At 56.7% G+C, this 140269-nt stretch overlaps 1 protein-coding gene across 3 annotated transcripts; it reads right to left on the bottom strand.

Annotated features, from left to right (window-relative positions):
• Positions 1-44240: 44240 nt before the first annotated feature.
• Positions 44241-122498, bottom strand: Vipr2 (vasoactive intestinal peptide receptor 2). 3 transcript variants are annotated; one of them, XM_077110376.1, is made up of 13 exons: positions 122372-122498; positions 120203-120302; positions 108342-108449; positions 106408-106505; positions 77356-77453; positions 70306-70447; positions 50410-50560; positions 49782-49842; positions 48562-48631; positions 48336-48427; positions 45776-45905; positions 45671-45712; positions 44241-44505 (listed from the first exon to the last, which is right to left on the bottom strand). In XM_077110376.1, exons 1-13 carry the CDS (start codon positions 122417-122419, stop codon positions 44326-44328), a joined length of 1320 nt encoding a protein of 439 aa, XP_076966491.1. In that variant the 5' UTR covers positions 122420-122498; the 3' UTR covers positions 44241-44325. The 3 variants fall into 3 exon arrangements, with proteins under 3 accessions (XP_076966491.1, XP_076966492.1, XP_076966493.1); XM_077110377.1 differs by lacking the exon at positions 45671-45712; XM_077110378.1 differs by lacking the exon at positions 108342-108449.
• Positions 122499-140269: the final 17771 nt, after the last annotated feature.

Genomic DNA, 140269 nt, shown 5'->3' with positions numbered 1-140269 from the left:
CGCACTCCCTGGAGTTCAGCACTGAGGTGCGGGTCGCTCCCCCCTGGCTATTGCGATCAGGGGATGTACAGGAATCAGTTCCAGTTCTGCAGGAAACGAGGGGACTTACTGTCCTCTTTATAAGATACCTGGGGCAGGGCAGGGAGCAGGAGATCAGCGGCTGCCTCTGTGAGGTGCTCCTTCAACATCAGCACACGCAGGGCTCATTCTTCAGGACTGGCCACTCTCCTTCTCATTCCTGGGCTGGGAGGTGGCGTCTCACTGTGGTTTTGGTGTGCATTTCCCTTTGATTTGGAAGTGGGGCCCCTCTCTGGCCTCTTGTGGGCCAGATCCTGTGGAGAGGCGTCTCCTGCGTCTGGATCCCTCTTTGAGCTGGGCTGTGTGGTTTTCCTACTTCTGGGTCTTTGGCTTCTTTCCTGCCTGGGGCAGTGCCAGCCAGACGCTTCGGTTCCTCTCGTCATGGCCCTGAGATGAGGCAGCTCTGTGGGAGGTTCAGTCAACATTCCCAGGTCCACTAATCTGAATTCATCTTTTAAAATGACAAGATTTATTTTGCTCTTTAGCACGGGGTTAGAAACACTGGAGTCTGACCTCTGGCTGTGGAGTTCCCGGGAGTCCAGCCAGTCAGAACTCAGCAAGAGACCCCTGGACATGCCAAGTGCCTTGGAGGCCGAATGCCACCAAGGGCAAGGTTGTCTAAAGCTGCAGACACCAGGCAATGTTTGCTAGAAGGAATCAAGGACAAGTGACCCAAAGGGGCATTGGCCAAGCTGTCTTGGTAACAGACCCGCTAACTAAGGACCACAGTGCAGAAGAGAGCTGAGAGGTCACACAGCCCTGAGGTGGCAGGAAGATCAACCTGAGAGGCACGGGGCCCAGATCTCCATGGACGGAGCTCTCTGCACCTGAGAGGCAGAGCCTGTCAGAGAGGTACCGTGGGGCCTGCTGAAGTCTTCCTGCTGCTTCACAGCTGACCTGGACAGCTTCCCATCGGTTCTCCAGGAGACTGCCTGGCTCAAAGACTGCTCAGCCTGCAGAGAAACTTCCTTCCCTCTGCAGGCTGGCCCTCCTGCCTTGGGGACAGGAGCCTCAGGCTCCCTCCGCGCACACTCGGGTGGAGTAACCGCGTGTCTGAGCCTCATTTTCAACCCCTTTCATCTCCTGGCTCCTCTACTGCTTGCAGCAGCCTCTGGTGGGTCCCGAAGACCTCAAGCCTGTGGGGTGCTGGAGTTTGGGGAGCACAGCTTGCACATTGGAGGGCCCCCTGCCCACTGTTCTCTGGCTGCCCTGAGGGACCCAGGGCTCACTCTGTTTCTCTGTTGCAAACCAGAAGCAGATGTGAGATGCAGCAGGAGGGCCCGGCCTGGAGCTGAGTGTCCGCCTGTGAACACCGTGATCCCAGGGGTTGTCTGCCGGCCTGCACCTTCCTTAGGAGCTTCGTGGTTCCCTTGGACCAAAACTCACATTATTTTTCTAGAATGGCTGCTGAATGCCAAACAACAGAAAGAACGTGTAGAGTCGGTCCAATGATCTTGGTGTTTCTACTTGAAAGTCTCCCTGGGATGATTCCACAGAGGCTTCTGCAAACTCAAGTGGAAACCATAACCCAGTATTTCAACAAGGACTTTCTCCCGAATCCTCATCCCAATTCCAAGGGGGAGGAGGAACCTGAGAATGCAGATGTGGGGGTGAAAACAGAGGCCTGTCCTCGGGGGACAAGTGCCCTGTGGGCATGGAGAGGCCACTTAGCACCCCACACCAGCTCCTGAGTGGGCTGGGGCTGGTGGTGCTGGCCTGAGTCTCCAAGCCACAGCAGCCTCCGTCCACCCCTGCTCAAAGCCTCCCTGACCTCAGCAACACGGGGCCATCAAACCTCTGGTTCAGCATCGAGAGCCTCAGATGGTCTCCTGTGTGCCAGTAGGAGTGGGCGCCTTGTGTGGAGTGCTGGGAGGGCACCGGACAGCTTTCTCGGGGCTGCCCGGCCACAGAGCACTTTGGCGAGCGGGAGACACTAGGCAGTGTGCTGCAGGTGGCACAGGCGTAGCCAAGGTGGCAGCCAGAATCTGGACCACAAGGACACTGGGACCCAGCCTTGCCCTTCTTGCCCTCTGTCCCTGGGTCCTTCACAAGAAACCTGCCCCTTGCATTGTGGCCATGAGATCTTAATGTTCATCTGTACTCATGTCCCCATACAAGGTGACTGTGTCTCCCTGGGGCCACGATCTTGGAGGGGACAGGCAAAGACAGCCCCAGCCAGTGTAGAGAGGGTGCTGAAGGCCTGGTGGGGCTTCAGGGTGGCTTTCCTGATGGCTGCAGGGACCTTGTCTCCCCGACCCTGTGGCCTGGGCCACAGTCTGAGCCCCAGGAAAAGCTCTTGAGAGTTTTTGCAAGGAATCTCTGAGATCTGTGGCAGATCTGAAGCTGAATATAGACCGTTCGCCAAGACGCTTTCCAAGACCATCTCTCCAGAGTTTGTGGAGGCATTGAAAACACTCTGCACGGCCGACCACAGTGTTGGAGCTGAGTTCCGGGCTTCAGTGTAAACTTGGTTTTTCCAGTGAGGACATCAAGGCCAGGTTTGTGGCTAACTCGGGAGCATGTCCATCCTGTTAGGGCAGGGCTGCTGGCCCCCTGGCTGCCCTGGGTGTGGGCTAATTCCTGACCCAAAGTTCCCTGCGAGGGATCAGCGGCTGCCCAGGTCAAGCTGCTGGAAGGATCACACCAAGGAGAGCCTGAGCCTGCGGCGGGTCTTCCAGGAAAGGCCGCATGGTTCCCAGACGCATCCCACGTGCCTGACCTGGACCCAGCCCGTGATGATGCTCATCAGCACCCCCTGCCCACGACACTGGGAGAGACCAGATAGAGAGTCTCAAGACACCAAAGCCCGATAAATCCAGAAGGTAAGGGACACTGGCTGGGTTAGAGCCCGCCAGGCCCCACTAGGCCACAGGTCCTCATTTCCTGAGGGCCACCTGTTATGGTTTGGGTGTACAGTGTTCTCACGAGCAGTTTCTGTAGACACAGTCTGAGGCACAGTTAGATTCAACCAAACATACTTTATTTTGCTCATCACAATTCAGATAAGCATCCTGGTTCTAAGTCCCAACTGAGTCGACACCCAAGGGCCCCAGACACTCACTTTAACATGTCTGAAGTCCAGGTCGCTGGGACTCAGTCTGGGTCAGAGGGACCTGGTGCAGGGGTCAAACAGCAGTGGAGTCTCCGTCTCTCTGTCCAGGTCGCTGGGACTCAGTCTGGGTCAGAGGGACCTGGTGCAGGGACATCAAACAGCAGTGGAGGTCTCCGTCTCTCTGTCCAGGTCACTGGGACTCAGTCTGGGTCAGAGGGACCTGGTGCAGGGGTCAAACAGCAGTGGAGTCTCCGTCTCTCTGTCCAGGTCGCTGGGACTCAGTCTGGGTCAGAGGGACCTGGTGCAGGGGCATCAAACAGCAGTGGAGGTCTCTGTCTCTCTGTCGAGGTCGCTGGGACTCAGTCTGGGTCAGAGGGACCTGGTGCAGGGGTCAAACAGCAGTGGAGTCTCCGTCTCTCTGTCCAGGTCGCTGGGACTCAGTCTGGGTCAGAGGGACCTGGTGCAGGGGCATCAAACAGCAGTGGAGTCTCCGTCTCTCTGTCCAGGTCACTGGGACTCAGTCTGGGTCAGAGGGACCTGGTGCAGGGGTCAAACAGCAGTGGAGTCTCCGTCTCTCTGTCCAGGTCGCTGGGACTCAGTCTGGGTCAGAGGGACCTGGTGCAGGGGCATCAAACAGCAGTGGAGGTCTCTGTCTCTCTGTCGAGGTCGCTGGGACTCAGTCTGGGTCAGAGGGACCTGGTGCAGGGGCATCAAACAGCAGTGGAGTCTCCGTCTCTCTGTCCAGGTCACTGGGACTCAGTCTGGGTCAGAGGGACCTGGTGCAGGGGTCAAACAGCAGTGGAGTCTCCGTCTCTCTGTCCAGGTCGCTGGGACTCAGTCTGGGTCAGAGGGACCTGGTGCAGGGGCATCAAACAGCAGTGGAGTCTCCGTCTCTCTGTCCAGGTCGCTGGGACTCAATCTGGGTCAGAGGGACCTGGTGCAGGGGGTCAAACAGCAGTGGAGGTCTCCGTCTCTCTGTCCAGGTCGCTGGGACTCAATCTGGGTCAGAGGGACCTGGTGCAGGGGTCAAACAGCAGTGGAGTCTCCGTCTCTCTGTCCAGGTCGCTGGGACTCAATCTGGGTCAGAGGGACCTGGTGCAGGGGTCAAACAGCAGTGGAGTCTCCGTCTCTCTGTCCAGGTCGCTGGAACTCAATCTGGGTCAGAGGGACCTGGTGCAGGGGTCAAACAGCAGTGGAGGTCTCTGTCTCTCTGTCCAGGTCGCTGGGACTCAATTTGGGTCAGAGGGACCTGGTGCAGGGGTCAAACAGCAGTGGAGGTCTCTGTCTCTCTGTCCAGGTCGCTGGGACTCAATCTGGGTCAGAGGGACCTGGTGCAGGGGTCAAACAGCAGTGGAGTCTCCGTCTCTCTGTCCAGGTCACTGGGACTCAGTCTGGGTCAGAGGGACCTGGTGCAGGGGTCAAACAGCAGTGGAGTCTCTGTCTCTCTGTCCAGGTCGCTGGGACTCAGTCTGGGTCAGAGGGACCTGGTGCAGGGGTCAAACAGCAGTGGAGTCTCCGTCTCTCTGTCCAGGTCGCTGGGACTCAGTCTGGGTCAGAGGGACCTGGTGCAGGGGTCAAACAGCAGTGGAGGTCTCTGTTTCTCTGTCCAGGTCGCTGGGACTCAGTCTGGGTCAGAGGGACCTGGTGCAGGGGTCAAACAGCAGTGGAGGTCTCTGTCTCTCTGTCCAGGTCGCTGGGACTCAATCTGGGTCAGAGGGACCTGGTGCAGGGGTCAAACAGCAGTGGAGTCTCCGTCTCTCTGTCCAGGTCACTGGGACTCAGTCTGGGTCAGAGGGACCTGGTGCAGGGGTCAAACAGCAGTGGAGTCTCTGTCTCTCTGTCCAGGTCGCTGGGACTCAGTCTGGGTCAGAGGGACCTGGTGCAGGGGTCAAACAGCAGTGGAGTCTCCGTCTCTCTGTCCAGGTCGCTGGGACTCAGTCTGGGTCAGAGGGACCTGGTGCAGGGGTCAAACAGCAGTGGAGGTCTCTGTTTCTCTGTCCAGGTCGCTGGGACTCAGTCTGGGTCAGAGGGACCTGGTGCAGGGGTCAAACAGCAGTGGAGTCTCTGTCTCTCTGTCCAGGTCGCTGGGACTCAGTCTGGGTCAGAGGGACCTGGTGCAGGGGTCAAACAGCAGTGGAGTCTCCGTCTCTCTGTCCAGGTCACTGGGACTCAGTCTGGGTCAGAGGGACCTGGTGCAGGGGTCAAACAGCAGTGGAGTCTCTGTCTCTCTGTCCAGGTCGCTGGGACTCAGTCTGGGTCAGAGGGACCTGGTGCAGGGGTCAAACAGCAGTGGAGTCTCCGTCTCTCTGTCCAGGTCGCTGGGACTCAGTCTGGGTCAGAGGGACCTGGTGCAGGGGTCAAACAGCAGTGGAGTCTCCGTCTCTCTGTCCAGGTCCTCTTAGTCCCACCGGCCCCCCAAATTCTGGCTTTTAAGTCCTAGCTTTATGGTGTTTGCAGCTGATAATTGGGTGAGGCCTGGGGTGTAGACTCTTGCATCACTAACTTAAGTCTGTCTGGGTTCTGCAGTCCCCATTGTGTGCAGTCGTCCACTGTTTAACCCACACACGTTCACTAATTAACCTACTCGACAGTCTCTAGCATTTCTGTACTCATGTAGTGTTCCCCGGAAGCTCATGGGAGAGAGCGTGAGCGGGACCACAGGGAAGACCACTGGGTTAGGAAAGCCTTAACGGGGTCAGGGAATCCACCCCTGACGGGACCAGCTGAGTGGTGACTCAGGCAGGGGTGTGGGAACCAGGGCGTGGCTTTGGGTCTAAGTTTGTATCTGGCCAGTGGAGTCTCTCTCTGCTTTCTGATCTCCCTGCGAACCACCTCCCTTTGCCTCACTCTTCCGCCATGATGTCCTGCCTCCCCTCGAGCCCCGAGGAACGGAGCCTGCTGTCTATGGGCTGAAACCTCAGAAATCGTGAGCCCCGGGTAAGCTTTCCTCCTCTACAGTTGTTCAGGTTGGGTCCTTTAGCCACAGCAGTGAGAAAGCCGACCAGAGCAGCACCTGTGCCCACTGGGGCACTGAGGGGACTCAGGTGGGTCTGCATCTCCAGTGGGAGAGCTGGCCTCAGCCACAGCATGTCCCTGGCCCTGAGCTGCTCCAGGACCTGATCTACCCTAGCCCCCTCAGAGCACACGGGATGCTGACCCACCGCAGGGGCAGAGGCCAGACCACCCCAGGGAAGGAGGAGTTAGCTGAAATGGGGCTCTATCAGCCTCCCCTGGGTGTGGGAGCGAAAAATCCCTTTAGCAGTGGCCAAGGATGGCATAGGCTCACTGGGCAGGATGACCAGTAGAGGAGGGGGCTCACTGGGCAGGGGCAGCAGGGGGAGGGGCTCACTGGGCAGGGGCAGCAGGGGGAGGGGCTCACTGGGCAGGGGCAGCAGGGGGAGGGGCTCATTCCTGCTAGGGCTGGAGCAGGAGAGGGCAGAGCACCCCGAACCACAACCTCTGTGGGGCATTCTCAGATGGAGACAAAGCCAGGAGTAGAGGCCGGCCTCCAAGGAAGGTGAAGGGTGGCGCCTCCATGTCCTGTCTGTTGGTGAGCATGGGATCTGAGGAACGCCTGGTGGCCAGTTCAGAGATACTCAACTTTTACTTTCTAGCAAAGTGAATGCAGTAAGAATTTAACAAAAGTGGGGGCAGCTCTTGGTGCTGGAACTAGCAACAAAGTTGCCAAAACCCACCCTGTCGGCGGGTCCCTGCTCCTCCCCAGGGCTCTCCCAGCATAGAAGGTCCGCACTTGGCACCCTGGGAGCCTTGGCACTCTGGTGCAGTGCTGAGCTCCAGCAGATTTCCGCCTGTGTGGCTGGTGATGCACCCCCCTGATTCCTTACTGCATTGGCACGACTGGACCAAGCTGTTGAGGGCGCCACCCTGCCGAGACACGGTAGAGGTAGATGCGGGAGAGTAGCCCGTGTAGGTGCTCAACTGGGCAGAGCAGAAAGGAGAGGGAAGCCGGGGGGACCCCAAGCTTCCTGGTGCAGAGGCGAGGCTTCGAGGCACAGGGCTCTCCAATCCTGGAGCAGGCAGGCGAGGCAGGGTCACGCCCCGGGAAGACAGGCTTTGCCTCCCTCCCCTGTCTGTGGACTTGCACCCTCAGCCCTGGCCTGCAGGCAGACGGACCCTTGCGGTGGCTGACAGGCGTGGCCAGGAGCCAGCAGCCCTGGCCCACTGGAGGCTCACTCTGGCTTCCCCAGGCAGGGACCCTGTTGGCTCTGAAATTCAGCTGGAAACTGTCCCAGTGTGGATCAGAGTGAAGATGTGCACAGTGGCCTTGGAGACAGAGTGTCCCTGGTGGAGATGACCATGACCCAAGAAGACTGGCTGTCAGAAAGGCAGGGTGGAGGCTCCTGGCAGCTAAAGCCCAGAGAGGAAGGAGGCCCAGAGCCAGGCCCTGCCCATGAGGAGAAGCTGCATCCACCTGCCTGGGCCCTGCCTCCCGGATCCCCCAGGCCCCTTGTGAGGATCAACAGGCTGTGTGGCCCGTTACGCCAGGCATCAGAGGACCCTAGGCTCAGCGTCCCCAGTCCTGGTCCCCACCTGGCTCCCCGCTGCCGTCTGAGATTGGCCTGGCTCACCCCTGACTTCCATCTGGAGACCTCAGGAGCCCGTGAGAAGCTCCTGCCCTTCCAGGTGGGCCCCGCCCACACTCTCCCCAGGGGTGCTTGGACAGTTCCTTCCAGGCAGGGCGTGGTGCCAGTTCTGACTCGCCCAGTGTGCGCTGCCCTGTCCTGGGCTCCTGTTAGTGGCACCCACAGTGCCTTGGAAATGTGCAAAACTCAGACCCCTGTCTCAGAGTCCACCAGCGACTGCCTGCCATGCCCCTGGCTCTGAGCCCAGTGTTGTCCTTCCTGGACCATCTGAAGGTATGTTTCTCCACATTTCTCTTAAGTTCTCACAAAAAATTTAAGCCTTGAAGCTTGGTGTCATGGAACAAGTCCCCTGGGGAGGTCAGAACTGTCAGGATCGCTCATCTGTTGCCCTGAAATGCGTTCAAAACACACGCAGGAGAAGAAAAGTCCTCTTTGACCTAGAATCTCAGCCCAGTTAAGCTGGCTGGCATTTCGGATGGCCAGTCAGGCGTGAGAAGCCTGCATCCCACAAGGTCCCTGCTGTCTGGTGATCTGCGGTGTTTGTGGGTCCCTGTCCACGTGTCTTCTGCAGCACCACGTGCCGGAAGGGTCTCAGCTCGCTGCCTGCCCCCAGGGGTCTGGCATCTACTTCACACATGACTGGAAGAAAAAGAAGGCTGACCACACAGCCAGGCGCGCAGCCCTGGGACGACACCTGCTGTGAGCCGCTTGGCTCTCCAGGCGCCCACCGCAGCCTGGCCTGGGGCAGTCCCCCCACATGGCTGGCACGGAGTCTGTGAGAACAGAGCCCTGGCTTTCCCACACGATGCTGGGGCGCCAGGACCCCAAGCCCACCCGCCGCCCCTTCTCAGTCTGCAGACCTCTGGTGGTCGGGTTCTATCTCCAGGCCGCTGTGGGGCCGCTCAGCAGTCCTCCATGGTAGTCAGGCCCTCCTCCCTGCCCGGCCACTCGCAAGTCACTTTTCCAAACAGGCTCTCGGGCCGTCAGCCCTGGCCGTTTCCTCAGAGGTCTCCCTCCGATTCCTGCTTGCTCTGCGCTTTTGAAGGTGGTGCCCATCTTTCCCTCACAGGATGCGCACCTTCCTGGGACAGGAGTGTGGGGAGCTCCCTCTGGAAACTGCTGGGAATCAGGGGTCAGTCTCCCTGTATGTCCCAACCCGAGGCCCTTCACTGCAGCAGGTCAGCCCCAGGGTTTCACTTTGGAAGGAAGAAGGCCCGTGGTCCTGGCCTGGTTGATGCCCACAGCTGTGAGCTGAATGTGGGATTGCGACTGTGGCTTCCAAAGCAGCCTGTGGGAACCGTCACCAAACGCAGCTACTTTTGATAATTTAGTGCCTTGCAAAGGTAGCATTGGGTTATCAGGGAGTGGGTGTCTATTTTTTATATATGCAAATGGTCAGGTCACACCGGGGCCTGAGGACGAGTTGAGATAGGCTCCCAGAAGCTTCATGGTGCTCGATGACACAGGGCGCCTCTGGGAAGGCGTCCTCAGACCCAGCCTCACAGGCCAGAGAGGGCGCAGAGCAACAAGTGTCGCCCTGGCATCTCCTCCCTCAGCTGGCCTGCCTTTACCCCTCCCCTCCCCTCCCCCTCCCCCTCCCCCTCCCCTCCCCATGGCCTTCTCGCGTGAGGCACACACCTGGAGGCACACTGCTTATGGGCCAGGAACTGAAAGCAGGCTGGGCTGGGCCTGCAGGCAGAGCAGCACCCGAGACAGCGGACACTAAGGGCAGAGCCTTGTTAGGAGGACCCCCAGAATGCAGGCCAAGATGTCCTGTGATGACTGGCCTTTCTGCAAAGCCTGGTATTTGCACACCTGGGGCCCACATGCCCCTGCGGCCAGTGCTCCGCAGACCTCATGGCTCCACCTCCCCGTGGTGAGGCGGGGGCCTGTCTCAGCCCCTTGTCTAACTGGTAAGGCGAGATTGCAATACTTCACTGAGTCGATTTTAAAGGAGGAGACGGAAACTCAGTTCACCAGCTGGTGGTCTGGATCCACCAGCTGGCAGGCCCAGGGGTAGGCTGCAAGTCTATACCCCTCGACCCCCTCCTAGGGTTTGAGTACACCTTTTATAGTGCAAAACCATATTAAAGCATAAGTGGCTGTTGCTATGATTCAAAACCATGAACAATGTCGTGAGATCTGAAACCATAAGCAGAAAAGAGAGTGGGCCATAACATCTCAGGGCAAAATGGAGCCCATCCAGCCTTGCCTATTACACAACTACGGTGAGAGTGGCATTGGGTCTGGGCCTCAGGGTCCTGAGGAGCAAGGAGGGGTGAGAGTGGATGACCATTTTCCTGTGGCTCCTCAGGGTGTGGGCAGGTGTACCCTGGTACTGGCCGGGTCCCCTGCAGACACCTCCAGGCGTCAAGGAGCACTTGCTGAGAACCCCCGCTGAGCTCCTGCCGAGGACAAACTGCCCTCTGTCTGCCCCTGCGCCTGGTCAGGCAGCCGCACAGGGGCCTCCTCTTTCCTAGAGTTCTGGTCCATCTTTGAAATTAGGGACTGCATCTCAATGCCGGCAGGGACCGAGGGTCGTGGGAGGGGTCCTGGGGACACCAGCTCCTGGAGACGGGGTATGGACACAGCCACACGGGGCTTGCCACTTGCGTGTGTGTCCCCTAGGCCAGTCCCAGCCTTGGTAAGGAGGTGTCCTCCCCAGGCTTCTCTCGTCCCGAGGGTTTGAGCCGGCCAGCCCTCCATGGTCTGCATGTCTGTCTGGGTCTGAGACGGGCTGAAGTGGGCTGGAGGTCGGCGTGGACCATCAGGAGAGGCAAGGCCGGGGAGGAGGCAGGCACGCTCAGACTTGCCCGGGGTCCTTGTGCTTTGTTTGTGCTGGCCAGGATGGTGGGGTCTGGGCCCACGCCCGGCTGTCCTCCAGGACTCAAGGGGCAGCTGGCTTCCCCGGGCTGGGTTTTACCGGGTGGGGGGAGTCCTGAGTCGGCTGTGGCTGCAGACATGTGCAGACACTCTTCTTCGATGCCGTGGGTCTCTGCTGGGCCTGCACTGGCTCCCTTCCTCAGGAGTGGACGGCCTTCCCCAACCTTCTCCCCAGCAGCAGCTCGGGGGGTGCTGGCCCTCACCCCCACCAGGGCAGTGTGCCCGCCCAGACCTATTCTTGCCCAGGAGTGAAACCAGGCCTTCCCAGCCCTGCTCTGGCAGGGCTTCCCCGTGAACAAGGTGGCGACTGCCCTGGGCTGGAAGGCAGGCCCGGGGCTGGCCGTGGGGCCATGTCCCCTGAGAACTTCAGGACAGATCTGTGCAGTGGCCGCCCAGAGCCTTTGTCATCTGTGTTCTGATTGCTTTGCTGTGTTTCTGAAAAGCTCTTTGATTTAGAAACGATGACTGAAAAAGGACCAGAACTCTAGGAAAGAGGAGGCCCCTGTGCGGCTGCCTGACGGGGCGAAGGGGCAGACAGGAGGACGTGCTGCTGCCGTGGCCCCAGGAGCCCCTGCTTTCCCTCCACACCAGGGGGCACCAGGGGGTGCAGCACAGGGCCTGGGGTGCCGCTCAGCCGGGCTGCGGTGGCCCAGTGTGAACACAGCAGGGTGCTTGGGAAGGGCCGAGGCCACTGGGTGCCAGCAGCACTCGGGGCCCAGCCCTGCTGGGGGGGCAGGACGAGTGTGGGACCCTGAATGAGGGGGGTCCAACCCCTCCTGGCCCTGGCTCCTGTGGAACAAGAGCTGGAGCACCAGGAGGGACCTGGGAGAGCTGCCTGACCCTGGGGGCTCCAAGAAATGGCCACCTGCTGTGAGCCTGGGAGCTGCAGCCCTGACTGTCCCCTGAGGTGGCAGGGAGCCCACAGGGCGCGAGACCCTGCCCTCATGACCTGTCCTGGCCATGCCGCCTCGCGGCTCCCACTCCCTGACCTCCAGGTTCTCTGCTGCCGTGCCAAGGCGCTCTCTGCAGAGAGGTGGGCAGCTCCTGGTGTGCCGGGCTCCCTAGTGGGCTCCTGCCAGGTTTCTATCACCAGGATGGATGGCCCGCCAAGAGGCCCTGTGCTATTGGGCCGACCAGGCCAGGATCCAGGTGAGACGGCAGCAGAAGCCCAGAGGCAGTGTCATGTTAGGTCTGACATGTCCAGTCCAGCCCTGGAGATGTCGCCGGGCCCATTGGGAGGCAGTGCCCACAGCGTCCACGCATGAGGTGCTGGGCTCAGGCCCAGCATGCAGGGTGAGCACCCCAGGCCTAGGGAGGCCGAATGGGGCTGGACACATGGAGATGGCTGGCCAAGTCCAAGCCCCAGGGAAGGAACAGGGCCAAAGTGACCACCACTGTTCTGACAGACTCCTCATGGACACGCTGGCCACCCTGGCTTCCTGGCCTCTGGCCTTCCCTGAGACCTGCAGGGCTGTGCCCAGCTGAAGTGCCCTGGCCTCTGGCCTGGAGGCCTGTGAGCACACACGGGAGCCCAGCCAGCCGGGCTCAGACCAAGGCCTGCAGGTGAATGGCAGGTGCGTGGCGCCACCTGGACCGGTGCTCCGGGCTGAGGGACCCAGCTTCATCCTCCCGCTGGATAGCATCCTGCAGCCTCTCCTGGGCAGGGTGGCCTTCTGCCCTGACAGCGAAGCTCTGCCGCCCCAGCACATGCTTGGCCACCCTGAGAGCGTGCTGTGCTGCAGCTGACCGAGTGCTGGGCATAAGACTGGAGAGAGAATGTGGGGAGGGCGAACCAGGTGTGGAGGGCACAGGGGTCAGCAGGGCCAGGTCGGGCAGAGAGAGTCCGTGTGAAGGGGACGAGGAGAGGTGGGCCAGGTGGAGCAGACCCTTCCCAGGAGAGATGTCAAGACCCAGCACCTCACCATAGGGTGGGTAGAGGCTGCTTGGGTGGAGGAGGCCACGTTGGTCCTGCCCAGGCCGGGCACCAACAGCACGTGACCTGGGAAGCTCCGCCTCCCGCCAGGCTGGCCAGGAACTAGAGAAGCCAACTGCCTTGGGACCAGATCTCACACTGAAGGGCTGACAGTGAATCCGTCTCCCCTGAGGCAGGAGGAAAGGTGCCTCCTTCCCGCTCCCACCTACGGAGCCGGCCCTGCACACTCCGGACTCGCTGGGCCTCCTGGCTCCAGGTGCCAGAGGAGCCAGAGACTGCCCGGGAGAGCTTCCTGACTCCAGGCTCCTCCTCGGTCCCTCGAGGCGCCCAGGCCTGTCCTGTGTGCCCTCTGCCACAGGCCGACTGCTCCGTCTGGCCTCTGCTCCGTTGAGGGCCTTCCCCGGGAGCTCCACCACTGTCCAGTGGGTGCACATCCTCTGAGGCTTGGTTTGCGGAGCGGAAGCTCCAGTGGGAGGTTGGGAGTAGCACAAGGACGCACCCAGAGAGGACACAGCACAGAAAGCTCAGAAGAATCGTCTTGGTTCTCACGTCAGAAAAACGGGGAGGATGGAAAAAGAACGGAAAAATGGGTGTTTGTGTGGGCTTCCTGACGAGGCCTGGTGAGCGTCCAGTGGGAGGACATGTCTGGGCTGACTGGGCCGCCTGTGCGTGGGAAGGTGCCGGGCGTCTGCGCCTTCCCAGGTGGGGGCCGCTGGAGGAGGCACGGGGAGCCAGCGGGGGCCAGGAGAGCCAGGGCTGGGCAGGGAGCAGCGGTCCTGAGGCTGGTCCACACCGCAGCCGGCCGCCAGGCGCAGCCTCTGGGGCCCTGGAGACAGGGGGTCTGTGTTCCCAGGCCGTGGAGGACTGGCTGGGCAGGCCGGCCCTGCTGCCCCAGGAGGTCGCCTGCGGGTCGGGTTGGCCTTGGTCTTCTGCTGCTGTTCCTGGCTGCCTGTTTCTGGTTCTGTACAGGCTTTGGATCCCAAGAGGGCCGGCCGCGGTGCACAGCGCAGCCCCCTGTCACCAGCTCCACAGGCTTTGCAGCTGCCCTGAGAGCCCAGAAATGCCACCGGAACGAGGAACCCCCGTGGCGTGCGAGCTGCTTGGTCCCCACCCCGTACCTCGGTGGAGAAGGTCCGTTGCACTTGGCCTGTGAGCGAGCAGAGGCCCTGGGCAGAGCGGGGTCCCGCCTCCTCTGGGCGCACCAGGGCGGGTTAGTGGGCGGCGATGGTTAGGGTGGGCCAAGGCACCTGGCCTCCACGCACCGGCCTCTGTGGTGGGCACGGTCCTCTCACCCGCTGTGCGCCTCCTACAGCAGGGGTGTCGGGCTGTGGGAGGCATGGGGGTGGGGGTGTGGGGGTGTCGGGGGCAGGTTCCCTGACCTCTCTGGGCCCTGCTGAGCGAGGGCCTCCGTGTGCTGCCTGGAGAGCAGGTTGCCCTCCTTTCTGGCGTCTCTACTGTCATCAGAGGCCTCCGTGCGCAAGGTACTATGTGCCACAGAGGGTGTGCAGAGTGGGGCAGGTGGCGCCTGTCCCTCAGGAGTGCTCAGCCGCCTGGGACGTGGGGTTGTGCCTGTGGTGGCTGAGAATAGTCATCAGCCACCTGGTCTGCATGCATCTGCTCTGCAGGACGGCAGAGGCCTCCAGTGTCCAGGCTCCCAGGAGGCTCCTAGGAAGCCTGACCACAGGGCCTGGGGTGCCCGGGCCTGGCCCTGGGAAAGACAGAGGAGGACTGAGGCCTGGTGCTGGTGCTGGCTTTACTTCACGCAAGGTCTGTCCTTGTCAGATGGAGGACCTGTGGCTGCAACGAAGCTCACACCAGCTCAGAGCCCGGGGGACAGGTCTGTCTGGAGCTGGCAGAGGACACGGTGTCGGCAGGGCCCGGCCCTGCCTGCTCCTGGCCAGGAGTTTCAGGAGAGGAACCCTCCTTGCCTCCTGATATTCAAGGCCTTGACTGCAGCGTGGGGCCCGTGCGCGGCACAGCCAGTGTCCACTCTGACCTCACAGCCGTCTGGCTCTGTACAACACGAACCCCAGTCGGCACCCACACAGAGGCGTGCACTCAGCTGGACGGAGGCGGGTGCCGTGCTGCGGGGGGGAGGCTGTGCCCTGGCCCTGCTCCTAGATCCTGTGCCATCGGGGAGCACATTGCCCTTGTGCTAAGTGGGGGATGGCTGGGGACAAGGGGCCTGGGAACAACAGCCCCCTCTCAGGGCCACCTTTTGGCTTCTGGGTCACATGTCTGTTTCCACTCTGGTAGGTGAGGTTTTCCCGTGGCAAGAGGTTCCGACATTTTACATTTGCGTGGAATGGTGTGTGTAGTCGCGGTGCATGGTGTGATGTTTGGGCACGTGTGTAAGGATCAGACAGGTGACTGTCATCTCTGTCGCTGTAGACAAGTGTCGTCAGCCATGGTCACCCACCTGTGCCGTGGACTAGGAGTGCCCACTGGCTGTCCTCTCTCCTGTCCCAAGTGCCTTACAAGCAGCTCATCACAGACCCCAGTATCTCTTCTAGAGCAAAGGTGTCCCCTCTGTTAGGGACAACCTCGTGTCCTTAGGAGTCTAGTTCTTGGTTCTTGATACTTGGTCAGAATTTTGGGACAAAGATTTTCATAAATAATTTTTTTTAATATTCATTTTTAGTTGGACACAATACCTTCATTTTGTTTATTTATCTTTATGTGGTGCTGAGAATCGAACCCAGAGCCTCACAGGTGCTAGGCGAGCGCTCTACCGCTGAGCCCCAGCCCCAGCCCCCATAAGTGATTTTTTAAAGGGGAAATTTATTTTTGTTTGTTCGTTTGCTTGTTTGGGGTACTGGGATCTATTTTCCATTGGGAGGCAGGGTTTCTCTAAGTTGCCCGCCCCGCCCCACGTGGGTGAGAGTCTCGGTCCAGGCCCTGCCATGTTCTGCCAGGGCTGCCATGGCCCCAGGGGCACGCTTGACCCCAGGATCTCCCCCAGTTCCGTTCTGTGTGCTCACAGTGAAACGCCGGCCCCTATCCATATGGGAGCTGCTGGGGTGGAAGCATCTCCCTGGGACCCTGTCAGACAAGGCCTCCTGTGGAGAAAAGGCCGACATGGCCCTGTGGTCACTGGGTCTGAGTGGACACGTGTTCTGTCTTAATCAGGCTTTTCCTGCTGCATTCTGCCTCCAAAACGTGGAACACAGACTTGGGGAAGTCCAGCCGGGGTTGGCAGGGCAGAGCAAGGACGAGTGAGCACCAGGTCCTGTCATGAGCTCAAAACGGAGCACGGGCCCCTGTGCAGGACATGGACCCTGCAGCCTGATTTTCCCACCTATAAGGCCAGTCCAGGCACTCACCCTGAGGTCCTGGTTGCTCCAGAGCCATCGTTCCCAAGAACCGTGATGCGAGGCCAGCTGTGGTCCGCGTGCGCCACGCTGGGAGGCTGGATCTGTATGTGGAAGGGCCAGGCCAGTTGCATCAGGCGGACTCCCAGCTGGGATCGCGAAGGTGTTCCTGCAGGTGCTGGTGCCTCCTGCCAGCTAGTTTAATAAGTAGGTCTTCTTGAGGCACATGGGGGCCTTATCCAGGTGGCACAAAGATCCAAAGAGCAAAGAGGAAGAAATGCCTCTGCAGTCTGCAGCCCAGGGGCCCCGACTGTGGCCTGGCGTAGGCACCAGCCTTGCCCGCTGAGTGCATGGGCAGCTCCTCAAACTCGGCCTGAGGTCCTTCCTGACCCTTACCCTGTGTGCACCCGCCCGCCTGGGCTGCCTCTCTCCACCTCTGCTCCCTGCAGGAGGTGGTGACTGTTACACACCACTGTGAAGATGAAGGAAGGGGGTGTTCTACACAGAGCCCTAAGTGGGAAGTCTGACTTGAGCTCTGTGGGCAGCCTGGAGGGTGACCCAGGCCTCCTGCTTTGCCTTTGCTGCCAGGAGCCAGCCCGGCCCTGCACCTCTGCCCTGACACAGGGCCTCGGGGGCTGTGCTGCCTGGGGAGCCTGGAAGCTGGGCCACGCGCCTGGGCCCCTCTCCAGGCCTTCCAGAGCAAGCCTTGGACACCAGTGTCCGCAGACCTGCCTGTGAGTGGACTCCTGGTCTGCAGAAGCCAGCTGTCTCCTGGCCCTGACCCATGTGCCTCTGGAGACCAGGGCTGGTGCCACAAAGCTCTGACATCTACTTTATGACATGGATTGTTCCAGAAAATGTTCTGCAGTCTGCCGAGTCATTGCCCAGCCACAAAGCAGGGTTTGAATCCTGCTTTAGCAACTTATTCTATAAATAATTTGTTTGATAAAAAATGACATAATCCTCAGGACAGGACGTACTAATCCAAAAATCAACACCACAAAATTCTAGGAAAGCATTAAAATGATATTTGAACAGAACAGAAGCTATTGCCCAGAACTCGGCCCTCCCACCTGGCAGAGCTCCGGTTCCCGTGGGCTCATCTGTCCCCCCACCCGCTGCAGGAGCTTCCAGTGCTCCTGCCCTCCCTGTGCAGATGTGTCTGGGTGTCAAGAGGCTGGCGCTGTCTGCTGCGGGTGTCAAACACATGTGGGTGGGAGGGACGCCTCCTGAGAGCCCCCGGAGGGCCGGAGGCCGACTGTCTCTACGCAGGAGGGAGGATGTGAATAGGGTGAGGGACTCCCAGAGACTGCCCTGGCCTGGACCCTGGATGGGGCCCGCACTGTCCAGGCGGGAGGTGGCTGGCTGGCTCTGCTTGGTCCGCCTTCAAGCCCTTGGGCTGCCCAGATTCTTCTGTGGTCCTGCTTCGCCCAGCAGAGGCCAATCCCTTCCCACACTCGGCTCTTGGAAGGTGGGTTTCCTGCTATGATCCAGTGATGTCACCGTGGGTCAGCTGAATCTCGGGCGAGGGGCCATCCACTGGGCTTGGGCTGCGAGCCCAATAATGACAGTGAAGCTCCGAACTAGGGGCTTTCAGACGGCAGGACCTGAGCAGGCCTCTCCATGGTCCGAGCAGCTGTCCCTTGAAGTTCTGCTTGGGGGCCATGTTCGTCTGGAGCCTCCCACCAAGCCAGCCATGGCCCCCAGGGCACAGGTGCCCTGCCGGGCGGGTCACTGTCCCTGCGGGCAGCAGGGCTGGGCCAGGACTCCGACAACACTGGCTCTGTGGTCCTGGTCCTCTGTGGTCCTGGTCCTCTGTGGTCCTGGTCCTCTGTGGTTCTGGTCCTCTGTGGTCCTGGTCCTCTGTGGTCCTGGTCCTCTGTGGTCCTGGTCCTCTGTGGTCCTGGTCCTCTGTGGTCCTGGTCCCAGTGCCCTCTTCCTGGTGTGTTCTGCTGGTTTGGAGATGGACTCAAAGGCTGGGTCCTTGCTCCTTCTGTTTGGAAAGCAGGTGCCTGAGAAGCTGGAATTCATATTTCTCCGACAGAAAGCAATCACCCTGCGGCTTAGGTGGAAGACGTCCTCCTGCCCACCTGGTTGGTGAGGGGTGGCTGTGGCCAGTGTGGCAGGGTCGGCGGCTGCTGCAGTGTCTGGGCCTAACTGCTGGCTTCGTGAAGCTCCCGATGGCCTCCAAGAGCACAGCACTGGGGCCTCCCTCGGGGGAGGGCAAGGGTGCAGGGCTGGGCAGGGAGGCTGACCCACCTGCCCGCAGGTGCAGGAGGTGCGGAGGGCGCCTGCCTGGAACAGTCTCTCAGCTCCCCAGCTGCCCCGCACAGTCCAAGGCCATGGGCATCACCCCCTGGGGCCCGGCTCAGGGCTGGCTGTGTTGCAGTGTGACCGTGCGTGTGGCAAGGATATCCCTGGGTGGACGGGCAGTGGTGGGCGCCAGGCAGGGCCTCCCGGGGCAGGTGCCAGCTCCCACACAGGCACCCCCATGCAGCAGCATCCTGGAGTGGCCTAGTCCCCAGGAGAGATGCAACTGCTGGAGCCGCTGGGTGAGAGCAGAGACCAGGAAGCCAGCGTCCGACCCTCAGTGGGAAGCAGGAGGCCACAGAGCAGGGACCGGCTCCAGGAGCTCCTGGGGCTGCCGCACGGCTGGCACCCACCCACGTGGATTCCATCTGGCTCTGCACAGCTCTCCGGCCCCGGACACCTGGGGCCAGGCTGCATCCGGGGGTGTGCACCAGGACTCCGCCAGGGGATGGAGAGTGCGGCCGTCTCAGGTCCCTGAGACACAGAGATGACAATAAAAGGGACTTCCTGCCTCACTCCTCTTCAGGCCCTCGAGTGTGTGGCGGTCCTCCCTTGGCTCACCCTGACTTCCCGCTGCGCTTGCACCCTCCCACTTAGCCCTGCACCCCTCCTGGGCCGGGCTGCCAGCTGACTGTGCAGAGGGTGGACATGCTGAGCCTGGCCCTGGACCCGGTCAGACTCGGGCTGCAGGAGCCAGAGCTGGGCTCCTGTCAGGCTGCCCGAGGGAACCCAGGACCTGGGAAGCTGCAGAGAGGAGTGGGCGCCCCAGACATGCACCTGGCCAGGCAGCGTCCTTGGGGCTTCCCTGGTGCTGTGGTCCTAAGGTGCCCGTGAGCTCCGTGTGGGAAACATGTACCTGGACTCACAAATAGCCGGTTGGGGGTGGGCCATGGAGGCAGGTGGGGCTGAGGAGGCCCTGGGGCTGGCCTGTGGCCACGCTGCTGGTCCATGAGGGGAGCAAGGGAGACCAGGAGCTCGCTGGCTCTGGCTTGCCATGCATGCCTGTGGCAGGGATAGCCCCAGGGTGGACGGGCAGTGGTGGGTGCCAGGCAGGGCCTCCCGGGGCAGGGGGCCAGCTGAGAAGCTGGAATTTATATTTCTCTGACAAAAAGCAATGATCCTGGGTGCTTAGGTGGAGGACGGAGCACCAGTTAGGTGGCTCCCACTCTGCAGGTCCTCCTGCTCACCCTGTTGGTGAGGAATCACTGTGGCCAGCGCAGGTGACCACACAGCCCCAGCCTCAGAGGCCAAGCAGATGCCAGTGCCAGGCCCTGGATTCCCCAGCCCCAGGCCCAGAGCTTCGAGAGCCTGTGTCCCTGCTCTGTGACCCAAGTGCAGTCCCCTGTTAGCCACAGAGAAGGAGCCAGACGCAGGACTGTGAACTCCAGCTGCTGGGCGTGTCTATCCCCTCTGGGCAGACGGCACCCTTCACCGGGCTCCTGACCTCAGCGGGGGTCTCCGCCAGACCCGAGTCCTGTCCCAGTGTACTTGGGCACCAAGCCAGGCAAAGCCAGAGGGCTGGGTGCAGGTGAGTGGAGCCCGCCTGGTGAGCTCAGGCCCTGGTTCCCTCCTTAGCACTGTGTGCGGCCACACGCACGCACACACACACGTGCACACACACGCATATGTGCACACATACAAGTACACACACACAAGCACACATGCATAAAAATGCACTCATGCGTGCACACACACACGCACACACACACATGCACACACACGCATATGTGCACACACACATGCACACACACACACATGCACACACACGCATATGTGCACACATACAAGTACACACACAAACACACATGAATAGTGCACTCATGCGTGCACACACACGCACACACACGCATATGTGCACACACACACGCACATATGCATAGTGCACTCAACACGTGTGCGACCACACACGCACATGCACACACGCACACACACACAAGTGCACACACAATGCACACACAGGCACACAAGCACATACACACATACGTGCACACACACGTGCACACACATACACACACCCACACATGCACACACAACCACACACTCCCACACACATGACACAAAGACATGCATGCGCCACACAGGAAAGACACATCCAAGAGCGGTTCATGTGGATTTCTGCAAAGTGAGAGACAGAGTCAACCAGAGGGCCTGTCGACTGCGGCACCCTGGGGACTTGGGTGACATGCTCAATAATGAACTTCCTGAAAGTCCACCTCCCCACCTCTCCACCTGTCCACCTCCCCACCTCCTCACCTCCCCACCTGTCCACCTCCCCACCTCTCCACCTCTTCACCTGTCCACCTCCCCACCTGTCCACCTGTCCACCTCTTCACCTGCCTACCTCCCCACCTGTTCACCTGTCCACCTCCTCACCTCCCCACCTCCTCACCTCCCCACCTCCTCACCTCCCCATCTCCCCACCTGTCCACCTCCTCACCTCCCCATCAGTCTACCTCCCCACCTGTCCACCTCCCTACCTCTTCACCTGTCCACCTCCCCACCTCCCCACCTCCCCACCTCCCCACCTCCCCACCTGTCCACCTCCCTACCTCTTCACCTGTCCACCTCCTCACCTCCCCACCTCCCCACCTCCCCACCTCCCCACCTGTCCACCTCCATACCTCTTCACCTGTCCACCTCCCCACCTGCCCACCTCCCCACCTGCCCACCTGTCCACCTCCCCACCTGTCCACCTCCCCACCTCCCCACCTCTCCACCTCTTCACCTGTCCACCTCCTCACCTCCCCACCTCCCCACCTGTCCACCTCCCCACCTGTCCACCTGTCCACCTCTTCACCTGCCTACCTCCCCACCTGTTCACCTGTCCACCTCCTCACCTCCCCACCTCCTCACCTCCCCACCTCCTCACCTCCCCACCTCCCCACCTCCCCACCTCCCCATCAGTCTACCTCCTCACCTCCCCACCTCTCCACCTGTCCACCTCCTCACCTCCCCATCAGTCTACCTCCCCACCTGTCCACCTCCCTACCTCTTCACCTGTCCACCTCCTCACCTCCCCACCTCCCCACTCCCCACCTGTCTACCTCCCCACCTCCCCACCTGTCCACCTCTTCACCTCCCCACCTGCCCACCTCTTCACCTGCCCACCTGCCCACCTCCCCACCTGTCCACCTCCCCACCTCCCCACCTGTCCACCTCTCCACCTCTTCACCTGTCCACCTCCTCACCTCCCCACCTCCCCACCTGTCCACCTCCCCACCTGTCCACCTCTTCACCTCCCCACCTGCCCACCTCTTCACCTGCCCACCTGCCCACCTCCCCACCTGTCCACCTCCCCACCTCCCCACCTGTCCACCTCTTCACCTCTCCACCTGTCCACCTCTTCACCTGCCCACCTCCCCACCTGTCCACCTGTCCACCTCCCCACCTCCCCCATGTCCACCTCCTCACCTGTCCACCTCCTCACCTCCCCACCTCCTCACCTGTCCACCTCCCCACCTCCCCCATGTCCACCTCCTTACCTGTCCACCTCCCCACCTGTTCACCTGTTCACCTCTCCACCTCCTTATGTCCCCACCTGTCCACCACTTCACCTACCTCCCCACCTCCCCAACTGTCCACCTCTCCATCTCTCCGCCTCCCCACCTCCCCATCTGTCCATCTCTCCACCTGTCCACCTGTCCATCTCTTCACTTCTCCACCACCCCACCTGTCCCCCTCCCCACCTGTCCATCTGTCCACTTCTCCACTTCTTCTGTCAGCTCCCCACCTGTTCTTTTCTCTGCCAGTCCACCTCTTCATCTCTCCACAAGTTCACTTCTGTCTTTGTCCACCTCTCCACCTCTCCTTGTTCACCTGTCCACATCTCCTGTCCACCTGTCTACGTCTCTTCTTGTCCATCTCTCCACCTGTCCACTCCTCTACCTATCCATTTCTCCTTCTGTGCACCTCTCTCCTCTCTCCTTTCTAAAACAAGTTTAAAAAGCTCGTTCTGATTAGTCACACATGACAGTGGACGCATTTTGACACGTTGTGCACAAATGGAGCAGACCTCTCCTGCCTCTGGCTGCAGTCACATCAGTGATCATAGACGTATATGGGGTGATAACGTCTGTCTCATTCCACAATCCTTCCCACGCCCACAACCCTGCCCTCCCCTCCCTCTCTTCTGCACAATCCAGAGTTCCTTCATTTCCCTGCCCCTCCCTGCCACTGTGGATCAGCTTCTGCTTATCAGCGAAAACATTTGGCCTTTGGTTTTTTGGGATTGGCTTATTTCATTTATAATGATATTCTCTAGTTCCATCTATTTACCTTCAAAAGCCACAATTTAATTCTTCTTCAAGGCTGAGTAATACTCCATTGTGTGTGTGTGTGTGTATGATTTTTTTGATCTAGTCATCTATTGAAAGGCACCTAAGTTGGTTCCATAGTCTAGCTATTGTGAATTGAGCTGCTACAAACATTGATGTAGCTGTGTCACTGTAGTATGCTGATTTTAAGTCCTTTGGGTTTAAGTTGAGGAGTGGGTCAAATAGTGGTTCCATTCCAAGTTTTCTGAGGAATCTCTATACCACTTTCCATAATGGTTGCTCAATTTGCAGTCCCACCAGCAATAGATGAGTGTACCTTTTCCCCCACATCCTCCCAACACTTATTATTGCTTGTATTCTTGAAAATTGCCATTCTGACTGGAGTGAGATGAAATCTTAGAGTAGTTTTGAATTGCATTTCTCTAATTACTAGAGATGATGAACATTTTTTCATATGTCTGATCAATTGTATTTCTTAGCCCATATTGATTAGGTTATTTGTTGTGTGTGTGTGTGTGTGTGTGTGTGTGTGTGTGTGTGTGTGTGAAAGTTTTTGAGTTCTTTATATATCCTGGAGATCAGTGCTCTATCTTGTTATGGGCCAGGTATATGGGCAATGACCAAACAGACTCCATTTTACCCTGAGACTCCACATCATGTAAGAAATCCTCTCCCGTGGGAGAGCCCCGCCTCTGTACCGTTAATAATCACCTAGCAGAGCCGACGTGGCAGCACAGAATAGCACTCTTTTTTTAATATTTATTTTTTAGTTGTCGTTGGACACAACACCTTTATTCACTTATTTATTTTTATGTGGTGCTGAGGATTGAACCCAGGGTCTCGCCTGTGCCAGGCGATCGCTCTCCCGCTGAGCACACCCCCTTGTCAGAGATTGATGTCTGGACGTTAGCCCCGTTCTCTAACTTGGACTCCACCAGGGTCACTCTGACCCCCTTCCTCTGTTGCTTGCTGCTAGGCCACCTGGAAAGTCCCCGGGGGGTGCCCGGTGCGCTGTCGCTAACTGCCCAGTTCAGCTTCTGGACCTGCTCTTGCAGCTACTTCCACCCAGAGGTGGTTTTGCCTTTAAATATCCTAAAGTGCTCAGGCTCAGTTACGGGTCCTGGGGGAGCAGTCCCGACTGGTGGGCTAAATAAAGACTCTTCAGTTTGGACAAAACTGGGACGTGGTGTGTTTTCTGAGTGACCTGCTCCACAACATAAGGTGTGTGTGGGAAAGGTTTTCCCCATTCTGTAGGCTCTCTCTTCACGTTATCGATTCTTTCCTTTGCTGAGAAGAAATTATTATTATTATTTTTTGCTACCAAGGATTGAACTCGGGGGCACGCGACCACTGAGCAACATCTGCAGCCCTATTTTGTATTTTATTTAGAGGCAGGATCTTAGAGTTGCTTAGCATCTCGCTTTGGCTGAGGCTGGCTTTGAACTTGCGATCCTCCTGCCTCAGCCTCCTGAGCCACTGGGATCATAGGCATGCACCACTGCTCACGACTGAGAAGAAGCTTTTTAGTTTGAATCCATCCCATTTATTGATTTATGATCTTACTTGCACTTGAGGAGTCTTGTTAGGAAGTCAGGTCCTAAGCTGACCTGATGAAGTTTGGACCTACTTTTTCTTCTATTAGGCACAGGGTCTCTGCTCTAGTGCCTAAGTTTTTGATTCACTTTGAGTTGATTTTTGTGCAGTGTGAGAAATAGAGGTTTAATTTTATTTTGCTACATATGGATTTCCAGCTTTCCCAGCACCATTTGTTGAATAGGCTATCTGTTCTCCAGTGTGTGTTTTGGCACCTTTGTCTTATATAAGATGACTGTATTTATGTGGTCTGTCTCTGTGTCCTCTGTTCTGTACCATTGGTCTCCATGTCTGTTCTGGTGTCAATGCCATGCTGTTTTTCTTACTGTAGCTCTGCAGTAAAGCTTAAGGTCTGGTATTGTGATGCCTCCTGCTTCACTCTTCTTGCTAAGGACTGCCTTGGCTATTTTTGGTCTCTTATTTTTCCAAATGAATTCCATAATTGCTTTTTCTAGTTCTATGAAGAATGTCGTTGGGGCAAGGCTGAGACAGAAGGATTGCAAATTCAAAGTCACCTTCAGCAAAAGTGAGGCACTAAGCATCTCAGTGAGACCCTCTCTAAGTAGTATACAAAATAGGGCTGGAGATGTGGCTCGGTGGTTGAGGACCCCAAATCCAACCCCAGTAACCCTCCCCCAACAACAACAAAAAGAATGTCCTTGGGATTTTAATAGGAATGGCATTAAATCTGTGCAATGACTGGTGTGTGGCCATTTTGACAATATTAACTCTGCCTGTCCGGGAGCACGGGAGCCTTTTCACCTTCTGAGGTCTCCTTCAGTTTCTCTCTTTAGTGCTCTGTAGTATTTGTGGAGGAGGTTTGTCACCGCTTTTGTTAGATTGATTCCCAAGTATTTTTTTTTTTTGAGGCTATTAGGAATGGAATAGTTTTCTTTGTTGAGAGCCACAGCCGAAGGGGCCCCAGCAAACTTTCAGACTGCCAGCTGATGAGCTGAAGGGGCCCCAGCAAACTTTCAGACTGCCAGCTGATGATTGGCTCACAGCAGCCCCAGCAACATCTAGCAACATCTAGCTGATTGGCTCCTCTGCGGTGAAGCTCATTGGGCTGTTTCCCTGCCCTTTCAGGCCACGGAGCTGCTCATTGGGGGACTTTTTGGCTCCACCCATGCAACCCAGCCAATCAGCCTCAAGAGCAGGAGGACTGTGGGAGGAAGAGGTTGTTGGGGTGTGTGGCTTGTGGGAAGCCGGTGGTGGCAGTTGGGCTCTGAGGGTTTTCCTGAGGAGCTGGGTGGTGTGGTGTGTGGTTCTAAAAATAAAGTTAGTTTCTTTTGACAAGTGGCTCCTGAATTGTGCCCAGCCAGACTGCGGCATTTGGTGGCTCGCACGGGGAGCGACTGAGGGTAAGTAAACCGCTCGCCCCTGAGGGCAGGCGAGAGGATGGGGAGCCATTTTAAGATTCCTCTTTTGTTTTGCTTCACTTTTGTTTTAAGTTGCCTGTCCCTGGAGATGAGTGAGACAGAAGAAAAACCGCTCACTTCTGAGGAAAAACTATTTACGTCTGAGGAACAGACAGGGAGAAAGGACGATGCACATGTAAGGAGGATAGAAAGGCTATAATGAATTTTTGTTGTTCCATTTTTATTTCATTCTGTCTCGGTTTTGTTTGGCGTCATCTTGTTGGGTTGTATTATAGTAGAAATACGGGATCAGAAATTAGTAAAAAACAAACTGAAAGAGTGTTAAGTAAATTGTTAGAGGAAGAAGGCATCTCAGTAAAATCAAGAGCAGTCAGGGCATACGTTGATACAATGCAAAAATGTAGCCCATGGCTTTTTAAGGAGGAGTTGTTAAGTATATCACAATGGAACCATCATGGTGAAGATTTAAAAAGAATAGAAAAGAACAGCCCAGGAACTCTGCCAGTTGGCACATTGACATTGTGGGCGTTGGTATCTGGTTTGCTTAGTCCAAAGCCTTCAATTCAGACAAAGGTAGAGGAAGGAGAAGACATATTGATTCAAGTAAATGAGGAGGTCTCTCAAGTTAGTCAGAAAGAGGAAAAGGTTCAAGTAAAAGAGAAGGCCTCTCAAGTTAGCAGAAAGAGGAAAAGGTTCAAGTAAAAGAGAAGGTCTTTCGAGCTAATAAGACAGAGAAAGAAAGTTTAGAGCAGAAAAAGCCATCAGGGGGAAAGTTACAAAAGGAGACTGCTACTAACACCTTTCTATCACCAGAGGGCGTAAGTGTCCAACCAACGGCGCCACCTCCATATGCTGGGAGGCCCCCAAACCCCGCAGTTGATAGTTGGGATCCTGAGACAGGATCTCAAGTATTAACATGCCCTGTATTTGAGATAGGAGGGCAGCAAATTCACCATGCTTTAGATTTCAAAACAGTGAAGCAGCTAAAAGAGGCTGTAACAACCTATGGTCCTCAAGCACCCTTCACTGTAAGCTTGGTCGAATCCATTAACAACTTGAACATGACACCAGCAGATTGTGCTAATATGCGTAAACCTGTGCTAAATGGAGGACAATACCTGTTATGGAAGGTTGCCAATGAGGAATTTTGCAAGGAGACGGCTAGGCGAAATGCAGCAGCTGGTTATCCTCAGAGAAATCTAGATATGTTGTTAGGAAAGGGACCTTATGAGGATCAGCAGCAACAAATTGCATATGATCCTGGTGTATATTCACAAATTGCTGTAGATGCAGTTAGGGCATGGAAGACTTTGCAAGGACATGGAGGTTTACAAGGTCAATTATCTAAGATAATACAAGGAGCTAATGAATCTTATGCTGAATTTGTAGATAGGCTTATTCAAACAGCTACCAGAGTTTTTGGGAATACAGAACAAGCAATGCCATTAATAAAACAACTGGCTTATGAGCAAGCGAATCATTGGTGCAGAGAAGTCATTAGACCATGAAAACTTGAAGATTTAAACACATATATTAAATTATGTAGAGACATTAATGAACAAGAGCAAGTCGTGGCAGCTGCAGTACAACAGGTTTTAGATGCCAGGCCAAAAACATGCTACAATTGTGAACAAACAGGACATTTTAAAAGGAATTGCCCCATAGGAGGAGGGTTTAACAAAACTAGGTATCAAAGGAGTAGAATACCAGGTATTTGCCCACGATGCCGTAGAGGGAGACATTGGGCTAATGAATGCTGTTCTCAAACCACCATAGAGGGTACTCCATTATCAAAAAATGAACAAGGACCAGCTATTTATCCACGATATCATGGAGAAAGGCATTGGGCTCCATTGCCAAAAAATGGACAGGGGGTCCCAATGCTCCAGGGCCCAAGACCACAAATATACGGAGCACTGGAGGAACCCAGCAACCCCATCAGGGTAGTGCCCAGGACACATTGTCCATCAGATCCCTCATCAGACAAACCAGAGGGAGCGCAGGGTTGGACATCTGCGCCTCCGCCAGAGCAGTACTAACTCCAGAGATGGGAGTTCAAATCATTCCCACAGGGGTGAAAGGACCTCTTCCCCAAGGAACAGTAGCTTATTATTGGGACGCAGTTCTTCTACTCTAAAAGGACTTATGATAAGTCCTGGGGTAATTGATCCCGATTATGAAGGTGAAATAAAAATTATAGCCAGTTCTCCAAGGGGTATATCAGTAATTTCACCAGGAGATAGAATAGCACAGTTACTAATAATACGCAGCCTACATGATAAATTTTCCAGTCATACTGTAGAAAGAGGTTCCAAGGGATTAGGCTCCACAGGTGTAGATTGGGCTATGCTGTCTTTAGATTCTCGCCCCATGCTAAAACTAAATATTCAAGGACATGAATTTAATGGGCTACTGGATACAGGTCAGACCTTAGCATCATCTCTCATCAAGAATGGCCAAAACATTGGCCATTACAACAAGCTACTCAAACACTTCAAGGCCTAGGAGTAGCGACTAATCTCCATAGAAGTGCAATGGTATTATATTGGAAGGATCCTGAAGGATGTGAAGGAACTATATAGCCATATGTATTGGATCATCTTCCTGCAAATTTATGGGGACGAGATGTCCTAGATCAATTAGGACTAACATTAACAAATAACATCAATCAAAATGCACCCACTATTATGGCTAGACAAGGTTTTAGGAAAGGAAAAAGATTAGAAAAACAAGAACAAGGTATAGCAGCATCAATACAAATAGATCAAGGAACAGACAGACATGGGTTGGATTTTCAGAAAGGGCCACTGAGATAATAAAAATTACTTGGAAATCAGAAAGACCAGTATGGGTTCCTCAGTAGCCCCTGACTAAAGAAAAGATACAAACAGCCCATGACCTGGTCAAACAACAATTAGCAGAAGGACATATACAACCTTCTGTATCTCCCCATAATACTCCCATTTTTGTCATCAAAAAGAAATCTGGTAAATGGAGATTATTGCAAGATTTAAGAGCCATTAATAATGAGATGGTTATTATGGGACCTGCTCAATCAGGGATTCCTCAATTGTCTGCTTTGCCAAAAACCTGGCATGTTTTAGCTATAGATATTAAAGATTGTTTTTTATCAATTCCAATTCATCCTGAGGATAGTCCACGTTTTGCATTTACTATCTCTGCACTGAATCATGAAGGTCTGATCAGAGATATGAATGGAAAGTACTCCCTCAAGGGATGGCTAACAGCCCAACTATGTGTCAAATTTATGTTAACAAAGCAATCCAGCCACTTAGAAATCAAAATCCTGAACTACAAATATTTCACTATATGGATGATGTACTATTAGCACACAAAGATAAAAACATATTGCTAGAATGTTATGCCACACTTACAAACTTATTAAAAAATTATAATCTAGAGATAGCAATAGATAAAGTACAATTAAATTTTCCAATTAATTATTTAGGAGTTCTATTATCCTCAACCATGGTCTGTCCACCAAAAATTCAAATACGAGTAGATCAACTCAAATCACTTAACGACTTTCAAAAGTTATTAGGAGACATAAATTGGATAAGGCCTTATCTAGGTATACCAACAGGAGAGTTGGGACCTTTATTTGATATTCTAAAAGGTCCATCAGATCCAAATTCACCCCGCATGTTAACGCCTGAAGCAAGAAAGGCATTAAAAATCATTGAAACATATATGGAAAATATGCATTTTGATAGAATTGATATAAGTTTGCCTTTATTATTTATTGTACTACCAACAAAAAATATTCCTACAGGAGTATTTTGGCAAGAAGGTCCATTATTATGGATACATTTATCTTATTCTCCTAACACTATTCTTACTAGGTATCCTGAGGCTGTAGGACAATTAATACTCAAAGGAATAAAAGCAGCGAAGGGAGTGTTTGGAATTTCTCCCAATAAAATTATTACTCCATATACTATGGATCAAATTGATGAGTTAGCTAACGAGTTAAATACTTGGGCAATAATCATGTGCAAATCTAATGTTTCATTTGATAATCACTTACCATCTAACCCTTTATTGTCTTTTTGGTCATCGCATCCTGTAATTTTTCCAAAAATGATAAGAAAAACACCTATCATGAATGCTCCAAATATATTCACCGATGGGTCAAATAATGGTACAGCAGCAGTAGTTACCCCTGATCAAGCTTTTACATTTTTAGTACCCAAACAATCAGCTCAAAATGTAGAGCTTAATGCAGTATTACAAGCTTTTGTGATGTTTAAAGATTCTGTATTTAATTTATTTTCTGATAGTCAGTATATAGTTAATGCTATAGTATCCCTTGAAGATGCTGGTAGGATTTCCCTTTCCTCTACTGTTTTCTCTTTGCTTTCCACTATACAAAGTCTAATCTGGGACAGAGAATATCCATTCTTTATAGGACATATCAGGGCACATACAGGATTGCCTGGAGCCCTTAGTTTGGGCAATGATTTAGCAGATAAAACTACACATGACATACATATTTTCTCTACACTAGAAGAAGCTACAAATTTTCATAAAAAGTTCCATGTCAGTGCTAATACTTTACAAAAGCGTTTAAAAATAACTAAGGAACAAGCTAGACAAATAATAAAACAATGTCAAAATTGTGTGACCTTTTTACCACAAGTTAATCTTGGAGTCAATCCTAGAGGACTGATATCTAACCATATTTGGCAGATGGACATCACACACTTGCCAGAATTTGGAAAATTAAAATATTTGCATGTTACAGTTGATACTTCTTCTGGATTTTTGATGGGCTCCATTTATGCCGGAGGAAAAGACTAAAGATGTTATAGCTCATTGGTTACAAAATTTTGCCACTGTGGGCGTTCCAAAACAGTTAAAAACAGATAATGCCCCCGGTTATACTTCAACCTCTTTTAAACAATTTTGCTCATCATTTGGCATTACTCATATAACAGGAATTCCATACAATCCACAGGGACAAGGCATAGCTGAAAGAGCTCATTAAACTATTAAAATGTACTTATTAAAGCAAAAAGAAAGAATTGGGAAGGGGTATATATTCCCCCAAGATAAACTTAAAATAACCCTTTTTACTCTAAACTTTTAAAATTTGGATTCATCAGGACTTAGTGCCGCGGAAAGGCATATGTGTCCAAAAAATGTACATAAGCCCAAGGTACTTTGGAAGGATATTCTAACAGGACAATGGAAAGGTCCTGACCCAGTGATTGTCTGGAGTCGGGGGTCTGTTTGTGTGTTTCCACAGGGAGAATAGCAGCCAATTTGGATTCCAGAAAGATTAACTAAAGCGATTTCTACAGACCAAAAAGAAGATGATTTGGCTCAAATCCATAACAGTTGATATCCAGAACTCCAGTTTAGCTACCCTTACATCTGCGACAGAACTAGGATGCTTTTTTTCAATATCTATTTTATTATTGCCCTTTCCCATATCATGAAGTTCTATTTTGTTTTTTGAGCTCATACAGACCTAGGTCAATGTTTTTCTGATCAGTTCTATTTTTGACTATAGAGTTTTTAAACATTGCAATGGAGATTTCACCTGTAAAAAGTTATAAGGCCTTTACTATTATGTTATGTGTTGTATGTATTATGTGTGCACACTTGTGTTTTGTGTTATATGTTTGAATGTATGTATGTCCATATTATCATATATGATGAGTGCTCATGAAAAAATGGATCCAAATATTCTTTTTTAATTCACGTGATTTAAATGGTTTAATTTAAATTGGGTAAACAACTGTTGAGGATTGTTTTAATATGTGAACAAAAAAGGAGGTTAACAGATCTGTTTGTTTACTTTCACCTTTCCTTTTCATTATATTTAATAATTCTCTTCAAGACATTGTAAGTTGTTAAGAAAATTGTTTTCTTTTAGTGCCTTCTGGAATGTTACATAATTTTTTCTTTCGCCATTATTGCCAGAATTCCTATCTTCATCCCAGTGCCGGTGAAGACAAAGATAAAACCAATCTACAGCTTCTGCAATAGCCATCACTGAACTGCTTGCAGAACTTGTCTGGACCATGTATCACTTGTATGCATTGTGAACTCACCTGTATGCATTGTGAACTATCTGTTGGTGCAGCGACTTGTGGTAGTGTTGGGGTATTTATGCTGATGGTGTCATCGATGGTACAATTTTTCCAAAAGGAGCCGTCAATTGGCTTGGTGTATCTTCCTCCCTTCTGCTTGTCATGGTCGTTCAGCTAAAATTTGGGGGCCAACAGAGGTGAGGCAAAGAACCTCACCCCACCCCCCCCCGCTGGTACAAAGACCTCTCCACAGGTGTGGCTGTATGCTGGACTGGTAGTCAGTGACAGGTAAGATCCAATTGCAATGGTACCAACTTAAGACAGGAGGCTGACGCCTTGAGGTCAGCTCAGGGGGAGATGTTGAGAGCCACAGTCGAAGGGGCCCCAGCAAACTTCCAGACTGCCAGCTGATGATTGGCTCACAGTGGCCCCACAACATCTAGCTGATTGGCTCCTCTGCGGTGATGCTCATTGGGCTGTTTCCCTGCCCTTTCAGGCCACGGAGCTGCTCATTGGGGGACTTTTTTGGCTCCACCCATGTGACCCAGCCAATCGGCCTCAAGAGCAGGAGGATTGTGGGAGGTGGAGAGGCTTGTGGGAAGCCGGTGGTGGCAGTTGGGCTCTGAGGGTTTTTCCTGAGGAGCTGTGTGGTGTGGTGTGTGGTTCTAAAAATAAAGTTAGTTTCTTTTGACAAGTGGCTCCTGAATTGTGCCCAGCCAGACTGCGGCATTTCTTAATTTCTCTTGCAGTGAATTCATCACTCATGTATAGAAACACATTTGATTTATGGGTATTGATTTTATATCCTGCTATTTTGCTAAATTCATTTATTAGTTCTAGAAGTTTTCTGGTGGAATTTTTTTGATTTTCTAAATATGGGATCATGTCATTGGCAAATAGTGATAGTTTGATTTCTTCTTTTCCTGTTTGCATCCCTTTAATTTCTTTCGTGTGTCTAATTACTATGGTCAGAGTTTCAAGGACTGAGTTGGACAGAAGTGGTGAGAGAGGGCAGCCCTGTCTTGTCCCAGTTTTTAGAGGACTCGGTGTGAAGAGCTTCCTCAGGAATATGGGAAGAAGACGGCAAAGAGGACTCGGCTGGTGCTCAGCAGGTTGCGCCCCTCCTCTACTGCCGGCCGTGGCGTCTGAACCTAGGGCAGGTGTCAGCATAGCCTGAGGGTCTCCAGCTGGTGGGATTTCACCCAGATTCTCAGAAGAGCAGTGCCCCTCCTTGAGATGGCTCAGACAAACCCATGATTCATTCTCCAACCCAGAGCCTCTGAGAAGGAAGTGGCCACCCCAGGCCAGGGCTCTGGGGCCCACACTGCCTCCGCTCCTTGGGTCTCTGCCCCAGGCGGGTGGCTTTCTGCGCTGGCCCTCACCCCTGCCCGGCTTGCCTGTGTCTTTCTGCCCGGAGGCTGGCACTGTCCTGCAGAGTGTGTGGGTGGGGTAGCTGAGACAAGCGTGGCCAAGGCTGGACTAGCCATCACTTCCTGCTCGGCACTCCTTATGCCAGGATCCTGCCTCTGTTAGTGTTTCTCCTTTAAAAATATCCTCATTAGGAAGTGCAGCCTTGATCAATACATTAAATCCTCTTTGCCAAATGAAACACTTTAAAATTCCAGTTTACTCCTTTATCAATAACTAAATCCTTGAAGTATATAAGTGTGTTGTTTATTTTAGGTATGACTTAAAAATAGCACAGAGTTGCATTTTGATTTTAGACTCAATCTGAAATTTTCCCTGTGACAGAATTAATGGTAATTAACCTATTGACCATTAAAAAATTTTATCTGAGAGAAACTTTAAATGTGATGGATAAAACACCCCATGAAATAGAAAAGACCCGGGCCCAGCACACAGGGCCAAATGGCTTCAGCAGGCTGCACGTCCGAGCCTGGTGGCCTTGTTTTGACTCAAGGACCCTAGGAGGCTGGATTCTGAGATCCTGGCTGAAGAGCCACCACGCACACTGCCCGACGGCAACACGTGAGCTCAGGGGCCACAGCAAGGTTCAAGCTGGGACTGAAGTGAGAGTTTACAGATGTGACCCACGGAGACCTGAAGTGCACAGATGCTACTTGCTGAAGTGGGTGGAGAGCCACCCCTCCCTCCACAGCCCCTGCAGTGTGGCCTCCCTGTAGGCCCAGAACAGGCCCTCGTCCAAAGATGGTGGCTGGGGGACGGGAAGACCCAGGAGTGCAGAGTCACAGCCCCGGCTGGTCCTCATAGTCATCTGTTCCTGCAGCAGAGCCACATCCAGAGACTGGAGCCTTGCCTGGTGACCTGCATGTTCCAGGGGAGGAGATGGCAGATGAATTGAGGAATTGTGGTCCATCCAGCCTGACAGGTTGATGGGCCAGAGCCGGCAGGTGGACTCTTGGTCAGGAGTAACTTCCTAAGACTGAAGGGTTTCCATGCCAGCTGGGGGAGGCCGATCCAGGCTCTCCATGGGGAGCTGTCCTGGGACCTCTGGTTAATTCCTGCAGCCCTCGGGCTGTGAGTTGTCCCTCCCAGATGAGCTGGGGTCACCGGTTCTTCCACTGCCTGTATTTTAAACTATGAATTTCCCTCCAGGGATTGCTTTGGTTGCCATCCACAAATTCCCATGATCTGTGCTTTTCTTCTACAGTTCAAGCTGCTTTGAATTTTGCCCTGTCATGTCTTTGATGGATTTAGACATGTATTACTTGATTTGCAAATACTTGGTGTTTAGTTATCTCTTTGTTCTTAATTTCTGGTTTAATTCCTTATGGTTAGATTTTATTCCCTTCAATTTATAGGATTTGCTTTGTGGCCTACAAGTGGCCCACTTTGGTGACTGTGTGTAACTTGAAACACGCACACTCTGCAGCAAGCTGTGCCCTGTGTAGGTCATTGCTGTTCAGATGCTCTAGATGACAGATGCACTGGCTGTCTCTGGACACCCTGCTCTGTCGTTCACAGAGCCTTGGGTACTCCTTTGAGCTCTCTCATTTTGCTGCAGGCATCTGGAGGTTTTGAATCCTGTTTTCCTCATGAGGTGACCATTTACCATTGAGAAAGGGACAGAGATGTCAGTTTTCAGAGGAGACGCCTCGCTGCAGTGGAAGGTGCCAGTCACCATGTTGTGATGTCCCCACCTGTGTGGGGATGGCTGCTCCTCGGAGCGGGTCATCTGGTCAAAGGCAGCCTCCTAGATTCCTTGCTTACAGCCCTGGCTAGTGAGAAATTGGATCGTGTGATTTGTGCTGGTTATTAATGGTCCACTTGGCAGAGCTAATTGCTGCCAGGAATGCACAGTGTGGGATTCCAGGTTGTGCCCTCCAAGGAGCGGCTCCCAGGCCGTCAGGGCAGCTAACCAGTGTTTCCTTCACGGTCAGTGCTCGCACAGCTCTGGCTGCAAGAGTGCAGCCCTCTGCATGCCTGACAGTGCTTTGGGGATAGCGGTGGCTCAGGGGACAAATACCTGGAAGTCACCTCTGTCCCAGTCTGAATGCTATATTCTAAATTGCAATTAAAAATTATTTATGTTATCTTTAGTTTTTTGATATTGATATTATAAACCACATCTCAATGACCATTTTTATACATAAAGCATATATATAACTTTGAATATTGAATTAGGGGTTTCCTAAAAATGTAATTACTGGGTTAAATGGAAGGAAGTTTTACAGTTTATAATGTGTAAAGTTCATGGGAGAAATAAACATGGTGAATGATATATGATATGACATAATGTTACACTGCATTATGATAACACTATGAAGTAATATAGTCACCGAGTAAGGTTTATCATACTGCACTACGTGGTACAGCTCTGACCTCGGTTAAACTACCTCACCTGATGGTACAGCTCTGACCTTGGCTCACACCACCTCATGCTGATGGTACAGCCCTGACCTTGGCTCACACCACCTCATGCTGATGGTACAGCCCTGATCTCGGCTCACACCACCTCAAACTGATGGTACAGCCATGCTGATGGTACACCCTGACCTTGGCTCACACCACCTCACACTGATGGTACAGCTCTGACCTCGACTCACACCACCTCACGCTGATGGTACAGCCCTGACCCCGGCTCACACCACGTCAGGCTGATGGTACAGAACTGACCTCGACTCACACCACCTCACGCTGATGGTACAGCCCTGACCCCAGCTCACACCACCTCAAACTGATGGTACAGCCCTGACCCCAGCTCACACCACCTCAAACTGATAGTACAGAACTGACCTTGGCTCACACCACCTCAAACTGATGGTACAGCCCTGACCCCAGCTCACACCACGTCAGGCTGATGGTACAGAACTGACCCTGGCTCACACCACCTCACACTGATGGTACAGCCCTGACCCCAGCTCACACCACCTCACACTGATGGTACAGCTCTGACCTTGGCTCACACCACCTCAAACTGATGGTACAGCCCTGACCCCAGCTCACACCACCTCAAACTGATGGTACAGAACTGACCTTGGCTCACACCACCTCAAACTGATGGTACAGCCCTGACCCCAGCTCACACCACCTCATGCTGATGGTACAGCCCTGACCCCGGCTCACACCACCTCATGCTGATGGTACAGAACTGACCCCAGCTCACACCACCTCACACTGATGGTACAGAACTGACCCTGGCTCACACCACCTCACACTGATGGTACAGCCCTGACCCCAGCTCACACCACCTCACACTGATGGTACAGAACTGACCCTGGCTCATACCACCTCACACTGATGGTACAGCCCTGACCCCAGCTCACACCACCTCAAACTGATGGTACAGAACTGACCTTGGCTCACACCACCTCAAACTGATGGTACAGCCCTGACCCCAGCTCACACCACCTCAAACTGATGGTACAGCTCTGACCTTGGCTCACACCACCTCAAACTGATGGTACAGCCCTGACCCCAGCTCACACCACCTCAAACTGATGGTACAGAACTGACCTTGGCTCACACCACCTCAAACTGATGGTACAGCCCTGACCCCAGCTCACACCACCTCAAACTGATGGTACAGTTCTGACCTTGGCTCACACCACCTCAAACTGATGGTACAGCCCTGACCCCAGCTCACACCACCTCAAACTGATGGTACAGAACTGACCTTGGCTCACACCACCTCAAACTGATGGTACAGCCCTGACCCCAGCTCACACCACCTCAAACTGATGGTACAGCTCTGACCTTGGCTCACACCACCTCAAACTGATGGTACAGCCCTGACCCCAGCTCACACCACCTCAAACTGATGGTACAGAACTGACCTTGGCTCACACCACCTCAAACTGATGGTACAGCCCTGACCCCAGCTCACACCACGTCAGGCTGATGGTACAGAACTGACCCTGGCTCACACCACCTCACGCTGATGGTACAGCCCTGACCCCAGCTCACACCACCTCAAACTGATGGTACAGCTCTGACCTCGACTCACACCACCTCACGCTGATGGTACAGCCCTGACCCCAGCTCACACCACCTCAAACTGATGGTACAGCCCTGACCCCAGCTCACACCACCTCAAACTGATGGTACAGCCCTGACCCCAGCTCACACCACGTCAGGCTGATGGTACAGAACTGACCCTGGCTCACACCACCTCACACTGATGGTACAGCCCTGACCCCAGCTCACACCACCTCACACTGATGGTACAGAACTGACCCTGGCTCACACCACCTCACACTGATGGTACAGCCCTGACCCCAGCTCACACCACCTCATGCTGATGGTACAGCCCTGACCCCAGCTCACACCACCTCATGCTGATGGTACAGCCCTGACCCCGGCTCACACCACCTCATGCTGATGGTACAGAACTGACCCCAGCTCACACCACCTCACACTGATGGTACAGAACTGACCCTGGCTCACACCACCTCACACTGATGGTACAGCCCTGACCCCAGCTCACACCACCTCATGCTGATGGTACAGAACTGACCTTGGCTCACACCACCTCAAACTGATGGTACAGCCCTGACCCCGGCTCACACCACCTCATGCTGATGGTACAGAACTGACCCCAGCTCACACCACCTCACACTGATGGTACAGAACTGACCTTGGCTCACACCACCTCAGGCTGATGGTACAGCCCTGACCCCGGCTCACACCACCTCACACTGATGGTACAGAACTGACCTTGGCTCACACCACCTCACACTGATGGTACAGCCCTGAACTTACGTGCACTGTCACTGGACGAGTGACATTTTATAGGCAATTAAGCTGTCTGGCTTTAATTTTTTTAAAAATTACTAGAAGGGTGTAGAATTTCTCTTATTTCTTTGCCTTTCATGATTCTGGTAGATGGTCATCAAGTGCCCAGCTTGGTGCACACAGTGGCCCTGGGGTGGGACGGCAGACCTCCTGGTGCCACACTCTCTTGTCTGTGCCAGGGACAGCGATTTCCCTGCTCCGTGAGGTTGTGATCAGCATTTGTCCTGACAATGAGGACAGTGAGACTCAGTCCCCTGGGGCCGGGTGGTGCAGGTCCCCGGGGTCCTGTGAAGCTGTTTCCATTGCTGTCCCCAATGGTCTGTGTTGGCTCAGAGCCTCAGCCAGGCTGGGCAGCGGTGTGTGGACACAGCCCGGCACATCCCCGCCCAGGTGTGGTCACCTCTGCTGCAGCTCCTGTGTGCCAGGCCTGGGGAGGGCTCCAGGCCACCAAGGCTGGCTGTGGGGTCCAACTCCTGACCACCTCCCCTGTCGCTGCTCCCTAAGGTCCTGGGAGGGGCTTGCTCTGCCGCTCGGGCCGTGATGGCCGTGATGGCCCTCACATGTGGTCCCTTCCTTCTTTGGGCTTCCTCCCCTTTCTGCCTCTGTCCTGGGCTCTGCCTTGCCATTCCTGACCTTGGCCTGGCCATGCCCCTCAGCTCTTTCCTGGCCCTCAGGGTGATTGCTCCGATGGACAGAAAGCTCTCCCATGGCCCTGTCAGCCTTCTGGAGTTTTCTGTACCATGCAGAGGTGGTTTGTCAACTTTGGATCTGGGATGTCAGTGCCCGTGAATGGAAGGTCCCAGGGTAGCCATTTTGAGTCCCTGGGGAGGTGACTGGCCACGAGGGCCCGGCCTCATGGTCGGATTAATTCACGATGGATCCATAATCATGGCGCTGGGGGAAGTGGTGGAACCCTATTGACGGGCCGGAAAGTTCAGTTGGCCCCGGCTCCTTCCTTTCTTGGCTTCCCAGCCCCTGTCAGCTGAGCTGCTGCCCGCCTCGCCCTTCACGTGGCGCTCGGCCTTGTTCAGGCCCAGGGGAGCTGTGACCAGGTGGAGCCCGAAGGAGCCTCCCTTCCTGCCAGCTCTCCCCTCAGGTGTTGTCAGGGTGGGGGCCGGTGCAGCTCCAGGTTTGGGCAGCCCTTTGCCCTTCTCCCTGCACGGAGCAGCTGCTGTGCACATCCTGGGCTGCTCTGCTGCCCCTGCCTGGCCGTGTCCTGGGGAAGCGCCTCTCCTCTCCTGCTGCCCTCTTTTCCCTGGGATTCTTCTCGGAGCTATCTGTTGGACACTGCAGAGGGGAGCAGGGCCAGGGAGGGCCGACCCCATGCCTCCCAAACACAAACCCCAGACCTGGTCACCTCCAGCTCCTGCCCCTGAGGTGGTCACTGCTGTGGTTGGAACTGGGGGAAAGAACTGCTCGTGCCCGGGGACCTCGGTGGGGTCTTATTGCAGAGTGTGTTTAAAGCTGAAAGACTGCGGAGTCTCCTTTATTATTTGGAAATCAGGACTTCTACGTCTTGTGTCACTTGAACCACGATAGCTGTGGGACCAAGGGCACTGGACTCCCTGCTGACGTCTTAGACCCTCAGGTGCAACCTTCGTGGGAGGCGGCTCGCCCCCCTCGGCCTTCCTGCTCCGCCGTCGCGTCCTGGGGGTGCACCTTCTCCTCTGGCACTTCAGTTCCAGGTAACAGGAGCAGCTTCAGCAGAGGTCCCAGCCCTGGCCCTGCGGGGTGAGTGTCCTGCCGAGGACTACTGGCAGGGTCCATGTGACATCCTGGTTGGGTGGAGAAGGGACTGTTTTCCTGAGCGAGACCCCCTGCCGACCGTGGCCACCTGCTCCACTTTCCTTGCTGGTCCCTGGAGAGCACAAAGGAAGCCGGGTCCCTTTTCTTCCCGTCTGCATAAAGGATGCCCTAAATCCTTTGTAGCCCACGTGCCCACGCTGCTTCGCTGCTCTCAGGCAACACTGGGACAACACAGCCCAGCGCTCCTGCCTCCGCCCTGAGTGGCAGATTCCTGAGCTGTCCCCGTTTCCCAAGAATAAAGGAGTTAATCTGTAAATGGCCGGGGACTTGGCGCCCGGGCAGCAGGAGCTGCCGCTGTGCAGGTGTTAGTGGGTCAGGCTGAGGCTGGGCTCCAAACCACAGTTAGAAACTCTCCCAAAGACAAGCTGCTTACCATTTTGTGAATAAAGACACACCTGTCAAAGGGGGCTGTGTCCTGGGCATCCCCCAGAGGAGAAACCCCGCCTGGACTGGTGAGCGTGGTGCCTTCAGAGTGGCTGGAGAGCGACCTGTGCCGCCTTGCCTGGGGCAGACACCGGCCAGTGACACATCCTTCAGCCCACGATCCCACCCTCAGCAGCTTGTCCTGGGCCCAGCCACAACCCCAGCATTCCACAGAAAGCCACCAGACACTCCTGGCCATGCCCACGCGCAGGATATGGCAGCTCTGAGCTGGGCATGGTGTGGCAGGCTTGTCCTCCCAGCCACAGGAGGCTGAGGCAGGAGGGTGTTGGTCTGGAGACCAGCCTGGGCAACTTAGCAAGACCCTCACAAAAAAATTTAAAAAAGAAATAAAGTGACACAGTGCTGTGTGCTCAGGTGGCCACTCCCACTCCCTGCCTCCACTGGAAAGAGCAGGTTGTGGGGCCTCTATGCCACATGACCCGATTCCAAAAGGCCACCGCGGGACGGAGGGACAGATGGTCTGTGTGGACTCAACGCGACAGGAGCACACACCAGCTCTTCCCGGGGCGAGGAGGGACCCGTGGCCTCCCCCCATGACCTGTGCTCGTACATCAGGAGCCCCCACGTCTCCTGGTCACTTCTGTAATCTGGAAATGGCGGCTTTCTCCTGCAGCCAGAGGCCTTGTAACTGCACAACTGAAGGTGACTTCACGCGGGACACAGGCACCTCTACCCCGCCATCGAACGCAGGGGACCTGCCTCTGTTCTCAGGAGATGCCAGATTCCTTTCCCTTCTTCCTCTCTAGCTTCCACATGAGAGAACACTCACGAGACTTGACTTCCTGATTTAAACAGGGCTGCTTCTGCTGAGACAGAGGCCACCCCAGGAGGCGGGCCTCCCTCAAGTCCCTCCGCCCCACCAAAGGGCGGGTACCTCTCAGCCCTCCCAGCGGGCACTCGCCTAAGCTAGAGGGATGGCTGCGTCCAGTCAGACCTGCAGGTGGCAAACAGGGGTCACTGGAGACCTGCTGGTGCTCTCTCCCCTCCCCTCCTCCCTGGGGTCCTGGGCTGGTCCTCCCTCCCCTCCCCTCCTCCCTGGGGTCCTGGGCTGGTCCTCCCTCCCCTCCCCTCCTCCCCGGGGTCCTGGGCTGGTCCTCCCTCCCCTCCTCTCCTCCCCGTGGTCCTGGGCTGGTCCTCTCTTTCCTCCTCTCCTCCCCGTGGTCCTGGGCTGGTCCTCTCTCCCTCCTCTCCTCCCTGGGGTCCTGTGCTGGTCCTCTCTCCCTCCCCTCCTCCCTGGGGTCCTGGGCTGGTCCTCCCTCCCCTCCCCTCCTCCCTGGGGTCCTAGGCTGGTCCTCCCTCCCCTCCCCTCCTCCCTGGGGTCCTGGGCTGGTCCTCCCTCCCCTCCCCTCCTCCCCGGGGTCCTGGGCTGGTCCTCTCTCTCCCTCCTCTCCTCCCTGGGGTCCTGTGCTGGTCCTCTCTCCGTCCCCTCCTCCCTGGGGTCCTGGGCTGGTCCTCCCTCCCCTCCCCTCCTCCCTGGGGTCCTAGGCTGGTCCTCCCTCCCCTCCCCTCCCCCTGGGGTCCTGGGCTGGTCCTCCCTCCCCTCCCCTCCTCCCCGGGGTCCTGGGCTGGTCCCCTCTCTCCCTCCTCTCCTCCCTGGGGTCCTGTGCTGGTCCTCTCTCCGTCCCCTCCTCCCCGGGGTCCTGGGCTGGTCCTCCCTCCCCTCCCCTCCTCCCCGGGGTCCTGGGCTGGTCCTCTCTCCCCTCCCCTCCTCCCTGGGGTCCTGGGCTGGTCCTCCCTCCCCTCCCCTCCTCCCCGGGGTCCTGGGCTGGTCCTCCCTCCCCTCCCCTCCTCCCTGGGGTCCTGGGCTGGTCCTCCCTCCCCTCCCCTCCTCCCCGGGGTCCTGGTCTGGTGCTCCCTCCCCTCCCCTCCTCCCCGGGGTCCTGGGCTGGTCCTCCCTCCCCTCCCCTCCTCCCCGGGGTCCTGGGCTGGTCCTCTCTCCCCTCCCCTCCTCCCTGGGGTCCTGGGCTGGTCCTCCCTCCCCTCCCCTCCTCCCCGGGGTCCTGGGCTGGTCCTCCCTCCCCTCCCCTCCTCCCCGGGGTCCTGGGCTGGTCCTCCCTCCCCTCCCCTCCTCCCCGGGGTCCTGGGCTGGTGCTCCCTCCTCTCGCAGAGTCTTGGGTGTCTGCTCATTGCCGACTTTGCTCTCTTGGGCTTTGTTTTTAGCCAGGGCTCTCAACCTCTCCCTGGACGCGTAGCAGTAGACTCCATCTTCCTGTAGCATGTTGTGGTAGAAGTGAACACCTTCAGACCTGCACACACGTGCACTTCCGTATGCACACCCACACCCCAGCACACACGAATGCTTGCACACCACTGTGCACACGCAGAACCCTACACACACACAGTCTTCTCTGGGTGGCAGGTTCTCTGGTGTCTAGCTGTGGGACAGTGAGCCGGAGCTCAGGCAGAGGAGGGCAGGGTGTGTCCACACGCCAGTGCTTCTGGTACCTTCCCAGCTCTAAGACCACCCTCTGCGGTCAGGGTGTGCTGGCGGCTCAGGCGTTGTCTCCAGGGAGTGTGGCTGCTCCCGACGTCCTCGCAGGTACCCCGTGGCCAGCAGGACTCTGCCCAGCCTCTCTGCTGGAGTCACAGCAGGTCCTTACACAGTGTGGACACAGGTTTATTGCAGTATCTCAGAGGTCGTTTCCACACAAGGTGGAGTCCATGGTGGCTCAAGCACCTGCGTGCACCGTGGTCAGGCCCCGTTCCTCCTCAGTTCTGTCAGGACACTGTCCGCAGCCTCCCCTCTCCCTCCAAGAGAGGCCATTTCACCCTTTTGGTTTTGGCATGTGCTTGGCTGAGGGGACACACCCCTGTGTGCATCTAAATGCCCTGTGCATGGCCCATCATCACCAGTGACCCACACCTGCCTGCCCAGGCCCTCAGTGTCTGTTCGGGTACAGTTTGATGTCCACATGGGCCATCGACAGTACATCTGCAGTCCCAGCAAAGCCTCGTGTCCTCAGAGCTGCTGAAGTGGGGGTCCAGGCTGGCAGGACTGGTCCTATGGTCTCCAGCACGCACAGCTTCCTCTCCTTGCCCTGCGGCCACCGTCCACGACCCATGCAGGTCCCTGGCTTAGGCCATGGCTCTCCATACTCCTGCCCCCTAGCTGTGGAGGCTGGAGGTCTCTGTCCTCTGAGCACGCACCACCACTCCACACTGGGGGATTGCCTATGGCGGGCTGGACAGGAGTCCAGGGACGGTCCTGGTAGACAGGGTGGGGCCAGCACTGGGTGTGCAGGATGGGGGCCTGGGATGGGCCCTGGGCCGGCTCTGGCTGCTCTGCTGCCCTTCATTCTGTCTTCTGCGGGATGGGGAGTGGGCGTCATCTCCTGCCTCCTTGTCCCACTGGTCCAGCCTGGCATGGCTGTCACGGTGTGGGCCTCCCTGCCTGCCTGGAGCTACAGGACCCCTGAAGCTACAGCAAAGATTGTGCTGCCTCTCTGAGGGGGAGCAAGTGGCATAGAGTGTGCCCTGGCACATGCACTGCCCTGGGCTGGCCATCTGTTGGTCTATGGGTGTTGGGGATGAGCGATCGGCAGGGGGACTGGCTGTGTCCTGCTCCCACACTCCCAGGATGTAGGTACTCTGTGGCCACATCAGGGACTCCCCAGCCCTGCCTCTCCACCCTGCAAATAGTCAAAGGAACAGAAAGCAAGAACCATTCGCAAACATTGGCTAGGAGTGCTCGATACACTTTATATTCCTTAAAGGAGTCTCCATTTAAACAGAAGTAATTTTAAGGTTATTTTCATTAAGCAGAGAGCAGGGCTGCTGTTGCCCCCAGTAACATCCTCAGCCCTGGGGCAGATGGCAGGGCTCTGGCCGCCTATGGGAGGTGCTTGAGCTGCCCAGGAGGCCACTGAAATGCAAATGCCCTCCCAGAGGCCAGAGAGGTCAGCCCTGGGGACCAGAAGAGTGGGGGAGGGCTGGCTCCTTTCCCCTGGTCTGCCCTGGCTGGAGGAGGAGTTTCACAGGAGCTCTGACCTGGCTGCTGGTCAGCATCCTGTGGGGCCAAGAGAGGGTGGAGGCTGTGGATGGGGCTGATGCTAGGGTGGCTGTGTCCAGGGCAGCTCCCCGCCTGGGACAGGCTTGGCCTGCATTAGGGGACCGCAGGGAAGGAGAAGCCCCTCCTACTGCTCCTAGGCTTTGTGTCTGGGGCTCACCTTGTGTCCCTCTGAAATGGATCTGCCTGTGTAGCTGCAGGTTCTGAGCAGAGTGGTCCCAGTCAACCGCGTGGCCCGTCCCACCCAGGATCAGGCCCTCTGCAGGATCGGTCACCCTGGGATCGATGGGCGCCTCACTGGTGGGGCAGGAGGAAGCAGCTCACCCACGTGGGGACCGCAGCCCGCAGCTCTGCCTGCTCTGCAGTGAGGGGCATGGCTAGAGGACGGAGGTCTCCGTCTGCAGGAAGGATTGGGTGCGGGAACCCCGGTGGGTCTGCAGGGCGCTCTCTGAGCCGTTCCGGGAGATGGACCAGCTGTGGAGCCGGTAGTCCCGGCCACTGGGTTGGGGCGGGTGCAGGCCTAGGCCTGGCCACCTCCTCTTCAGCTCGCACCGCACCTGGTGGGGGCATTCATCAGGCCTGAGCCTGGATGCAGGCGCTCCCCAGGCCCTCCTCAGAGCCCGCCAGGCTGATGGGGCACCACCCCTCTCCCTCCCATTCCTGGACAACAGAGCCTGGGCCCTCTCCCCACACCCCAGTCAGATGTACAAAGGTGGTCTTGTGGGAGAGAGGGTGGGAGGAGGGACAGGAGAGACCAGCCACAGTGGACCCAGTCCACTCCGCAAGCTGGGGTGGTTGAGAGAGGCCTCCAGGGCCTCAGGGCGCACTAAGCACTTCTGGAAGACCCTCCTCAGCAGCATGGGGCAGGGTCCCGCTCCGCTCCTCTCTGTTCCTGGGTGGAGCTCTACCCTCAGGAGGGAGCTGGGGTGGCAAGTAGGGGCAGTGGAGGAAGGACAGAGCGGTTCTGTGGAAGGTGTGCTGGTGGGCATTAGACACCAGCCCAGGGGACGCCAGAGACAGCTGGACAGGGCTGGGGTGGCCTCAGGTGCGGGCCAGGCTGGGGCAGCCGTGTCCACTCTAGGCCCAGCCTCCTGGACCCTGCGTGGGCCTTTACCGACTTCCTTCTCCTCTGGAGAGGTGGACATTGAGGAGCTGCTGCCCCCCAAGAGGGCGTGAGAGCTGCCCGCGGTCTGGAAAGGGCTTCCTTCTCCAGGGGAGGAGCCAGGTGCCAGGTGCAGAGCCCGGAGGGGACACGGGCACTGCCTGGAGTGAACAGGCCCATGGAGAGAGGCTGCAGGGGAGGGCAGCGTGCGGCAGAACCAGGGGACAGGGGCACCAACTCCGGGCTTTATCTTGGGATTGACACGTCTCCTGGTCAGTCCCTGCCCTTCCCCACTAAGGCCCTGGGCTTTTTGGCCTCCTGGTCATGGGTCAGGGAGCAAGATGCTGACGATAAAGAGGGACACTGGGTTCTGGTTTGCCTCACTGCAGGGAGGAGCCTGGCTTTGGCAGGAAGGGCCCCTGAGGCTGCAGCAGGTGGTGGAGAGGCAGGTGTGGCCTCTGCCTGCTGAGGCCCAGTGGGTAGCAGCAGCCATCAGTGAGCCATCATGGCAGGAGGGGTCACGGGAGCCGCCCCTAACCCCACCCTGGGCTGGCGGAAGACTGGGGTCTCCTGGGTGTCGGGGGAGCCTCCCCTCCCCTGCTCCGTGATGCAGGCCTCACCTCACTGTTCAGGAAGCAGTAGAGAACAGCCACCACCAGGCCCTGCAAGAGAGAGGGCGTCAGGGCGGCCCAGGGAGCCCGCCCTGGCCTGCCGGCCGCACCCACCTGGAAGGACCCGCCGCACAGCTCCAACAGGATCTGGTACTTGGCAGAGATGCCGATGGGGAAAGCGGCAAACACCACGTAGTGGACGCCAAATAGTGGGATGAGCAGCAGCGTGGACTTGGCCAGTCTCCTGGGAGAGGGAGAGGATGTCGTGAGTCCCCACCTGCCCACCTGATGGGGTTGCTTCCCAGGTTGCAGGGGCAGGGTGCTGGGCCTGCTCTTCCTCCTCACGGAGACCTGCGCCCGGGAGCCATGGCCCTCGTCCTGCCTCTCTCTGCAGGCTTGGTGAGTGCTCACGAGGGCCAGAGCCCTCACAGGGAGGCCTTGGGGCTCCTAGCCTCTGTGTGGCCCTCCAGTGTGGCCTCGGGCTCACTGTCCTTTATCACTGCCTTCAACAGTGGAGCCACAGCCCTAGACAGGGGGTCTGGTCTCAGACCAAGAGGCGGACCAGCAGAGGGAGGCCCAGGGGCACACATGGGCCCTGGACATGGTGTCACTGGCTGCTAGGCTCCACGCACCCCATGGAATGGAGTGGCCTGGTTGGAGTGACCGCTCTGCTGTACAGAGACCCAGGAGTGGTCGCCCTGCCCGGGCCAAACACAGAGTTTCTTGTGCTTCAGATAGGAAATGGCACCATGCATCCAACTCGGCCCTCCTCGCTGCCAGCAGCAGACACCAGGTTGAGCTGACGGAGCTGGCGGGGAGACAGCAGGTTCCGGGCCCACCCTCAGGTCTGGAGCCTCTGGGCTGGGGTCCGAGAAGGGCATTCACCAGTTCCCAGTGAGACCATGCTACGGCTATGGCTTTGCAGCCACCTGTGGGGATCTCCACCCTCCAGTCCTACATCCCTGTCTGGGCACAGCAGCCCCATGGGTGGCCAGGAGCCTGGCCTCACATCCCAGGTGACTCCGTGCACCCAGCAGTGAGGTTCCCCGGAAGGACCTGGCTCCTGCCCGCAGCCAAGCCCTCAGACAGCCCCATCTCACCTGAAAACCGAGGCCACTGCCCCTCCGCCCCTCCTCCCTCTGTGGCCTCACACCACTTAGGGAAAACTCCTGTCTCCAAACCTCACCCTCTGGGGAATGCAGGTTCCAGAAAGTACACGCCCTTGGCACACAGCAGGTGTCCTGCGGGGCTTATCACCAGCAGGATTTCCCCTAACAGACAACTTTCTCAGAGCCAGAGAGGGTCCCTTCTGCAGTGGGCCTCAGTGTGGGGGGCAGGCACCGTCACCAGCTGGCTCTGACTCTGACTCCGGTCCCACCAACGTGCACCTTGACCTCTGAGCCCAGGGCCTGCCACAGCCAATGCCTTGCCCAGGGTCAGCAAGTGGGAGCAGGCCAGCGTGATGTGGTAGGGGATGGGGACCTGTTTTCATTCCTGCTGCCCCCAGCCCAAGCCTGCCGACAGGGTCTCAGGAGGCAGTGTGGGTGTGGCTGACCTTGGACCCTTCTCTGCAGAGACTCACAGGGCACAGCTCAGCTCTGCCTCCTGCCATCCGGGAAGAGCACAGATTCATGACCCCATGTAACTGTGTCTCCAAAATAAAAACATCCATCTCCAGACAGATTTCACACCACTTCCAGGGAACCCGAAGGAAAGGTCAGCTCAGATGTGGAACAAGATTTGCAGAAAACCCAAATCCAATTATGGGTGACCAGGAGTGACCTCATCCCTGCCTCCTGCCTCTGCGGGCCTGGGGCCAGGAGCTGAGCTTCTCCCAGCACAGCCGTGTGGGCTGTCTCGGGCCTGAGCACTCAGCCGGTGGAGTCTGGCTCCAGGTGGGCCGCACAGATGTTTCTTCCTGAATTTACGCCCTGTGTGACTTAGTTAGACACAGGTGACCCCAGCCCCACACAGTTCCCAAGCTCTGACTCTATGGTCCTCGGTCTTGCTACCATGTCTCACCTCACAGACAAGGACACTGAGGACAGAGCAGGGGCTTTCCTCAGGCCCCGGTGGGGATGTGCCCCAGCATTGTGACCCCAGCCTTCTCCTGATGCCCGAACTTGCCAGGGAGGGACAGGGAGGCCAGACACCAGAGGATTAGGGGCTGGGCTGGGCAATCAGGTGACTGAGGGGACGTTGCTCCCAGCCTTCAGCTGCCTGGGCCTGCGCTCCTCGCAGCTGGGCACATGCCTGGGCTGGGTTTCATTTTGGGTATGGATCATGGATAGGAGTTTCCGGCACCTTATGCATTCCTCAGATCACCTCTGTGTGGTGGTGGGGCATCGCCTGCCCATCAGTGGGCTCCTTCTGGTGGTGCCAAGACCTGGCCTGGCATCAGATGCTATGTGGCCACATGGCCACGGAGCACAGTCTGATGGGGAGAAATGTCAAAAAACAGGGTGACCAGTGGCCAAGGGGAGGGGACTGCAACAGGCCCTGGCAAACCCGTGGGTATTCTCACCACAGGGGGCCCCATGAGCTCCACGGAAGCCCCCTCTCTCAGCACCAGACACAGCAGACCTGGCCTTAGCTCCAGCTGCATCTGCAGGAACTGGCACCTGAGGACCTTCCAGCCAGTGACAGGGCCCTGCCGGCTCTGGGACCTACTCACTTGTACTGAGACTGGTCGTTCCCACCGACATCGGGGGACATCAGCTTCTGCAGTAGAATCCTTATGATGCTGATGAAGAGGATGAAGTTCACCTGCAGAGAGGAGAGGGCCCCTGAGTGTTGACAGGGTCCTGCTGGGCTTGCCACCCGGACTTTTGTAGGAAGGCTGCGTGGAGCCAGGCCAGGGGCCGTGGAGCAGAGCAGCATGTAAATGAGGAATGACTCACCAGGATGGAGGTCAGGATGGGCATCCGGATCACCCACCAGGGAACGCTGTGCTCGTTGGTGTCCCAGCAACTGTGAAGGGAAGGAAAATCCTGCCACCCTGGCCACGGCTGCAGATCAGGGTGGAAGTGTGTGGACACACTGCCCGGGAGGGCCCCGTGCCGGGCCATGCACCTGGCTGGCTGTTCACCCAGCCCAGGCGCCCAGCTCTGCAGGCGAGAGCTGAGGCTTGGTCCCCAGGGGGGTGACTGTCTGGGGCTGTCCTCCCAGTGTGACCACCTGCTGATGCCAAGGTGAGCCAGAATGTCCAGGACTCTCCCCAGAGCTGTTCGGGGCTTGACTCAGTTTACACCACGAGAAGGGATTGCTTCCCCTGAAAGTCAGCTTCCTCTCACACTCTGTGGTCTGTATCTTGAATGAAGGTGGAAAGCACCCTCAGAACAGGGCAGGAGGTCCACTAGGAAGTCCTCTGCAGTGACTTCACCTCTGATCCCCAGCTCCAGGGCTGTTTCCAGCGGGAGCTTGTGCTCACTGCCTTCAGCATCTGCCACCGCTCTGGCCCCAGCTGGTTTGGCAACGCCATGTGAGGCCCTGGGGCTGGGCCCTGAGCTCTAGGGATTGCTCCCAGGACCTGGGGCAGGAGGAGACTCAGCCAGTCGCCCCACAGACCCAGAGGTGACCAGGTGAGTGAGCTGGTCTGGGAGATGTGCTGGGAGGCCCCAGGCTGGCCATCTGTGTGAAAAGCCGCTGAACACAGGACTCTTCCAGGTCGCCCACCTTCTGGATCTGTCACCCAGGGGAGAAGGATGCCAGGGCTGTGCAGGAGGCATACCCGCTGGGAGTGCCCTGCCCTCGTGTTGGGGCCATGGCCTGGCTTTCCATGGACAGAGCAGACGCGTTGGCCCAATATGGCTGCTTTGGAGCTTGAGAGTTCTCAAGAGGACAGCCAGCCCTCTGCCCACGCCATCTCAGAGCTCAGCTGCATCTGCTCAGGGTCCTTTGGTGGACTGTGCTGTGCTCGGGAGGCCACCCATCTCCACCTGTTTTGTCCTAGTCTTAGCTACAAGGCTGGTTCAACCCCCTTCTCACGCCCCCTTCACGGAAACCCTGGACCCTTGCCCACACACGGCACCTCCAGTCCTTCCACCCAGGCACATGCCCTCCAGACACAGGGCCAACACTGCTGGGCCTCACTCCATGGGCCAGGCGTGTGTGCACTCACCCTGTGTCTTCTAGAGAGAGCCGGGTCGCGGTCCACACGCCTATGCAGATGGTGGGGATGCCTGCAGAGAGACGCCTAGTCAGGGGCTCAGGCAGGAGCAGCTGTGCACACAGACAGCTCCTGTGCTTGGGGCAGCTTCCCAGTCCGAGGACCACGGGCAGGTCTAGCTCCAAGTTGGCCTCCGTGTTCACACTCAGGCCTTGACAGGGGGCTGGGGTGAGGAAACATGTCTGAAAGCTGAGAATCAAGCCGAGATGGGTCTGTTTCACGGAGGCCAGCATGCCATGGTGACGCCAGAGTCTGCAGGTCTGCCTGTCCCCCATCTCCAGGCATCCCTGCCCTGGTCAGAGCCGGCTCTGCTGCTGGCTTGTGAGCCTGCCCACCTCTGGCCCTCTGCCTGGTGCCCACCATGTCCTGTGCACTGGGTGGGGGAGGAAAGGTAAATGCCACGTGGCTGCCTGTTTGCAGTTCAGGCTGAACCCGGGATGAAAGGGGCCAGGAACTGGATTCACGGTTCAGACCCTGGTTACCAGAAACACCCAAGTGTGGCCTGCAGGAACCTCTGGCCTGCACAGCCTGACCCTGCGGTGCAGCCTCCTGTGCTAGCTGGTCAGGTGGGAGCCCTTACCCCATCCGATCAGGAGATAGGCCAGGAAGCACCTGCTGGGCGGGAGGACGGCCACCAGCAGGGTGTGCAGGTAGAGCCCCTCCACCAGGAGCCAGTAGAAGTTCGCCATGATGCAGTACTGGAAGAAGACCAGGCTGAGCTTGCAGCCGACCTGGAGCAACACAGACAGCAGGAGAATGTGCCCGGGACAAAAATAGCTTGCGCCAGGCAGCAGTGCTGTTTGTATAAGGAGGGCCAGGGTGCTGCGTGGGAGGGGTGACCCACGCAGGGTGTGGTGCTGACCAAGAATGTGTGCAATGCTGGAGGGAGGCCCTCTGTACACCCCACGCCAGGGTCTATCTGTTCAGAGCCTTGAACTCCCCAAGAGAAATACTGGCAGAGGTGGAGGTGAACAGCCTCCCGAGAGGTGGCACGGGCTGGGCAGGCCACCCTTAGGCTCAGCACACGCCTCCACACCGGTCCACCTTCCCGCCTGGTCATAGGGTCTCCTCTGGCTCTCCACTGTGGACTCACTCCTGCCTCATTGGGACACGGGGTTGAGGAGGGGGAGGTGGAGGGGAGGAGGGGAGGAGGGGAGGGGAGGAGGAGGGGGAAGAAGAGGAAACATAAGAGGAGGAGGAGGGAAAGGAGGATGAGGAAGGGGAGGAGGAGGGTTCTTGCCAGTGAAGGGCTGGTGGGACGTCAAGCTTAGGGAGGTGCCTGCCGGGAGGCACGGACACCAGGTGCTGCCTGTCCTTGTTGCTCAGGGCCTGGGCTCCACACTGAATCGAGCAGAGACAGGAAAAGGGGCCAGGCAGAGCGGCTGTGTCCCTCAGCAGGGCTTCCAGTGGTGGACGCTGGGAGGAGAAAACTGGGCAAACTAGGTCGAGACTCTCAAAGTTTTGACAACCTTTTAAGTTCCCCATTTGTAAGAGTGTTTTGATCTTTGGAAACTTGGAGATGAAAAATAAAGAAAAAATGAGAAATCTGGCAAATAAACTATTTTCCCTAGGAGTTCTGAAAGGGTTTTCACTGGGAAAAAGCATTACATAAACTAACTCTATTTTAATCTCCCAGATTCCCTTCATGTAAACCTACCAGGCATTTCAACATATATAAAGTTGCTACTTTTAATCACTTTGTGTATGCAAAGTTTGCTGAAGGAGAGCAGCACTTCCAACATCCCTGACGGAGGCAGATCTGCACCTGCAGTTATAGGCACCTATCTATGGAAATGCTCCTGGATGGGCAGATAGGCTACGTGCACAGACCTGTGCACATGTGGGTCTGAGCACACAGGATGATGAATGCACACACACCTGTGCACGTATGTGGGTGGCCACACCTGTGTCTGCACACGGTGAGGAATGCACACACACCTGTACACTTGTGAGTGGACACACCTGTCAGCACACAGGGTGATGAATGCACCCACACCTGTGTCTGCACACAGGGCGATGCATTTGGGCATCTTCATCTTGGCTCTTTTGAGGTGGTCTGCAGGGCTGCCCGGACCTGACCTGAATGCTGAGCCCTAAACGGCCTCCACCTCTCACTACACGGCCTCCCTTTCTCCTTGGCCAGGCTGGGTGCTGGAGAACCCTGCTTGGGGGAACACCCTGATTCCGGCTGCTCCTCACTGTCCCTCTCCAGGAGTGCAGATCCCAGCACCTTCTGACTGGGGTGTCAGGACAGAGTGGAAGGACGCTGTGATAACCAACCACCAAAACAGGAAATTTGTGACTTGTCACCACCCACTGGAATAGTGGGCAAAAGAAGCCAAATTTTAAGACCTCTGGGAGGTTCCTGGGAGCGGGCAGCTGTCTGAATGTGGCCTGCTGCCTTTCCACTCTCGATTCGAGATCCCGTCATGAAACATAAGCAGGATGAGTGACTGGGAGAATGCGTGCCTCACACACGGGAGCCCTGGGCTCCATCCTGGCAGCACAGACAGCCCAAGACCCAACGTCCATGTCTGCGTGCCCCAGGTCACGTGTCCATGCCTCTCTCAGGAGCAGTTGGAGCAGTCCTGGGCTGGAGGGCAGTTGCGAGAGCAGAGCTGGTGCAGGGGCCAGTATCCTCATGAGGGGGCCTGCGGGATCCCCACCCCTGCACACACAAGAGCCTCTGACCCAGCAGGCCTGTTATGATCTGGACCCGAGGTGTCCCCAGAAACTCAGTGTGAAGAGATTGGGTCCTGAGACCTTAGCCTACTGGTGCATCAGCTGCGTGAACAGAGGAGCTGGGTGGTGACGGTGTGCAGGTGGGGTGTGGCTGGAGGAGTGGGTCCCTGGGGTATGCCTTGGGTCTATGTTTTGTCCCTGGTGAGCAGAGCTGCTTCCTCGCTGTCACATCCTGAGTGCTTCACTCCACCACGCTCTTCCACCATGACGTGCTGCCTCATCTGGGCCAGAGCTCAGAGTCGGCCATCTATGGACTGAACCTTTGAATCCACGAGCCACAAAGCAACTTCCTCCTCTGCTGATTGTTCAGTCAGGTCTTGCGGTCACAGCCACGGAAAGCTGGCTAAGCAAAGCCCCCACGAGTCAACAGGTCTGCAATACCCAGGCCTGGGCCCCCCGCAGCCCTGGTTGGCCAAGGCCCTCTGACCCGCCAGCCCACCTGTGAGTCCCCGATGGGAGAAAGGGCACCAGGTACCGGGGAGGTGCCTGAAATGTCTGCAAAACACGGGGTAGAGGTGCCACCCCTCACCAGCCACACCCTCCGTGAGACAGGACGTCTGGGCAGCCCCACACCCTGTCTGTGCTCTGTCTTTTACACTGTGGCCGCAAGCCACAGTCCACAGAATCAGAAGGGCAGGAGGGGCCGGTGGGTGACCCGGAGCCCCCAGTGCTGCCGTGGCTCCAGCTACCCGTTGGCAGCAGCTTCTAACCTGTGCCTGGCTGGATCCTGTGTGAGCACACCTGTTTGTGCACACAGTATGTCAGGTGCACGTGTGTTTTTCATGTACACGTTTAGTGCACACGAGTGCATGTGAGTGCATGTTGACGGTGTTCACTCCCTGTGCCCTGCTCTCCTCCCTGGACTGTGGGCCAAGGACCCTGTGTGCTATGGTGCTGTCTTCCTGGATCCAGCCCAGGCTCTAGTCCCAACCTCTGACCTGATCCTCTCCTCACAGTCTGGGGAGCAGGCGGTGGTAGTCCAGCCCCAGCCCCTGACCCTGCAGGCAGGACACAGGTGTAGTGACCCTCGGTTTGGGCTTCTGAGGGTCCAGCAGGCCCCACATGAAACCTGCTCTGGTGGGCGTAGAGGGCTCCGCTGCAGGCGGCTGCCCAGCCAGGGCAGGGAAGCTCCACAAGCATCCTGCTGGTGTGTGTGGGGGGGTTGGACACGCTCCATGCTCCTCCCAGCACCCCGAGAAGGAGGCCGGCTGCTGCTCTGGGGGTGCTATCCTGGCGTCTTCTCCGAGGCTAATGTGGGTCGGGGGAACCGAGGTGGGAACAAAAATGTGCAGAAATGGAGCTGGAGAGAAACTGCTTCCCGCTGGGCAGACGGAGTCTGGCTCCAGGGCAGTTGGTTGCTCAGAGCTTGGCTCTTCTCCAGACACACTGTGGCCCCTCCCTCCTGCGCTGTCTCTGCCCTCTCTCCCTGCTCTGTCCTCCCTGGTACAAAATTGCAGGGCCCAGGGCTTGGGGCACAGCTGCACCCTCTGTTCTCCAGAGTGCGCCAGGAACGGCCGGGCTCCCGCGGCTGCTCTTCCAGGCATCATGGCGATCAACACTGGACTTGCCACTAGTCCTGGTTTGGATCCCGCCACTGAGGGCCCAGTTGCCTCACTCGTGGGCAGGGTCCTTGTTCTTTCAAGGTGACTGGGCATGGGCCAGCCAACAGCAGCCATGGGAATGGCCTGTCCTAGTGACCCCATGGTGTTCAGAATAGCAGTCCTCAGGCTGTGCCTGCCCTAGTGACTCCATGGTGTGTAGGACAGCGGTCCTCAGGCTGTGCCTGCCCTAGTGACTCCATGGTGTGTAGAACAGCAGTCCTCAGGCTGAGCCTGCCCTAGTGACTCCATGGTGTGTAGGACAGCAGTCCTCAGGTTGTGCCTGCCCTAGTGACTCCATGGTGTGTAGGACAGCAGTCCTCAGGCTGCACCTGCCCTGGTGACTCCATGGTGTGTGGAACAGCAGTCCTCAGGCTGTGCCTGCCCTGGTGACTCCATGGTGTGTAGAACAGCAGTCCTCAGGCTGTGCCTGCCCTAGTAACTCCATGGTGTGTAGGACAGCAGTCCTCAGGCTGTGCCTGCCCTAGTGACTCCATGGTATGTAGAACAGCAGTCCTCAGGCCGTACCTGCCCTGGTGACTCCATGGTGTGTAGAACAGCAGTCCTCAGGCTGTGCCTGCCCTAGTGACTCCATGGTATGTAGAACAGCAGTCCTCAGGCCGTACCTGCCCTGGTGACTCCATGGTGTGTAGAACAGCAGTCCTCAGGCTGTGCCTGCCCTAGTGACTCCATGGTGTGTAGAACAGCAGTCCTCAGGCTGAGCCTGCCCTGGTGACTCCATGGTGTGTAGGACAGCAGTCCTCAGGCTGTGCCTGCCCTAGTGACTCCATGGTATGTAGAACAGCAGTCCTCAGGCTGTGCCTGCCCTAGTGACTCCATGGTGTATAGAACAGCAGTCCTCAGGCTGTGCCTGCCCTAGTGACTCCATGGTGTGTGGAACAGCAGTCCTCAGGCTGTGCCTGCCCTAGTGCCTCCATGGTGTGTAGAACAGCAGTCCTCAGGCTGTGACTGCCCTAGTAACTCCATGGTGTGTAGGACAGCAGCTCTCAGGCTGTACCTGCCCTAGTGACTCCATGGTGTGTAGAACAGCAGTCCTCAGGCTGTGCCTGCCCTAGTGACTCCATGGTGTGTAGAACAGCAGTCCTCAGGCTGTGCCTGCCCTAGTGACTCCATGGTGTGTAGGACAGCAGTCCTCAGGCTGTGCCTGCCCTGGTGACTCCATGGTGTATGGAACAGCAGTCCTTAGGCTGTGCCTGCCCTAGTGACTCCATGGTGTGTAGAACAGCAGTCCTCAGGCTGTGCCTGCCCTAGTGACTCCATGGTGTGTAGAACAGCAGCTCTCAGGCTGTACCTGCCCTAGTGACTCCATGGTGTGTAGAACAGCAGTCCTCAGGCTGTGCCTGCCCTAGTGACTCCATGGTGTGTAGAACAGCAGTCCTCAGGCTGTGCCTGCCCTAGTGACTCCATGGTGTGTAGGACAGCAGTCCTCAGGCTGTGCCTGCCCTGGTGACTCCATGGTGTATGGAACAGCAGTCCTTAGGCTGTGCCTGCCCTAGTGACTCCATGGTGTGTAGAACAGCAGTCCTCAGGCTGTGCCTGCCCTAGTGACTCCATGGTGTGTGGAACAGCAGTCCTCAGGCTGTGCCTGCCCTAGTGCCTCCATGGTGTGTAGAACAGCAGTCCTCAGGCTGTGACTGCCCTAGTAACTCCATGGTGTGTAGAACAGCAGTCCTCAGGCTGCACCTGCCCTGGTGACTCCATGGTGTGTGGAACAGCAGTCCTCAGGCTGTGCCTGCCCTGGTGACTCCATGGTGTGTAGAACAGCAGTCCTCAGGCTGTGCCTGCCCTAGTGACTCCATGGTGTGTAGGACAGCAGTCCTCAGGCTGCGCCTGCCCTGGTGACTCCATGGTGTGTAGAACAGCAGTCCTCAGGCTGTGACTGCCCTAGTAACTCCATGGTGTGTAGGACAGCAGTCCTCAGGCTGCACCTGCCCTGGTGACTCCATGGTGTGTGGAACAGCAGTCCTCAGGCTGTGCCTGCCCTGGTGACTCCATGGTGTGTAGAACAGCAGTCCTCAGGCTGTGCCTGCCCTAGTGACTCCATGGTGTGTAGGACAGCAGTCCTCAGGCTGCACCTGCCCTGGTGACTCCATGGTGTGTGGAACAGCAGTCCTCAGGCTGTGCCTGCCCTGGTGACTCCATGGTGTGTAGAACAGCAGTCCTCAGGCTGTGACTGCCATAGTAACTCCATGGTGTGTAGGACAGCAGTCCTCAGGCTGTGCCTGCCCTGGTGACTCCATGGTGTGCAGAACAGCAGTCCTCAGGCTGTGCCTGCCCTGGTGACTCCATGGTGTGTAGAACAGCAGTCCTCAGGCTGTGCCTGCCCTAGTGACTCCATGGTGTGTGGAACAGCAGTCCTCAGGCTGTGCCTGCCCTAGTGACTCCATGGTGTGTAGAACACCAGTCCTCAGGCCGTACCTGCCCTGGTGACTCCATGGTGTGTAGAACAGCAGTCCTCAGGCTGTGCCTGCCCTAGTGACTCCATGGTGTGTAGAACAGCAGTCCTCAGGCTGTGACTGCCCTAGTAACTCCATGGTGTGTAGGACAGCAGTCCTCAGGCTGTGCCTGCCCTGGTGACTCCATGGTGTGTAGAACAGCAGTCCTCAGGCCGTACCTGCCCTGGTGACTCCATGGTGTGTAGAACAGCAGTCCTCAGGCTGTGCCTGCCCTAGTGACTCCATGGGGTGCAGAACAGCAGTCCTCAGGCTGTGCCTGCCCTGGTGACTCCATGGTGTGTAGAACAGCAGTCCTCAGGCTGTGCCTGCCTGGTGACTCCATGGTGTGTAGAACAGCAGCTGTCAGGCTGTACCTGCCCTAGTGACTCCATGGTGTGTAGAACAGCAGTCCTCAGGCTGTACCTGTCCTAGTGACTCCATGGTGTGTAGGACAGCAGTCCTCAGGCTGTGCCTGCCCTAGTGACTCCATGGTGTGTAGGACAGCAGTCCTCAGGCTGTGCCTGCCCTGGTGACTCCATGGTGTGTAGAACAGCAGCTCTCAGGCTGTACCTGCCCTAGTGACTCCATGGTGTGTAGGACAGCAGTCTTCAGGCTGCGCCTGCCCTAGTGACTCCATGGTGTGTAGAACAGCAGCTCTCAGGCTGTGCCTGCCCTGAGTGACTCCATGGTGTGTAGGACAGCAGTCCTCAGGCTGTGCCTGCCCTGGTGACTCCATGGTGTGTAGAACAGCAGCTCTCAGGCTGTACCTGCCCTAGTGACTCCATGGTGTGTGGAACAGCAGTCCTCAGGCTGTGCCTGCCCTGGTGACTCCATGGTGTGTAGAACAGCAGTCCTCAGGCTGTACCTGCCCTGGTGACTCCATGGTGTGTAGGACAGCAGTCCTCAGGCTGTGCCTGCCCTAGTGACTCCATGGTGTGCAGAACAGCAGCCCTCAGGCTATGCCTGCCCTAGTAACTCCATGGTGTGTAGAACAGCAGCTCTCAGGCTGTGCCTGCCCTAGTGACTCCATGGTGTGTAGAACAGCAGTCCTCAGGCTGTGCCTGCCCTGGTGACTCCATGGTGTGTAGAACAGCAGTCCTCAGGCTGTACCTGCCCTGGTGACTCCATGGTGTGTAGGACAGCAGTCCTCAGGCTGTACCTGCCCTGGTGACTCCATGGTGTGTAGGACAGCAGTCCTCAGGCTGTACCTGCCCTGGTGACTCCATGGTGTGTGGAACAGCAGTCCTCAGGCTGCGCCTGCCCTAGTGACTCCATGGTGTGTGGAACAGCAGTCCTCAGGCTAAGCCTGCCCTGGTGACTCCATGGTGTGTGGAACAGCAGCTCCCAGCCTGTGCCTGCCCTAGTGACTCCATGGTGTGTAGAACAGCAGCTGTCAGGCTGTACCTGCCCTAGTGACTCCATGGGGTGCAGAACAGCAGTCCTCAGGCTAAGCCTGCCCTGGTGACTCCATGGTGTGTGGAACAGCAGACCTCAGGCTGTGCCTGCCCTAGTGACTCCATGGTGTGTAGAACAGCAGTCCTCAGGCTGTGCCTGCCCTAGTGACTCCATGGTGTGTAGAACAGCAGTCCTCAGGCTGTGCCTGCCTGGTGACTCCATGGTGTGTAGAACAGCAGCTGTCAGGCTGTACCTGCCCTAGTGACTCCATGGTGTGTAGAACAGCAGTCCTCAGGCTGTGCCTGCCCTGGTGACTCCATGGTGTGTAGAACAGCAGTCCTCAGGCTGTGCCTGCCCTAGTGACTCCATGGTGTGTAGAACAGCAGTCCTCAGGCTGTGCCTGCCCTAGTGACTCCATGGTGTGTAGAACAGCAGTCCTCAGGCTGTGCCTGCCCTAGTGACTCCATGGTGTGTGGAACAGCAGTCCTCAGGCTGTGCCTGCCCTGAGTGACTCCATGGTGTGTAGAACAGCAGCTCTCAGGCTGTGCCTGCCCTGGTGACTCCATGGTGTGTAGAACAGCAGTCCTCAGGCTGTGCCTGCCCTGGTGACTCCGTGGTGTGTAGAACAGCAGTCCTCAGGCTGTGCCTGCCCTGGTGACTCCGTGGTGTGTAGAACAGCAGTCCTCAGGCTGTGCCTGCCCTGGTGACTCCGTGGTGTGTAGAACAGCAGTCCTCAGGCTGTGCCTGCCCTGGTGACTCCATGGTGTGTAGAACAGCAGTCCTCAGGCTGTGCCTGCCCTGGTGACTCCGTGGTGTGTAGAACAGCAGCTCTCAGGCTGTACCTGCCCTAGTGACTCCATGGTGTGTAGAACAGCAGTCTCAGGCTGTGCCTGCCCTGGTGACTCCGTGGTGTGTAGAACAGCAGCTCTCAGGCTGTACCTGCCCTAGTGACTCCATGGTGTGTAGAACAGCAGTCCTCAGGCTGTGCCTGCCCTGGTGACTCCATGGTGTGTAGAACAGCAGTCCTCAGGCTGTGCCTGCCCTAGTGACTCCATGGTGTGTAGAACAGCAGTCCTCAGGCTGTGCCTGCCCTAGTGACTCCATGGTGTACAGAACAGCTCTCAGGCTGTGCCTGCCCTAGTGACTCCATGGTGTGTAGAACAGCAGCTCTCAGGCTGTACCTGCCCTAGTGACTCCATGGTGTGTGGAACAGCAGTCCTCAGGCTGTGCCTGCCCTAGTGACTCCATGGTGTGTAGAACAGCAGTCCTCAGGCTGTGTCTGCCCTGAGTGACTCCATGGTGTGTGGAACAGCAGTCCTCAGGCTGTGCCTGCCCTAGTGACTCCATGGTGTACAGAACAGCTCTCAGGCTGTGCCTGCCCTAGTGACTCCATGGTGTGTGGAACAGCAGCTCTCAGGCTGTGCCTGCCCTAGTGACTCCATGGTGTGTAGAACAGCAGTCCTCAGGCTGTGTCTGCCCTGAGTGACTCCATGGTGTGTGGAACAGCAGTCCTCAGGCTGTGCCTGCCCTAGTGACTCCATGGTGTGTAGAACAGCAGTCCTCAGGCTGCACCTGCCCTGGTGACTCCATGGTGTAGAACAGCAGTCCTCAGGCTGTGCCTGCCCTGGTGACTCCATGGTGTGTAGAACAGCAGTCCTCAGGCTGTGCCTGCCCTGGTGACTCCATGGTGTGTAGAACAGCAGACCTCAGGCTGTACCTGCCCTAGTGACTCCATGGTGTAGAACAGCAGTCCTCAGGCTGTGCCTGCCCTGGTGACTCCATGGTGTATAGGACAGCAGTCCTCAGGCTGTGCCTGCCCTGGTGACTCCATGGTGTAGAACAGCAGTCCTCAGGCTGTGCCTGCCCTAGTGACTCCATGGTGTGTGGAACAGCAGCCCTCAGGCTGTGCCTGCCCTGGTGACTCCATGGTGTGTGGAACAGCAGCTCTCAGGCTGTGCCTGCCCTAGTGACTCCATGGGGTGCAGAACAGCAGTCCTCAGGCTGTGTCTGCCCTGAGTGACTCCATGGTGTGTGGAACAGCAGTCCTCAGGCTGTGCCTGCCCTAGTGACTCCATGGTGTGTAGAACAGCAGTCCTCAGGCTGCACCTGCCCTGGTGACTCCATGGTGTGTAGAACAGCAGTCCTCAGGCTGCACCTGCCCTGGTGACTCCATGGTGTAGAACAGCAGTCCTCAGGCTGTGCCTGCCCTGGTGACTCCATGGTGTGTAGAACAGCAGTCCTCAGGCTGTGCCTGCCCTGGTGACTCCATGGTGTGTGGAACAGCAGACCTCAGGCCGTACCTGCCCTAGTGACTCCATGGTGTGTGGGACAGCAGTCCTCAGGATGTACCTGCCCTAGTGACTCCATGGTGTGTAGAACAGCAGTCCTCAGGCTGTGCCTGCCCTGGTGACTCCATGGTGTAGAACAGCAGTCCTCAGGCTGTGCCTGCCCTAGTGACTCCATGGTGTGTAGGACAGCAGTCCTCAGGCTGTGCCTGCCCTGGTGACTCCATGGTGTGTAGGACAGCAGCCCTCAGGCTGTGCCTGCCCTAGTGACTCCATGGTGTGTAGAACAGCAGTCCTCAGGCTGTGCCTGCCCTAGTGACTCCATGGTGTGTGGAACAGCAGTCCTCAGGCTGTGCCTGCCCTAGTGACTCCATGGTGTGTAGAACAGCAGCTCTCATTCTGTGCCTGCCCTGTGACTCCATGGTGTGTGGAACAGCAGACCTCAGGCTGTACCTGCCCTAGTGACTCCATGGTGTAGAACAGCAGTCCTCAGGCTGCACCTGCCCTGGTGACTCCATGGTGTGTGGAACAGCAGTCCTCAGGCTGCACCTGCCCTAGTGACTCCATGGTGTGTAGAACAGCAGTCCTCAGGCTGTGTCTGCCCTGAGTGACTCCATGGTGTGTAGAACAGCAGTCCTCAGGCTGTGCCTGCCCTGGTGACTCCATGGTGTGTAGAACAGCAGTCCTCAGGCTGCACCTGCCCTGAGTGACTCCATGGTGTGTGGAACAGCAGTCCTCAGGCTGTGCCTGCCCTAGTGACTCCATGGTGTGTAGAACAGCAGTCCTCAGGCTGTGTCTGCCCTGAGTGACTCCATGGTGTGTAGAACAGCAGTCCTCAGGCTGTGCCTGCCCTGGTGACTCCATGGTGTGTAGAACAGCAGTCCTCAGGCTGTGCCTGCCCTAGTGACTCCATGGTGTGTGGAACAGCAGTCCTCAGGCTGTGCCTGCCCTAGTGACTCCATGGTGTGTAGAATAGCAGCTCTCAGGCTGTACCTGTCCTAGTGACTCCATGGTGTGTGGAACAGCAGCTCTCAGGCTGTGCCTGCCCTGGTGACTCCATGGTGTGTAGAACAGCAGCTCTCAGGCTGTACCTGCCCTAGTGACTCCATGGTGTGTGGAACAGCAGCTCTCAGGCTGTGCCTGCCCTGGTGACTCCATGGTGTGTAGAACAGCAGTCCTCAGGCTGCACCTGCCCTGGTGACTCCATGGTGTGTGGAACAGCAGTCCTCAGGCTGTGCCTGCCCTAGTGACTCCATGGTATGTAGAACAGCAGTCCTCAGGCTGTACCTGCCCTAGTGACTCCATGGTGTGTGGAACAGCAGCTCTCAGGCTGTGCCTGCCCTGGTGACTCCATGGTGTGTAGAACAGCAGCTCTCAGGCTGTACCTGCCATAGTGACTCCATGGTGTGTAGAACAGCAGTCCTCAGGCTGTGCCTGCCCTAGTGACTCCATGGTGTGTGGAACAGCAGTCCTCAGGCTGTGCCTGCCCTAGTGATTCCATGGTGTACAGAACAGCAGCTCTCAGGCTGTGCCTGCCCTAGTGACTCCATGGTGTGTAGAACAGCAGTCCTCAGGCTGTGTCTGCCCTGAGTGACTCCATGGTGTGTGGAACAGCAGTCCTCAGGCTGTGCCTGCCCTAGTGACTCCATGGTGTGTACAACAGCAGTCCTCAGGCTGCACCTGCCCTGGTGACTCCATGGTGTGTAGAACAGCAGTCCTCAGGCTGCACCTGCCCTGGTGACTCCATGGTGTAGAACAGCAGTCCTCAGGCTGTGCCTGCCCTGGTGACTCCATGGTGTGTAGAACAGCAGTCCTCAGGCTGCGCCTGCCCTAGTGACTCCATGGTGTGTAGGACATCAGTCCTCAGGCTGTGCCTGCCCTAGTGCCTCCATGGTGTGTAGAACAGCAGCCCTCAGGCTGTACCTGCCCTAGTGACTCCATGGTGTGTGGAACAGCAGTCCTCAGGCTGCGCCTGCCCTAGTGACTCCATGGTGTGTAGGACATCAGTCCTCAGGCTGTGCCTGCCCTAGTGCCTCCATGGTGTGTAGAACAGCAGCCCTCAGGCTGTGCCTGCCCTAGTGCCTCCATGGTGTGTAAAACAGCAGTCCTCAGGCTGAGCCTGCCCTAGTGACTCCATGGTGTGTGGAACAGCAGTCCTCAGGCTGTGCCTGCCCTAGTGACTCCATGGTGTATAGGACAGCAGTCCTCAGGCTGTGCCTGCCCTAGTGACTCCATGGTGTGTAGAACAGTAGCTCTCAGGCTGTACCTGCCCTTGTGACTCCATGGTGTGTGGAACAGCAGTCCTCAGGCTGAGCCTGCCCTAGTGACTGCATGGTGTGTAGAACAGCAGTCCTCAGGCTGTGCCTGCCCTGGTGACTCCATGGTGTGTAGAACAGCAGTCCTCAGGCTGTGCCTGCCCTGGTGACTCCATGGTGTGTAGAACAGCCGTCCTCAGGCTGTGCCTGCCCTAGTGACTCCATGGTGTGTAGAACAGCAGCTCTCAGGCTGTGCCTGTCCTGGTGACTCCATGGTGTGTGGAACAGCAGTCCTCAGGCTGAGCCTGCCCTAGTGACTGCATGGTGTGTAGAACAGCAGTCCTCAGGCTGTGCCTGCCCTAGTGACTCCATGGTGTGTAGAACAGCAGCTCTCAGGCTGTGCCTGTCCTGGTGACTCCATGGTGTGTGGAACAGCAGTCCTCAGGCTGAGCCTGCCCTAGTGACTGCATGGTGTGTAGAACAGCAGTCCTCAGGCTGTGCCTGCCCTAGTGACTCCATGGTGTGTAGAACAGCAGCTCTCAGGCTGTGCCTGTCCTGGTGACTCCATGGTGTGTGGAACAGCAGTCCTCAGGCTGAGCCTGCCCTAGTGACTGCATGGTGTGTAGAACAGCAGTCCTCAGGCTGTGCCTGCCCTAGTGACTCCATGGTGTGTAGAACAGCAGCTCTCAGGCTGTGCCTGTCCTGGTGACTCCATGGTGTGTGGAACAGCAGTCCTCAGGCTGAGCCTGCCCTAGTGACTGCATGGTGTGTAGAACAGCAGTCCTCAGGCTGTGCCTGCCCTAGTGACTCCATGGTGTGTAGAACAGCAGCTCTCAGGCTGTGCCTGCCCTAGTGACTCCATGGTGTGTGGAACAGCAGTCCTCAGGCTGAGCCTGCCCTAGTGACTGCATGGTGTGTAGAACAGCAGTCCTCAGGCTGTGCCTGCCCTGGTGACTCCATGGTGTGTAGAACAGCAGTCCTCAGGCTGTGCCTGCCCTGGTGACTCCATGGTGTGTAGAACAGCAGTCCTCAGGCTGTGCCTGCCCTAGTGACTCCATGGTGTGTAGAACAGCAGCTCTCAGGCTGTGCCTGTCCTGGTGACTCCATGGTGTGTAGAACAGCAGTCCTCAGGCTGTGCCTGCCCTGGTGACTCCATGGTGTGTAGATCAGCAGTCCTCAGGCTGTGCCTGCCCTGGTGACTCCATGGTGTGTAGAACAGCAGTCCTCAGGCTGTGCCTGCCCTGGTGACTCCATGGTGTGTAGAACAGCAGCTCTCAGGCTGTGCCTGTCCTGGTGACTCCATGGTGTGTAGAACAGCAGTCCTCAGGCTGTGCCTGCCCTGGTGACTCCATGGTGTGTAGAACAGCAGTCCTCAGGCTGTGCCTGCCCTGGTGACTCCATGGTGTGTAGAACAGCAGTCCTCAGGCTGTGCCTGCCCTGGTGACTCCATGGTGTGTAGAACAGCAGCTCTCAGGCTGTGCCTGTCCTGGTGACTCCATGGTATGTAGAACAGCAGCCCTCAGGCTGTGCCTGCCCTGGTGACTCCATGGTGTGTGGAACAGCAGTCCTCAGGCTGTGCCTGCCCTGGTGACTCCATGGTGTTAGAACAGCATTCCTCAGGCTGTGCCTGCCCTGGTGACTCCATGGTGTGTGGAACAGCAGCTCTCAGGGTGTACCTGCCCTAGTGACTCCATGGTGTGTAGAACAGCAGTCCTCAGGCTGTGCCTGCCCTAGTGATTCCATGGTGTGTAGAACAGCAGTCCTCAGGCTGTGCCTGCCCTAGTGACTCCATGGTGTGTAGAACAGCAGTCCTCAGGCTGTACCTGCCCTAGTGACTCCATGGTGTGTGGAACAGCAGTCCTCAGGCTGTGCCTGCCCTGGTGACTCCATGGGGTGCAGAACAGCAGTCCTCAGGCTGTGCCTGCCCTAGTGACTCCATGGGGTACAGAACAGCAGCTCTCAGGCTGTGCCTGCCCTGGTGACTCCATGGTATGTAGAACAGCAGTCCTCAGGCTGTGCCTGCCCTAGTGATTCCATGGTGTATAGAACAGCAGTCCTCAGGCTGTGCCTGCCCTGGTGACTCCATGGTGTGTGGAACAGCAGTCCTCAGGCTGTGCCTGCCCTGGTGACTCCATGGTGTGTAGAACAGCAGCTCTCAGGCTGTGCCTGCCCTAGTGACTCCATGGTGTGTAGAACAGCAGTCCTCAGGCTGTGCCTGCCCTGAGTGACTCCGTGGTGTGTAGAACAGCAGTCCTCAGGCTGCGCCTACCCTCGTGACTCCATGGTGTGTACAACAGCAGTCCTCAGGCTGTGCCTGCCCTGGTAACTCCATGGTGTGTAGAACAGCAGTCCTCAGGCTGTGCCTGCCCTAGTGACTCAATGGTGTGTAGAACAGCAGTCCTCAGGCTGTGCCTGCCCTAGTGACTCCATGGTGTGTAGAACAGCAGTCCTCAGGCTGTGCCTGCCCTAGTGACTCCATGGTGTGTAGAACAGCAGCTCTCAGGCTGTGCCTGCCCTAGTGACTCCATGGTGTGTAGAACAGCAGCTCTCAGGCTGTGCCTGCCCTAGTGACTCCATGGTGTGTAGAACAGCAGTCCTCAGGCTGTGCCTGCCCTAGTGACTCCATGGTGTGTAGAACAGCAGTCCTCAGGCTGTGCCTGCCCTAGTGACTCCATGGTGTGTAGAACAGCAGCTCTCAGGCTGTGCCTGCCCTAGTGACTCCATGGTGTGTAGAACAGCAGCTCTCAGGCTGTGCCTGCCCTAGTGACTCCATGGTGTGTAGAACAGCAGTCCTCAGGCTGTGCCTGCCCTGGTAACTCCATGGTGTGTAGAACAGCAGTCCTCAGGCTGTGCCTGCCCTAGTGACTCAATGGTGTGTAGAACAGCAGTCCTCAGGCTGTGCCTGCCCTAGTGACTCCATGGTGTTAGAACAGCAGTCCTCAGGCTGTGCCTGTCCTGGTGACTCCATGGTATGTAGAACAGCAGCCCTCAGGCTGTGCCTGCCCTGGTGACTCCATGGTGTGTGGAACAGCAGTCCTCAGGCTGTGCCTGCCCTGGTGACTCCATGGTGTTAGAACAGCAGTCCTCAGGCTGTGCCTGCCCTGGTGACTCCATGGTGTGTGGAACAGCAGCTCTCAGGCTGTGCCTGCCCTAGTGACTGCATGGTGTGTAGAACAGCAGTCCTCAGGCTGTGCCTGTCCTGGTGACTCCATGGTATGTAGAACAGCAGCCCTCAGGCTGTGCCTGCCCTGGTGACTCCATGGTGTGTAGAACAGCAGCTCTCAGGCTGTGCCTGCCCTAGTGACTGCATGGTGTGTAGAACAGCAGTCCTCAGGCTGTGCCTGTCCTGGTGACTCCATGGTATGTAGAACAGCAGCCCTCAGGCTGTGCCTGCCCTAGTGACTGCATGGTGTGTAGAACAGCAGTCCTCAGGCTGTGCCTGTCCTGGTGACTCCATGGTATGTAGAACAGCAGCCCTCAGGCTGTGCCTGCCCTGGTGACTCCATGGTGTGTGGAACAGCAGTCCTCAGGCTGTGCCTGCCCTGGTGACTCCATGGTGTTAGAACAACAGTCCTCAGGCTGTGCCTGCCCTGGTGACTCCATGGTGTGTGGAACAGCAGCTCTCAGGGTGTACCTGCCCTAGTGACTCCATGGTGTGTAGAACAGCAGTCCTCAGGCTGTGCCTGCCCTAGTGATTCCATGGTGTGTAGAACAGCAGTCCTCAGGCTGTGCCTGTCCTAGTGACTCCATGGTGTGTAGAACAGCAGTCCTCAGGCTGTACCTGCCCTAGTGACTCCATGGTGTGTGGAACAGCAGTCCTCATGCTGTGCCTGCCCTGGTGACTCCATGGGGTGCAGAACAGCAGCTCTCAGGCTGTGCCTGCCCTGGTGACTCCATGGTGTGTAGAACAGCAGCTCTCAGGCTGTGCCTGCCCTAGTGACTGCATGGTGTGTGGAACAGCAGTCCTCAGGCTGTGCCTGCCCTGGTGACTCCATGGTGTGTAGAACAGCAGTCCTCAGGCTGTGCCTGTCCTGGTGACTCCATGGTATGTAGAACAGCAGCCCTCAGGCTGTGCCTGCCCTGGTGACTCCATGGTGTGTGGAACAGCAGTCCTCAGGCTGTGCCTGCCCTGGTGACTCCATGGTGTTAGAACAGCAGTCCTCAGGCTGTGCCTGCCCTGGTGACTCCATGGTGTGTGGAACAGCAGCTCTCAGGGTGTACCTGCCCTAGTGACTCCATGGTGTGTAGAACAGCAGTCCTCAGGCTGTGCCTGCCCTAGTGATTCCATGGTGTGTAGAACAGCAGTCCTCAGGCTGTGCCTGCCCTAGTGACTCCATGGTGTGTAGAACAGCAGTCCTCAGGCTGTACCTGCCCTAGTGACTCCATGGTGTGTGGAACAGCAGTCCTCATGCTGTGCCTGCCCTGGTGACTCCATGGGGTGCAGAACAGCAGTCCTCAGGCTGTGCCTGCCCTAGTGTCTCCATGGGGTACAGAACAGCAGCTCTCAGGCTGTGCCTGCCCTGGTGACTCCATGGTATGTAGAACAGCAGCTCTCAGGCTGTACCTGCCCTAGTGACTCCATGGTGTGTAGAACAGCAGTCCTCAGGCTGTGCCTGCCCTAGTGATTCCATGGTGTGTAGAACAGCAGTCCTCAGGCTGTACCTGCCCTGGTGACTCCATGGTGTGTAGAACAGCAGTCCTCAGGCTGTGCCTGCCCTAGTGATTCCATGGTGTGTAGAACAGCAGTCCTCAGGCTGTGCCTGCCCTAGTGACTCCATGGTGTGTAGAACAGCAGTCCTCAGGCTGTACCTGCCCTAGTGACTCCATGGTGTGTGGAACAGCAGTCCTCATGCTGTGCCTGCCCTGGTGACTCCATGGGGTGCAGAACAGCAGTCCTCAGGCTGTGCCTGCCCTAGTGACTCCATGGGGTACAGAACAGCAGCTCTCAGGCTGTGCCTGCCCTAGTGATTCCATGGTGTATAGAACAGCAGTCCTCAGGCTGTGCCTGCCCTGGTGACTCCATGGTGTGTGGAACAGCAGTCCTCAGGCTGTGCCTGCCCTGGTGACTCCATGGTGTGTAGAACAGCAGCTCTCAGGCTGTGCCTGCCCTAGTGACTCCATGGTGTTAGAACAGCAGCCCTCAGGCTGTGCCTGCCCTAGTGACTCCATGGTGTGTGGAACAGCAGTCCTCAGGCTGTGCCTGCCCTAGTGACTCCATGGTGTGTAGAACAGCAGCTCTCAGGCTGTGCCTGCCCTAGTGACTCCATGGTGTTAGAACAGCAGTCCTCAGGCTGTGCCTGCCCTAGTGACTCCATGGTGTGTAGAACAGCAGTCCTCAGGCTGTGCCTGCCCTAGTGACTCCATGGTGTTAGAACAGCAGTCCTCAGGCTGTGCCTGCCCTAGTGACTCCATGGTGTTAGAACAGCAGCCCTCAGGCTGTGCCTGCCCTAGTGATTCCATGGTGTATAGAACAGCAGCCCTCAGGCTGTGCCTGCCCTAGTGATTCCATGGTGTGTAGAACAGCAGTCCTCAGGCTGTGCCTGCCCTAGTGACTCCATGGTGTGTAGAACAGCAGTCCTCAGGCTGTGCCTGCCCTAGTGACTCCATGGTGTGTGGAACAGCAGCCCTCAAGCTGTGCCTGCCCTAGTGACTCCATGGTGTGTGGAACAGCAGCCCTCAGGCTGTGCCTGCCCTAGTGACTCCATGGTGTGTAGAACAGCAGCTCTCAGGCTGTACCTGCCCTAGTGACTCCATGGGGTGCAGAACAGCAGCTCTCAGGCTGTGCCTGCCCTAGTGACTCCATGGTGTGTAGAACAGCAGCTCTCAGGCTGTGCCTGCCCTAATGACTCCATGGGGTGCAGAACAGCAGCTCTCAGGCTGTGCCTGCCCTAGTGACTCCATGGTGTGTAGAACAGCAGCTCTCAGGCTGTGCCTGCCCTAATGACTCCATGGTGTACAGAACAGCAGTCCTCAGGCTGTGCCTGCCCTAGTGACTCCATGGTGTACGGAACAGCAGTCCTCAGGCTGTGCCTGCCCTGGTGACTCCATGGTGTGTGGAACAGCAGCTCTCAGGCTGTACCTGCCCTGAGTTACTCCATAGTGTGTAGAACAGCAGCTCCCAGCCTGTGCCTGCCCTGAGTCACCACATTCTTTTGAGCAGCAGTTTGCCACGTGCCTCTGTATTTTGAGTAAAATCGCCAGGGGGTGAAGCTCCACACCTTGTTGTACAAGTGAACACCGCCGTCCGCCTGGCACCACCATATGGCACAGACTGATAAAGAGCTCACTTGTCCCAACTTAGCAGACTAAGGCTCGAGCACCTGACGTGCAGACATTCCAGATCACACCAAGAGCTGCAGACGTGGGACGATCACTCCCCCAGATGGCAGACCTTCAGAGACCCTAACAGGAGCAGCCCCCGAGAGGCCAGCGTCACTTGACATCATCATGGTGCCACTCCTCTTGGGGCTCATTCGGGGAGTCACCATGGTGACGAGCACGGATCTCCTGTCCCTGTGGAGCTTCAGCACAGTCTGTTTCTGCTGCCTGTGATGGCCACCGCTCGAGCGGACACTCTGACACTGAGACGGCAGAAGTCCCCCTGGACCGCCTGGACAGCTCAGCTGACCACCTACAGTGGCTCTGCTTCTCCTGGCTCCGTACGCTGCAGCCCACTGGTCACTTGGACCCTCTCTTAGTCTTCCAGGACCCGTTTGTACAGGGTTGTGTGGTGTGTGCTGTGGGACTCCAGAGCCAGTCGTTAGAAACCAAGAGGGTCTGCCCGTCTGTGGCCACCAGGTCACCTGTTCCTGGAGCCAGTGCTGACAGTTCATTGCTCTGCTCCACAACCGGCACTGTGCAGACAGGCAGGCTCTGTGTCAGGGACGGCTCGCTCATGACATGGGGACTGCCAGGTGGGAACCCTGCTTTGTTCTGACAACAGACTCCTCTGTTGATCCGGTCCTGCGCCACGAGTCAGGCCACGAAGAAATGGAGTTCCCTGCAGGGGACTGTGGTGGCCCCACGCTGCTGTGCTACGGAGTTCTAACAGGCTTTCCCTCAAAACTACACTCGTGAAAACTCGAGAGGTTCGAGCACCTGTGCCAGAAGACACGTCTCCTGGAGTGTGAGGCCAGCCCAGTGCCCCAGCTCCCAGGGCTGATGCCTCAGCAGGAGGGCGGCACCAGACCCCAATGCAGAGCCCTGTGCACCAGCAGAGACTGGGAAGACCCGCACGGAGCAGGCACCAGCGAGCCTTTGCTGCGTTTGCCTGACTAAGATTCTAAGTGCCCCTACGACCACCCTGAATACTGTCTTGCCAGAGGCACAGTGTGGGTCAGCTGCCCCGCCTCCATACACAGTGACTGACATTGTCTATCCTGGCATCAAAGAGTTGCACAGCACATTGACAGGCATGACCTGTCCCTAATCTGGCGCTGGGTGGCACCGTCGGCTGCGCAGGTTGACCTCCTCTGGCCGTCTGGATGGAAGCACCTGCTGCTCAGAGACTCAGGAGCCGGCACTCACTGTGCTGTACTTCCCCCTGGAGCTGCTGCTGCTGGCCGTCTCCATCTGGAGCTCCGTCTGTGGAGTCAGGGCCCAGGGCCCCGGCAGGCCTGGTCCCCACCCCCCGCCACCCCCCGCCGCCGACCTGCACCCTGGGCTAGGATCCCAGTCTCTCAGCCCGGCCAGGACTAGGGAGTTTGCCCCTCCCTGGAAAGCCCTGCCCTCGGGGACAGCCTTACCCATGAGGATGGCTGGTCGGGGCAGTGCAGGGTGCCCGAGCTGGAGTAGAGGACATTGTCCTTGACCAAAACTGAGATGGCTCTCAGGATGAAGGACAGGAACAGGTTCAGGTGGATGTAGTTCCTGGTGCAGTGTAGCTTCCTGTGGGAGGGGAGGGACAGTCAGACACTGGTTGTGGACTCTCAAGCAATCTCCCGTGGGGCTTTCTTCCTATGAAGTCAACTTATTTGACTATTTCCCCATCATTGTATATTTAGGTCGCTTCCGGTTTTGTGTTATGATAAACATTTTTTGCACAAAGTCTTCCCCCTGATCTCAGACTGTTCAGTGGGGTCAGATTCAAGATAAACGTCTAGAGCAAAGCCACAGGTGGGCTTGCCTCACGGAGCGCAGGAGGGGCAGGCCGAGCCTGGACTGGGCTGCTCCTCTACCCCGGCCTCTTGGGCTCAGCCCCAGGATTCAGGCCGACGAGGTCGTCTCTCCTTGGAGTCTCATGTGCACCCAGATTCTTCTGCTTTGAGAGGGGGCGGCAGCCCCAGGCTCCCCCTTTCCTCAGCCTGTTGATCCTCACTGGTCTCAAACCTCTGACCCCACGATGTCGGGTTCCTGTGTCAGGTGGGAAGGTTGCCCCTGCCAACACCGAGTTCCTCCAGGATCACCAGTCCCGAGGGTGGTCTGCCCAGCACCACCTCCATAGACCCCCAGGCACCTCCTTCTGACCCCTCGTGAAGGCTGCCTGTGGTAAGCCAGATGCACAGGTCCATGCCCCACTTCAACTGCACCCCTCTCTCCTAGTCACTCTGGGGTGCAGGGTGTGTGGGGAGCTCTGCAGGGTGTGTGTGTGTGTGTGTGTGTGGAGCTCTGCAGGGTGTGTGTGTGTGGAGCTCTGCAGGGTGTGTGTGTGTGGAGCTCTGCAGGGTGTGTGTGTGTGTGGAGCTCTGCAGGGTGTGTGTGTGGAGCTCTGCAGGGTGTGTGTGTGTGGAGCTCTGCAGGGTGTGTGTGTGTGGAGCTCTGCAGGGTGTGTGTGTGGAGCTCTGCAGGGTGTGTGTGTGTGTGGAGCTCTGCAGGGTGTGTGTGTGTGGGGGGGGAGCTCTGCAGGGTGTGTGTGTTGGGGGAGCTCTGCAGGGTGGGTGTGTGTGTGTGTGTGTAGCTCTGCAGGGTGTGTGTGTGGAGCTCTGCAGGGTGTGTGTGTGTGGAGCTCTGCAGGGTGTGTGTGTGTGTGGAGCTCTGCAGGGTGTGTGTGTGGAGCTCTGCAGGGTGTGTGTGTGTGTGGAGCTCTGCAGGGTGTGTGTGTGTGTGGGGGGAGCTCTGCAGGGTGTGTGTGTTGGGGGAGCTCTGCAGGGTGGGTGTGTGTGTGTGTGTGTAGCTCTGCAGGGTGTGTGTGTGGAGCTCTGCAGGGTGTGTGTGTGTGGAGCTCTGCAGGGTGTGTGTGTGTGTAGCTCTGCAGGGTGTGTGTGTGGGGGGAGCTCTGCAGGGTGTGTGTGTGTGTGGAGCTCTGCAGGGTGTGTGTGTGTGTGTGTGTGTGGAGCTCTGCAGGGTGTGTGTGTGTGTGTGTGGAGCTCTGCAGGGTGTGTGTGTGGGGAGCTCTGCAGGGTGTGTGTGTGTGTGGAGCTCTGCAGGGTGTGTGTGTGTTGGGGGAGCTCTGCAGGGTTTGTGTGTGTGGGGGAGCTCTGCAGGGTGTGTGTGTGTGTTGGGGGAGCTCTGCAGGGTGTGTGTGTGTGTGGGGGGGAGCTCTGCAGGGTGTGTGTGTGGAGCTCTGCAGGGTGTGTGTGTTGGGGGAGCTCTGCAGGGTGTGTGTGTGTGTGTGTAGCTCTGCAGGGTGTGTGTGTGGAGCTCTGCAGGGTGTGTGTGTGTGGAGCTCTGCAGGGTGTGTGTGTGTGGGGAGCTCTGCAGGGTGGGTGTGTGTGTTGGGGGAGCTCTGCAGGGTGTGTGTGTGTGGAGCTCTGCAGGGTGTGTGTGTGGGGGGAGCTCTGCAGGGTGTGTGTGTGTGGGGGGGGAGCTCTGCAGGGTGTGTGTGTGGAGCTCTGCAGGGTGTGTGTGTTGGGGGAGCTCTGCAGGGTGTGTGTGTGGAGCTCTGCAGGGTGTGTGTGTGTGTGTAGCTCTGCAGGGTGTGTGTGTGTAGCTCTGCAGGGTGTGTGTGTGGGGGGAGCTCTGCAGGGTGTGTGTGTGGAGCTCTGCAGGGTGTGTGTGTGTGGGGAGCTCTGCAGGGTGTGTGTGTGGAGCTCTGCAGGGTGTGTGTGTGGGGGGAGCTCTGCAGGGTGTGTGTGTGTGTGGGGGAGCTCTGCAGGGTGGGTGTGTGTGGGGAGCTCTGCAGGGTGTGTGTGTGTTGGGGGAGCTCTGCAGGGTTTGTGTGTGTGGGGGAGCTCTGCAGGGTGTGTGTGTGTGTTGGGGGAGCTCTGCAGGGTGTGTGTGTGTGTGTGGGGGAGCTCTGCAGGGTGTGTGTGTGGAGCTCTGCAGGGTGTGTGTGTTGGGGGAGCTCTGCAGGGTGTGTGTGTGTGTGTGTAGCTCTGCAGGGTGTGTGTGTGGAGCTCTGCAGGGTGTGTGTGTGTGTGGAGCTCTGCAGGGTGTGTGTGTGTGTGTGTGTGTGTGTGTGTGTGTGTAGCTCTGCAGGGTGTGTGTGTGGGGGGAGCTCTGCAGGGTGTGTGTGTGTGTGTGTGGAGCTCTGCAGGGTGTGTGTGTGGGGAGCTCTGCAGGGTGTGTGTGTGTGGGGAACTCTGCAGGGTGTGTGTGTGTTGGGGGAGCTCTGCAGGGTTTGTGTTTGGGGGGGAGCTCTGCAGGGTGTGTGTGTGTGTTGGGGGAGCTCTGCAGGGTATGTGTGTGGGGGGAGCTCTGCAGGGTGTGTGTGTGTGTTGGGGGAGCTCTGCAGGGTGTGTGTGTGTGTGTGGAGCTCTGCAGGGTGTGTGTGTGGAGCTCTGCAGGGTGTGTGTGTGTTGGGGGAGCTCTGCAGGGTGTGTGTGTGTGTTGGGGGAGCTCTGCAGGGTGTGTGTGTGTGGAGCTCTGCAGGGTGTGTGTGTGGGGGGAGCTCTGCAGGGTGTGTGTGTGTGGGGAGCTCTGCAGGGTGTGTGTGTGTGGAGCTCTGCAGGGTGTGTGTGTGGGGGGAGCTCTGCAGGGTGTGTGTGTGTGGAGCTCTGCAGGGTGTGTGTGTGGGGGGAGCTCTGCAGGGTGTGTGTGTGTGGGGGGGAGCTTTGCAGGGTGTGTGTGTGGAGCTCTGCAGGGTGTGTGTGTTGGGGGAGCTCTGCAGGGTGTGTGTGTGGAGCTCTGCAGGGTGTGTGTGTGTGTGTAGCTCTGCAGGGTGTGTGTGTGTAGCTCTGCAGGGTGTGTGTGTGTGGGGAGCTCTGCAGGGTGTGTGTGTGGAGCTCTGCAGGGTGTGTGTGTGGGGGGAGCTCTGCAGGGTGTGTGTGTGTGTGTGGGGAGCTCTGCAGGGTGTGTGTGTGGAGCTCTGCAGGGTGTGTGTGTGTGGGGGGGAGCTCTGCAGGGTGTGTGTGTGGAGCTCTGCAGGGTGTGTGTGTTGGGGGAGCTCTGCAGGGTGTGTGTGTTGGGGGAGCTCTGCAGGGTGTGTGTGTGTGTTGGTGGAGCTCTGCAGGGTGTGTGTGTATGTGTGGGGAGCTCTGCAGGGTGTGTGTGTGTGTGTGTGTGTGTGTGTGTGTGTAGCTCTGCAGGGTGTGTGTGTGGAGCTCTGCAGGGTGTGTGTGTGTGGAGCTCTGCAGGGTGTGTGTGTTGGGGGAGCTCTGCAGGGTATGTGTGTGTGTTGGGGGAGCTCTGCAGGGTGTGTGTGTGTGGGGGGGGAGCTCTGCAGGGTGTGTGTGTTGGGGGAGCTCTGCAGGGTGTGTGTGTGTGTGGGGAGGGGAGCTCTGCAGGGTGTGTGTGTTGGGGGAGCTCTGCAGGGTGGGTGTGTGTGTTGGGGGAGCTCTGCAGGGTGGGTGTGTGTGGGGAGCTCTGCAGGGTGTGTGTGTGTGGGGGAGCTCTGCAGGGTGTGTGTGTGTGTGTGGGGGGGAGCTCTGCAGGGTGTGTGTGTTGGGGGAGCTCTGCAGGGTGTGTGTGTGTGTGTGGGGAGCTCTGCAGGGTGTATGTGTGTGGAGCTCTGTGGGGTGCGTGGGGGGAGTTCTGCTGGGTGTGCTTGGCACGAGACTCTGCAGGGTGTCGGGCACCAGTGCTCCTGGCATCCCATGTAAGCTGCTGCGGACCTAGCTGATGTCGACTGATTGACTTGGTTTGCATGTTTTTTTTTTTTCTATGCATGAATGGAAGATTGTAACATATGAATATTTTTTGGTGACAGCATGAGTTTTAGTAATATTTGTGTAAATCACGTTTGGGAATTAAATGGAAATATTTGTTAATTATCATTATTTTTGTAGTTTAAAGAATAAGTGTGGGTAAATTTTATGATTTGAAATGATGGTGGCTACTGATGCAGAATCACAGGGACACTGGGGTCACCCAGAGCAGGGCAGTGTGGAGGCTGAGAGGACCCCTGCAGCTCCATGCGGTTGGAGACAGGATGCACCGTGGTGAGGACAGAGAGCTCTTCACACTGAGGTTCTAGGGTGGTCGGTGGGTAAGGTCGGGTGTTTTCAGTAAATGCAGATTGAATTTGGTAAGTTTCCTCTTAGTCGTCAAAGAGTGGACCCTGGAGGACACTGGAAGGTGTGCTCCTATCGAGCTCTTTCAGGGGCACCCACAAAAGCTATGAGTCAGGGGGTTCGTGCCCAGCCCAGCACCAGGAGAGGCCTTGAGCGCCTGTCCTTGGCCAGTGCCTGTGAGCTCTGTCCTTTGAGACTCCTCGGCTGTGGCCAGATTCACTTCCAGGCCCGCAGACCGAAGCCGGACACAGTGTCTGGCTGAGTCTGGAGCCCTTTGTGATGGAGCTGGGCACCGTGTGGACAGCTGATGGCCTGATAAGCCATTCTACATCAATCACTAGGAGAGGGCTTTAATTAAAACAGCAGCTCATACACCTGGAAAATATCATAGAAATGTGAGGAACACTCTTTTCATACAATAAATTTAGAGTTCAATACCAGTTTACTCATTGCTCCATTAAACTCAACATTAATAAGATCAAGTTAACAGCAAGAGTCAGCAAGTTCACTTAATTTGGACAGAAAGCTTGTAAACAGTATGTTTTTGCTCCAGAAAAAATCGATTCCAAAAAAGATGAGCTGATTCTGTCAATGTCAAGCGGAATCTGAAGGAAATGACGTTTTGTACCAGATTCCCTCGCTAAAAGGCCTTTAGTGTTCAGATGCCGTTCGGCTGTGTGCTTTACAGGGCCTACAGGCCGACTGGGGGTTTCCAGGAGCAGGCCGCGGCCACACTGAGCTCTGCTGCACCAGCAGACTGGACCCAAGACCCGCGGGCACGGGTGGTCCCAACTCCTGAAGTGCTCTTCCTCGGTCACGTGCTGAAACCACAGTATTCTGTATCTGATGACTTAAATAAAAGGTTTTATTAAAATCAATTTCACTGACTTCTTTCTATTTAGAAATGGAGCTACTAGAACCTTGAACTTACACGTGCAGCTTTGTGGCCTTCCTGGAGGCCATAGCTCCTCTGCCCCAGCAGCCGCTGCCCGCTCTGTGCAGCCCCTCAGGACTCCTGAGGCTCTGACAGCCTTCTCCTGCTCCCCTGCAAGCCATGCCGGGTCCACCTGTCCAGTGCACTGACGATCCTCCTCTGCCCTGTCCCCTGAGGTCCTCCAGCCCAGGTGTCAGAAGCTCCTGGCCTGTTGGTGTTTTTCACCCACACCCATACCCTTTCCTGCACCTGCTCATGTGGTGCGTGGCTCCGGTGTCCACGCTGGCCTGCCTGGTGGGTGCTGCTATTATGCCCACCTCTTGGGTCTGCAAGACCCACCCAGTTGGTCTGAGCGCTGCCTTGAGCTTGACCTTTGAGGACTGCTTCCTTGGTCTCTCTGGGTTCTGCCTGGGGAAGACCTGATCGGGTGCTCCCTTTGACCATGAGGCACAGAGGGCCTCGAACACGGCGCTCACCCACTATCCACCAGTCCATCCCAGGGACCTGGAACAGACAGTAGGTGCTCATCATGAGCCTGATGCAGGTTGTCCTCTTACACCTTGGTGGCCGTCCTTCTGACACCCAGAGTTCTATAGGTATTGGAGGTGTGCCCTGACCCAACAGGTATGGAGTGCACATTCCCAGGACACAGCCACTTTTGACAGGGACGTTAGAAAACAAGCTGCCTCGCCAACGCTCCTCCTGGGTCATCAGACATGACACAGGACACACAGAGGTGCACGTTGCCAGGACCTCCCCTCATGGCCTCTGACGGCCGCCCTGCGGCCAGCACTTCCCAGGGCACCCGAGCGTGCTGCAGGGCACAGGAGTGGGTGGCCCTGGAGCCAGCCCCTCTGGCTCCCTGGTCCAGGGTGTGTGGAGGCAGGAGGAGCGAGGAAGCCGGCAGAATTCCAGGCACAGCCCACGGAGGCCTCCTTTCCCCTCCACATTTCCAAGCTGCTCACCGTGAGGAGGGCACGGAGAAGGCCAAGTGCCTGGGGGCTGCGGGTGCCTCAGGGTGGTGGGTGAAGACTGGAATTCAAGCCCCGCGCTGGCTGCAAGTGTCCACCAGCCAGCAGAGGCCTGCAGAGGGTGCAGTGTGAGGGCACCAGCCAGCTCATTGTAGGCGTGTCCCCAAGGCTCCTGCTGCAGGCCTTCCGACCTACCAACCTGACCCTCATGGCCATCGAGGTCCTCCATGGGCCTCATGGTGCAGCTGCTCAGAGGGCTTGAGTAACCTGTCCAGGGTCACACAGCATCTCTCAGCAGCCCAAAGGTGAGGGCGAGGCCACCGGAGCCTGGGCTTCCACACTGCGTCACGCCTAAGGGTTTAAGGCCTGGTAGCCGAACTGCCCACCCAGGTCAGAAACCAGGCATCTGGGTCACACCCGAGCGCTAGATCACACCAGTGAGCCCCTCCACAGGCACCTCATGGCTGGCAGGCAGAGGGCGCCTGCCCTCAGCGGTGCCACCCCACATGGAGAGGTTGGCAGCCTGGCTTCTGGGCAGAACTGCTGGTGTCCGCTGCTCACCTGAAGAGGCAGAGGATCATGCTTCCCGTGGCCAGAGAGACCAGAGAGACGCTGTAGCCCAGGGTGTAGATGGCCTTCACCAGCACGTAGAACGCCATCTGCGGAGGAGGAGAGCACATCTGTGGCACTGCGACCACGGGTCCCACTGCTCCTGCTGGGAGGCAGGAGGGGCCCTGCCACAGTGCCACTCCCTGTGACACCAAAAGGAAACGTCACCCTTTGGACACCGCACCACGTATGACTGAGATGAGGGGAAACAGCAGGTGGACCCCAGAGGCTCTGGCTGAGCAAGGGGACCACCAGGGCACGGATGGGGAAGGGGCAGGAAAAGGGGTGGCCACAGACAGCTCAGAAGCCACCAGCCTGGATGTTCGTGTGTGGGCGACGTCATGGCAGAGGACAGTGCCTGGCTGTGGGAGGGCAGCAAGTCAGTGATGTTCCTGAGTCCAGGGAGCCACGTGCTGAGCCCGGGAAGGGAGGCCCACCCCACACCCTCTGTCCGCAGGTCACAGGAGCAGAATCACAACAGAGGTGGGCAGAGGAGGGCGTGAAGGACGGGCGTACCACAAGGAGGGCTGGGCTGCTGCCAGGTGGCTGCGGGCCGTCAGGCAGCTCCGCGGGAGGAGCAGGGCTGAGGCCAAAGGCTGGGCTGCTGTCCGCATCCCCGGGCCTGCAGCAGTCCTTGGGCACTTAGGAGCACTCTGGGGGAGGCGGCTCCGGCAGTTCTGCTGGGTGCGGAGCCCTGAGGTGCACCCAGCAGACTGTCCCCATCTGCCAGTGAGGCAGGGGCAGTGGGCACACCTGAGCATGTGCCCCGAGGGCTGGGGGTGCAGGCTAAGCCTGAGCGGGAGCTAAGGCCGGGAATGTCAGGATCCCACCCAGCCCTTCCTGGAGGACACCTTGGGCACTCTGATGTGGACTCTGGAGACGGAGGCACTCAGTCTGACGCTCCTGTTTCTCAGGCGGTCCAGGGCCTCGGCCTCCCTTCAGAAGCTGCACGGCTACTCCTGGGTGCCCTCCGCATCTCTCTGCCCTGCGGGTCCCCTTCTCTCGGGTGCCGCGTGGTTCTGCGGGCATCCCTACCTGCCCAGGGCTCTGGAGACCCCCTCCCTGTCCCTCCTCAGCTCATGTGTGTAGGTGCTAACTCTGCGCTGTCTGTGGGATCAGCAAGGTTCCTGATGCACTCAGTCCACACAAAACCATGGATTAACAGGTGTTCCACACCCATAGAGGACACCGGGACAGCCAGAAAGAAGACAGGGGACAGCGCGACTCCTTCCAGCCTGGGACGCTCTCCCAGGGACGTCCAGAGCCTACCTCACCTGCACCCTGGCCCTGTTTGCCCAGGGCTGCTCTCAGGGCCACACTGTCTGCTATGGAGCACAGGTCAACAGGGTCAGCTCTCAGGGCCACACTGTCTGCTATGGAGCGCAGGTCAGCAGGGTCAGCTCTCAGGGCCACACTGTCTGCTATGGAGCACAGGTCAGCAGGGTCAGCTCTCAGGGCCACACTGTCTGCTATGGAGCGCAGGTCAGCAGGGTCAGCTCTCAGGGCCACACTGCCTGCTATGGAGCACAGGTCAGCAGGGTCAGCTCTCAGGGCCACACTGTCTGCTATGGAGCGTAGGTCAGCAGGGTCAGCTCTCAGGGCCACACTGTCTGCTATGGAGCGCAGGTCAGCAGGGTCAGCTCTCAGGGCCACACTGCCTGCTATGGAGCACAGGTCAGCAGGGTCAGCTCTCAGGGCCACACTGTCTGCTATGGAGCACAGGTCAGCAGGGTCAGCTCTCAGGGCCACACTGTCTGCTATGGAGCGTAGGTCAGCAGGGTCAGCTCTCAGGGCCACACTGCCTGCTATGGAGCACAGGTCAGCAGGGTCAGCTCTCAGGGCCACACTGTCTGCTATGGAGCGTAGGTCAGCAGGGTCAGCTCTCAGGGCCACACTGCCTGCTATGGAGCACAGGTCAGCAGGGTCAGCTCTCAGGGCCACACTGCCTGCTATGGAGCGCAGGTCAGCAGGTCAGCTCTCAGGGCCACACTGCCTGCTATGGAGCACAGGTCAGCAGGGTCAGCTCTCAGGGCCACACTGTCTGCTATGGAGCACAGGTCAGCAGGGTCAGCTCTCAGGGCCACACTGTCTGCTATGGAACACAGGTCAGCAGGGTCAGCTCTCAGGGCCACACTGTCTGCTATGGAGCACAGGTCAGCAGGGTCAGCTCTCAGGGCCACACTGTCTGCTATGGAGCACAGGTCAGCAGGGTCAGCTCTCAGGGCCACACTGTCTGCTATGGAGCACAGGTCAGCAGGGTCAGCTCTCAGGGCCACACTGTCTGCTATGGAGCGTAGGTCAGCAGGGTCAGCTCTCAGGGCCACACTGTCTGCTATGGAGTGTAGGTCAGCAGGGTCAGCTCTCAGGGCCACACTGCCTGCTATGGAGCGCAGGTCAGCAGGGTCAGCTCTCAGGGCCACACTGCCTGCTATGGAGCGCAGGTCAGCAGGTCAGCTCTCAGGGCCACACTGCCTGCTATGGAGCACAGGTCAGCAGGGTCAGCTCTCAGGGCCACACTGTCTGCTATGGAGCGTAGGTCAGCAGGGTCAGCTCTCAGGGCCACACTGCCTGCTATGGAGCACAGGTCAGCAGGGTCAGCTCTCAGGGCCACACTGCCTGCTATGGAGCGCAGGTCAGCAGGTCAGCTCTCAGGGCCACACTGCCTGCTATGGAGCACAGGTCAGCAGGGTCAGCTCTCAGGGCCACACTGTCTGCTATGGAGCACAGGTCAGCAGGGTCAGCTCTCAGGGCCACACTGTCTGCTATGGAGCACAGGTCAGCAGGGTCAGCTCTCAGGGCCACACTGTCTGCTATGGAGCGCAGGTCAGCAGGGTCAGCTCTCAGGGCCACACTGTCTGCTATGGAGCGTAGGTCAGCAGGGTCAGCTCTCAGGGCCACACTGTCTGCTATGGAGCGCAGGTCAGCAGGGTCAGCTCTCAGGGCCACACTGTCTGCTATGGAGCGCAGGTCAGCAGGGTCAGCTCTCAGGGCCACACTGTCTGCTATGGAGCGCAGGTCAGCAGGGTCAGCTCTCAGGGCCACACTGTCTGCTATGGAGCGCAGGTCAGCAGGGTCAGCTCTCAGGGCCACACTGTCTGCTATGGAGCACAGGTCAGCAGGGTCAGCTCTCAGGGCCACACTGCCTGCTATGGAGTGTAGGTCAGCAGGGTCAGCTCTCAGGGCCACACTGCCTGCTATGGAGCACAGGTCAGCAGGGTCAGCTCTCAGGGCCACACTGTCTGCTATGGAGCACAGGTCAGCAGGGTCAGCTCTCAGGGCCACACTGTCTGCTATGGAGCGTAGGTCAGCAGGGTCAGCTCTCAGGGCCACACTGCCTGCTATGGAGCACAGGTCAGCAGGGTCAGCTCTCAGGGCCACACTGTCTGCTATGGAGCACAGGTCAGCAGGGTCAGCTCTCAGGGCCACACTGTCTGCTATGGAGCACAGGTCAGCAGGGTCAGCTCTCAGGGCCACACTGTCTGCTATGGAGCACAGGTCAGCAGGGTCAGCTCTCAGGGCCACACTGTCTGCTATGGAGTGTAGGTCAGCAGGGTCAGCTCTCAGGGCCACACTGTCTGCTATGGAGCACAGGTCAGCAGGGTCAGCTCTCAGGGCCACACTGTCTGCTATGGAGCACAGGTCAGCAGGGTCAGCTCTCAGGGCCTCACTGTCTGCTATGGAGTGTAGGTCAGCAGGGTCAGCTCTCAGGGCCACACTGCCTGCTATGGAGCGTAGGTCAGCAGGGTCAGCTCTCAGGGCCACACTGTCTGCTATGGAGCACAGGTCAGCAGGGTCAGCTCTCAGGGCCACACTGTCTGCTATGGAGCACAGGTCAGCAGGGTCAGCTCTCAGGGCCACACTGTCTGCTATGGAGCGTAGGTCAGCAGCGTCAGCTCTCAGGGCCACACTGTCTGCTATGGAACACAGGTCAGCAGGGTCAGCTCTCAGGGCCACACTGCCTGCTATGGAGCGTAGGTCAGCAGGGTCAGGTCTCAGGGCCACACTGCCTGCTATGGAGCGCAGGTCAGCAGGGTCAGCTCTTAGGGCCACACTGTCTGCTATGGAGTGTAGGTCAGCAGGGTCAGCTCTCAGGGCCACACTGTCTGCTATGGAGCGCAGGTCAGCAGGGTGCCACCAGCCCCTGCACATCCTATTGGACTCTTCAAGGAATGAGGTCAGAGCATACTAGGGGCAGAGCTGAGGCGGAAACTTCAGCCACAGGCCCTTGTGAAGCAGTCCACTGACCGAGCTGCTGAGGTGGAAACTGACTGTGTATGGTCGGCCAGGCACTGTCCAGGGATGACTTTCAAAGACCCAGGCAGAGCATTAGTAGCCGGGGAGCTCTTTCAGGGAGAGGGAGTGAGCAGCCTCTGGGGTCTTCTGGGCTGTGGGGACGTGAACCTGGTCTCCGGGGACAAGAATCAGGCTGAGAACCGGGCGCTGTGGGAATGTGACCGTCAGGCCGACTTCCGTAGAGGGACCATGCCCTGCGGCACATGAGGCTTGCACTGGGACTCCAGAATCACTGGGCACCACCTTGTCCACAGCCTGCTGCTGTCGGACTCCTCAGGACACCAGGGGCCTCTGAGACAGGGCCTGCCTTGAGGGCGCCTGTCCCTTTCCTGGGCACCCTGCTCGCTATCCCAACTCACAGGGGCCTGCCCTCCACACGGCCCCACCTCCACGAGGCCTGGCCCCCTGGTCCACAGGGACCTCAGTAGTTAGGAAATCCTGTTGGCAAGAGAGCAGGGCTTCTGCCCACCAGCGTCAACAGTGTGCAGGGCGGCCACCGAGGCAGCTTCCTGGGCTCAGCTCTGCCTCGCGGTGACCCAGCACCCACGAGGGCGACTCAGGGGAGGAAGGGTTCTATTGGCCAAGGTGCGCTGATGCCCAGCTTGTGGCTGAAGGGCACCAGGAGGGAAGCAGCTCAGAGCAGAGCAGCCAGGAAGCAGAGGGTCAGAGAAGAGCCAGCAACAAGAGGCGGTCCCCAAGGGCAGCTCCAGTGACCCCCTCTCCCCACCATGCCCCACCTGTGGGCACCGCCTGGTAATCCATTCAGATGATCTGTCCATCACCTGGATAGGTCACTGCGTCATGATCCTGTCACCGCCTAAAAACTCCACCTCTGAACCGGCTCCAGGGACCAGTCCTCGACACAGGAGCCTCTTGGGGACATTCTGACCCAAACACCACACCCTGAGACCAGAGGTGGGAGCCACTAAGTATCTGCTGGGTGAGCGACTGATTGCCAGGAAACTGGCGTGAACACTGCAGCAAGCGCAGGGAATGCCCAAGTCCCTGGTGCATTGAAGACGATTCATGCAATTATAAAATGTGAAGGAAGAGGGCAATTTGCGAAGTCAACTTATTTCCTAAATAAACTAAAAAATAAAAGCAAAGCTGAAAAGCAGCAAGTTTATTTGAAAACTGAAGACAACAGTAAGCTCCCCACCTGCAGCCTGAAATGCCTTCCTTCCCTCTCCCAGGACAGCTGGAGGGGCAGGAGGGAGCTGCAGGCAGGCCCAGGCAGGGTGGGAAGGCCGGCACGGGTGATGGGGAGAGCTTGGTGGTCTGCAGGACAGAACTACCAGCTAGGTCCCTAGTATCAGTGACTCTGTTTTGGTTCTGGGACTCTGCTACCAAGACAAGAAAAGAAGGAATAACGAGGAACGAGGTGATCCGTGCACATTCTCCTGTTCCACCTGAAGAAGCTCAGCTCTGTGCTGACGAAACAAAGCCAAGAAGCGGGAGTGTCGTGGGCCGTGAGCGTCGCCCGGCCGACTGGCAACGAGAGGATGCCTTCGAAGCTGGCGAACAGCCTGTGAAAGGGCAGCCTGTGACCGCGCGGCGTCAGGGCAGGCTGCGCTCTTCCTGCACAAGAGGTTCCAGCTAAGGCCAGGGTAAGCCGGGGCTTGGGGACAGACCCTCAAGCTCCCTGGTTGCAGTGGATGGGCGGGGCACCAGGGACTGACGGGGGTGGACGGGGCAGAGCTAGTTCAGGGTGGGGTCAAGGGGCAAATCCCCTGCAGCCCCAGGTCACCAGCCTCAGGGTGGGTTCCCGGGAGTGGGGAGGACAGAGCAGTCCATAGGATTCAGGGAGAAACGATGCATTTCTTGGTGAGGAAATTCTTCTGTATTTGCCAGATACTGCAAATGCATTCCCCAGAATCAGAGAGTCAAACACTGAGGTCAGGCGGGCACTTCCAGAGTGCTGGAGGCCATGTGCCAACATGGAGGAGGCGCCAGGGAAGGAGAGGCAGGAGGACGTCTCCCAGGCTCTGAAAGACAGTGGGCGCCAACCAAGAATCTTATATCCAGCAAAATTAAGCTTCAGATTTGAAGGTGAAATAAAAACCTTCCATGATAAACACAAGTTACAACACAAAGCCTGCGCTACAGAGCATTCTTGGCAGAATATTCCATGAGAAGAAATTAAAAAAAAAAACCAATGAAAATCAGCAAAGGGAGGAAGTGCACTAAAGAAAAAGCCAATCAGAGGAGAAACCAAGTCAAGTTGAAAACCAGAAATAAACCAGAACGACTGGGAACGCCCACCATATTTCAGTAATAATTCTGAATGTTAATGGCCTAACCTCATCAATTAAAATACAGAGACTGGCAGATTGGATTAAAAAAAAAAAAGACCCAACAGTATGCTGCCTTCAAGAGACTCATCTCATAGGAAAAGACATCCACAGACGGAAGGTGAAAGGTTGGGAAAAATCATACCACTCCATGGACTGCAGAAGCCAACAGGGGTCTCCATCCTCAGATCAGATAAAGTGGACATCAAACCAAATATAGTCAGAAGGGATAAAGAAGGTCATTTCGTACTGCTTAAGGGAGCATACATCAACCAGACAAAACCATCATCAATACTTATGCCCCAAACAATGTATACCAATAAACCCTTCTCAATTTCAAGAATCAAACAGGCCACATCACAATAGTACTGGGTGACTTCAACACCCTCTCTCACCACTGGACAGATCTTCCAGCCAAAAACTAAACAAAGAAACTACAGAACTCAATGATACAATGAATGATTTAGACTTAACAGACATATACAGAATATTCCATCCATCAACAAGTTAATACACTTTCTTCTCAGCAGCACATGTGTCCTTCTCCAAAATAGACCATATGTTACACCACAAAGCAAGTCTAAGCAAATACAAAAAAATAGCGATACTGCCCTGCATTCTATCAGACCACAATGGGATGACATTAGAAATCAATAATAAAAGTAAAAAGAGAAGCTACTCCAACACCTGGAGACTAAACAACACGCCACTGAATGACACGTGGATACAGAAGCCGTCAGGGAGGAGGTGAGAACGATTCTTAGAGGTAAATGAGACTCTGATACGACTTCTCGAAACCTCTGGGACACCAAGGCAGCGCTAAGAGGGAAGTTCACTGCATTGACCTCATTCATTAAAAGAATAAAAAGTGAACAAATAAAAGATCTGACATTGCAGCCCAAAGCCCTAGAAAAAGAAGAATAAACCAACACCAAAAGTAACAGAAGACAGGAAATAATTAATATCAGGGCTGAAATTCAATGACATTGAAACAAAAGAAACAATTGAAAAACTGACAAAACAAAAATCTGGTTCTTTGAAAAAATAAATAAAATTGATAAATCCTTAGCCATCCTAACAAAAAGAAGGAGAGAGGGCTGGGGTTGTGGCTCAGCGGCAGATCGAATGCTCAGCATGCACGAGGCCCTGGGTTCAGTCCTCAGCACCACATAAAAATAAAATAAAGATATTGTGTCCATCTATAACTAAAAAATAAGATATGTGAAAAAAAGGAGAGAAAACTCAAATTTCTAAGTTTTGTGGTGAAAAAGGAAATATCATGGCAGACACTATTGAAATAGAGAAGATAATTAGAAACTATTTTGAAAATTTATATTCCAGTAAAACAGAAAATCCAGAAGACACTGACAAATTTCTAGAGGCATATGACCTGCCTAACTGAATCAGGACATACACAATTTAAACAGATCAATTTCAAGCAAGGAAATAGACGACACATCAAAAGTTTACCAACTAAGAAAAGCCTGGGACCAGATGGATTCTCAACCGGGTTCTACAAGACTTACAAAGAAGAATTAACACCATTAACACCAACCCTCCTCAAATTATTCCATGAAATAGAAAAGGAGGGAGCCCTACCAAACTCATTCCATTAAGCCAGTGTCATCCTGATTCCAAAACCAGACAAAGACACATCAAAGAATGAAAACTTCAGATCAATATTCCTGATGGGCATAGACACAAAAATTCTCAATAAAAATTTGGCAAATTGCATACAAAAACATATTAAAAAGATACTGCAGCCTGTTCAAGTGGGATTCATCCCAGGGATGCAAGGTTGGTTCAACATACAGAAAACAATAAACATAAACATATTTCATCACATCAATAGACTTATAGACAAGAATCATATGATTATCTCAATCGATGCAGAGGGCTGGGGTTGTGGCTCAGCGGTAGATCGAATGCCCAGCATGCATGAGGCCCTGGGTTCAATCCTCAGCAGCACATAAAAATAAAATAAAGATATTGTGTCCATCTATAACTAGATGCAGAGAAAGCATTTGACAAAATACAGCACCTCTTCATGTTCAAAACACTAGAAAAACTAGGGACAGTAGGAACATATCTCAACATTGTAAAAGCTATCTATGCTAAGCCCAAGTCCAACATCATTCTAAGTGGAGAAAAATTGAAAGCATTCTCTCTAAAAACTGGAACAAGACAGGGATGCCCTCTTTCACCACTTCTATTCAACTTAGTCCTTGAAACTCTAGCCAGAGCAATTAGTAGAAAGGAATTAAAGGGATATGAATAGGAAAAGAACAACTCAAACTACCCCTATTTGCTAATGACATGATGCTAAATTTAGAAGATCAAAAAAAATTCCTCTAGAAAACTTCTAGAACTCATAAATGAATTCAGCAAAGTAGCATAATATAAAAATCAATACCCATAAATCAAATGCATTTCTATACATAAGCTATGAATCCACTGCAAGAGAAATTAGAAAAACTACGCCATTCTCAATAGCCTCCAAAAATAAAATACCTGAGAATCAATCTAACATAAGAGTGAAAGACCTCTACAATGAAAAATACAGAACACTAAAGAAAGAAATTGAAGAAGACCTCAGAAGATGGCAAGACCTCCCCTGCTCCTGGACAGGCAGAATTAATACAGTCAAAAAGGCTACTCTACCAAAACTGTTACATAGACTTAATGCAATTCCTATGAAAATCCCAACGACATTCTTCATAGAACTAGAAAAAGCAATCATGAAATTCATTTGGAAAAATAAGAGACCCAGAATAGCCAAGGCAGTCCTTAGCCAGAAGAGTGAAGCAGGAGGCATCACAATACAAGCTGTGAACTATACCGTAGAGCAATAACTAAAATGGCACGGTATTGACACCAAAATAGACATGTAGACCAATGGTGCAGAACAGAGGACACAGAGACAAACCCACATAAATACAGTTATCTCAAACTAGACCTACTAGGTGCCAAAAACACACATTGGAGAACAGATAGCCTCTTCAACAAATGGTGCTGGGAAAACTGGAAATCCATATGCAGCAGGATGAAAGTGAACATCTCTCTCTCACCCTGCACAAAAATCAACTCAAAGTAGATCAAAGACTTAGGCAGTAGAGCAGAGACCCTGTGCCTAATAGAAGAAAATATAGGCTCAAATCCTTACCACGTCCGCCTAGGACCTGACTTCCTTAACAAGACTCCTAAAGTGCAAGAGTGAAATCAAGAGTCAATGAATAGGATGGATTCAAACTAAAAAGCTTCTTCTCAGCAAAGGAAACAATCAATAGTGTGAAAAGAGCCGACGGAATGGGAGAAATCTCCACCACACACACCTCAGATGGAGTATCAATCTCTAGACTATATAAATCTTCATAAAGAACTAAAAAAACTTGACACCAAAAAACACCCAATCAATAAATGGACTAAGGAACTGAACACTTTTCAGAAGAAGGAATACAATCAATCAACAAACACAAGGAAAAATGTTCAACATCTCTAGTCCTTAGAGAAACGCAAATCAAGACTACTCAAAGACTTTATCTCACTCCAGTCAGAAGGGCAATTATCAAGAATATAAATAATATTAAGTGTTGGTGAGGATTCGGGGAAAAGGTTCTCTCATAGATTGTTGTGGGACTGCAAACAGGTGCAACTACTATGGAAAGCTGGATGGAGAGTCCTCAGAAAACTTGGAATGGATTCACCATTTCACCCAGCCATACCACTCCTTGGTTTATACCCAAAGGATTTAAAGTCAGCATACTACAGTGACACAACCACATCAATGTTTATAGCAGCTCAATTCACAATAGCTAGACTATGGAACCAACCTAGGTGCCCTTCAACAGAGGAATGGATAAAGAAAATGTGGTGCATATACACAGTGGAATATTACTCAACCTTAAAAAAGAATAAAATCATGGCATTTGCAGGTAAATGGATGAAACTAGAGAATATCATGCTAAGTGAAATAAGCCAATCCCCCAAACCAAAAGCTGAATGTTTTCTCTGGTAAGTGGATGCTGATCCATAGTGGGGTAGGGAGATGGGGAGAATGAAGGAATTTTGGATTGTGTGGAGGGGAGTGAGAGGAAGCTGGGGTTGTGGAGATGGAAGGCAGTGGAATGAGACAGACGTTATCACCCCATATACAAGTATGACTGCACTACCGGGGTGACTGCACCATGTGCTCCACTTGTGCACCATGTGTCAAATGCATCCACTGTAAAACCAAGACGCCAATCAATTTTTAAAAAATGGGTGAGTGCTAAAAGGGGGTGATGCACAAGTTCCCCGGACACTGGAGACCTTCACTCTGACGAATGGCCACTGGGAGAGGCCCTGGCAGAGGGTCCTGGCCTGGCTCGGGCCTCCTGCAGACTGACGCATGATGCTCCTGAGGCAATTCAGTCTCCTTTCTGTGCTGGACGCCTGAGCATCCATGACCTCGCGATCAGCCACCCAAACTCCGTGAACACGGCTTCCCAACAGCCCACGGGGACTCTGCCTGTGACCCCCGCTGGCCCTGGAGACAGGGCTGCTCCCTCCTGCCCCTTCTCGGCCACCTCAGCCGTCCTCAGGCCCCCTCCAGGCCTGCCCCTGGGGTGGAGGCCTCCTGGGCCCGCCCCTCAGCCTGCTGCCCCCTTCCTGTTCTCGGGCCTCTGCTCTTCCCCTCAGGTGCTCCCTGCAGGACTGCTGTCCTCCGGGTTTCCATGGCCACAGGACGCTGACACTCCAGGCGGGAACTGCAGCCTCTCTGGCACCTCCAGACCCTGGCCCCGGCCTCTCACGTCTACCTGTGGTTCTCAGGAGCTTGTGCCAGCAAGTCCCAAACCAAACGTGCCAGTGGCTGTCTCTGCAGCACATGACCCCTGCCCTCCAGCACCTGGCCCCTGACCTCCGGTCTCCAAGCTTCACAACTGCTGGGCCCAGGAGCCAGCAGGCTGCAGGGCATGGGTCTTGGTTGGGGCTTGGGCCCTGGTGGGCTGAAGGTTCCAGGTGAGCTGGTGGCACCTGTGGGACCAGGAGGTGTGACGGCACCTGTGGTTCTCACTGTGGAATCCAGACCAGCAGCACCAGCTGCTCCTGGGAACTTGCCAGAAACTGGCCCTCAGCCCCGAGTGCTGCTGGGCCAGAGACGGGGTGGGGTGGGGCCAGCCACCTGCTGTCTACTGGCCTCGGTGCCAGGGCACAAGGCTCAAGGTGGTCTGCAGGGCAGAGAGGTGACCCTCCGCCCCCGGGCTGGCCTGGAGCCGGGCTTGGTGATGAGCAGGCCTTCCTCTCTCCAGCCTCCTGCCACCTCCCCACAGGCCGTCCTCGCCGCCTGCTGTCGGGGCTCCGGCTCCCAGGAAGCGGCCCTGGAGGGCCGTGTGCGTCCCCCACACATGCTGCGGGAGTTGCAGCTCTGAGCTTTCCTGGTTTTGAGTCAGCCTGATTCTGGTGGAGAAGGTCTTTCTGGAACTCCACCGCAGGTGGACCTGCGAAGAGGGCCCAGGCCGGGCCCGGGCAGGCTCCCCCATCAGCCTGGCTTCCCATCGCTCTGCCTCCGGTCGTGGGGACCGTCTGGAGGAGGCCCACCACCTAGCAGCTGAGGTTAAGATGCGGGGTTCTGCTGCCACACCACGGCTGGCGGCGGCGACCAGGAGCAAGCAGTTCTGGGAGGAGGTCTCCTGCTTCAGGGGCTCGTGGCGTCACTTCCCACCTGAGTGCTCACCTTGATATTCAAGTTGACCGTGGCCTCCCTGAGTGTGCAGCCTCTCAGGATGATCCTCCAGCGGCACTGCGGCCTCCAGGGAGGGAGCTGGAGGCCTGGACATGAGGTGACCCATCACACCCATCTTCACCACCCAGGCAACGGTGGCCAACTGAACCCTGCCAGAGCTGCCCTCCCTGTGGCTCAGTGCTGTCCACCCACTCCTGGATGGGGCAGAGGGACCCAGGGCCGTGTCCTCAGGCTCTAAGGGGCCCTAACACCAGGACACCACCAGCAGGGTTCCTGTGGACTCATGGCTGGACCGGTCGAGATACATGTCACAGCTCACAGGGGACGTTCACTTACATGGAATGTGCATGTATTCGGCACCCCCCATCACGAAGTAGCCATGTCCAAGGACAGGCCCTGTCCACGCTCCCTGAGAGCTGGTGGGATGTGGGGTGGGCAGGGGGACACGGCTGGCCAGTGCTGAGGCTCGCGTCTCACACCAGACAACTGACTCCAGGCCCCAGGAGAGGGCCCCCAACTATGAGCGGGGCAGCTCCCCTCGGGCTGCTCCCTGACCTCTGAAGCCAGCTGCAGACAAGGGCCGCCCAGGGTGCCCAGCCCTGTCTCTCCAGGACCTCCCAGTGCTGCAGCAGGGGGTCACGTGCAAGGATGCTGGGCCACACCAGCCCTCTGCAAACCCAGAGTCTCACCCAGGGTGGTGGGCTGGTACAGGCCACTGTCCTGGGACTGCCAGCAGCACCTGGTCCCCTGTGAGCCAGCTGTGTGGCGTGCCCTGTCCACAACCCAGCAGTGGCTTTGACGCCTCTTCAGTGGGTAACAGCCAACATCTTAAAAAAGGAAGCCTGGCTCAGCCTTCTCGCTGGACACTTGAGCTGCTGGCGACTGGAGGGCTGGATGCTCCACCTGCGACCCTGTTTGGGAAGATGATTTCTTCCAGAACCTTCTAGAACTGATCCACTTATCCACCTACCAACACACTTCACTGGGTGCTGTGGGTGCATCTGATCCTCAGATGGTGTCTGTCCAGCCCCGAGGTAGTGACTCCTGTGACGGGGACTGAATTCTGCAAAGGCGCAGAGCAGAGGAGACCAAGTGCCAAAGCCCAAGAGGCGAACCAAGGCAGGAACCTCAGGGGCGGTGAGGACGACAGGCGGGCGGCAGGGAGGCCCGGAGGGTGGCGCTGGGCAGGGACAGCAGGTCCTGGGTGCAGGAGCAGGGGCTCTGACGCCCAGCCGCGGCCCCCGCTCCCCGAGCAGCACAGCGCTCTGGTTCAGGTCCTCAGGCTCCCGCGGGGAAGGTGGAGGGGCTCTGTTGGCTGGCCACGCCTGGTCCTGCTCCGGGCCCTATGTGAGCACCTCTCAGTGCAGAAAGGGCTGATCACGTTCGCCTTCCTGGGGCCTCGGGGCATCCTGGCCTGTCCAGTGGCCCTGCATGGTGCTGCCCCAGGGCAGGGGCAGGAGGGATGGGAGCTGTGGATAAGCATCGGCCCTGGGCCCCTGACCACCTGTGTCCCGGGGGCAGGAGGCCATAGCTTCCTTCAGACCCTCGGACATCTCGGACCTCAGGGACGGCCACCTCATGGGAACGTCCATGTTTCCGTTATCTCCTCAGGGTGCCTGGGGTCTTCAGACTTTCCTGAGGCACGGGTGCCCTATGGGGACTCAGGAGGACCTAATCACAAGCTGGTGACAGTGGAAGAAGCCACGGTTCTGGAGAGTTCTCAGCAAAGCGTCTTTTACGAGTGCCTGCTCCACCTGCTCAGGAGACGGGCCGAATGGACGCGGGGTTCTGTGACTCTGGACACAGACGGATCCCTGAGTTTTCCCTGGTGAAGGGGGCAGGTGGGGATCACAGCACACAGTCGAGATGCCCAGCGCTGCGAGGGTAGCCGTGGGCTCAAGGACAAGGGCCGCTGGGCTGCAGGCGGGTCTAGGAGGGGCCCAGGGTGCCACACCGCGCCAGGAGGCTCCCTCATCCCTCCTGGGTGCCGAGATTCTCCTTCAGGGAGGAGCTGGTGACCTGGTCTAGATGATCCCCACACAGGTCCCCTGGAGAGGTGGCCGTGGGCGGTCACGATGAGCTCTGCCAGGGCTGGGGAGAGGGGGAGGTCCAGAGGGTTTCCAACAGCGCAGGTCCCTTTGGCGCTGCCTGGGAACACCCTACTCACACACATGTCCAAGCGTGACCACCAGGAGCAAGCCCTAGGCGGACCAAGGCTCCAGTGGGCAGTGTGTCATCAGGTCCAAAGGTATCCAGTGGAACGAGTGCATACCCTCTGAGTGACAGGGAGCTGGGCATGGGAGGGAGCAGCCAGTCCCGAGCGTGGGCTTAGGCGGTGTAAAACCCCTGAACATCACCAACGAACGTGGAGGAGGCAGGAGCCAGGCCGGGGGAGAAGCTGCGGCTCCCGCAGTCTGGGGTTGAGCTTGTGGTGGTGGGTGCCTCGAAGAGCCCTCGGGGAGCTTTCCCAGCACAAAGCGGCAGACCTTGTGGGAGGAGAGGTTTCACCCTGGGGGCCAGTGAGAAGCCAAGGTGCTACGGTCAGCCAGGTCAGCCAGTGGGAAGTAGGGTGTGGCAGACCCCAGCTCCACCCTCACCCGTGTTCTGCCTACAGGCTGTGGTCCTGGTGCGGCTTGGTCACCGCAGCTCTGAGTGTGCACAGTGAGAGGCTTGCTTCCTGCGAGGCTGTCCCTCCACGGGCCGGCTGTCCGCTGATTCTCTGACGCCGGCGCCCAGGCCCTCAGTCCTGTGCAGGCCCTGACATCGCTGTGCTCTCCCGACTCAGACCCTCCTTCCTCCTCCTTCAGATCCACGATGGGACCTGGCTGTGCCGGGCAGCAAGTCACAAAGGCAGAAGTCACCAGGGGTCTGGGAGGCAAGCAAGGTCAGGCAGGTGAGGCCTCCAGGCGCTGTCCCCGGCTCTGGTCTGAGGTGGTCAGGAGATCAGGCATGCATCTCAGGTGGAGGAAGACGGCTCTGTCAGTCCTGACTGCAGGACGGACTCCAAAACAAAGGAACCAACGCCACCCAGAGTGCAGCGGTGTCTGCCTCCTGCGGCCGGGCCAGGCTGCGATCCCGGGGTGCCCTGGTGGGAGTGCAGCGGTGTCTGCCTCCTGCGGCAGGGCCAGGCTGCGATCCCGGGGTGCCCTGGTGGGAGTGCAGCGGTGTCTGCCTCCTGCGGCAGGGCCAGGCTGCGATCCCGGGGTGCCCTGGTGGGAGTGCAGAGGCGCAGGGCTGGGGGCAGACAAGGGTAGTGGCCTGGCTCCTGCAGGCAGACCGGATGAGCACGTGCTGTCCTTCTGGGACCACTGGCGGGGAGCCGCGGTGTCCCTCACCCTGGGTGTGCCAGAGGGCTCCAGCTAACGCCCCCAAGCCACTCTCCTTCCCTGCAGCGGTTCCTGTTGGTGACAGTGCCTCTGTGTGGGGAATGCTGGGTGCTCCTGTCCAGTCTCATGGGTCACTGCGTGGAGGCAGCAGTGTGGAGGCACATGCACGCCAGGGCTCCTTGCAAGTCAGCGGAGGACACAGAGCCCCGGAGCCCTGCTGCAGTTTCCCCAACACTCACCGAGGGTCGGAACATGCGAACTAGTCTCGATGACGATCGTGTGGCCATGTATCGTCCTCCTCCTGGTCGAGGCCCGTCTCTCCCCTGGCCTGTCCCTGATGGTAGCTGCACTTGACCTCAGGGGCTTGTTGGGGTCAGATGAGGTCGCCGACACAGGCTGACCTCTGTGGCTGACCCCATGCCGACAGGAAGGGCAGTCTCTTGATGAGGCGATGCTGAAGCTGTCTAGCCTGACAGAGCCCCCCGCCCTGGGGGAAAACCGTCTCAGCTCCCTGGGCACAAGCCACTTCACCAGGAGCCCGGGTCCTGCACTCTGCACAGGCCTTGGAGCCTGGTGGGGTCTCCCCCACCCGGCAGGGGTACGGACAGTGCAGGCAAGGGGCCTGCGGACAGAGAGCAGGCCCTGTACAAATCTGCCCCCATCTGCGCAGGCGATGCCCAGGACACGGCCCAGCTGCCAGCCAGCTGTCTGCCTGGCTCTGTCTTCAATGTGGAGCCCTGCTGCCCAGTCCAAGGGTGCTGGCCCTCCACCTCTCCCTGTCTGCCTCCCAGCACAAGGGTGCGCTCCTCACATCTCTCTCTCCCACTGTGGAAGTGGCCTGTGGCTGAATCCAGGGGAGTGTGGGCTCCATGGGGCACTAAGCAGGCCCAGGTCGGAGGATGCCCAAGACACAGCCATAGGCAAAGCTCAGCTCCATGAGCCTGGAGCTACTGCCCCGGGAGGTGAGGGAGTGAGTCCGCCTGCTAGGGCCTGGCCTCTCCTGGAGAAGCAGATATCCTGCTGTGGACAAGGCTGAACTCCCAGGCAGTGCTGCTCCCGCCCCAGGACGGAGCTCTGGAGCACCATGCCTGCCAGTAGCTGCAGTGGGACCCGCAGCTCTGCAGGTCTCAGAGCAGCACAGTGTGCAATCAGGCTGCCAGGCCGGTGAGCGCTAATCACCACGTTCCTGTCTCTGCACCTTATTTTAAGTAGCTACCCTGAGTGCTGCTTTCTGGTGGTGGCTCAGGGCAGAGGGGATTTTATTTTTGAACCTATGCATGACATTTCTGAGGTAAAGAAACAGCCACAGAAATTCTGTAGAACTTTATCCCACTGAGACCTATATTTGTGTACAGAGTTTATGATCAAAAAAAAAAAAAGGGAAAATTAGCTGACTGGAATTGGGGACTTTTACTTTACTATGAAACATTCTGATCTTTGCTTTAAAAAATGCACCTGGCAGATCACCTGGATCTAATTCCTAGACAAACCAGACGGTCATTTAACACCATCACTGGCTGACACCATGGAACGTCGGAATCCTGAAGGGGTGACAGGGTGCACCTGGCTGAGGACTGAGGAGCCACCAAGGTGCAGTGGCACATAATGTCTTGTTGTGGAGACACTTGGGAGAGAGCACGGAGCCGAAGGAGGTGACAGATGAGACAGCTGCACTGAGGGTGCAGAGCAAGTCTCGTTCTCACTCACCCTGAGTCCTGAGGGGGCCTGCCACCTGGAGTGGACCTGCATGGCCACAGGAGCCCTGAGTCCTGAGGGGGCCTGCCACCTGGAGTGGACCTGCATGGCCACAGGAGTCCTGAGTCCTGAGGGGGCCTGCCACCTGGAGTGGACCTGCATGGCCACAGGAGTCCTGAGTCCTGAGGGGGCCTGTCACCTGGAGTGGACCTGCATGGCCACAGAGGCCCTGAGTCCTGAGGGGGCCTGTCACCTGGAGTGGACCTGCATGGTCACAGGAGCCCTGAGTCCTGAGGAGGCCTGCCACCTGGAGTGGACCTGCATGGCCACAGGAGCCCTGAGTCCTGAGGGGGCCTGTCACCTGGAGTGGACCTGCATGGCCACAGAGGCCCTGAGTCCTGAGGAGGCCTGCCACCTGGAGTGGACCTGCATGGCCACAGGAGTCCTGAGTCCTGAGGGGGCCTGCCACCTGGAGTGGACCTGCATGGCCACAGGAGCCCTGAGTCCTGAGGGGGCCTGCCACCTGGAGTGGACCTGCATGGCCACAGGAGCCCTGAGTCCTGAGGGGGCCTGCCACCTGGAGTGGACCTGCATGGTCACAGGAGTCCTGAGTCCTGAGGAGGCCTGTCACCTGGAGTGGACCTGCATGGCCACAGGAGTCCTGAGTCCTGAGGAGGCCTGTCACCTGGAGTGGACCTGCATGGCCACAGGAGCCCTGAGTCCTGAGGGGGCCTGCCACCTGGAGTGGACCTGCATGGCCACAGGAGTCCTGAGTCCTGAGGGGGCCTGTCACCTGGAGTGGACCTGCATGGCCACAGAGGCCCTGAGTCCTGAGGGGGCCTGTCACCTGGAGTGGACCTGCATGGTCACAGGAGTCCTGAGTCCTGAGGGGGCTTGTCACCTGGAGTGGACCTGCATGGCCACAGGAGCCCTGAGTCCTGAGGGGGCCTCCCACCTGGAGTGGACCTGCATGGCCACAGGAGCCCTGAGTCCTGAGGGGGAGGCCTGCCACCTGGAGTGGACCTGCATGGCCACAGGAGTCCTGAGTCCTGAGGGGGCCTGTCACCTGGAGTGGACCTGCATGGTCACAGGAGTCCTGAGTCCTGAGGGGGCTTGTCACCTGGAGTGGACCTGCATGGCCACAGGAGCCCTGAGTCTTGAGGGGGCATCCCACCTAGAGTGGACCTGCATGGCCACAGGAGCCCTGAGTCCTGAGGGGGAGGCCTGCCACCTAGAGTGGACCTGCATGGCCACAGGAGTCCTGAGTCCTGAGGGGGCCTGTCACCTGGAGTGGACTTGCATGTCCACAGGAGCCCTGAGTCCTGAGGAGGAGGCCTGTCAACTGGAGTGGACCTGCATGGCCACAGGAGCCCTGAGTCCTGAGGAGGCCTGTCACCTGGAGTGGACCTGCATGGCCACAGGAGCCCTGTCTCCTGAGGAGGCCTGTCACCTGAAGTGGACCTGCATGGCCACAGGAGCCCTGTCTCCTGAGGAGGCCTGTCACCTGGAGTGGACCTGCATGGCCACAGGAGCCCTGTCTCCTGAGGAGGCCTGTCACCTGAAGTGGACCTGCATGGCCACAGGAGCCCTGTCTCCTGAGGAGGCCTGTCACCTGGAGTGGACCTGCATGGCCACAGGAGCCCTGAGCCCTGAGGGGGCCTCCCACCAGGAGTGGACCTGCATGGTGACAGGAGCCCTGAGTCCTGAGGGGGCCTCCCACCTGGAGTGGACCTGCATGGCCACAGGAGCCCTGAGTCCTGAGGGGGCCTCCCACCTGGAGTGGACCCGCATGGCCACAGGAGCCCTGAGTCCTGAGGGGGCCTGTCACCTGGAGTGGACCTGCATGGCCAAAGGAGCCCTGAGTCCTGAGGAGGCCTCTCACATGGAGTGGACCTGCATGGCCACAGGAGCCCTGAGTCCTGAGGAGGCCTGTCACCTGGAGTGGACCTGCATGGCCACAGGAGCCCTGAGTCCTGAGGAGGCCTGTCACCTGGAGTGGACCTGCATGGTCCACAGGAGCCCTGAGTCCTGAGGGGGCCTGTCACCTGGAGTGGACCTGCATGGCCAAAGGAGCCCTGAGTCCTGAGGAGGCCTCTCACATGGAGTGGACCTGCATGGCCACAGGAGCCCTGAGTCCTGAGGAGGCCTGTCACCTGGAGTGGACCTGCATGGCCACAGGAGCCCTGAGTCCTGAGGAGGCCTGTCACCTGGAGTGGACCTGCATGGCCACAGGAGCTCTGAGTCCTGAGGGGGCCTGTCACCTGGAGTGGACCTGCATGGTCCACAGGAGCCCTGAGTCCTGAGGAGGCCTCTCACCTGGAGTGGACCTGCATGGCCACAGAAGCCCTGAGTCCTGAGGGGGCCTCTCACCTGGAGTGGACCTGCATGGCCACAGGAGCCCTGAGTCCTGAGGAGGCCTGTCACCTGGAGTGGACCTGCATGGCCACAGGAGCCCTGAGTCCTGAGGAGGCCTGTCACCTGGAGTGGACCTGCATGGCCACAGGAGCCCTGAGTCCTGAGGGGGCCTGTCACCTGGAGTGGACCTGCATGGCCACAGGAGCCCTGAGTCCTGAGGGGGCCTGTCACCTGGAGTGGACCTGCATGGCCACAGGAGCCCTGAGTCCTGAGGGGGCCTGTCACCTGGAGTGGACCTGCATGGCCACAGGAGCCCTGAGTCCTGAGGGGGCCTCTCACATGGAGTGGACCTGCATGGCCACAGGAGCCCTGAGTCCTGAGGGGGCCTGTCACCTGGAGTGGACCTGCATGGCCACAGGAGCCCTGAGTCCTGAGGAGGCCTGTCACCTGGAGTGGACCTGCATGGCCACAGGAGCCCTGAGTCCTGAGGAGGCCTGTCACCTGGAGTGGACCTGCATGGCCACAGGAGCCCTGAGTCCTGAGGAGGCCTGTCACCTGGAATGGACCTGCATGGCCACAGGAGCCCTGAGTCCTGAGGGGGCCTGTCACCTGGAGTGGACCTGCATGGCCACAGGAGCCCTGAGTCCTGAGGGGGCCTGTCACCTGGAGTGGACCTGCATGGCCACAGGAGCCCTGAGTCCTGAGGGGGCCTGTCACCTGGAGTGGACCTGCATGGCCACAGGAGCCCTGAGTCCTGAGGGGGCCTGCCACCTGGAGTGGACCTGCATGGCCACAGGAGCCCTGAGTCCTGAGGGGGCCTCTCACCTGGAGTGGACCTGCATGGCCACAGGAGCCCTGAGTCCTGAGGGGGCCTGCCACCTGGAGTGGACCTGCATGGCCACAGGAGCCCTGAGTCCTGAGGGGGCCTGTCACCTGGAGTGGACCTGCATGGCCACAGGAGCCCTGAGTCCTGAGGGGGCCTGCCACCTGGAGTGGACCTGCATGGCCACAGGAGCCCTGAGTCCTGAGGGGGCCTGTCACCTGGAGTGGACCTGCATGGCCACAGGAGCCCTGAGTCCTGAAGGGGCCTGCCACCTGGAGTGGACCTGCATGGCCACAGGAGCCCTGAGTCCTGAGGGGGCCTGTCACCTGGAGTGGACCCGCATGGCCACAGGAGCCCTGAGTCCTGAGGGGGCCTGTCACCTGGAGTGGACCTGCATGGCCACAGGAGCCCTGAGTCCTGAGGAGGCCTGTCACCTGGAGTGGACCTGCATGGCCACAGGAGCCCTGAGTCCTGAGGAGGCCTGTCATCTGGAGTGGACCTGCATGGCCACAGGAGCCCTGAGTCCTGAGGAGGCCTCCCACCTGGAGTGGACCTGCATGGCCACAGGAGCCCTGAGTCCTGAGGAGGCCTGTCACCTGGAGTGGACCTGCATGGCCACAGGAGCCCTGAGTCCTGAGGAGGCCTGTCACCTGGAGTGGACCTGCATGGCCACAGGAGCCCTGAGTCCTGAGGAGGCCTGTCACCTGGAATGGACCTGCATGGCCACAGGAGCCCTGAGTCCTGAGGGGGCCTGTCACCTGGAGTGGACCTGCATGGCCACAGGAGCCCTGAGTCCTGAGGGGGCCTGCCACCTGGAGTGGACCTGCATGGCCACAGGAGCCCTGAGTCCTGAGGGGGCCTGTCACCTGGAGTGGACCTGCATGGCCACAGGAGCCCTGAGTCCTGAGGAGGCCTGTCACCTGGAGTGGACCTGCATGGCCACAGGAGCCCTGAGTCCTGAGGAGGCCTCCCACCTGGAGTAGACCTGCATGGCCACAGGAGCCCTGAGTCCTGAGGAGGCCTCCCACCTGGAGTGGACCTGCATGGCCACAGGAGCCCTGAGTCCTGAGGAGGCCTGTCACCTGGAGTGGACCTGCATGGCCACAGGAGCCCTGAGTCCTGAGGAGGCCTCCCACCTGGAGTGGACCTGCATGGCCACAGGAGCCCAGAGTCCTGAGGAGGCCTGTCACCTGGAGTGGACCTGCATGGCCACAGGAGCCCTGAGTCCTGAGGAGGCCTGTCACCTGGAGTGGACCTGCATGGCCACAGGAGCCCTGAGTCCTGAGGAGGCCTGTCACCTGGAGTGGACCTGCATGGCCACAGGAGCCCTGAGTCCTGAGGAGGCCTCCCACCTGGAGTAGACCTGCATGGCCACAGGAGCCCTGAGTCCTGAGGAGGCCTCCCACCTGGAGTGGACCTGCATGGCCACAGGAGCCCTGAGTCCTGAGGAGGCCTGTCACCTGGAGTGGACCTGCATGGCCACAGGAGCCCTGAGTCCTGAGGAGGCCTCCCACCTGGAGTGGACCTGCATGGCCACAGGAGCCCTGAGTCCTGAGGAGGCCTGTCACCTGGAGTGGACCTGCATGGCCACAGGAGCCCTGAGTCCTGAGGAGGCCTGTCACCTGGAGTGGACCTGCATGGCCACAGGAGCCCTGAGTCCTGAGGAGGCCTGTCACCTGGAGTGGACCTGCATGGCCACAGGAGCCCTGAGTCCTGAGGAGGCCTGTCACCTGGAATGGACCTGCATGGCCACAGGAGCCCTGAGTCCTGAGGGGGCCTGTCACCTGGAGTGGACCTGCATGGCCACAGGAGCCCTGAGTCCTGAGGGGGCCTGCCACCTGGAGTGGACCTGCATGGCCACAGGAGCCCTGAGTCCTGAGGGGGCCTGTCACCTGGAGTGGACCTGCATGGCCACAGGAACCCTGAGTCCTGAGGGGGCCTGTCACCTGGAGTGGACCTGCATGGCCACAGGAGCCCTGAGTCCTGAGGGGGCCTCTCACCTGGAGTGGACCTGCATGGCCACAGGAGCCCTGAGTCCTGAGGAGGCCTCTCACCTGGAGTGGACCTGCATGGCCACAGGAGCCCTGAGTCCTGAGGAGGCCTCCCACCTGGAGTGGACCTGCATGGCCACAGGAGCCCTGAGTCCTGAGGAGGCCTGTCACCTGGAGTGGACCTGCATGGCCACAGGAGTCCTGAGTCCTGAGGGGGCCTGTCACCTGGAGTGGACCTGCATGGCTACAGGAGCCCTGAGTCCTTAGGAGGCCTGTCACCTTGAGTGGACCTGCATGGCCACAGGAGCCCTGAGTCCTGAGGGGGAGGCCTGCCACCTGGAGTGGACCTGCATGGCCACAGGAGCCCTGAGTCCTTAGGAGGCCTGTCACCTGGAGTGGACCTGCATGGCCACAGGAGCCCTGAGTCCTGAGGGGGAGGCCTGCCACCTGGAGTGGACCTGCATGGCCACAGGAGCCCTGAGTCCTGAGGGAGCCTGTCACCTGGAGTGGACCTGCATGGCCACAGGAGCCCTGAGTCCTGAGGGGGCCTGCCACCTGGAGTGGACCTGCATGGCCACAGGAGCCCTGAGTCCTGAGGAGGCCTGCCACCTGGAGTGGACCTGCATGGCCACAGGAGCCCTGAGTCCTGAGGAGGCCTGTCACCTGGAGTGGACCTGCATGGCCACAGGAGCCCTGAGTCCTGAGGGGGCCTCCCACCTGGAGTGGACCTGCATGGCCACAGGAGCCCTGAGTCCTGAGGGGGCCTGCCACCTGGAGTGGACCTGCATGGCCACAGGAGCCCTGAGTCCTGAGGAGGCCTGCCACCTGGAGTGGACCTGCATGGCCACAGGAGCCCTGAGTCCTGAGGAGGCCTGTCACCTGGAGTGGACCTGCATGGCCACAGGAGCCCTGAGTCCTGAGGGGGCCTGCCACTTGGAGTGGACCTGCATGGCCACAGGAGCCCTGAGTCCTGAGGGGGCCTCTCACCTGGAGTGGACCTGCATGGCCACAGGAGCCCTGTCTCCTGAGGGGGCCTGCCACCTGGAGTGGACCTGCATGGCCACAGGAGCCCTGAGTCCTGAGGGGGCCTGTCACCTGGAGTGGACCTGCATGGCCACAGGAGCCCTGAGTCTTGAGGGGGCCTGTCACCTGGAGTGGACCTGCATGGCCACAGGAGCCCTGTCTCCTGAGGGGGCCTGCCACCTGGAGTGGACCTGCATGGCCACAGGAGCCCTGAGTCCTGAGGAGGCCTCCCACCTGGAGAGGACCTGCATGGCCACAGGAGCCCTGAGTCTTGAGGGGGCCTGTCACCTGGAGTGGACCTGCATGGCCACAGGAGCCCTGAGTCTTGAGGGGGCCTGTCACCTGGAGTGGACCTGCATGGCCACAGGAGCCCTGAGTCCTGATGGGGCCTCCCACCTGGAGTGGACCTGCATGGCCACAGGAGCCCTGTCTCCTGAGGAGGCCTGTCACCTGGAGTGGACCTGCATGGCCACTGGAGGGTTCAGGGAGCAACGGCCAGGGCTCGGCAAAGGCTGAGAATGGGGAGCCAGCTCACACCCTGTGCCGTGCCGTGCTCTGCCCACTACATTCCAAATATTCTTTAGGTAGACCCTGAGAGGGTGGGCTCAGGGCAGAGCTCTTGCCCAGCATGTTGAGCACTGGGCTCCATCCTCAGCACCACATAAAATAAGCACATAGAATAGTGTGTCCATCTATAAATAAAAAATATCAAAAAAGAAAAAAGAAGATCCGTGAGGCTCAAACTGACAAGTTCCCCACCAGCCTGTCTACGCCCAGAGCTGAAGGACAAACTTGGCGTAGATGTACTATTTTTTGAGATCTTAAAATTTTATTTTACTTAAATACAAAAGTAATATGTGCTCATTTTTTAAATATAGAAAATACAGCAGAAGGGCTTTTAAAAGGGGGACACGGTGTTAAAGTGCCTGGTGTTTCTGCCTTCACCAGCAGATTTCCCTTGTCCTTGTCACTTGCTGGCATCCTGTCCATGCCCTCTGGTCCCAGATCCCAGGACGTGACACAGGGAGAGACCCCTTAGAGCCCCTCCTTCTTCTCTTTCCCAGGCCTCAGCAGACCACCCAGCACCTCGAGGACAGGATGCGTCTCTGCACTGTCCTCATTCCTTCTGGGGACCCTGCAGCCTGTGCTGCAGGTGAGTGACGCCCCCGATGGCCCAGGAGCAGCCGCTGTTGCTCAGGTTGGCTCCCTGCCTGCTCCCGCCAAGCCTCCTCCCTCCATCATGGCGCCCACTGCACACCTGAGGGTCCTGGGAGGTGGCTGCTGTTCCAGCACTGTCCCATGGGCTGGCCACAGAGCCCGCTGCTGGCTGTTCTATGAGAGGTCACTCACATACAAGGGGACAGCACCGGGAGCACAGCCGCACCCTGTCCGTGCAGAGCCAGGGCAGAACCTCACCCACCCTGCCCTAGATGGTCACACCATCCCAGAAGCTCCCTGGCCTCTGTCTCCTACAGGCCAGTGTCCCTCCGCGCCCATGGCTGCCTGCACCTCCAGGCTGACTGTCACCCTACAGCTGTGCCCTCGCCTGTCCCTAGCATGTGGTGTCTGCGGTTTACCTAGCTTCCCTGCCACCTGTCCTCTGGCCTCGAGGTGTCTCACTCGCTGCGTGCAGCTGTTAAGCGCCAGAGGCACAGGGCCAGTCAACACCAGCACCACCTGGCCCATAGTCTTTCTGGTCCTGGGACCTTTCTGCTTACGAACACAGGCCAGTCTCGGGGCTCCTGTCGGCAGCTCTGGGTCCCACTCTCTGCCCACCCACCCAGGTCCCTGGCCCAGATCTCCATGCCCCTCTTGTCCCTGGCTGGTGTACCATCCGGGATCCCCTTTATCTCCTGCCACTGGCCACCCGGAACACGGCTTGCACCTCGAGGAGAAAGACAGACGCTGCTGCTGGGGCCCTGGAAGCTGGAATCGCTGTGGAACCGGCAGCACACAGGGCTCTGGGCGAGTCCCCTGGGGCTCCTTGGGCATTTCAGGGCTCCTGTCCTGTGCGCATGAGCTGGGGAGCGGAGCCCCGGGCAGGTGGCTCACAGGGCCTCTGCTGGATGCCTCCTGACAAGCCAGGGCCATGATGTGCCCCCAGGGCTGCTCCAGGTGGGTGCCTGCACAGGGTGCCGGCAGCATCAGTGCTGAGCTGAGCCTCAGTGACCAAGACCTGGGGGAGTGAAGTCGGCGCGGGAGGAGAGCTCCCGGGCAGGAGCTGGGAGGAGAGGGCACACATATTTTTAGGAATATGGCATAATATGGAAGAAATGTATCCACTTGATACATGGAGGCCTGAAGTGCCAAACAGTGCGTGGCTAAATTTAGCCCATGTGGTCTTTGTTTAAGAACTGCACAGGCAAGGCTCAGGTGGAGGCTGCGGGCAGACCCCTGGCAGGCCAGCGTGCTGCATCCGCGTGGCCTGGCCCTGCGCGTGGCCTGGTCGTGAGGGGAGAAGCAGCGGGAGTGCCCAGTGGGGTCAGGATCAGCTGCTGCACCCCCCTCATGTGTGCCCGGAGGGACCTCCCAACACAACGGAGGGCTGCTGTCCTGGGGTTGGGGAGCAGGGCTCAGCCCTCGCGCACACCACCTGCAGGGCTCTCCACGTGTGAGACCTGGAGAACCCTGAGCAGCGCCTGGCCAGAGCTCCCCGGACCCCATGGAGGCGGCTGAGGCCCAGGGAACAGGCTGCACACTCTGCTTGTGTCCCCTTGGCCAGACGAGGCCCAGGTGGGGAGGCTCCTGTGGGTTCTTGTGCCAGAGGCCCGGGGCCCACACCTGGCTCCTGGGGGGACGTCCAGTGTGACTCCACTTTGTTTTCTGGATCTTTGGCACACCGTGAAGCCTGTGGTTTCTACAGAGGTTGATCTTCTCTTGAGTTTAATGATTTTGAAACCTGTGATGACCGCACACTGACATGGCTGACCTTGACTGTGTGAGTGGGAATCCAAGGAAAATACCAATCTGGGAAGAGAGCGGAAGACTGAAGAGAGGAGCAGGAGCTGGGGGACCCGGGGGTGGCCACCTGGGGATGCTGCCTCGTGCTCACCTGCGGGGGACCGGACTCAGGTGGCACATACTGCATGGCCCCCTGGCCTTGCGCTCCGGGTCTGAGCCATTGTTATCCCCCTAATACTCCAAGTATCCAAAGTATTCCAAGAGCGTAAACGGCCCCAGGGAGCTGGTCTGGTGCCGTCGCTGGTCTGGTGCCGTCATTTTTATGGCTTTCTCATATTGAAGTGTTTTGACTCTCTAATCCCTTACCAGGAAATGGGCATTTAGGGCACTTGCAGAGTCTGAAGTGTTAGTGGAGAGCTAGTTCCTCAACTAGACAGATGCACGGGAGCAGACGCTGGGCCACACGCAGGCGGCTTCAGCTTCGAGCCCTACAAGCAGGACCAAGGGACCGGGAGGGGTCTTCCAGACGGCGTCCCCAGAACTGACCCCCTGGTGCCACCCAGAGGGTTAGGAAACCAGGGCTGTCTTGCCGTGAGCTGCTACTACCATGGCGGGTGCCCTCCCTTGTCTCTTGTCCACCACCCCTCTGCCTTCAGAAACCCTGGGACTCCTGGTCACTCCTGGTCTCCAGCCCCTACATCTGGCTGAATCTCAGGGTTTGGACCCAGGTAGGAAGGTCACTGCCAAAGTCACCCCACTCCATAGCCATTGCCCCTGCTCTGGGTCAGAATTCAGGGCCTCAGCAAAGAACCTTCTCTCCACAGAACAGCCCCTCGGCTGGGGTAGAAGCCTGTTCTCAGAGCCTGAGTGGACTCCGGGAGAGACCATGAGCCCACTCAACCCCCGTGGAAATGTTGTGAACTCACAGGCAGCATGTGCAGGCCAGCCCTGGCTCTGAGCTGGGTTCTCTGTTGGGACCACTGCAGTGAGTCCCTCAGCTGCTGGGGTCAGGGCTGGGGCACGAGGCCTCGCTCTGGTGGAGCAGACATAGAGGCTCTCGCTCGGCCTCCTGTGCGGGACCAGGGCAGCGAATGTGGGGTCCAGAAGCACAAGAGGAACCAACACTGGTGCACTAGGGGTGGCACTGTAGCTGCTGGCTGCACCCTAGCCCTGTCTCCCTGGCCCCGGGACCTGGCGAGGCGGGGAGTCAGTGACATTCACTCCAGCGTGTCTTGTGTCACTGAGTTCAGAACATACGATGGCCCCGTACTCAACAGCTCTCTACATCTGAGAGTCCATGCCACCAGGGGCCACAGGCTCTGGGGACGGTGCAGAAAAGCTAATGGTGGTGATCAGCATAACGGAGCGGGGCCTCAGGGTCAGAGGGGCAGGCAAAGAAGCCCCTTCCCCCTCCCCTGGATCTCCTTCCCGTCTTCCCTGGAGCACAGGACACAGCCAAGGTCCAGCCATGACTGGCAGGGGCTGAGCTGGGGTTTAGCCCAGGCTCCTGGGAGGCTCCCTCTGAGCGAGGAACCCAGGACACTCAGTGGGCTCTTCCTCCACCGACACTGGACCCACACAGAGGACAACTAGCAGGAGCGTCCAGCCCAGGTGGGGATGTCAACCCACACAGCACAGAGGGCAGGGGCGGGGTGACCCGGTCCTACAGGAAAGCCAGTGCGGGCACAAGGGAGCCTCGCCTCCAGTCTCCGGCAGGGCCCCATGAGGGTGTGCAGCCCAGAGTTCTCTAACGCCTTCTCTGGCCCCGGCTTTTCCTCTAAGACCCAGAGAGGCCACAGTGGTCATTGCGCTCACCCATCACCCCTCCACCCCTCAGGCAGGTGGATCTCCCGACCCTAAGGACAGTGCTGACCCGGAGATGCTTCCTTTTCTAGTGTTGCTTCTGATTCAGGGGAAGAGAACTGGCTTTGAACTGAAACCCTAGCGAAGAAGAAGGGGAGCCCGAGGGGCCGGGAGGTGGGGAAGCAGCCTGCCCCCGCCAGGTCTCAGGCCAGCACCGCTCTGTGCAGGCTGGTGGTCTGAATCGGGACCTGCAGGTTTACAAGGTGCTCGCCTACCGGGGCAGCCAGGAGGGGACAGAGGCTGAGGGCAGGGACAGCGAGTGGCCTGGGGGTGAAGTGAGCCACAGCTGTGGGCCTGGGCACAGTTGGGCTGGGCAGATGTTGGGGTAGGGTGGACTCACTCCACACAAGAATGTCGTCAGCTGCTCTGGAACACAGTGCCCCAGGCCCCCTTGGAAACGCAGCCACGAATGCGCACCGCCAACTGGCAGGTCACTGCCACCCTGCCCAGGCCCAGCGAGACCAAGATAAACCAGCCAACGCGGGATGCAGCCTGCGGCTTGGGAAGGGCTGGTCTGGTCACACCTGGCAGGCTTGGGGCTAAGCTGCGGGTGGCAGACCAGACCCAGGATGGCGAGGAGACACAGGAGAAGCTGCGCTGGTCCAGGTGGAGGAAAGCTGAGCCCACCCGCGAGGCCCAACCCTCCCTGCCCGCCAGGCCTCTGTGCCATGGCCGGGTCTGGACAAGGGGCCACTCTGTGCGGCTAGGAGGAGGAGCCTACCTTGCCCTCGTCCTCGGGGTCACTGTAGCCGCAGGCCTCGATGAAGTCAGGAAACGCCTCTGACCACCCCTCACTCGTGCAGTTTTTGCTTATGTTTCCTGGAAAGTGAAGTTCAGATGTTTCACCCACAGGTCCACAAAGACTGCCCCAGTGCTTCTCTAGTCAGCAGACTCCACGGAGGCCACCTTTCACAACCTGCCATGGACTAGGCGGGGCCCAAGAGATGCGAGTGGACACTCAGGTCATAAAGTGGGAAAAACAGAAGTAAAATTGCAATTGCTCTAAGTGCTGCCACCTTGGAGCAGAATGAAAATCTTGGCAGAGTCCACGTCCTGCACCTTAAGAGGCAGCTATAGCCAGGCCGGGTCACTCTGGAGCCCACTACCATGTCTTGCCTGTCCTGCCTGCTCCTGGCCCCTCTGCTCCTCGCCTGCCCACAATCTGCCCTGTCAAGAGCTGAGTGCTGAGGCTTCAGGTGGCCGCGGCTGGATGGAGGTGGTGAGGTCAAACTGCAAGGGCACAGGCCGCTGTGATGGAAAATCCCACCTCTCCACCCAGACAGTCCACCACTGGTTCTCGGCCAGAAGCGCAGTGTTCCTGATGACAAGCTGGTGTCCTTGGAGAAGACCACCCAGAAGAGTAGGTGGCCCCTGCCAGGGTGGGGTGGGAAAACCGAGTACCCCAGTCCTCGGGCAGAGCCGGTGTCAGCCATGTGCGCCCCGCGCTCTGTAGAGCTGCTGCCCTCCTGGGCGGAGGGAGCCCAGGGCCCGGGGCCTGTGGGGCAGCAGCATGGCCTCCTTCGTTTCCAGGGGCCTGGGGCAGGGGAAGGCAAGGTCCCAGAAGTCAGATGGCACTGAGGGGAGAGGGCTTCGGGCTTCAGGAGCCTGACTGGCCAGTGGCTGAGAGGAGTCAGACAGCCACAGGCGAGCTCCTCCCTCTTGGTGCCACCTGCCCAGCAGCTCCGGCCAGGGGGTGGCAGAGCGGCCGACCTGCCTGCCCGACCCTGGGTTTGAGGGAGCGTGGCCTCTGGGACCTGCTGGTCCCCCGAGGTCTCCCTCTCTCTCTCGGGGCCTCCCTGGGCCCAGGGGCTTGCTGGCTGGCTCTGTGAATGGACTTGGATTTCCAGGACAATATTCAGTAGAGAAGGAACTGACTGGAGGGAAAGTCTAAAAGGCCAGATTACCTAGAATGTTCAGGTCCTCGAATTGGAGGGGCCATGCCGGGCGAGCTCAGCCTGAGGGCTCCTTCCTGGCTCGCTCTCCTCCTCCAACCACCCCCAACACTCTGTTCTCAAGGGTTAGCCCCCAGCACCTGCCAGATCAGAGCAGATCCCCCACCTCCCTGTCTGCAGGTGTATCTTCCACGCTGGCTTTCCAGGTGGGTTTCTCCACGTCACAAAGATCTGATCACTTATGAAAACAAAGCAAGCGCTCCTTTAAGCACCCACTGGGCAGCGTCACCAGGTGCAGAGCCAGCCCCAGTACAGGGCCCAGGGCAGCTTCCCAGGCTCTGCAGAGAACTGCAGACTTCAGGGGATGGCAGACTGTCCAGCACAGTGGGGCCCGGGGCTGAGCCATCAGATGTCTCCTGGCAGGAGAGGCTGCCCTCCTGCCAGAATCACAGCTCCGCAGGGCTAACTGTCTCCGCCCCTCCTGTGGGAACCCAGCCCGTGGGCTCACAGGGACCCACTGAGCCTCTTTACTCTCCACTCCTGGCTCCCACCCATGCACAGTCCCCAGGCTTTGGCTCTCCTGTGTCTGCCAGGCCTGGCCTCTCCCTGCTACCTGCCCTGCTGCCCACGTAGGTGGGGTGGATGACCTCTGTGTCTTGTTGTTCCCTGCAGCAGGAGGAGCCAGAAGTCACCGAGGGAAGTGGAGACACCAGTTCTCAGACACAAACACTGTGGGGAGCACAGGAGCGCGCACACAGCCCACCTGGTCTGCTGTAGAAATGGCTGAACACCTGGGGACAGGGCACGGTGACCGTCTCCCCCACCTCTGCAGGCCGCCAGCAGGTGATGTTGTCCCAGACACCAGGGCAGGCTGGAAGGAGAGGCAGAGAGTGAGGGGCCAGCCCCAGGAGGCGGCAGGGAGGCCACAAGTCAGACACTGCTGTGTCCACCCTGATTAGCTTTGGAGAGGCCATCAGGAATGCAGTATGAAGCATTTGGATAATGTTGCACTCTGTGATTCTCAAGTTCTATTTCATTTTTAATTGGCAAGTAGTGAGTATGTTTATGGGATGAAAGTGTTGTCGAGCCCTGCACATTGAGGGTTCAAACCAGGCTGATCGGCACATGCATTGCCTCAGAGACTTACTTCTGTATGGTGACAACATCTTAAATTCATTCTTTTGGCATATTAAAAATGCAATTCATTACTATCAGGCATGTTCACTTGCTGCATGATAGGGCACCAAGACACACTCTTGTCCCACAGCATGGCCAGTGCCCCCAGCCTCCTACAGCAGACTTGCACTCTGTGGCTTCCAGGAGTGGGGCCTGCTGTGCCTGGCACTGCCCAGGTCGGCTGGGGTCACCCTCAGTGCACTCAGCAGTGGAGGCCAGAGTACGAGAAGCCTTTATTCCACAAGGCTCCCATGTGGCTCTGGGCGCCCTCACCTGAGTGGGCTGGCCCTTGAGGGATGACCACTGTCCAGCCCACTCTCACCCCCAGGACCATCCCCCAGCACTCCCTGGCCCCCAGGACCAGCCTGCAGCATAATCTGACCCCCAGGACCATCCCCCAGCACGCCCTGGCCCCCAGGACCGGCCATCCAATGTGGACTCTGGCCCTGCAGCTACAGGGGTGGGGGTGTGCATCCTCTGCTGTCCGTTTGTCCTGCCCCATCTGAGCCGCCAGGTCCCTCCTGCAGAGGCCTTGATGAGAGCCCCAGGGGGTCCTGGCTGCTCCCTCACTGCAGCCCAGCCCTCTGCAGTGGCCCTTCAGGTCACCCGCTGGAAGCACCTGGGGCAGCTCAGGTGGGACCCCTCCTCAGGGGTTGTGTGGAGGTCTTGGTGCCCTCTGCTCAGGCTGCCCAACGGCTGCCGGGGTCTCCGACTCTCCCCTTTCCCAGGAGGTCCCTGGTGCTCACCCCTGCACAGCGGAGAGGGCAGTCCCACACGCTCCATCCTGGACCTGCTCAGAGCCCTGGTCCTTGGAAAGGGGGCCGGCCCTGTGTCCTGAGGAGCCCAGACTCCAGGAGCCACCTGTCACTCCACAGCTCGACACACGGGACACTGCACGTGTTGGCTCTTCCTGTCTGCCCTTTCACGTCCCTCTCCCCCCGCAGCCATGCCATACTCCACAGACTGACCACATCAGGAAGTCCCCACTGTGAGTCCTCAGCAGCCATGTGTCCCTGAAGAAGCCGGATGAGAGACTGTCTGACAGGAAGTCTAGGTATGAAGCACTGACTGGACTAGAAATGCTGGGATCCATCTTGTCTTTTGGAAGGAATCCTAGTTCCTCCCCCATTGATGAGAAAACTCAAAAAGTGTGAAGAATGATTAAAAGTGGGAATTCAACATATTTAAGCTCCAAACACAACTGATTCAGTACAGATCATCAGCACGTAATAAGACCTGCAAGGTGCTGACTGAGTTCCTGCTATGATGATGAAAACCCAGGGAGTCACAGGCAGGCGCAGGATCAGCAGGAGCTTAACTGAGGTCCACAGCCATCAACTGTGGGGTTTGCTCACCTGCGCAGGGCTCACCTGTGCAGGGCTCACCTGTGCAGGGCTGCACCTGCTCAACCTGTGTCTCTTCTCTGATGGGTGACTAGTGAGCAAGGAGATTCTTACTCCTCTTAGCTCTACAATTCTAAAGTAACACCTGTCAGAGAAGCTGGTCACCTTCACTCTGTAGAGCTGCTGCCCTCAAAGCCATCGACCCTGGGTTCTTGCCATTAACTTAAAGCCTGGGTGGTGTTGGGAGCCGACTTGGGAGAAAATCATTTTTTCACGTGCTCTGTTCTCTTCTGATCTGCAACCCTCAGTTCTGACCTGAATTGTCCCAGGTAAGCAAAGTGCTGGCCTCAAAACGCACTGGGTCCCTCATGCTCACAGGATGCTGTCTTCTCCGCACTGAGTTCACAGAAAGGGACACAAGAGAGGAGGGTGCAGATGACCAGAATCTTCCTCAACTTAGACGCCCTGGACTTGAGACTGCAAGCTGGCCCACAGCAGGCTGGTCCCCTTGCTCAGAGAGCCTCAAGTCCAGCCCTTCTTGCACAGCCCTCCCACCCAGTGCCTGTTGGCCATTAGATCCTCCCTCGTATCCTGGGGCAGAAACCTGGCTCTGAGTTTCTTCCACCCTCATCCCTTGTTCCCTGGAACCTTGCCGGAGCTGAGCTGTGCCTGCAGCAACTCAGCAGTTTTCCACCTCTGCCTTGCTTTGACTTTCTGCTCACTGACCCTCAAAATAACAGTATTTGGGGCTGGGGTTGTGGCTCAGCGGTAGAGCGCTCCCCCAGCAAGTGTGAGATGCTGGGTTCTATCCTCAGCACCACATAAAAATAAGTAAATAAAATAAGTATTTAAAAAAACAGTATTCTTGGAGACCTGCTGTCACCTGGGCACTCAGGGGCTACCTAGTTGACCATACAGAGTAAGAAGGACCCATGGAATCTGTTTCCTGAGCTTGGGGGCATGTGCAGACACGGACACTGTGCTCTGAGCAGCTGCCCTATCAGGACAGCCCTGTCCTAGCAGCTTGGTTTCAGGACTTTCTTGTCTTGGAGTTTACTGCAAAAGAGGCTCCAGAGAGTGGCTGGCTGACAGAATCATGCAGGAATCGGGTCCAGCTTTCTGCAGCCCCACAGAAGGTGGATGTGACTTGGACAGACAGATCTGCTGGCACCTGGAGTTTCAGAAGTGCTGGTCACACTGCCAGGCTGCCTCAGACTCAGTTCCTCCCGGACACCCTGAATGCTGTCCACTGGGATGGCCAAGTGTAAGGCACCTGTTACTGGATCTCACAGAACCTCAGTCCCTCCAGGGCAAACAGAACACACAAATTCTGCTGAATGAGGGTGCCCTGTTATCACTTGGAGGATGCAAAGTCATGTCATTTGTTCTTAAGTTGTCAGTGAGATACGGAGAGCTACACCTATGCATCTGCTAGGGGGGCTTGGTGCCAAACGCCATCCAGAAGTTGCAGTTAAGAATGGAGCCGTGATCGCTATTGGAGCAGTGGTGGTGGTGGGGGAACCCAAGGGAAGCATCCACAGCAACCACCATCGGTGAGACAGCAATGTGCTCGGAGGAGAGAGCACAAGAGCACAGTGTAAGAATACCATGAGCTGGGAGGCCACAGGACGATCTGAGGGACGCTAGTGGGCAGGCATGGGTGACAGTGCCCTAACTGTCCACAGAGACAGAGACCTAGCATGGTGTTGGGATGAGCTCCTGCCAAGCTTCTGATAATAGCAAATACCCACATCTCCAGCAGATGTTCATGAGCAACTACAATGATCCCCCGGGCTACACGGTGGACGGAGAGTCTGGTCACCTGCTGAAGCACTTCATGCCAGAAAGAATGGCAGATGCATGCCTGGCCACCATGGCCCCAATCCACTTTGGGTTTGCTTGGGAGCCCCCTTGTGATCCCTAAGAGAAATTGAAGAAGGACAGGAGGGGATCTGCCAATAGGGCTGCAACTCCACGGGTGCTTGGAGATCTCCCCAGAGGGCTGGGACTCCACGGGTGCTTGGAGATCTCCCCAGAGGGCTGGGACTCCGTGGGTGCTTGGAGATCTCCCCAGAGGGCTGGGACTCCGTGGGTGCTTGGAATGATGTCATGGGCATCACTCAGGGAAGAGACTAATTAGAGTGGGGCAAGGATCCCACCCTCAACTGGTGGGGAAAGCTACAAACCAAGGGTCCAGAAAGGCCACTTCCTGGGACATTGTCATTCCCTGGGCGGTGGCCATGCATGACTAGAATCTCAGAAGTGGCAGCTTTATTCTGGGATTCTGGTGGACCCTGAAGACAGAAGTCACATTCTGGGACTTCAGCTAACATCACACCAAGACCCAGAAACAGAAATAACCAAAGCTGGAAAGTGCACAAAAGGATTTTCAAGGCACTTGCAGAGATACAGGCAGAACATATGTATTTAGAAACGCTGAATCCAGCGGAACAAACATCACCTTGCTCCAACTGAGCCTGAGTCAGTTCCTCCCTGGGCCCGGCTCATCACTGCCTGCCAGCACAGGCTGACACCTAGCTCTGGACAGGAGCCTGCAGGGGCAGCAGGGGGAAGTGCACAAACAAGAGCCTCACCCAGGAGCTGCCTGCTGTGCCTCACCTGACCAGCACCTGCAGCCGCTCGGCCGTGGTTGGTGCACAGGGAGGCAGTCCAGGCTCCTGAGGAAACAGTGTGGAGCTGCCACCTAGGCCCAGCAGGGGCAGAGCTAGGCCACCTTGGCGGGGCAGAGGACTGCACAGCACCGTGGCCCCAGATCACCAGTCAGCACCTGGGCCTGATTCTAACCGGTCCCCAGGAACTTTGGGAGCTGCAATGGGCCCCTCTGGTCCTCATCACAGAGCACTGGCCTGGGTCCCTGATAATGGGTGCCTTTCCTGTGAGCGCTGCTCTCTCCCTCTTTTCTCTGAGAAAGGTCGCCTGTCTCCTGCCCCAGGTGGAGGCCTTGCCCTCCCCCCACCCAGCAGCCCCGGTGTGGGACCCTGCACAAGCCCCTCCAGAGCTGCCGGCCTGCTGCCACCCAGCACCGGGCCTTCTTCTTCCACATCTCCCTCTGGTTTGGCGTCTGGCCCCTGATCTGTGGAAATGGCTCCTGGGCTTTGCTGGTCCACAGGAGCATCGTCTCCAGGGGGCCTCTCCCTTGGCAAATTTCTCTATCCCAGGGCACCCAGATCCCTCCCATAGAGACTGCTTCATGAACCCCTGGAACAGCTCATGGAGACCTCCCACTGAGACCCACACTCTCATACCGAGACTCCCCTCTCAGAGACCTGAGGGGCAGTTGGTTCACTGCCTCCCCAGAGACCCCTCCTTGAACACAAAGACCCCGGAGTGTCAGCCTGCAGCCTCTGCACGGCCACGTGGTCTCCCTCACTGAGTTGGGGGCCTCCTCCTTCCCTGTGGCTGTGCTCTGGCCTGGTCACCTGGAGATTACCCTAAGCCCACCCTCCTTGAAGCTCCAGCAGAAAGCCAGCATCAGAGCCCAGTGGAGATCCCCTGAGCTCCCAGACGAGTGCTGGTGCATGGGGACGGTGCTGGGTGCAGGGCCCGAGCTCAGGGCCTCTGCTGTGTGGAGGGTGCTGTAGGGTGCAGGGTGCAGGACAGCGTGCTCCCTCCTCTCCAGAGCTCCTGGGCTCCTGTGCATGGTCCTTTCCAAGTGGCCTTGGCCTTCCACTCTGCATGGGAGGTGCGGAGCTCAGGTGAGGCAGGTGGGCAGCACAGCTATTTCACACCTGCAGTGGCCACAGACCTCCAGGGTACTCTGGGTCCAGGCACCTGATGTCCCCTCCAGACAGTCTCCAATCAGCAAAGCCACAGCTGCTCCCAGGGCTCCCTGTTCTTCCCCAGGAGGGAGGTGACAGAGGTCTCTGCCAGGTGTAATGAGGGAGGCCCCCGGGAGAAGTGAATGACCTCAGATCCAGGCAGGCGGGTGGGAGAAGCCATGTCACCAGGAGGGTGGAAACTAGCAGAGGCTGTGTCTAGAGGTGGCTATGCCCAACATGAGGTGGATATGGACAGGACTTGCCAGCTCAGACGTGGGGCACGCTGCTACCTTTGAGGCAGGTGAGCCCTTCTGGAGCACGCTGCTCTGTCCCCCGCACCACGATGATGGCCACAGAGGCAGCATGTGCTGAGGGTCCTTGGACCTGGCAGCTGCCCACCTCTAGGCCTGGCTTCCTCATCTGGTGGTATGATGGGCAGGGTGGCTGGGGATTCCCCCTCTGCCCAAGCCCAGGGCCTGGAGCACCTCTGCCACGGTCAGTGCCCCTTATTCTCACCAGGCCATGCAGTCCCCTACACTGCCATGCCCGTGGCCTTCCTTGAGTAGGTGCTGGGCAAGGTGTGTGCAGCGCACTCCTCATCTTGGTCTAACCCCCACCAGAGGACTGCCCCTTCAAGGGAGCCTCAGAGCCCAGAGGTCAGGAATGCCAAACAGGACCTTGACGGCAAGGGAGCTGGGACCCACAAGAGGAGACGCTGCCTGGCGTGCTTGGGATGCCAAGGCAGTGCTCACATCTGGACAGAAGCAGCTCAAGCCCCAGTGGGGGCTGGGGAGGGCAGCAGGGGGCAGTTGGTTCACTGTCCACTCCAGCACAGGGTGGGCTGGATGGAGCAGTCGGAAGACATGCAGAACAAAAACCAAGACCCGGCCCTAGGCACTCAGCATGCACAAAAGGTTGAGAGCGAATGACCAGTGCCCACGGCAGTCTAGAGGGTCCACAGCCAGTGACACAGAAGCCAGCTGCGATCAAAATATTTCCTGGTCTTATCGGCAGCTTTCCCACCTTCTTTCTGCCTGGTCTCTGAGGGAGGAGGTAGTGAACCTGGCCACTCCATCACTTTGGTTGCTTCTTCCTGATAGGCTGATGCCACTGAGGTTCACTCTCAGGTCTCCCCCAGAAATCCCATGCTCCTTGGTCCTTGGTCCAGGCCCTGTTTCCTGACAATGGAGGGACATTTGCCTTTAGCACTATGGATCCCAGTGAATTGCCCAAGCATCCACCTGGGGTTCCCTGGGTGACGCATCCTGCTCACTTCCCACCAACCCTCCCACCTGGCCTCTGCGCAATGGAAACATCAAAGAGCAAGAACATCAGTGGGGCTCGCTATGGCTGGGTCCAGGGCACAAGGTGGCCTGTGGAACACAGCCCCTGGGTGCGAGAGCTTTGAGGCAGCCTCTGAAGCTTGACTGGAAAATTCTGCAAAGCCTTGCAAACGGAGACTCAAATGCATGTCCTCTGGGGGCAGCGGCATTTGGCCCTACAATCAGAACTGTGCAAAGCCAGAGGCCACAGAAAACCTGTGAGAGCCCCATGGAGGCACATGCTACTGTCCACCAAGGCAGTGACCATGGCCCCACAGCCTCTGCTGCCAGGAGGAAGCTGGCATCACCTGGCCGTGTAGAGCAGAGCTGTGCGCTGCCGTGCCTGGTGTGGAGCATGCTACTCCAGAGGCTATGCAGGCCTGTGAGCCCCAGAGCCCCCTCCACTTGCTCCCTGGGAAGAGGAGGGGCCCCAGACCAGGGCCACACAGTGTGGCTGGGAAGCCAGGATGTGAGGTGGCACACACAAAGCAGCCTTGAAGTTGGCTGGCTGGAATCTCACTGGTCACCTAGCAAAGGCACTGGGCAGCCCGCCTGCCACAGGGAAAGGATCAGCCACTGAGGGTGGAGGCCAGGCTGCTGTGAGAAGAGCCAGGAAAGCCCAGACCCAAGGACTGGAGGAGGCTGGAGAAGCCAGGAGCAAGGGCGCTGAGGCGCGGAGGGCGGGCATCAGGGGGCGCTGTCAGCAGGGAGCTCTCTCCCGGGACCAGTCAGCACCAGGGTCACCCAGGCCCTCTCCTGGATCCTGAGATCCACAGCTCTGCCCTCCAGGCATGGCCACATCCACCAGCTCCCAGGCCCCACCTCCGACTAGCTCCCCACAGACTCCTGGGGAGAGCCCACAGAGAACCTTATTCAGGGTAGAATTTACTTCCGGCAATTTTCTTTTTCCTATGAGAAGTACATTTAAAGGCATGTTCAGAAATCCAAATCATTAAAGAGTCATTGATTATTTAAACACACAAGTCTAGGCCCGGATCTGCTCCACCCCTCATAGGCACAGGCCGTGATCCCCACCCACTGCGGGTTCACACCAGTCAGACGGCGATGTCTCCAAGGACCAGGAAGGGCCAGACCACACCACAGCCAAGATCCAGAGCAACCCCCGCAGCGGACGATCACGCAGTTGGGCAGGGCTCAGGAAGCACGCCAGGGAGGCACATGTGTCAGGACTTTAGAAAGAGAAGCCATTCGTGGATACTGATGAGCATTCACTGGGACAGTGAGATATAAGGAAGGGCCAGAGAAAAGCGGGTGTCACTGAGTGTATAACATGGGTACCACCACCACAGACGTGAAAGGGGGGCTTCCGTGAGGACACAGGGCCACAAGCAGCAGTGGCAACTCCAACCATGGCTTGGAGTCATCCCCCCACCCCCGAGTGCTGGGATATAGTTTTCCAATGAAAAACCAATCCTGAGACATTGTTTGTAGGAGCAAAATAGCGTCAGCTGCCTAAGAGCTCAGGAGCCTGGTGGAGACCAATGAATGCCATAGAATATTACACAGCTCTCCAGCAGAGCTCAGGGACGAAGGCTGGTCAGTCTGCAAACGCACTGTTCAGATTAAAGACTAAAACAGAAGAGAGCAGGAGGCTGACTAAAGGAGATGCACTTCCACAGGACTGAATGGCCCTGGGAGATGTCTGCAGGCGTGAGCTCTGGCACTGTATGTATATTTTAGCAGTATTTTTCTATGTGCATGTGTCACTTAATTGCTTTATTTTCTCCTCTTCCTTCTCCTCCTCCTTTCTCACTTTTCCCTGCTCTTTCTTACTTCGTGATGCTGGGGATCAAATCTAGAACCTCATGCACATGAGGCAATTGCTTTACCACTGAGCTACACCCCCGCTGCACACTTGATTTCTAATGTGACAATTTTCACTAATTCCTCAGCAAAAGCTTTTGAATTGTCTTTAAAGGCTGTATCAGATTTTGAAGCTACAACAGGAAACAAGACACCATCTCTTCCTCAATGACAATGTAGTGGAAGGACCGGAAACCACAGTGAGCCATGGTCACGGAGGTAACCACCGGGCATCCCTGGATAGTAAAAGCAGGACATTCAAAGCCAACAGGGAAGTGGCAGCTCTGGCTTGTGGACAGTCCTTCATGGTGTCCTGAGGAGAGGCACTATCCTGTGTTCCAAGCCATCCTCTGAGGATGACCTGTAGCCAGCATCCTTGGAAGACAGTCTCCCTCTGGTCTCCACAGTGGCCAAGGCACTCTGTCTCTGGCCGCAGCTGGCAGGCTGGCCAGCAGCCTCCTGTGGACATTGGACTTTCCTGGGCTTGGGCTCTTGGCTGTGACACAGATGCATGGCATGCGTGTGGACCCCTGGGGGCCATCTCTCCTCTGGCCTTGTGTCTCATCTTATGTCCCTGCCTGTCTAAATCTCGAACCCTGCACGGTTCCTGACGGACAGGTCAACTTTGGTTTTGTACCTTTTGTTTTGAACCACCTTCCTCATTGGTCCTAAGTGGATACTGACCACCATGGCTCAGCTGTGGTTTCCACTCATGGCACAGGAAGGGATGGCCACAGGGAGGGATGGCCCCCAAAGTGCAGGCACCTGCTCTGCCTACACCAACTGGCCCAGATGCAAGGAGCGGGCAGGAGGGCCCCCAGCGGCCTTGCACGTAGTACACCTGCCCGCCTGCTGGGGGTGCGCTCCCTCAGTCAAGGGCTCGCACCGGTGGCCTGGATGTGCCTGGCACTCTAGTGGCAAGATCAAGTTGGACTTGGTGAGGAATCAGGATGAGGTCACACAGCTCTTCAGCTCAGAGCACTTTTAAAGGGCTCAGAACTGAAACTGGGCTTTGCCTCTCCATGGAACACGCTTTTTCATGTAACAAAGAAGATTTCCACATCAGAACTACAGAATTCTCTCACCAGCATTAGAGCTGCTCCTCCCCTCACTCTGCTGTTCGTGCACCAATTCCTCAATCCCCAGGCTGTCACAGTTGCTCCCACAGTTCCCTGGAACCTCAGTGTCACCTTTGACCCTGAGTGTGCTCTTGTCCTGTGGCCCGGCCCCTTGAGAACGCCTCCCCAGCTCTGGCTGCCCGCAGCTCTGGTTCCCATCACCTGCGGTATCTTCATCTTGGTAACTTACTACTATTTATATCCCTGGCATTTGAGCCATGCATATTTCTAAGAGTAAAATGAAGCACTGTGACACAGGCCGTCCCTGCAGAGAGCTGCAGGGCGGCCGGGCCTATGGTCAGTTCTGCTTTGCTCCCAAGGGCGGCTGGAAGAAGCACTTGTGAGTCAGAAAGGTGGAATGAAAATCTGAGGCTTCGGTACCTGCAGATACTCAAGCAGACACCTGTCACTTCAGGAAAGCCGAGAGCAGTTTCCCACCATGCTTTGATGGAACCTGCCCTGTCCCTCTGCCAAGATGCTGCCAAGGCGAGCCCAGGACACACATGGCTCTCTGAGGTGGAGCCCTGTGAGTATTCTCCAGGGTGCTGACTTAGCTTTCAGAGGGGATGCCAGCAGGGGCTGCAGCCACCAAGCCGGGAGCTGCCCCTGGCTCCTGGACAGTGCTGACCACAGAGGTCTGCTCTGTTCCCACAACTTTTATTTAATGTACTGTTTCCAGACTTTTAAAAAATGAAATATTTTACATAAAGTTTACATTTCTGAAAACCCTTTGAAAACAGAAAGCTGGACAAATTGGATACACATTTCTTTGGGGAAAGCCAGACCCCGATAACACACGATGCTAAGGGCCTTCTCAGAATCTTTTCTGGAACCCTCCAAGCCCTGCAGCTCTTACTGAGAAGGCAGGCCTCACAGCAGCGGCTGGCCATGGTGTCCAGCCTGTTGCCCGGGCAGCTTGTGTCTCCTCACAAAGCTGGACCTCAGCAGGAGCTGTGGGGCTGAGGTGCTGTCGGTTCTCTGGACAGAGTCCAACCACACACCCTGGAGGATGTGGCCAGCAGAAGTGCAGGGCACCTTGGAATCACAGGTCATTGACACTAGAGCGTCGGGAGCTGAGGCCCTTTCCGGCAGGAGGGCAAAGGTGCCTGTTTTAACAATCAGAACGGCGCTGACCAGTGTGGGGCTGCCAGCTGCCTGGGGTTCCGACCTTGAAATGGGACCCAATGGTGACATGCTCTGAACATACTAAGCACCCTGGGTGTCTAAGACTCGGGGCAGAGAAGAATGTGAACATGACAGTTCTGTCTGGATGATGAGTCGAAATCACAAGTGGATATTTCAGGCAAATAAAATGTATATTCAAATTAATCTCATGTGCTTCTTTTTACTTATTTTAATGTGGTTACTGAAAAATTCAAATTACCCATGTGACTGCACCCCATTCTACTGGACAGTGCTGGTCTAGGAGGGAGCTCACCTCTGACCCTCTGTGGGACACAAGGCTGCTTTAACAGAATCTTACTCTTTCTTTCTTGAGGAAGGTAAAGTCGTGGCATAGAGTGGAGAACAAGAAAGAGCAAGGACAAAGAGCTCGCTAATGTGGCAAGAGGTATCGTCACAGAGTCTTGCTGCGGGCCCGTGTGGGGCACCCAGGCTGAGTCCAGCAGCCTTCTGCCCAGCAGGGGGACTAGCAGCCACAGGACATTTGCAATAGGTCTGTGGCAGGAGAACAAAGCCCCCTTTTCCTGTTTGCTTTCTGGTAGGTTTCCACCATCCTTAACTGGTTCAAAACCATTGTGATTAACTAAGATCTTAAAAATCAAGGAGTCAGATAAATGCTCACTCCATGGAAAGATGGAGCTGTTTGCAGAGGGCGACAAAGCCCACCAGAGGTCAGAAACCATTGCTGTCATCTCAGACCCTGAAAGTTTGTGCCGTTAAGAATAAAGGTGTGTGTGGAGACCTCACAGTGTGGTCCCCAGGAGTCTGCCAGAGGCTCACAAGAAAGTTCACAGTGGACCTGCCTGCCAGACGCAGGCAGACTTCAGCACCCAAGGAAGCCAGAGGGGGCTGGAGCAGACCCTCCCGTGCCTGCACATACCTGTGTGCTTGGCTGTCGGACTCCTGAGAAGCTCTGCACATTTTGTTTCTTCCTCCTGTATTTCCAGATGAAATCGGCATTCTGGGTGAATGCTGTTCACCTGTTCAAGGTTAAAAGAGATAGAAGTAACTTAGATTGCACAAGAGGAAAGCTGGGCAAAGCGCTGCAAGAATGACCCCAAATCTTACAGTTCCAAACTGCTTCCAAAGTAAAATTCATTTAAAAGTAGTGACCTTCATTTTTCTGGCATGGTTGTTAGAAAAAAAATCTTTACTCTTTACTTTGTAATGCTTTATAAAACAAGCATAAAACCTAGCAAAATATTTTTTTCTGAGCAGGAAAATAAATTAGCATACTACATTGTATGTTTAGACCAACCTCTCAACATCAGGGTCTTCCACCTCGTAGCCCTGCAGCTGGTTCAAGCCAGTGTGTGTTTGTTTATAAGACACTTGGGGGCCATGCACCTGCTACCCAAGCACTGTGCGCTGTCTCTGTGGAGACCCTGATAGGGTCACATCTGAAACAATCCTATGAATACAGATAAAACTGTAATAATTTTGACTTTATAATTTGGTGTGAAGAGGTTTTCAGAAAGATTGGAAGAAGAGGGGCAGGGGTGAACATCACACTGCTGTAGCTGTGTGGCTCCACAGAGACGTGAGCAGGTTTATCTAGGACCCATGACAGGGTCCACAGATGCTATATAAGTGGTTACTCCTGCTGTCCACCCAGAGACCAAGGACAGAACAATACAGGGCTCCCAGTTCAGAACATGTTTGGTGGCTAATTTACAAAGAGTCAACCTTCCTTTTCTCTCCTCTGTCGGACTTCAGCAGGTGCCCATATTGCCGGCTGGGCTGAGCTAAGCTGCCAGCTGCCATGGAGGTCTTTCTGCCTCTCTCTCAATTTCCTTTTCTCTTTTTCTTATCAAACACTCTTATCCAGCTATATGGTTAGTTATCCTCCTACTGATGCAGGCCAACTAGAATTCCAGCCAGAAACAGGATTTCCTAACAGAATTAAAAGGAGAAACTTGTGCTGGACAGGCTGCCAAGTCCACCTGGTTTAGAGAACATCTGAGCATCTTAGGTTCACCAGATTATTACCAGGGGCCAAACGCAGCAATCCCTGGCTTCAAACATGCTGGGTTTTCATATGTGAACAAGTCAATGGTCTAAATTTCAGAATCAAGGACATTATATCCACTTAAAAGAAGAAATTTTAAGGCCCTGAAAGCACTACAGCATCTAACACTCCTGGAGCAGGCAGAGCAATGACTATGTGGAGAAGTCTGGGGGTGAGCAGCATTCACCATGATAATCCCTGGTGCTTTTGGCCCAAGCCTGGCCCTGGGGTTGCTGGGGTTGGGGTTTGTTCTGGTCCCTCAGCTGGGCCTTCTCTGGGGACCATGGATTGTGGGGCTCCTGGCCCCGGGAACTAAAGACCATCAGCGGTTCAGCTCTCCCTAGGCCAGCCAGCCCCCGCGGCCACAAGCTTGGAGGGAGTGGCTCTGCGACAGGGTCTGCCGGAGGTAAAGCTCCACTGTGCCACGCACTTCTCCGCCTAGGAGAGGAAAGCAGGAAAAGGGGTCAAACCTCAAAGGGGGGGGGGGAGTTTTTCAAATAAAGGAAAGAATTCTCGGGAACCACATAACGTAGTGCTTCACTCATCTGGCAGGCTTCTCCGCAGTTTATCTTTTCGCACAGCGGTCTTAAAAAGAAGCATAATATTTCCAAAAGGAAACTTTCTTAGCCAGCCACATCTTCTGACACACACTAACAGAAATACGCGCCGGAAGCACGGGCCAGGGAGCTGGACGGGAGGATCAAGCATCAAGGCAACTCCCTCGGAACGCGAGGCCGGCGCAGGTGACCGCAGCAGCTCCTGGCACCGGGGACCCCAGCGCCCGGTGGCACCCCAGGCCACAGAGGAGCCTGGACCCCGCTTCCGGCAGACCTGGGACGTGGTGGGAAGGGGAAGGGGCCAGCGCACCTCCCGCGGCCGGGGCCGGACCGCCACACGCTGACAGGGAATGTTGGGGCTCCCCAGGGAACTGGACCCCAGACGGGCCTGCGGCGGCGTGCGCTCCAGACCCTGAAGTGCGCGCAGCCGGCCGCAGGACCCGCCTCGGCCAGAGGGACCGGTCGGGATGGAGGGCGCACTCACAGGCACCAGCAGCCAGCAGCAGCAGGTCAGCAGCGCGGGCGCCCTCATCCTGGGCTCAGTGCGCCGCCTCTGTCCCGAGCGCCCGCAGCGGCGCTGGCCCCAACATGGGCCCCGAGACCGCTCCGAGCGCGGCGCCGAACCTCCGTCCCCGCGGGCAGCGCCGCCCGCCCGGGTTGGCTCGTGCCCCGCCCCACGCCCCGTCCCCGCCCCTGGGCCCGCCCCGGCCCCTGCGCCCCCGCCCTCCCGGGAGCGCACCGCCCCTCTCCACCGTGCCTCCGCGTCCCGCTCGCGCCCCCTCCCGCCTTTCCCCTCTCCCCGCCGGGCCCCTGCGCCCCTCCGAGCCTCCCCGACCGCCGCCTTCGGTGGTGGGGAGCGGGCGAAGGACGCCCGCGCCGTCCGGCTCCAAAAGCGAGAACCTGGAACCGGAGGAAGCGGCGCCTGGTGCACCTTCTGGAGAACCGCGAGCGCTGTGCAGCCACCTGTGCCCTCCTTCCTAGCACCCCGAGGACGCCCCAGACACGGCCCGGAAGCCCGTTTAGGGGTGAGCCGCTGTAGGAGCCAGGGAGTCGCGTTGGGTGAACCGAAGAAGAGAACTCTCGTGCGTTTTGGTGGGGAGCAGACAGCCTGGAAAGAGGGAAGCTGCAGAGCCCAGCGTGGTGAACTGGCCGCGTCCCAGTGCAGCTGGTGAAACCCGCCAGGAAGCCGTCGTTCCCAAACCGCAGCCACAGGTGGGTCTGAGGAGCAGGTGGGTGTGAGGCTCCGGGCGCCGCCTGCAGAATTCCTGGTTGGCCACTCGGGCGTCAGTGCAGGGAAGGCGCTAGCTGTTGGGACCCGAGATGGAAATGCACTAGCAATGAGAAATAAAACGGTAATGTTTTTTTTTTTTTTGTTTGTTTGTTGTTGTTGTTTGAATTTTATTCAGAAACGATTTCAAACACAAAAGCTAGAACAATAAGAACAGTACAAAACACACTCTTGTACCTTTACCTGGGTTCGCTCTTAACTTTCCATCTCATTGAGGTCATCGTTTTCACTTGACTCCTCCTATCCCCTCAATAAATCCACCGGCACCTCTCCCTTATCTATCTGCCATCTTTCCATCTATCCGTGACTTTCTGGTGGGGAACCATATGAGAAAACAAGACCTGGACCTCAGGATCTGAAAGCTAGGACCCTGGTCCCACGTAAACTTTTCTGGGCAGACCAATGAAGTTGGCACATTTCTAAATGGCAGCCCTTATTCTTCCACCTAGAGGGTCACTGCAGAATGGTTAGTGCTGGTGGCCTGCCATGGGTGGGTGGGTGGGATGATGGGTTCCTCCTGGCTGGTGGGTATATCTAGAGAAGTAATTGTAACCATGATGAGATACAGGCAGACAGGAGTGAGGAAGGGTTCATATTTCCTGGGGGCTCTTAGATGAATATCTCTGAGACTAGTGAAGGGGCAAGGTAAAGAACCAGAGAAAGGGTATCCAACAGATGGAACCCCTTGGGCAGGGGGAGCCCTGGGCCCCCAGAGCTCAGGGTAGGACTGTGGCTGCCCAGGAGGAGGCTGACAGCAGAGGAACTTTGATGGAGGGGAGCAGGGTCAGCGGTGCACGCCAGCAGGCTTGGCGCACCTCAGGAAGGGTGCCCAGCAGAGGCTCCGTCCACCCCTCCCCTTCTTCACTCCCAGGCCGCTCCATGGGCTCCTGCAGAGCCACAGTGCTCTGGGGTGCCGCAGTGGAGAGGGCCACCTGTGCTTGCTGGCGGGACCCCATGCACTGGCCCTGCCTGGTTCCAGCAGAGACCTGCCTCCCTGCCCCCAGGTTGGCTCTGACCACTTCCCCTCCGTGCCCCCACCTGCAGGTGTCTGGAGGCTCAGGGCTTCCTGCTGACATGAGGGCCCCCACAGGACCACGGGCTTCTGGCACCTCCACCTGTGGCTGTGGAGGCTGAGGCTGAGCCAGCAGAATCAGATCTGCGGAGAGGCCCCTGGAGGCAGAAACCATACACCTGGTGGTTCATCTGGGGACCCTTGGGGCCACATGGGTATGCCAGAGGGAAGATGTGTCCTTGACTCACTGGAAAGTGGACGCTGTGCTGGCCCCTGGCACCTCCAAGGCAGGAAGCACCTTCATGGAAGTGTGACTCTGAGGTCCCTCCTGGGCAGGACCACAGCGGCCTCATTGTGCCCTTGCCTCCAAGGCCATCTTCAACTTGCAACTTTAAAGAAATTTACCCTCTGCCTTTCTTTTTTGTCTTTTAAAAGCCTGGATATTAGCCTTTATTTTTTTAAAAAAAGTTACACCTTCCCCTAAACACCCATGAAAAATCTCGGCTGTTGAGAACCTTGTCAGTCCTTTCCCCATCCCAGCCGTGGAATTCTGTGGAAACCAGCAAGAGGCCAGGAGTGGTGGGTGGTGGGCAGCCGTGGTGGGCTGGGACCTGGGTTGTGCTTCTGGGTTTCTGCTAGTCAACGTGGGCTTGGTCCTCTGAGTCTCATCTCAGTTCCTGCTGCCTCAGGCTTCCCCATGTTGGGGACCCTGTGGAGCCCTGTGCCCCCAGCGTGTCTGGGCTCGAGCTGTGACCACAGCTCCTACGATGTACCTGGCCACTGCTCAAGATGATTCGAAGCTGAAGTCGAAGGTCAGCCAGGGAAGCCTCCACAGTGCCTCGTACCCTTCAGGTGACCGGACGACACAGACACAGGCTGGGCTCCTACCTCAGGGCCGCAGCTGCTCCCACACTGACCCCAGCTGAGGGAGTCACTCATCGGGGCTGTTGAGAGCCACGGACAAGTCAAGATGGCACCTGGCACTTTGCCAGAAGGAGTGGTTTGAGAAATAACGCCAGCAAACCATTAAGATGATGGAGATTCCTTAATGACTGACTGCTGTGAAGGTTATGTCAATTAAGTTAAGCTGTGTAATCATTAAGATGCTGAGGATTCCTTATTGGTTGACTGCTGTATCTAGTTTATGTTAATTAAGCTGTGTGTCATTAGTTGGGTATATATACTTCTCTGTCCCGTAATAAAGCGGCTCCCGCTGTGTCAACCTTCACAAGTTGCTTGTCCGCCCCTGGTTACTTTGCCCAGCCAGACTGCGGCAGGGGCCAACCACTGGCTCAGCCTACTGTGCACAACCTGAGACCTGCAGTCCTGGGCTGGTGGGTGGAATGGTGGGTTCAGGAAGCTCAGCATCCTGTGGGGGAAAGCTTGGCCTCCTTCAGTTTTACAGATCTCTTCTCCAGACCTGTCCTACTCAGGCCCTGCACCGGGCTGGGACTGTGCCATGGGGTGGAGGGGGTTTCCTCTTCTGCCTGCTTCGCCTCTGCCCCACGGGGTCCTCTGGGGTCAGAGAAGGGGGGGAGTTTGGGAAGCCCTGTGTAGGGCACAGCATGGTAGCCGGGGTGTGAGGATGCAGAGGGAGCTCCAGAGTCCTCAGGCCTCTCCTGCCCCTGCACGCTAAGGCTCCTCAGTGCTGTCCCCGCCCCCTGCAGACACCACCTTTCCACGTCACCTGCCAGATGCCTGTGGTGCGTCTCCTGCCCAGCTCTGCCATCAAGGCCAGGTGCGGCCTCTCCCCTGTGGTCTCTGGTCAGGGAGAAGACAAAGGCCTGGCCCCCCAAGTGCTGTGTGAGGGAGGGAGAGCTGTGCTGCTGTCAGCAAAGCTGTGCTCCTGTGGCCTCGGAGGCTGGGGCGGTCACAGCACTGGGGGCACAGGGCTGACCCACTGAACCCTTGGGCAGTCTGGGCCCCGCAGTCCATGGTCCAGCTGTGCTGCCCTGTGCGGCTTACACTCCGACATGCCTCTCTGTGTCACCTACAGTGCCCCAGCTTGAAATGCGCAGGGAGCCTGGGCTGGAGGCCTTTGGATGCACCTGGAACAGGGGCAAGGTGGCCGTGGGTGAGAACCATCTGGGAGTCTGGTTCTCCATAGACTCCGTGTTTTAACGCAGCTGCTTCGAGCAGAGTACAGAGAGCTCCTGGTGCCCCTGCCTCTCGGCAGTCTGCCGCCGCTGCCGGGCATGGTTGCAGGCTCCCACCCACCTTGTTATTGACCCATGTTCGTGGTTTACCTGGGGCCCTACTGCTGGTGTCGAGCTTCTGTGGGTCTGCACCCATGTGCAGGGACATGTACCCACCATCTAGCAGCCGGCAGAATGCTTTCACCAGCTCCTCCTGTTCCCCCGCTCGCCCTCCTAACCCTGGAGACGACCCCTTGCAGCCCTTCCACGTGGTGCCCAGGAATCCTGCAGTGTGCGCCCTTCAGACTGGCTTCTCTCCCTGCCATGGGCATTCCGGATCCCTCCCGGCTGCAGGGCTTGAGCTCAGCTCTTTTTAGCTGTCACCCTGTCTCATCTGCCACAGGTCATCCACTTGCCTGCTGAAGGATGTCTTGGCTGCTTCCAGGTTGTAGCAACTATGAGTACAGCTGTGTTAACAGCCGTGTGGGTTCGTGTGTAGACACAAATCTAAGTTCCTGTGAGTAAATACCAAGAGCAGGATCCTTGGCACCTATGGCAACTTTAGTTTTGTAAGAAAGTTCCAAATCGTCTTCCTGAGCAGCGGCCTCATTGGCAGCCCCCCGCCCGGCAATGCCAGTGTTTCAGCAGGTGAGAGTTCCTGTCGCTGCATACCCTCCTTGCAGTGGGGTGGCAGTGTTCTGGAGCCTGGCCTTTCCGTGGGGATCGGGGTGTCCTGTGCTGCTCTGACTTGCATCTCTGAGGACATGTGATACAGAGCTTTTTCTCATATGCTTATTTAACATTTTAAATCTTTGTGGGTATCTGTTCAGTTCTTTTATAAATTAATTTTTTTTTTTTACTGTTGAGTTTTAAGACTTCTTTGTATATTTGGATACTGACCCTTTATCAGACACATGGTTTGTGAAGGCTTTCTCAGTTGTGGCTTGTCTTCTTATACTCCCAACAGTGTCTTTTGCAGAGCAAAAGCTTAATTTTAATGAAGTCCAATTTAACCGTTTTTTTTTTTTCTTTCTTTGATCATGCTTTTGGTGTAGCTAAAAAGTCACTGACAAATCCAAGGTCACCTGTATCTCTCCTATGGTAGTGTTATAGTTTTGCGGTTTGCACTTAGCTCTCAGACCCGTTTTGAGTTAATTTGACAAGGGTGTGCTTTTTGGGTGTGGCTCTGCAGCCTGTGCCAACATCGCTTGCTGGAGGCTGTCATTGCTCTGTTGAATCACCTTGCTCCCTGTCCGGGGTGCGCTGACGGTGTCTGTCTTGGTGTCTCTGTGCTGCCTGCTCCATCCTCCTCTCTGCTTCTCTGCTTCTTTGCCAGTGTCACACGTTTCCACTCCTGCAATTTTGAAGTAAGCCTTGAATCAGGTAGTGACAGTGTTTCAGCTTCGGTCTTCTTCCTCAATATTATGTTGGCTACTCTGAATCTTGTTTTTCTACTTAAATTTTAGAATAAGTTCGTTAATGACCACAAAATAACTTGCTGAGATTTTGATTTGGATTGTGTTGAGTCTGAAGATCCCTTTGAGAAGAACTGACATCTTGACAACTTTTGTTTTCTTGACCATGAACATGGAATATCTACCAATTGTGTGGATCTTCTTTGATTTCATTCATCATGTTTTCCTATGCCCTTAATTTTTTGGTACTATTGCCTATGGTATTAAAATTCTAATTTTTCTGAGGTTTGAGAAAGCAGTTGACTTTTGTCTTTTGGGTATTACTCTCACATCATGTAATTTTGCTATACTCACCTATTGGGTTGAGAAGTTATTTTTATTCTTTGAGATTTTCTACAGACAATCATGTCTTCTATAAATAAAGACAAAATTCATTTCTCTATTGTAATTCTGTATATCTTTATTTCCAGATTTTTTTGGTCTTATTGTCAAGAGCTTCTAGTACAAAACTGAATAGGCACAGGCACAGGGGTGTCCCCACTTTGTCCCGGTTTTAGTGGAAAGCATCTAGTTTCTCACCATCAGTTATGAGATTGATTGTAGATCTTTTTTGCATATGTTTTTTAGCAAGTCAAGGAAAGTCCCTTTTATTTCCCAGTTTGCTCAGAGTTTTTTTTTTAACTTTGGGTATGTGTTGAATTTTGTCAGACTTTTATGTCTCTATTGGTATGACAATATGATTTGTTTTCTTTAGCCTGTCGATATGTTGGAAAATGTTGATTTTCAAACATCAGTTCGTATACCTAGTATAACACCCACATGGTTGTGGTTGATTTTTCTTTAACATATTGTTGGATTTGATTTGCCATTTCGTTGAGGATTTTTGCATCTATGTTCACAAGACATATTATGGTATGGTTTATTTTATGTGATGTTTTTGCTCGATTTTTCATTAGGGTAATCCTGACCTCATAGAATGAGTTAAGAAGCACTCCCTCTGCCTCTGTTTTCTGGAAGAGATCATATGGGACCAGCGTTGTTTCTCCCTTAAAGGTTTGGAGGAGTTCACCAGCGAACCCGTCTGTGCCTGGCGCTTTCTGGGCTGGGAGGTCACTAATTATTGATTCAGTTCATCTGATAGACATGGCCTGTTTGGATCACCTATTTCTCTAGAGTAGTTTGGTGGGTGGTGTTTTTCAAAGAATTGGTTCATGTTTTGTGGGTTGTCAGATGAGGGGTTCCTTAAGTTCCTTTGTTACCCTCTCAACATCCCTAGGACCATAGTGAAGGTCCCTTGCATCTTGGATATCAGTGATTGGTATCTTCTCTTGTTCTTAGTCTTGTGAGAGGTTTATCAGTTTTATGGATCTTTGTGAAACATTAATGTTTAGTTTCATCAATTTTCTGTTTTTGATATTTTCATTTTTTGCTGTTTTTATGTTTTCTTTATCTTGCTTCTTTGGATTTAATTTGTTCTTCTTTTTCTGGTTTTCTAAGGCAGAAGATCAGAGGGATGATTACTCTCTGATGCACGTGTCCAGTGCTACTCATTTCCCTCTAGCACTTTTCCCTGCATTCTGCAAATTTTGATATTTGTGTTCTTTTAGTTAGAAATGTTTTTTAAGTTTATCTTAAGACTTTTCCTTTGGTCCATTTTTTATTTAGAATTGTGTTGTTTATTCTATATTTTTTAAATATTTTTATTAGTTGTTGATGAATTTTTAAAATTTATTTGTATGTGGTGCTGAGAATAGAACCCAGTATGTCACACATGCTAGGCAAGGACTCTACCACTGAGCCACAACCCCAGCCCCTACTCCAGTATTTTATTTTTTAATTAATTATTTATTTTTTATTAGTTGCTCAAGACAACACAGTGATCTTGACATATCATACATTTGATTCAAATAGGGTATGAGTTTTCATTTTTCCACGTGTACAGATTGCAGGATCACACTGGTTTTACATCCATGTGTATACATACAGCAATCCTAGTGTCAGTTGTATTCTGCTGCCCTCCCTATCCCCCTCCCCTCCCCTCCCCTCCCATCACTATTCTCTACCCATTCTACTGTGTCACTTCTCTCTTTCTCTCTCTTTTTTTTCCCTTCCCCCCCTCACACCATCTATATGTATTTTGTGAACCCATGAGGGTCTCCTTCCATCTTCCGTGCAATTCCCCTTCTCCCTCCCTTTCCCTCCCACCTCTTTTCCTTGTTTCGTGGTAATCTTCTTCTCATGCTCTTCCTTCCTACTCTGTTTTGAGTCACCTCCCTTTTATCAGAGAAGACGTTCAGCATTTGTTTTTTAGGGATTGGCTAACTTCACTTAGCATAATCTGCTCTAGTGCCATCCATTTCCCTGCAAATGCCATGATTTTGCTATTTTTTAATGCTGAGTAATATTACATTGTGTATAAATGCCACATTTTTTAAATCCATTCATCTGTTGAAGGGCATCTGGGTTGGTTCCACAGTCTAGCTATTGTGAATTATGCTGCTATGAACATTTGTGTAGCTGTGTCCCTGTAGTATGCTCTTTTTAGGTCTTCAGGGAATAGTCCAAGAAGGGGAATAGCTGGGTCAAATGGTGGTTCCATTCCCAGTTTTCCAAGGAATCTCCATACTGCCCTCCAAATTGGCCGCACCAATTTGCAGTCCCACCAGCAATGTACAAGTGTACCCTTTTCCCCACATCCTCGCCAGCACTTGTTGTTGTTTGACTTCATAATGGCTGCCAATCTTACTGGAGTGAGATGGTATCTTAGGGTGGTTTTGATTTGCATTTCTCTGACTGCTAGAGATGGTGAGCATTTTTTTGTGTACTTGTTGATTGATTGTATGTCCTCCTCTGAGAAGTGTCCGTTTAGATCTTTGGCCCATTTGTTGATGGGGTTATTTTTTTTTGTTGTTGTTTAATTTTTTGAGTTCTTTGTATACTCTGGAGATTAGGGCTCTATCTGAAGTGTGAGGGGTAAAGATTTGTTCCCAGGATGTAGGCTCCCTATTTACCTCTCTTATTGTTTCTCTTGCTGAGAAAAAAACTTTTGAGTTTGAATATGTCCCATTTGTTGATTCTTGATTTTAACTCTTGTGCTATGGGTGTCCTATTAAGGAATTTGGAGCCCGACCCCAGGAGATGGAGATTAGGGCCAACTTTTTCTTCTATTAGATGCAGAGTCTCTCGTATTTTTAAGGGTTCCAATTATCTTTCTGTCACATACTCTAGTTAATTCTGAGAGTATATATTGTAGGACTTCTTTTCTTTTAAATTGGTGGATGTGTGTTTCACAGCCCTAACGTGATCTCTGTCCCATGTGAGATCGAGAGGAATGTGCACTCTGCTGCTATTGCATCAGGAGTTCTGCAGGTGTTGGGCAGACGTGTCTGATGGCTGGTGCTGCTCTTCTCTCTGAGGATCTGTTCATTTCCAGTGCAGGGCGCAGGCACCCGCTACACGTGGCCCCCTCTGTGTCCGCTGCCGTCCTGCCGGCTTCTGTCTGCGGCATTTGGTGTTCTGTTGTCAGGCACACGCACATAAGGATGTCGTGTCTGCTGTGAATCATTGCACAACGCCCCTCTCGCACTCTGATGGCTTCCCCTGCTTGGAAGTCTGTCTGGTCTGAAGTTGGTGTGACTGCTCTGTCCTTGTTGGCTTACTGTTAGCGTGGTGTACCTTTCTCAACAACTTTACCTTCTGTACCCAGGAGTCTTCATGTTTAGGAGTGGTTTCTGAAGACACCACCTAGCCCGAGTCTTTCCGTATCACTTGGACAGCATCTAGACCTTCCTGTGTAAGTGTTGTTGGCACAGGTGGATTGATACCTTCCTCACGTGTGCTGCTGGGTTCCAACTGCCCTCTTCTCGGCTTCTGCTCTTTATCCTGCAGCTGTCCTTCATGTCTGCCCTCTCTGGTTGTAGTGGGACGCTGTGCATGATTCTCTTTTTCTTCTCTCTTAGCACACCGCTAGCCCTTTTGTCTTTTCACTCTTCAGTGGAACCATTGCACTTGAGTCTGCAGCGTGCCATAACGACAGATCCAGGTCCACTGTTGAGGAGCACTGCCCTGCTCCACAGTCAGTCAGCAGGACACAGCATTCCAGCCCTCCTCACCCCCGGGAACTCCTCTTCTGCTTGCTTGCTTGTAAGCTGCAATCATCAAATTCGGTTGCCATTGTTATTCGCTATTTATTCCTAATTCATAATAGGAATACTCGTTTTTATTTCTTTCTTAATACTTCCTTTCTTTTTGAGGTCTAATTTTCTGACCTATGTCATTTTCCTTCTCTCAGAATAACTTTTTCAAACACTTCCTGTAAGGCAAGGCTACTGGCAATGAATTCCATCTGTCTGAGAAAGCCCTTACTTCCTTTTCATTTTTGAAGATTAATTTTGCTGGATACAGAATTCTGTTAGTGGGTTTTCTCTCAACCCTTTGAATATTTCATTCCACTCTTTTCTTGCTAGTCTGGCTTTTGGAGATGAAGTCGGATGTAAGTCTTAACTTTGGTCCTCACTGTTGAGATTCTTTCTCTTTTCTCTACGTCTTCAGCGTTCTGCAGTTGGAACGTGATGTGGCAGGCGCAGGGGTTTGCTGTTCTCTCATGTACGTCATCTGCCATGGTTGCTTCAAGCATTCTTCCTCTTTCTTCTTCTGGTCTTCCCACTGTATGTGCCGTGCACCTCCTGGAACTGGCCCACATCTCTTGGAGTTTCTGTTGTGATTCCTCATTCTGTTCTAACTTTGGGGCCAGTTGTGGAGTCCCACTTCCCATCTTTTCAAGATCACTGTCTTTTCGCTGGTCACTCCGAGTCTGCACATGAGCCTGCTGAGGGCCTTGCTGGCCTCTGTCCACCAGGCCCATCTCCTCTCTGTCTCCCTTGTAGCCGCTGCCTGTCCTGGGCTCCTGGTCTGATGATTCTATCATCCCTCTGCATCCGGCTCTTCAAACATCTTCAGTCTGGGATGCGCAGCTCCTGCAGCTGTATCCCCTGTTATGCAGAAGCCCTGTGGGCACTGGTGTGGTGAGGCAGGTGGGGTGAGGGCTTCCGCCTCTCCAGGCCGTGGCCTTCCCACGTGTGCTCAGTTCCCACCACTCTCAGGTGGGTCAGGAAGGCTGACGGTCTGGAATTGGGGTTTCCTCCCCAGGTCTCTCAGGCACTGATGAGTCCCAGCGGGCTAGATGCTGTTTGACCATTTTGATTCATTTCGAAAGGCTGACTTTCCCCTCCTGCTCTGGAAATGCCAGGGATTTTTCTGTGAGATTCACTGTGAGAACCCGTTGTTGCCCTGGGTATAAAACTCACAAAAGCCTGCCTCCAGGTCTGGTCCCTGGAGGGAGCTCAGTTGGTCTATCCCAGCCTCCAACATCATTCAGCCTGGTTTTCCTGGGCTGGCATCTGCTGCAGCAAAGCGTGGTTCTGTCCTCTTTCCAGCTGGGGCTGTAGCTCCCCTCTTGCCTCAGCTCTCTAGTGCATCAAGGAGCAGGTGCTGGTTTTCGGTCGGTCTCCTTGTTTCTTGTGAAGATGGCCGACAGCGTCCAGGCTCCCTCTATGACAGCCTCAGCTGGAGGGGCACTGAAAACCCTGTGTTCTTTCCTTTCTTCTCCTCCTCCTCCTCCTCCTCCTCCTCCTCCTCCTCCTCCTCCTCCTCCTCCTCCTCCTCCTCCTTCTTCTTCTTCTTCTTGATTAAGGAAAAATGCAAGCTAGAAGGGGGTGGAATGTTGAATGATGGTTTGCAAATCTGCTGGAAGACTGCTCAAAGTGTTCTCCAGAATGTAGATCAGGCATCCTCAACATTCACTTGATACTGGTCAGATTCAGGGAAAGTAGATGAACTGAGTGGCTGATCAGGAGACCGACCCATAGACCAGTGGTGAGACTTTCTGTGCTTTTTAAGACCCTGAGCCTTGGCAGTTACAGCTTTATTCTCCCACAGGGCAGCTGACTCCACAGAGCTGACAAATGAACACCAGGGTTCTGCCTCTGACCACCAGAACCCTGCAGAGCCCTGCACACTGACCTTCCAGCACCAGGAAGGGCAGGGTAGGCCCCTCACAGGCCTCCATCGCCAGCTCTGAGTCCCGGCTCCTCCTCTCACCATGCTGTGGTGGTCACAAAAGCAGTGTCCTTGCAGGTGAAACATCTGGGACAGGTGCCCCCCACTCCTCACCCAGAGTGAGCCAGCCCCTCCCTGGGGTTCCAGGTCAGGGCCTGACCCAGCTGCAGGGTCCAAACAGGTCTGAGAGCTTGCACCCCTTCAGACAGGCGTTCCCCAACCCCCAGGGCTGTGTGGCATGCCGAGAAGGGGCCCAGCCGCCAGTGCTGGAAGTGCTGGGCTGTGGGGACGGGTTTGTGAGGCCATCCCTCCTGCCAAGAGTGGCACAAGACCAGGGGACAGACAAGGGTGAAACTGAACTCCTGGGAGACCCGCTCAACACCTCTGCGTGGGGACAAAGGGTGCACCCCCAGATGTGGGGGCTTGGGCTCACTCGTGCTGGGACTGGGCCTGGGGAATGGGGTGGTTTGGGGCTCACGGGAAGACAAGGGATCCTGGCGCAGCAGGGGGCTGGGGAGCTGTGCCTGACGCCTGCGGGTCTCTTGCTCAGGCACATCGCTGGTGGGCATCCTCCTAGGACTCCCGCTGCCCTTTCATACACATGCTCCGTCCACGTGCCTTTGAGCCAGGGCCCACCCCAGGGCTGAGCCACCGCTGGTTCTGCCCCGGGTCACTGTTGCCAACGTCCCTGTTCCAGGGGGTCCCAGTTTGGACGTATTATATGAAGCACTGAGGTCTACACCTGCCTCACCTCCCACGTGACACCTCCGTCTGCACAATATCCAGGCTGCTTTGGAAACGTGGAATTAGGCAGTTAGAGGGTTCTTGGCCTCCCGAATCCAAAGCATGAGGTTCACAGACCAGTGCGGAGAGAGTGGTAAGAGATAGACGACATTATCCAAAGTACACGTATGAAGACATGAATTGGTGTGAACACACCTTATATACAAACAGACATGAAAATTGTGCTCTATATGTGTAATAAGAATTGTGATGCATTCCACTGTCATGTATTTAAAAAATAAAATCAATCAAATATAAAAAAAATAAAGAGGGAAAGGCTTGTGGTGGGGTTGTATAGGCTTATCTGCTGGCTCAGCAGGGGTCTATGGGGGTCTGTGCTAATCAGGGTTGCTGACGTGGACCAGTCGAGCTCTTCAGGCTTCAGCTGTAATAAGCCAACCAGGAGTGCACAATTCCAATCCCGCATTTACATCCTTAGAAGACAGGTCTCCCTGGTGGTTTCTGAGGCCTCTGTTAGAAGAGGAAGCGTTTTGGGTGGGGTCAGCTGTTGTTAGGGGCAAGGGGAGGAGAGCTGAGGCAGGGTGGCTGTGGCTGCTTCTGGGAGGAGCAGAGCAGAGGTTCTGGCTCAGAGGAGGCCTGCTTTTGACCTGGCGGGGAGTGGCGAGTCCCGGATGCCCTCCAGACCTCCTTTCAGGTAGGCATGATGACCTCCCCTCCTGTCTTCCAAGGCCCTTATCCTGGCTGCCTGTGGGATGGGGGTCTGTCTTCCCACCTCACTGTCCCTCTGACTGGGCCCCCGGGATGCCCAGCCCTTCCGGAACTCTCCCGGTCTTCCTGTCTCAGTTAGGCGTCCTGCCTTGGGAGAGCCTGGCACACGCAGGCCGAGGGAAGCAGGTGCCTTTCCTACTGGAGAAAGGTGAGGACTCAGGTCTGGGTGAGCAGAGTTTAGGACCAAGCAGGAGACCCTCAGGGAGGCTCCAGGATTGGCTCAAGTGCTGAGCAGGAGCCCCTCTCCCACCCAGGGCAAGTGGGACTAGAAAATTCCTCTGGCCTCTTCTCTGGGCCTGACTATGACCTCGCTTCTCGCACCCACTGTCAGGTAGGTTTCACCCCCTTTTGGTGAAGAGCCACCCTCAGCTGAGCCTGGCAGGTGTCCCAGAGCAGGCATGAGCAAGCTCAGACCCACCCTGTCCCCATGTCCGGGGTCTGACCTGCTGACCCCCTGGCCTCCACTCTCACGTCCTGGCTCTTCACCTGGCCTTCCGCTCGGCTCCTCGGTGTCCCTGAGGTCACACATGCCCCCAGGCTATTCCTCTTCCCACCAAGGAATTGGCCTACGTCTGCGTGCGCTCCACCCACCAGCCCCTCCTGCTTGCCAAGGGTGCCCTGTCCTTGTTTCTCACGGGCAACTGAGGGCTGCAGCCCTGCGATCCAGGAAGCATCTTCTGTGTTCACCTCAGTCCTCTCAACTCTTGGGAAGCGGGTGTGGATTTCTCCCTCCTGTTTTCTGAAGCGTGAGTGGGTTCTGAGTCTGCCAGGTCCCAGGTCAGTGACAACAGAGGCCTATTCAGATTCCACGGCCTCTCGCACCCCTGCGCTCCGGGATCTCGGAGTCGTGGAACTGAGCAGCAGTGCTGGAACACTGTGAGGCACAGACGCGGACGCGGAAGGAGGAAAGGGTGGGGAAGTGACACCCACCACACTCCTGGAGGCGGCTCGGGAGGAAGAGAATGACGTTGAGTGTTCCTGCTCTCTGTGTCTGTGTTGGAAATTGAGATTTCTCCCTCAGGGCTCCTGACACCACCCTGTAATGGGGGCAGCAATTTGGGGAAGTGGATGAGCTGGGTTGTTTGCTGTGCTGAGCGGATGGTTATGAAGGGGAGGCTCCATTAGGGACACCAGCACCACCCCCAGCACACCTCAAGCTACAGGGGGCGGAGCAGTGCTCACCTCGCCTGAGCTGTGGCCGGTGCCAGGCAGGAAACGAAAGTGTGGGCACAGGAAGGAACGGGCATTTCCACAGCTGAGCTGAGGGTGTGAGTCTGGCCCCACGTGTCAACCTGGCCTGAGTGCTGGGAGTAGACACAGGTGGCCTCTGCTCCTGGGTGGCTGGCCACAGACGAGGGCCAGTGCTGGAGCTCACCCCATTTCTCCTTTGTGGAGACCAGACATCTCTGTCTTAGGCTACCCACCTCGATTTTTCTTCAAACAGGTGATGTGTCCAGTGGCTACCATTTCAGCATGGATGGACTGGGAAAGCAGGACTTTACGTTTTGCAAGGAGAAGTCTGGGTGGAAAGAGCCCCATGTGGCTGGTGTGGAGAATGGACAGTGTCCAGGGTCAACAGAGCCTTGTGCCTGCTGGTGGTCACCCTGCAGGGTTGGTCATGTATGTTTCCAGTGACCACTGTATGCACAGCTTGGTGGAGAATCTGGGGGTGCAGGGGACCCATGGGGCCTGGGAAAGGGTGAGGAGGTGACGGCCTTCACTGGGCAGCAGCCAGGGCTGCCTGGGCCACGAGGCCTGGGGTCCCGGCACCAGCTGGGTGGGCATGGTGACAGAGGCGCTGCCGTTCACCTGGCTGACGTCTTAGGGAGGAGCACCATGGGGAAGCTTTAGTGCATTTTAGCAGAAATGAGAATCCGGTTGAGGAGTGAATTGGCAAATTGGACTAAGCCTAAGAGTCTGCTCTAAGATGAACAGGAAGAGGCAAGGGATCACTGCAGTCCCCTTGTGATCCACAGTGCTCTCCTGGAGCTAAGGCGAGGGTTTCCCAGCCACTCTGCCCGCGAGCAGCAGCTCCTAAGGAACCCTGCTTCTGAAGCACTGGCGTGAACACGCCCTCCCTCTTCTTGTACCCTCTTCCTGCTCTCTGGTCCCTCATTCCAGATGTCCTTTCTAGGCAGAAGGGGAGACGTAGTTGAGGGGGAGGGTTTCCAGAGAGTTGCTTCCTGTCAGCACCTGGCCAGTGCTTTCAGGAGCACCGTCATAGAGGTGGTGATATCTTCCTCTGGCCTGCTGCGTGCCCAGTGACCAGCTCACAGGCCCCTCTGGTTTTGACTCTGTGGCAGCCAAGTCAAAACCCAGGGAATCCTGACTTGTCTGGCTCTGCCACTTGACCCTGGCCATCACCTCTAGGACACAGTGCTCAGTTGCCAAGTGGACCGAGACAGCAGGTGAGCCATCCTGACCTCCTCTGGAAGATCAGGCCAAGCTGCTGCATTTTCAGAGCAAGTTGGAGCCTTTAAAAGAACAATGTGAACTTCACATCACAGGAATCTTTGCCTGAAATGCTGTCAGAGCTGGGAAATGTCCTTAAGTTATTGTATTATGCCAGCTTAGACACTCGGGCCTGGTCTACACCTGGAGTCGGAGAATCCGGCCTGTGTGTGGCTGTGTTGCCACACCCCAGGGCACCCTCTGTGTCTGAGGAGAGGGAGGGTGGCAGTGATCCGTGCCCCCAAGACCGCCTCTCCAGGAGCATCACCTGGGGAAGACGCCAGGGCTGGGAACAGGAGCAGATGCCCCTGAGCAGCAGGCCTCTGGCCGCTTGTGTGGCCTTGTGGTGCATCTCCCTGGCGCCACAGCTGCAGATGTGCCGGTGCTGGGCATGGGTACGGGTCACCTGGAGGCCCTTACCAGTCGTCCAGAGCTCTGGGTCAGATTTATGGACCACCACAAAAACTGAATGGGTGGATACTAAGTTAAAAACAGACACCAGAACTAAAGATGATGTCCTTGGGTGTCCCTGACTGTCTTCAGTGTCTCTGAAGGATGGAGATGATGGCAGGGTCAGGTACATCAAGAATGCTGAGACCTCAGGAGCTGTCTGGAAAGTGGTGTGGCCTTGAGTGAGGACACGGTCCCTCCAGGCAGGGACACCGTCCCTGCTCAGCACAGCTAGGAGCAAGCGCTCTCTGGACTCTGAGGCCCGGAGGAGGGCAGGAAGGCTTGTGGCCCCGAGTGGACCAGGCTCAGCCCATCCCTGGGGTGGAGGTCTACCTGAGCTCCCAGGTCACGTTGCTGTCCTGAAGAGGTGCTCAGACCGGATTGGGCACAGGGGGCATCTCCTGCTTGCTGTCATCATTGAAACGTCACTTGCTGTCACTTGTGGCCGGAGGAAAAGGCCTTGCAGGGCCCTGTCGTGGGGATGGTCACCCGGGCCATGTGTTGGTTGAGCACAGACACCAGGCCAGACACGGAGCCAAGTGCTGGGAAGTGTGCTCAGTGGGCCCTGCCAGTTAGGGCTCACTCAGGGCTGAGCAGAGTCCTCGGGGGAGGACAGCCTCACGAATTAGGCAGGTCCATAGAGAAACAGGAGAGCGGCCTCGTCAGGGGAACCGGCTCGCTCCATGATGGGGCCCAAAAAGACCCCAGCAGCTGAGACCTAGAAAGCTGAGAGCGTGGCTCAGGCCGCGTCTGGAGGTCTCAGAACCAAGGAAGCCCCCGGTATGATTCCTGGTCCCAGGGAGCCCAGGGGCTGCTGGCGTGAGTCCCAGAGTCCAGAGAGCTCTGATATCCAAGGGCAGAGAAGAGGGTCCTGGCTCCAGAGCCAAGGGCGAGAATTTACCCTTCCTCTGCCTTGTGTTCGGCCTGGGGCCCAGCCTATGGGGTGCCCCCATCCCCAGGACTGGTCTTCTCCACCCAGAAACCACAGTCTCAGGTCTCCTCCAGAATCTCCCTCCCCAACATGCCAGAGGTAAACTTCCTGCTGTCCAGGTGCCCTCTGCCCAGCCACGCTGACGCCTGACACTGACCACCACATGGCCGCGCATGTCCCCGTTCACAGCTGGTGCTCCCCGTGTTTTTGCAGGTATCTGCCAGACCCGAGGACGTCCGGCTTCCCAGCACACTGTGCTCTTCTGCCTCGGGGAGGGTCAGAGGAGGCAGGAAGACGGCAGGCAGACTCATCTTCAGGCGCTTATTTGCCATCAGGGACAGCTTCGAATCAGAATACCAGGTGGGAGTCTCCGTCTCAAATAGCGGGGCAGGAGAAAGCAGGGCACAAGCTTCCTGCTCAGGTGGAGGCAGGCGGAGGCTCTCCTCCTGCTCGCTCTGGTCATGCCCTCTGGATTTGAGCTGCTAGTGCCAGACTCAGGTGAGGGCTGGGATCAGAGAAGTTTCCAGAGAACCCTGACTGGTGTAACTGGCACACTCAAAAAAATAGTTTCCTCCTCGATTCTTGAAGTTGGGGTAGAAGGTGCCCAGGGAAGAGTGGAAGTTCTCCAGGGAACGCGTTCGGTGAAGGTGCAGGTGAAGGCCACAGGGACTCCTGCTTGTCCCTGTGCCGAGTCACAGCCCCACTCCGTCCGCTGAGCCTGGCACCTCAGAACACCACAACTGAGCACTGGGCATTGTGAGACCAGGTCTGAATGGCAGCCTGCCAGGGGCACTGGGGCTGCTCCGTCTGATGTTCACCACAAACTGATGGCACAGCTGTTCGACTTTCATGTTCATCAAGGCTGCAAACTTGTCAGTAGCCCGTGACATCTTGCTGTCCCTGTGCTGCCGAGGATGGCTTTCAGTGCGAGCATTCTGTCCACTCCTCAGCCTCTCCACAGGTGATCGGGCCAGACAGAAAGCCCCAACGCCCAACCTGTGAGCAGGAATCATTCAGTGCTTCGTGTGCAAGGTGCATGGCTTGGTTTTGAGAAGAATGAGCAGGGAGACCAGAGGCAGGGCTCATCTCCAGCATGTGCCATTGCCAGGGAAGACCTGTCCACAGCATGTT

Source organism: Callospermophilus lateralis, chromosome 1 (assembly GCF_048772815.1).
Source record: "Callospermophilus lateralis isolate mCalLat2 chromosome 1, mCalLat2.hap1, whole genome shotgun sequence".
Classification (NCBI taxonomy): domain Eukaryota; kingdom Metazoa; phylum Chordata; class Mammalia; order Rodentia; family Sciuridae; genus Callospermophilus; species Callospermophilus lateralis.
This window is presented reverse-complemented; position numbering and strand designations above follow the sequence as displayed.

What these genes read in the sequence shown, in the direction of transcription:
- Vipr2 (XM_077110376.1), bottom strand. Translation starts at nt 122,419, where the DNA reads ATGAGGGCGCCCGCGCTGCTGACCTGCTGCTGCTGGCTGCTGGTGCCT. An exon ending in AACGACCAGTCTCAGTACAA is followed by an intron (nt 45,906 to 48,335) that starts GTGAGTAGGTCC and finishes TCCCTCTCCCAG; the next exon opens with GAGACTGGCCAAGTCCACGC. An exon ending in ACTGCTTCCTGAACAGTGAG is followed by an intron (nt 44,506 to 45,670) that starts GTGAGGCCTGCA and finishes TGCCCCCACCAG; the next exon opens with GTGCGGTGCGAGCTGAAGAG.